At 59.8% G+C, this 139,178-nt stretch overlaps 1 protein-coding gene and 1 long non-coding RNA gene across 5 annotated transcripts; one reads left to right on the top strand and one right to left on the bottom strand.

Annotated features, from left to right (window-relative positions):
• Window positions 1-58,245: 58,245 nt before the first annotated feature.
• On the top strand, window positions 58,246-134,112 carry SHISAL1 (shisa like 1). Of its 4 annotated transcripts, none has more exons than XM_070254175.1 (6): window positions 58,246-58,418; window positions 87,713-87,808; window positions 91,241-91,454; window positions 101,166-101,483; window positions 126,245-126,390; window positions 128,209-128,345. In XM_070254175.1, the coding sequence occupies exons 2-5, from the start codon at window positions 87,745-87,747 to the stop codon at window positions 126,381-126,383; spliced, it is 735 nt and encodes a 244-aa protein (XP_070110276.1). In that variant the 5' UTR covers window positions 58,246-58,418; window positions 87,713-87,744; the 3' UTR covers window positions 126,384-126,390; window positions 128,209-128,345. The 4 variants fall into 4 exon arrangements, with proteins under 4 accessions (XP_070110276.1, XP_070110273.1, XP_070110274.1 ...); XM_070254174.1 differs by lacking the exon at window positions 58,246-58,418 and adding an exon at window positions 78,000-78,181 and having other exon boundaries at window positions 128,209-134,112; XM_070254172.1 differs by lacking the exon at window positions 126,245-126,390 and having other exon boundaries at window positions 58,287-58,418; window positions 128,209-134,112.
• LOC138921223 (uncharacterized) lies at window positions 108,404-111,035 on the bottom strand. The gene is made up of 2 exons (XR_011433635.1): window positions 110,148-111,035; window positions 108,404-109,785 (listed from the first exon to the last, which is right to left on the bottom strand). It is a non-coding gene; the product is annotated as an uncharacterized lncRNA (long non-coding RNA).
• Window positions 134,113-139,178: the final 5,066 nt, after the last annotated feature.

Raw genomic sequence — 139,178 nt, 5'->3', positions numbered from 1 at the left:
ACAGTGACAAGTCTCAGAACAGGTAAGGGGACGCTCCTCTCGCCCAAAGGGTCTGCCCTCCTGGAGGAGGTGAGGCCACGGGCTTGGGGTGGGAAGGGCTCTGGGAGGGCTCGCACGTCCGTCCTCAACTCCGGGGCAGGAGCCATGATGCCACCTCCCTGCCCGCCTCCATGGCCCAGCCTGGGGGGAACAGCCTGCCCTTTGGGCTCAGAGCACTCTCGGCGGCTGCCTAAACGTCCGAGCCACGTTGGCTTAATTAGAAGCCCGCTGCAGGTAGCGGGTTTGCAGGAAGCAGGCTGAAAAGTTCGGAGACGTCAAGCAGGGTTGCCAGGAACCTGGTGCCTTTGGGGAAGGAATGCCTCCTCATCCGGCTCTGGGGTGGGTGGGGGAGGATGGGGGGCCCAGGTCCTGCCCTCAAGGGAGGCGGGTGGCCGCCTGGGAAGACCCTCCAGGAAGGTGGGGAGGAAGCTCAGGGAGACCCAGTTCCTGGGCGGCTCTCCGGATCCCCAGTTCTCTATCACACCTCAAGGTTCACAGGAAGAAGCCCGTTTCGGTGGGGTCTGCCTTGGGCATTGAGCTGGGCCCAGTGGAACTGAATCGAAGCGAGGGGACCCATCCTGGCAGCTCTGCACCTTTGTCCCCTGGTGCTCGGGGGGCTGTCAAATCTGACTTTCCGCCTAAATGGATTTCTGTGCCTGCTCCCTGGGCACGATATTCACCCAAAGTCGAGGCGATTAGGGCTAATTCCATTTCCTCCGGTGCCCGGGAGGGGGCAGGCGGGGAGAGGGGCTCCGTGGAGGGGGGCCTGCTGGCTGCCTTCATCCCCATTTATCAGAGGAGAGCAGGTGCTGGGCGGGTCTTGGCACTGGCTGGACCCCCGCGAGGGCTGCCCCAGCCTTTCCCAGGCACGAGGCAGGGAGTTCCCTGGGGAGTGGGACTAATGGAGACAATTTCTCAGGGCCTGACAGTGAGCTGCCTCTGCTCGCCGAGTCCTGCAGCCGCAGGGCTGTCGGGGGTCGGGTCCCGGTACGTGGCTGCCGGAAGGAGGGCGTGCCTGTGGGGGAAGGCCCTCCGTGGTGGTCCGTGGAGAAACGCTGGGTGGCCGCCTCTGGGTCTTGGACTGAGCGCGTCCTTCCTGTAAATACCACCCAGGACCCTCCGTGCCAGGCGTTGGTGCCACCTCCCCGCCATGCGCTTTGCCCCATGGTCCCTCAGGAGCTGGTGCCCTTTAACCTTCTCCATGCACCCAGACCCTGGCCCAGTAAACCCACCCCACGTCCCCCAGCTTTGGTGCCACTTCCGATCCTCGTACGTGGCCTGTGTCACTAGGGCCAGCAATTGAGTAACTGTCACCGTCCGGGTTGAAATTCCACCTGGCACTTGCCCCTGGGCCACCGCTCCCCAGCGTGCAAATCCTGGCAACCACATGGCCCCTCGAAACCTCAGTCTTCTCACCACCCAAAGGCGCTGATGCTGCCGTCCTCCTGGCTGCCGAGGATTTGCAGAGACCTTGGGCAGGACTCATGACACAGAGCTGGGGGCAGCGGGCGGGGAGGGGAACGTGTCTGCATCGGGATCATTTCTTCTGCACTAAACCCAGTGCCTTGAGGGCCGAGACCTCGCAGCACAGAACCTGGCACACAGTAGGCCTGCTTGTTGGATTCACGTACACACACAGGGGGACCGGCAGGAAATCGCTGAGTCAGTGTGACCGCCAGCCTTTAAGGCGCTGGCCTTCATCTTGGGAACTTGTCTTAGTTCCTTGTTTCAGGGTAATTTGGTTCCTGTCTCATGTGTGTGTGTGGATGCCCAGCTTCCCCCACAATGCCTGTGAAGTAGGCCTGTCCCCAAGAGTCACCTCTGACCTGGCACAGCCTCAGGGGCTACCCAGGGAGGCTGGGAGTGCCAGAGGTGGTGGCCGGCTCAGACCCACTGACACGGCCACAGGGAGCCCAGCAGTGGAGGCTGAAGACCAGGCCACGCACCCACACTCGCGACAGCCACCCCACCCATTGTGACCAAAGGCCAGGCTGGGGCCGGGGCTGGACGGACGTTATCTCACACATGGAACCACCCAGTTCTACTGCAAAGAATAAAACTCTGTAAGAAGGCACAACTCAGCAAAGCGGGGCAGCTCTCCACGCACTTTACTGCGGGCGGAAGAGGCTGCGTGTCGGAAGCAGAGACGGTGCCCGCCGGCTGCACGGACAGGCCTCCTGCCTTTGGCATGGAAGCTCTGCTCCAGACCCGCAGGGGCTGTGCCTCCCTGGTAGTGCCCACGTCCAGCTGTTGCTCTTGCCCCGGTTCCAGATGCTAAGGGCGAGGTCTGTTCTGTGGGTGACCCGCTCGTGCTCGCTTTAGCATCCTGCCATTTCCTCTGGGTTCTGTCCACCCTCGGGGAGAGGGCTGAGCCTGTGTTCGTGTTTTCCCTGCTCCTGAGCTGTGCACATCTCCGCTGTATTGGTCAGCTCTTGCTGCAGTGACGCTCTGTAACAAGCATTCCCCAAATCTTGGCGGCTGACAGCAACCCAATGTATTTTTCTTGCTGCTGGGTCTGGGGTCTGGCTGAGCTGGGTTGGGTCAGGCTGGGCTGAGCTGGGCTCAGTGGCACTTGGTTCCAGGCTGTAATCCACTTTGGGCTGGCTCTGTGTTCTCATTCTGGGGCTGGGCCCCTCCGGATTGTGGCAGAGGAGTGAGAGACCAAGCCAGACGCCTTAGCCCATTAAAGGCATCTGCTCACATTACTCAGCGTCATCCCTCATCCAGGCAGGTCACCAGGGTGGAGGGGCAGACTCCACCTGCTCTCCTGGGGGCACTGCAGGGTCACAGGGTAGAGGGAGGGGTAGAGATGGAGGGAAGGGGCCCTGTCTTCCCTGTCCACACACACAGCCCACACCCTCTCTGATTTATTCACACGCTGCCCCCTCCAGCCTGGGTGCCCCCTGAGGACAGGTCCCTGCCCGATTCTCGCTGGACCACATGGCCCTGAGGATGTAAATATCCCTGAGACAAGGTCAAGTTCAGGGTCAAGAGGGGGAGTCAGCAGGCAGCGAATGGCATTGTTCCCAGCTTAGGGGGTCCAGGGAGAGGAATGGAGCAGAGACCAAGGAGCACTTACGTGTCATGGACAGGACAGGGAAGTCTCACAGGGGAGGTGGCCCCATAGAGGGATTTCCGCAGGCAGAGGAGAGAGGGCAGACGGTACCCCGGGAGGGGGTGCTGCCCGTGCAAAGGCCCTGAGGCAGGAGAGCGGGAGCCACAGTTGGTCCAGCTGGCCCTGCTGCCACCTGCTGAGCAGACGGCCTGCCCTCTCTGGGCCCCGACTCTGCGGACAGTGCAGCCCCACGGCCCTTTAGGAACCGGCCCCGAGAACTCCCGCCAGCTCCCCTGGCTCCGGCTCTAAATTAAGTGGTAAGCCGGAACCTCTGATCCCATTACTTGAATCATCATTGTCCTGCTCTTTGATCTTTCCTGGTGGCTGAGCCTGACACAGAGGCTCCTGAGAGCCGCTCAGCTGGCAGCGAGGAGAGGAGGCTGCTCGGAGTCTTAAAGTCACTCACGATTTCTCCAGTTCACCTTAATTTGCAAAATAACGAATGCACAGCCCAAATGCCCTTGAGCTCCGAGGGCATTTAAACACCAGCAGCTCGAAACCCTGCAGGGGCGGGAGAACCTTCCCAGGTTCAATGATCCCGCAGAGAGGACATTTCGGGAAGGCGTCCTGTGTAAGCGGCGTTTGTTCAAGGTGTCTGTCCTCTCCCTACTCGCGCCCCTTCCAGGCAGGTGGGCCAGAACAAGAGAGGCCTGGATGTAGGGATGGCTCCAGTGTGGCAGCTGTGCCCTCGGCCTCTCTCAGCCTCCACCTGCGCCTCTGTGAAATGAGCAGGTGACCCCTGCTCGGCAGCTCCCCCAGGAGAGCGGGGAGAATCGAGGGGGAAAGTGGGTGTGGAAGTGCAAGCAGGGGCGCCCACTCTGTGCACGGTGGCGGGGGGGCTGGGGGAGGAGGCAGCAGTGCAGGACCCAGAGAGGCAGAGGGAGGGGAAGGAGAAGGGGGTGAGGGCAGAGGCCACCCACCGTCCCTGCAGGAGGGAGGCCCTGGGAGGCCCCAGCACACCCCAGCCCCCAGGGCTGCTGGTGCCAGAGACCCTCGTGTGCCCTGGGGATGGCAGGGCCCCGCCCTCGCCCACTGTCCTTCCACGGAGGCCCGGGCCACCCCGACGTCGCCTGCAGCTCTAGGAGGAGAGAAGCGAGTCCATGTTTTAAAAGTGAGTGATTGCACACGTGAGGAGTCGTATGAAAGCCAGTTTAGGAAAAAACGTTAACGAGCTGTCACCCGCCCATCCCAAGTGAGAACCCATTTCCTTTCTGTCAATCACCGTCCTTGTCCCGCTTCTGAGGGCCAACCACGTGCACCGGGCCGTGTCCTCGGGGCTCTGGAGCTGACAGCCTGGGCCCAAACCCCAGCCCTGCCACCTTCGGCCACGACACCTTGGCAAGTCGCTTCACCACCGTGTGCCTCAGTTTCCCAGCCTGCAAATGGGGTCTCACTGAGTCCTAGGGGCATGGAATGCATTAATGTGTGAGAAGCTCTCTGCGGTGCCAGGCACGGGGGGTGCTCTCCAGGAGACACGGCCTGTTCTTGTCCCAGGTCCCTCTCCTGGAGGACCCCAGCCAGCCCTGGGTGACCTCGGGGGGCGTGGACGGCAACCTGGAGGGGGACCGTCGCCTTGCAGCCTTGAGCGTCCTTTTGGCAGGTTTTCAGATGAAATCTTTTCTAGGGCTACTCTGATTGGAGGAGATGGGACGGGAACAAGGTGGGTGCCAGCCTGGCCTCCCACTGACTCCCCCACAGTGGAAACCCCCACGTCCGGAGCTCTCCTGTTCACCACGGGAACACAGTGCGACCCCCTCCCCCGCATCGACTATCTCCTCTAGAAACCCACCTGGACCTGGGCGCAGCCAGCCCTTCCTGCCAGTCCTGAATCCTGGCTGCCCCGCTGGGGTGAGCCAGGGACCCGGGTCTGCCTTCCCCGGCCGGCCTTCCTTCCGGGAGCCGTCCCTGAGCCTGCCCTGGCGGGAGTCCGCTGGGCACCACCTGGTGGAACAGAGATGGAGTCTAGGAACTGCCAGCCCAGTGGGGATGTCACCCACGACCGTGGGGACTCTCCGGGGTCTCCCAGGAGGCTCCTCGGAGTCCCCGGGGGCCCCCCTGGGCCTGCCCCCCTCAGCCGCCTCCCCCGTGTGGGTCAGTCCCCATCTCTCTTCCCACGTCCATTGGTCTCTTTTTCTCTCTAGACCCTCTGTCTCTTCTCTCAGCCTCGAGTGGCCCTGAAATAAAGCTGGAGTGTCCTCTTTAGCAATTTCAATATATTAAATGCTTTCCATTCTTAATTCAAAAAGCGGATGAGTGGGTACTTGCCCTTTCTCTCTTTCAGAAAGGGACAGCAAAGGCCACCAAACCAAGTTAATTGATTCTTTTCTCCTGCGGCCAGAGGCCGGTCCTCGTCGTCATTCACACTGACCCTGTCGGCCTGGCAGTAGGAGGCACTTCAGGCCTGGAGCCTGTGCGGCGGGGTCCCCCAGGCCTCGGTGGTCCGGGAAGCGTTGGCCCCTCCTCCCACCCCCACGTTGGGCTCCGTTGGGCTCTGGTCCCTCCGGGGGTGGTGACGCTGGGGAGCAGGTTGTACCGTTCCTTCTTCACTCTGCTGAGCGCATCTCTGGAGTCCTTTATTCCGCGGCCCTGCCCTGGGGTGCTGATACGGTCGCTCTCCAGGGGGCACACTGGGCTCCAAGGCGGGCGGGCACGCCCAAAGCCACCTGCAATTGTAGCAAAGCTGAGGCTCGAACCCCTGCATAGAGAAGCCTCAGAAGCCGAGTGAGGGACAAGGATCCTGACACAGGGGTCCCTTCGCCAGGTGCGGCCACCCGCTGGTCAGGCCCTAGCCGGGCGCCTCCTCCCAGAGTGTTCCATTTGGGCATCCCCACCCTGCACACGAGGCCAGAAGGAGGAAGGGCCTTGCTGGACACACAGCTGGTGGCAGTGGCCGAGTGGGACCCCCATGCGTGGGTGGGGTCAGCCTGCACGTGTCTGCCGAGTTCGCGGTGTGGCCCCGAGCTAGGTGAGCCGTGCACCGTCCAGGATGGATGGAAGTCTCAGAGCCTGGGACTCCTGAGGTGCCTGAGGGGTTGGAGGAGGCTCAGAGGCTCAGGGACCCCTGTCAGACCCCTCTGACCACAGCGGCCATGGCCAAGCCACTGTGTCCTTAGCTGTAGGATGGGATGGTCACACCACACCTGGCACGGAGGCAGCCAGCCCTGCTCATCACCAGGAGGATGTCAGCTAGAGCGGCAGGCCGTGTGGGCACAGTTCCCCAGGTGCCCTGTGCACCCCAGGCTCTTTCCCGCTGCAAGCTCTGCGTGTGCTGCCCCTCCCCCAGGAGCGCTCTTCCCTCCGCCGCCCGCTGCCCGCCCCCCGCCCCCTTCTGCGGCTGAAGGCCACGTTCACATCCCTCGGCCACCGCCAGCCTCAGCTCGTGCCCTGCGCCCGGCTGCTCCCTTGCCTCCGTTCTTGCCGTTCTCTTTGTTCCGAGGGCGCCTGTCTTCTTGGAAAAATCTATTCCTGATTCAAACGTCACCTCCTCCAGGAAGCCAACGTGACCTCCTCCGTCTTTCCCCTCAGACCTGTGCAGACTTCCAGGAGGGCACTAGTGGCAGTGGCCCCTCGGGGGACGTGTGTCTTTCTCCACCACGAGAGGGACTCCCTGAGGGCAGGGACAGTGGCTTATTGAACCTGACAAGGAGGAGCCCTTCTCAAACAGTGACCGTCATTACAGGACCAGCAAAGCTGCAGCAACGTGAGGAACCTGCCGGCATTTCCTCCAGCCAAAGAGTACGGTGTCTTCCTCCGCTCACCCGCTCCGTCTCTCCTACCCAGGGAGAGGGGAGGGCCCGGCTTTTTCTGGATTTCTGAGACACAGAACTGGGGAAATAAACTGAGAGAGAGAAAAACGGGAAGGACCTGTTCGCTGGGTCAGTTCCCGAGCTTCCTTTGTTGTAGAGAATTTTGATCGTGGGCAGAATGGAGAGAAAACCATGAAGCAACCAGACAGGCTGGGACAGTAAACAAAGGACCAGAGAGCCCGCAGCTGGGCTGAAAGGAAGGACTGAGAGCCACAGGGGTGGAGGGAGAAAGGAATCTGGGAAAGAACGTGATGCTCTGCAGAGACCGGACCACCTGGCGCCACGAGGTTCTTTGGGTCACGTTATATTGTTGTTAAAAACCAGAGATTCTGCTGCGCAGAGGCACCCCAGCCTGCCGTGCCCCTAAATGTCACCGTCGGGTTGATGTCCATACCCGTCTCTAGTTCAGACCCACTGGCCACGGGTGAACTCTCTGCGATTCCTGGCTAGGCGCAGGGGTCAGAAGGCCCTCTCGTGCCCCCCTGCCGGAGAGCCGCAACCTTCAGCCCGCAGCCCTCAGCCCTCAGCCCGCTGCCCGAACCTGAGCTTTGAGTCTCAGAGCCCAGCTGCCCTCTGAACGCAACTCCCAAGCTGTGTGACCCCCGAGATCGGTCACTCGCAGGGACCCGCAGCACCTCCAGCTCCTAGGCCGGCCCGCCAGTTAGCGGGCACCGGGTCTGCAGAGAAAGTGCATCGTGAATGATGAAACACTAGCAGACAATTAGGGCTCCTTGTGAACGCTGCTTTGCTCCTGAGAAGAGCGTGGATGTCATCCAGCTGTGTCAGTGGGAACCCTCCGCACTCTGAAAACCCGTGCTTTCCCAGGACTTGCCATCCAGAATAAGGAACAGGGTGGTCAGAGCTGACGGGCTGCAGGGGTCAGCTGCGAAGATGCCAGCTCAGCCATCGATCGGTTTATGGGTCCCTGCTCAGCAGGATGTGAGGGAGAGAGTGCGGGCTTTATCGCCTGGCTGAAACGAGCTTACACCCCCACTGCAGCACTTAGTAGCTGTGTGACCTCGGGCAAGTGACTCAAGCTCTCTGAGCTTCATGTGGCCTCGTCTATAAAGCCAGGCCCGAATACCTGTACCATGGAGTTAATGGGTCAGACCACCAAGTGAGAGAAGGCACATGGCAGGGGCTCAGGGAACAAGGACAACAGTTAGTTAATAGATACCACCTTCCAGCCAGGAGGACTCAGCTGACCCGCCTGGAGTCCCAGACACAGCCCTTGGTCACCGTGTGAGGTGGGGCAGTTCCCTCAGCTCCTCTAAAAACAGGATGAATAACGCTGTGCAGGGCTGCTGTGTGGGTCTCATCAGATGACGTGGGGGAAGATGCTTTGCAAACTGTGAAGTGCTGTGCAAATATCACGAGTAGTTGCTAGAAGCCGTAGCAGCAATGACATGCAGGCCCAGGCTGGCTCTGGTGCTGGGATGTGCTTTGTGCTGGTGTCTGACGGCTCGGTGGGCTGTCCCCGAGCTATGGCCCAGCGGTTAGGAGGGTGTGCCGTGAACTTGGACCACCTGGGCTGTGTGACCTGGTGTGAGTTCCTCAGCCTCTCTGTGCCCCAGCTGTGCCTCATCTGTAACGTGGCAGAGCCCTGCCCTTCCCAAGTGCCCGGTAGATGTGCGTTAACAGCCGTCGTCTGGGACAACAGCTCTCATGCGTTTCCTCTTTGGTGCCTTTGGCTTCCCTTTAGCAGGCCACGATCTACTTCTCCAGCCGACCAGCCTTGCACGCCCCCCCTCCCATTAAGCCCCACTGACCCCCTTCCAGCCCTCTCCTGCCTCTGCTGTCCCAACCTGGCTACTGGCTACTGTGCTCCAGGAAGCCGGGACCGCGGTTCCCCCCCTCCGACCCCCGCCCTCCAGGAGCCCCGCCTCCTCAGGCATGTTGACACTTGCTGTCTGTCCCCTCTGTCAGCCGATGCTGATGTCTCACACCCTCTGCACTCAGGAAACGAAGCTTGGGGGGCGAGTAGCTTGCACGAGACCCCGGAACCCGCAGATGCCAGCGCAGAGCCAGGAGCCAAGCCAGCCCCGCTTCCGAGCCCGAAACGCCCCCGGCAGCGTGGACAGCGCCCGGCTGCCTGTGGTCGCCAGGCTGAGGACCCCTGGGTGACCTGACGACGTGGTATTTGTGAGAGAGTGGACCCGAGTCCCAGATGCGAGCTGGACCCTCAAGGGACGGGCCCGGGAGACCCGCCGCTCCACCTCGCCCTGTCCACCCGCCTCGCTTCGCGCTCCTGTTGCCCCAAGTGTCCACACCCACAGGAGGCCTGCTGGGACTCCTGTCCTCCTCGGCACCCATCAGCCACGGGGCTAAGGCCACTGCCCTCCCCAGGGCAGCCACAGCCTCCCCCCGCTGCAGTCACACAGGACGATGTCCTGTCCCCAAGTCCTCTGTGCAGGCAGACACCTCCTTGCCTTGCCGGCTGTCCCCTCCAGCTGGAGCACCTCTCCCGTCGACTTCCGTTACAGCCCGACTCCTTCCCTCAGGAGGAAGAGGCCCTCCTGGGTGACCCCACACTGTGTTCCATGTGGAGGTCAATGTTCTGCTGTCTGTCACCAGACCGTGGTCTCCCCCAGGCAGGGCTGGAGTCCCGCCCGTCCCTGGGTCCTCAGGGCCAGGACAGAGGTGGTGGGTGTCCATGGGGATCAGGGCACTGCAAGGAAGGACAAGGATCCCACGGAGGAGACTGGAGGGCAGGGAGCAGCCTCCGTGGGAAAGGGACATTTAAGCTGAGATCTGCTGACAGTTGGCCAGGGGAAGTTGAGGAACAGCATCCCAGGGAGAGGGAACAGCATACGCAAAGAGCTGGCACTGGGAGCGATCGCTAGAAACCAAAGTGAGACCCATGAGCCTGAGGATGGTCCAGTGTGGCCCGCGGGCGCCCGGCCACACCAGCTCACCGAGGCCTCTCTGATGTGCTGGGCTTGACAGCACTGTGAAGCCACGTACTATGTCACCCTCGCTTTAGAGTGGAGGGAACTGAGGCTCAGGGAGACAGAGCGACTTGCCAAAGGTCACACAGCAAAGGCAGAGGGGGCGCAGAGACAGGCCTTGGACCCCACCCGCGCCGCTCCCCCCGCCAGGCTCAGCCTCCGTGGCTGGTTTTCCTGCTCTCGGAGGCAGAGAAACACCACGTCCGGGCTGTCCTGCTTGGCTGGCACCTGTGGGCCGTCCCAGGAAACGAGTGTTTCAGGTCCATTATTTCCAACACGCCGGCGCTTTGCTTCGCTCGGTGAGTGCCTCGCAACTGCGTATTTCCTCGAAAAACCACAGGCAGCCCCCAGGAACCGGGGCTTGTCTCCACGGTCAGGAGCTGCCGAGTTCGGCTGAGTTTCTAACATCTTCATGACTGAACGGACTTTCCGACCCAGGGGGAGCCCCCGGGGGCGGCTGGTCCTCCTGGGAGGAGCAGGCTTGTCTCTGCCTCCCCTCTGCCAGGGCAGCCTGCCGGGCCAGCCGGCCACCGTGCAGGGGACAGCCCTGTCCCCCTGTAAGAGGAGGTGGCGGAGAGCTGGCAACGGGGCTGCCCTGTGCCAGCCCTCGACTCTGGTGAGCTCGTTCACCTCTCTCAGCCTGAGCTTTTTCATCTGCAAAACGGGCAAAATTTCGCAGGTTTGTTGTGAGGTTTGACAGATCCCTGAGCAGTGCTCGGCACGGGCCGGCACAGAGAGGTGTCTGCCGGCATTGGTCGTTGGGGGGTAATTGCAATTTACACAGGAACGCCGGACTCCTTCCTCGCCGTCAGCTGCCACGGCCCAGGGAGCAGTTCCGGCCTCGCTCCTGCTGCCTGTAGGACCTCACGCATGCCTCGTCCCCTCTTGCTGTTCCCTGTGTTTTTCCCTTCTCCCCTGCACCCCCCAGGGCCAGCATCTTCTCTTCCTCCAGGCTCAGCCTCAGTGTCACCTCCTAAAGGAGCCTCCCCAGACTGCCCTGTCATGCTTCTCTGCGCAGCATCCACTATGACCCCCAACCCCTCCTCTAGCCTTAAATTGCCTTCTCCCTCTGGAAAGAGGGCTTCCCCACTCCTTTCTAGTTTCTCTCCGCTCCCCCCCTTTTAATTAAAGTTACATAGGCACATGGTTATGTATAATGCATATGCAAATCTTACGGAACCGATAAGACGAAGAGCAGAAGCCGCCTCCGCGCCCATCCCCCCGGCCCAGACCCTCTTCCGGGAGCCGACGGCTGTTCTGCGCTTTGCTTTTCGTTCTGCCGATTCCCTTTATAACTTTAAATAATACGCTTCCACCTCTTCTTATCGACTTGAACAATATCTGCCGGCTCGGCTCTGGAACGCCAGGCGCTCGCCCACACGCCCTCTCCACCTCCGCTGGCATTTTCTTTCAGGCCCGGCCCCGCTGGCTCCGTGATTTAAAACACAGACGTCCCTGGCCATCGCCTGCTGACTCTGGGCTCCTCTGCTTCTAGCTTCCCCATCAGGCCAGCTGCCAGAGGGAGCTCCCAGTCAGAGCTGTCCCCTGCCGAAAGGTCCCAACACACGCACCCACGGCACCGACGGTCGGGTCCAGACTCTGTGGTGGCCCCCGGAGCGTGCGTGACCCGGCCCTGGGGTCTAGCACCTCCTGCCATCCTCCGTGACCCCGTCCCCAGCATCACCAGCCCTCCTTCAGGTCCTCACTCCTCAGGCTGTTCCCCGGGCGAGAAGTCTGTTCCCCTGCTGGCTCCTTCTTGCCTCTCATCCCCAGCTTCAAAACCCCTCTGCCCGCGGCCTGCCCTGCACGGCCATTCTGAGCCCCCCTCTCAGACCCTCTACCCCACAGCCGGCAGCTCTTGGCGCCTCTGCTGTTTCTCTCCGACGTGGGTGCACTTCTTGTCCGGCCCTCCCATGGGAGGAGGAACTGGGTCGCTTTTGACCTTGGCTGTGACCCCAGTGCTTAGGGCGCTCAGCGGGTGCCAGGCAGAGAGTCCGCTGACAAGACCAGGCCAGACATCGAGCCCAGGTTCTCGATTTGCCCACTCGGGCAGCCTCGAGGGCGAGGCCCCCACTCCGTGCCTCCTCTGCCCGCTGCTCCACCGCGGGGCCGCTCGCCGTCAAGGGGGAGGGCGTCTGCCTTCCGGGCAGAACAGCTGACCATCACTCGTCTGTGCTCTGTCGGGGACCAAGTCTGCGAGCTGGAAATTAATAAATAGGGCTCTCGAGGTTGGTGTTACGTGAATATTATTCCCTGAGCAGCCACGGAGTGTGCTGGGGCCTGCAGACAGACAAGCAAGCGTGACCCCAGCTGCAGAAGACGTGCCCCTCAGAGGAGAACCTGCCTAGGGACACTTTCTGACCTGCTTTGGGGTCTCCCTGCTGCTCTGCATCGCCCAGGCAGCCCACCCCCATCCACGCCGCCTTCTCCTGGGCCTGGGCTTGATTACACGCAGGTCACCTGGATGCATGTGTGTCTGCAGCCAGACTCAGGTGTGCACGGGGCCTGGGTTCATGTGTGCGTGCACACACCTGGGACTCATCTGTGCGTGCGTGCAGGGCGAGGGTGTGGGCCAGCTGCCTTCCTCCTCATTGTCTGGAGAAGTCACCATTGTGCCTCCATCCCTGTGGGCAGTCAGCGTGGCGCAGAACCGTTCAAAGCTCTTCCCCCAGAACTCTGCTGGCCTCGCTCCGTGGTCTGCCCGCTCCCTCGGCCGACGGGAGAAACCTGCCACGGGTCAGGCCCCAGCTCCCCGGCCAGGACTGCTTCTTCCCTCCGTGAGCTCTCAGGGTTTTCCCCGACTGTCGTCACTCTGAATGTCACCAGGCGTGCGTGTTTTCCCGTCGTTAGTCCTGCTCTATGATTACCGGGCACATTCGATCTGGAAACATGACGCCCGCTGCAGCTGGGGGCGGGGAGGGGGGGGCACGCTTCTCCCATCGTTATTCCTTAAACTCTGATTTCTCTCCTGCACTGACCCGCGCTCTCTCGAGAGCTGCTCCCAGATGCTGCTGAGTCTCTGTCCTTCTGTCGCGTGTTCCCGGGGTCCCTTCACTTGTCTTCTGGAACACCAGCTTGATCCACAGCCGCGTCTGGTGATGACCCGATCTGGCCGCTGGGCTGTCTGTGGTAATTTCTGCGATCTCCCATATTCCAAACATCCCAGTGAGTCTCTCGTGTTCCTCTGCTGCCCTCTCATCACCCTGCAGCCAGGCGGGACCCACCAGGCACACTGCCCCGGGGTCGGGGGGTCAAAGGTCACGGTCACCAGCTGCTCTGGGTAACAAGAGTCAGGAGGGACCAGACAAGCTCCCCATCCCCAATGGGACCCCACCACTGCACCCTGACCGTCCTACCCTCTGGACTTTTTCGGGCCCCACGAGGGAGACCACGCTTCCTCTCAGCTTCCGGCTGAGGGTCACTCTGCTCCCCCTCCAGCCCTATGCCCTCCAACCCACCCGGGGCCCCTCTGCTCCCTGCTGGCACAGGCAGGCGGTCATCCTCTCCACGCCCACTTTCTGCTCTCGGCAGCCCCAGGGAGGGGCGGGCAGAGTCCCAGGGTACAGTGTGCCATCTTGGCCAGGAATCCGCCCTAAGAGGGCAGCTTGGCGATTTTCCTGGCAAGCAGATTTACGGTGTGTTTGTTTCTTTCTCCTAAATATTGAGGCACTGTTTTCTCCAGGCTTGACCGGCAGAACCCAGGTGTCGGTCGGGCACGTGTGTGTCGCCCACCTCCTGGCAGCTCCAGGGCACCTGTCAGGGAGGGGGTGTGGTATTTATTTCTTGTCTGGCGCGGTGGCGGGTGTTGACCTGTGGGCAGCGTGCTTGTGCCATTTCTCCCCTTGCGGACCCGGGGCCCGGCCGAGGCGGGGCTCTCTCACTGGTTTGCCCCCTGCTCTCCGGGCTCCAGAGCGGGGTTTGGGGAGCCTCCTGCAGCCCCTCCGTCGGGGTGACATGTGACGAGACTCAGCAGCCCTTCCCGGCTGGCTGTGCGGCAGGCCCGGGTGTGTCTCCTGCACAGAAGGGGAGGCCTCGAATGGTGTGACTCGGCGGCCGCTGCTGCCAACTCCTGCAGAGCCCAGGGCTCAGAAAACGCCTCATGGACGGGAGAAAAGCTCTGTTCTCAGGGCACTGGAAGTCCGCAGAGGGACAGCCAGGTCCTCCTGGGAAACTGCCCCGAGAGACCTGAGGGCGAGGCGGAGCCCTGGGAGCCCCCACACCCTCTCCTCGCTCCTTCACACCCGCACAGGCTGGCGCTCTCGTCAGCCGCCTCACAGATGAGGAAACTGAGGCCCAGCGAGAGGAATGCCGTGCCCGAGGTGACCGGCCAGCGACAGAGCTGCCACAGGCAGGACCCACCTGTCAGCCTTCAGCTCTGTCAATGAAAAATCGAAGGAAGTGACGCCTCGTAAAGACTGTCTACGTGTCCCTGAGCCCCCAGACGGGAAAGGGGTCCCCCCCGGGAGCCATCTGGAAAGGGGCCGTCGAGTGGGCCTGCAAGGCGGGGGTGGTGCCCACGAGCAGTGGGTTTGGGGAAATGGCAAACAGCTGGAGCTGCTGGAGTGCCACACGCAGGTGGGGGAGAAGAGGGGCTGGAGACCCGGTGGCCGTGCCGGGGAGCTGGAGCTCAGCTCTCGGAGCCTGGAGTGACACAGTCCCATTTCCATTTTAAAAATCACTGAGTGCAGAGGGGAGAGTGACAGGCCAGGAAGCCTGCCTCCCTCTTCCTTCTGGCCCCCTTTCTCTGCCCTCTTCTTCCTTCCAGCACCCGCCCCTACCCACCCCGCCTCTCCGGGGAACAATCAGGATGCAGAGGAAAGAGAAGGCCGGAATGGTCACCAGACTCTGCTTTAAAACAGACTTCCAACATGCTGTGTGAGCCCCACAAAGTCACTTGAGCTCTCTGAGCCACGGCTCTTGCTTGGCTGAAAACGCAAACAATATTTCTGCACCCGGGAGATGCTGCGAGGGCCCCACTGGTGAGAGCAGAGAGCAGATCCTGTGCCGGGAAGGTAGCTCACAGCGGCCGCATCTGTGTTCATTCATCTCCCCCATCCACGTGCACGCCCTGCCCCGGAGGGGGGGGGGGGGGGGAGAGGCCCGGGCCCATCTCAGGCCATCAGCCTTCAGACACGATCGCTGATTAGATTAACGCTCCTCCCTTGGCAACGCCCGGGAGGGCGGAGAGTGATTATAAGCGAGTTTGGAGGGTGATGGTTAATGGAAATCGTCCCGGCAGCTGGTCCAGGTGGAGGGAGGCCTGGCCATCCGAATGCCTTTCTCGGTTGTGTTTTCCATGGAGGACGCGTGGGGGAGGCGGGCGGCTCCTGCAGGGGCTGGGGCTGCGGCTGCTGCAGGAGGTCAGCTCACTCGGGACGCCCCCGCCTCACACATCCCCCTACCCCACGCAAGGAAGCTCCCCGAAGCTGCAGGGTGGACAGAGCGGTCACGCACCGTCCTGGAACAAGGGACAGACGTCACATATGACAGGAATGCGCCCTGTGCTCCAGTCACGGGTCACTTAGCTGGTACAGCAGGTGGGTGGTCACGAGGTGAGCTCAGTAGGTCAGTAATTATCCTTCGTTTCTGGGAAGAGATGCTTATCCTTAAAGAAATGCTGATACGGGGGGAGGCAACATCCCTATCTTTAAGGGCATCATTTTTGGCTCTGGGACATCGTAAATGTTTAAAGCAGATGGACGATGTCTGCTCAACAAGCTGCATCAGGCCTTTCTGGAACAACAAGCTTGGGCAGAATTAGTTGTAAACCAAATGGCTTCCTCATACTTCAATATCTTATTGCTTTTCATTTATTCATCAGGATGGACAGGCATTAACTAGGAAGAGAGGACGGGAAGAGGGAGGAAGAGCACTTCAGACATAGGGAACAGCATGGGCAAAGGCCCTGGGGTAGGAAGGAACCTAAAGCGTGCAGGAAGAGAAGAGCTCAGAAAACAGGGTGGGGCAGGATGTGCAGTGGGGCTGGAGAGGTGGGCAGTGGCCAGTCCCCCAAGCCTTACACAGAGCCAAGCAGAAGGGGGACCACATGTCCCGAGTGGCTGAGGGCGACCCAGTTACACCTGTTATCCCAACATCATTAACGGCTCCTCCTTTAACATTTAAGAGTCAAGTCTGGGTTTGGATGATGTGTTATAAGTCTGTGGAGGATCTGGGGGTTTATCCCGAGGGGAGGCGCTGGGAGCCGACACCATCAGGCACGTGTTTCAGGAAGAAGAGTGCTGACGGTGGGACCAGGAGACCAAGCTGGAGGTGGAGGGGCTCAGCCTCGGGTGTGGCAAACAGGGTGGAGAACGTGCTGGATCTGAACCCGTCCAGGAGGTGACCGAGCTGCTGGAGGCAGGCAGGGACAGGGGCAGGGCGCCGAGGGCTCCTGGTTTGTGCGCGTGGACGGGCCACGGCTGCTCCCCCGGGAGAGCTCTGGGTGAGGATGTCTGGGGTGGGAGGGCGTGGGTCCCTTTGTGTGGACGCTCCGGTTCCGGGAGCACACGGCCCCTCCCGCTCGGCTCCCCGGGCCCTTCCTGACACACGCGCCCAACACACGTGTGCGCACACACGTACATGCGCTCACCTGCCTCTGGAGTCAACGCAGTGCATCGGTTATGGGGGGGCACCTGCGTGCGGGCTGCACCCACTCGGTTGGCCGTGGTTGTTTTCCATGTTTCTCCCTGGGGAGGGCTCTCCGTGGGGACCCACTGGTGGCCCTAATGGCCTCCAGTCACTCGGGATAAAGGCTCAGTGCTCCCCAAGGCCCCCTGGCCCTACGGGGTCTCCCCTTGGCCCCCTCTCTTCATCTCCCCACCAGCTCTGCACCCTTTGCCCCACCCCCACCCCCACCCCGTATCTAGCCACTCAGACCTTCGGGCTCTTCCTCAAACCCAGGTCTCAGCCGTCCCCAGCTTCTGGAAGCCCCCGGAAGGCTCCTCCTAGGCTCTGCTCACGGCTCCCTCCTCATCCTCCTCTGCCCGCTTCACACCCCAGAGGAGCCGCTCCCAGCAGAACCTGCAGAAAGCAGGAGTTCAACGCTCTTGCTGGGCTTTCTGGACGAGGCAGGTCAGAGCCCGGGGAAACCAGCAGTCTGTAAACACAGGCACGGGGGGCGAGTCCCTCCCCGTCACGTCAAGGCACCTGCACTTCCTCTCGGCACCCCAGGGCTGCCCTCCGGCCGCCCTATACCTGGCCTGGGGGTGGGGGGAGGCAGAGGAGGACGGGCGCTGGGGGGCCGTCCGGACTGGGCTGAGCTGGGGGTGGGCCCCTGGCTCTCCTGCTCCTCCCTGTTTGACCTCGAGCGAGCCCCTCGCCTCCAAGTATCTGCCCAGCGATGTCCCGAGGGCTCCTCAGGTGACCTGGCCTTCGGGCTCTGTCCTCTCCCTCCGTCCAGGACAGTGCGCACCCGCCAGCTGCCCTGCGAGCAAATGCTCCTGCTCACGGCTGAGGAGGGAGTTTGGGGCCAAGGGGGCAAAGAGAAAGGAGGGTAACCCCGAACACTGGCCGGGGGAGTCTGGGAGGGCTCCCGGAGGAGGTGGTTTGAAGGGGACTTTGGCGCAGGGAGAATGTCTATAGGCAGAGGCAAGGGAGAGGCACCCAGCCTGAGCAAAGGCCCGAAGCAGGAAGGAGGTGCAGCAGCCCAGATGGAGTCAAATCACAGAGGGCTGGGCGCCTGGAGGGGCCTGGAGGGGCTTGGAGGGGCTGCTTGAGCCCAGCTTCCGTGGGCCTCGACTGCCAGACCAGGGCAGCCCTGGAGGCCTTCGAGGGTTTGCACGTGTTCAGAGCTGTGTTAGAAGCTTCCAGACGCCATTTCAGATCAACCAGCTGGCGTGACATCCCTCTGTGGCTGGGCCTGTGCTGGGTCCTGGGGACCCAGGCTGGAGCCTGCCCTCAAGAGGCCCAGCTCCTGCATGGAGGCAGGAAAATCAGCATCGTGTTCTCCATGCCATGATGGGGAAGTCTGGGGTTACTCTAGCTGATCAGGGAGGGCTTCCTGGAAGAGGGTACCCTGAACGCAGCCTTGTAAGCCAGCCAGGTGGGGAATGAGGCATGACCAGGGCCCTGCGAGGCCGAGCTGTGAGCGGGCTGAGGGTGGGGAGGGCAGAGGCGCCTCGGTGACAACCGCTGACGGCCTGTGCCCAGGCGGCCTGCCCTCTCCCTCTGTGCCACCCCGTTGCTTTCTCAGCTACCCCTCTGGGCAGACGTTACTTTTCTGCCGTTTACAGATGAGGACCCTGGGGTTCGGGAGGTTGGGTGACCTGCCGGGAGTGGCTGACCCGGGAGGGTCTTGCACTCAGCCTGGGGTCGGGCGGCCACCGGGGTGGCAGGTGGCTGCTGAGCGTCACGGAGGGGCTGGGCCTCCCCAGGAGGGCGGCGACTTCAGGCCGGAGAAAGACAAGGTCAGACTCGGCCCTTGGAAGGTTCCCCTGGGAGGAACGGCTGAGCCCCGAGAGGCCGGATCAATGGGTGGCAGAAAGCTCTGGAAAGGGCGCCCCCGGAAGTCGTTGGAGCTGTTTGGATTGTGGCCGCGGCCACCTGAGGGTGGCAGCAGGGACCCGGCCACCCAGGAGGCATGGCCCCTGCCGGAGCCCAGCCAGAGGGGGGTGGGGGGCGTGCGGTGTGCAGCCGCCACAAGGACCCTGATGAGGAGGCGATTATGTCTTGAGCTTTGCTTTAAAAACCTTAATGGATTTTTTCCGCTCCATAAAGCCGCCCTGCGGTCTAGGAATGATAATTGAGATCCGGGAACAAGACCGAGGCTGCGGAGAAGTGAGCATCCGCTCCCCGCCCCCTCCCCTGCTGGCCGCGCTCCGGGCAGCGTGAGTGCTGGGCCGCCGTCCGTCCCCGCCCTCCGAGAAATCCTAGCTGGTGTCCTGACGTGCCAGCTCTGGCCGGGCTCTGCCGGTGCGAGCGCACTCAGTCCTCACAGCGGTCCTGCAAGATAGGGCTGCTGTCATCCCATTCTCGGGTGGAGAAACTGAGGCACAGATGCCTGGGGGCTCATCCACTGCCCCCAAGCACCTCTCACCTCTCAGGAGGTAGGGACTCCTGACCCAGAGCCCCACCCCTACATCCAGCACTGAGCCTTGCATTCCTCTGGTGATGGGGTGCTCACCACCATTCTTCACAGAAATCCAGATGCTCTGACCACCCACCACATGGGTGCAGGCCGTCACATCTGACGGTGGCCTCGCCCCGTCTGTCCCTGCCCTGCTCCCACACCAGTGTCACTCCCTGCCTGGCTCAGGAGGCACAGGGGACGGAGCCAAAGTTAAGAGCCACATATTCCTGGTAGCGCCAGCCATCCCTGTGGGCTCCTCCCCCCACCAGGGTCATCCTGGCCCCACTCACCTTTCCAAGGTGGGCAAGAGGAAGTGATATGCTGGGGCCACCTGGCCACTGGACTCCTCCACCCCGGAGCCCCATCTCTCCTGGTCCGTGCCCTCCCTCTCCACCTCCACCCCACGCTCCTTGCTGGGAAGTCACAACAACAACAACGGCAGTAATGATAGCAGCTAACACATGCAGCCTCTGCAGGTGCCGGGCCTTGTTCTAAGCAGTTCACACGTGTAAACCCTGGAATCCTCGCACCTCTGTACAGAACACCCCACATTGATGCCATCTTACTGCTGAGGACACTGCCCAGAGAGGCTGAGACACCTGCCCAAGGCCACACAGCTCCCTAGTTGAGGGACCCCGGGGGCGTTGCTCTTGTTTGCTGGTGACCAGGGAGCCGTAGGGCCTTTGGTCCCTGAGAGGGGCCTTCTGACACCGGGAGCAGCGCCTGTCCTCAGTGCCCACTGCTGGGGCAGCTGTTTACTGGAAGGGCCCGGAGGCTCCAGGCAGGGCCTGTGCGGTGCAAGGACCTCTTTGTTCTGTGAGGATTTGTAGCATCGACAGGCCCCTTGCTCCGCTCCCAGATCCAGCAGCAAACGGGTCTGCAGGCACAGGGGGCTCGGGGCCCCACGCTCGGTGCTGCCACCAACTCCTCGTGTGTGACTTGGGCAAACGGCTTCCCGTCACAGGCCCGTCAGCTCCCTCAGCCTAAGAGCCACTATTCTCTGCGCACCTACTGTGTGCCAGTCACCAGAGCAGCCTTTTGCCGTCCTCCATCCCAAGGGCTCATCCCAGCAGTCCAACAAGGTGGGCGACGTTCACATTTCACGGAAGAGGGAACGGAGGCCACCCTGCCAGGGCATACGCCAGGGCGGAACCAGGACTGGGGTGGACCCGGCCCTCGCAGGGCTGACTCCAGTTCCCACTGCTGGCTGGGGTTCGGGGGTTCAGCCCTCCCTGTTCCCAGATCAACAGCCCCTCTTCTTTTTGAGGAAGATTAGCCCGGAGCTAACATCTGCTGCCAATCCTCCTCTTTTTGCTGAGGAAGACTGGCCCTGAGCTAACATCTGTGCCCATCTTCCTCTACTTTATATGTGGGACACCTACCATACGTGGCGTGTCCGTACACGGGATCTGAACTGGCGAACCCCGGGCCACCGAAGCGGAACGTCCGCACTTAACCACTGCGCCACCGGGCTGGCCCCCAACAGCCCCTCTTTGTCCCTGGGGCTCTCTAGTCGCATCACCCCTGCCCCTGGGTGACCCTGGGGCGCAGAAGCGGAGAGGATGGTCTGGAGCCAACATTGGGTCGACACCCTTCTGGCGTGAGTGGAATTGGCTGGAGGAATCAAGGATGCGCCTGATTCACTGAGAATCATTTTTTTTTGCATCTTCGAGCGTTGGCCGAGCGTCAGCTTGAAGACGTCAGGGCTGCCTCACTCATCAGCACTCAAGCCGCTGCTGTGCCGCTAGCCCTGCGTCCCCTTCCCTCCCGGGCCACCCCCGAACCCGTGCTGTTTGTAAGCAGAGAGCCTCTGGGCTGGGCGTGATCGGGGGGCAGGGACTGGGGAAGCCACAGGCCCGCCCTGGAGACATGGTGCACGACGGGCCGGGAGTCCCTGCTTCGCCAGGACACAGACCCGCCGCGTGGCCCCTGCTCACCCCTGATTCTCTTCCCTGGCCCAGGCGTCTCTGTTCCTGGACGCACAGGTTAAAGACGGGTCTGTGTTTGAATCACGGCCCTACGTGGCTTTGGGCTAGAGGCCTCATTTCTCCTTGCCTCAGTTTACTTATCTGCAAATGGGTGGCAACACACGCTTTGCAGAGCTGCACAGAGAGGGTGTTTGCAAGGTGTTCAGTGCCCAGCGAACAGTGGGTGCTCTGCTCGCCCTGTCCTGCGCCTGCCCCCACGCCTGCCCCTTCGGAGCCCTTGTCCTTCAGGTGGCCGCACTGGCGCCTCCTCCTTCATGGGCCACGCTCGAGTGAACGTCGGCGTTGGCTTGACTGCGAGTCTCGAGTCCCGTCCTGTGAATTCGGATTTTCTTCTTCCTTGCAATTGTTTTGAATATTACAGATCCCTTCCGTTTCCACGTAAATATTAGGATCAGCTTATCAGTTTACACACACACCTGCCTGCCGAGACTGGGCTGGAATAGCATTAAGTGTATGGATCAATTTGGGTAGAATTAAGACCTTGACGACATTGGGTCTTCTCACCCGTGAACGTGGCATATCTCTCCACTTTTTAAAACATCTTATTTGATTTCTCTCGATAATGTTCTGATTTTTCCGTGTTGACGTCGTGCACATCTTTCATTGGATTTATTCTTGGGCGCTTTGTGTTTTTAACGTTATTGCAAATAATTTCTTAAAATGTCATTTCCTAATTATGTGTGCACGGTATCTAGAAACAATTGGTTTGGGCATATTGACCTTGAACCCAGCAACCTGCTAATTTTATTCGTTCTAATAGATTATCTGTCAGCACCAATTATATCATCTACAGGTGCTGACAGTTTTCTTTCTTTCTTCCTTATCGCTTTTCTTTTTCTTGTCTTATTCTATTGGCTAAAACCTTAGTGTTGAACCATTGGTGGGATTCTGGGTCCCCTGGCTTGTTCCTGACCTCAGTGGGGAAGTTTCCAGTCTTTAATCATTAAGTATGATATTTGCTGAAGGTTTTGTAGATACCTTTTATCCGGTTAAAGAACTTTCCTCTATTCCTAGATTGCTAAATATGTTTTTAAAATCATGAATGGGTATTGAATTTTACCAAATGTCATTCCTATATCTATTGAGATAAACATGTGATTACATTATATTCTTCCAATGTGGTGAATTTCACTGATTGACTGTCCAATGTCAAGTCCATCTTGCATTCCCAGAGTAAATCCGACTTGATCCTGATCCTTGTGCTTTGTACATATAGCCAGATTCTATTCTGCCCCTATTTTATTTAAGATTTTTGCATCTTTAATTTTGGGCCTTTAATTTTTTCTTTTGTATTAGTTACTTATTGCTACATTACAACTTGCACCAAAATACACTGGCTGAAAACAATCCTCTCATCTCCAGTGGATTCTGCGGGTCAGGAATTCAGATGGGTCACAGCTGGGACGGCTGGTCTCTGCTTGACAATGTCATGGGCCTCGGCTGGAGGACTGAAGGCCGGGGCCAGGAACCACACGAAGCCCCAGTCACTTACATGCCTGGTGGTTGATGCTGGCTGTTGACTGGGGCCCCAGCTTGGGCTTCCTCACGACGTGGTTGCTGGATCCCAAGAGCGAATGTCCCAAGACGGGGAGAGAGAGAGAGTGAGACATAAGCCACACTCTTTTGTCCCTCATACACCTAGCCTGGGGAGTCACGTAACATCACTTCTGCAGCCCTCCGCTGGTCCAGAAGACACCAGACTCCTGCCAGATTCAGAGGGAGGGAGAAGAATGTAAGTCCCAGTGTGAGAGAAGCAGGGGGCATGGGCTGCACATACTGGTGTGTCTGCCTTTGGAAAACACATTCTGCCCCTTTTCTGTAAAGTCCGTATCAGTTTTAAGTATGAAGGCTTTGCCTTGCCTCTAAAGCAGGTAGGAACATAGCCCCACTTTTTAATTCTGTGCATCATCTGTATATGATGGGTGCTATTTTTCCTTAAATATTTGGAAGCATCCATCGGTGAGGCCATCTGCACCTAGAGGTTTCCTTGTGGGAAGGTTTTAAATCACAAATCAAACATCTGTATATGATGGGTGCTTTTTCTTTCTTCTTGGTCAGTTTTGTTTTTCTGGGAGTTTGTCCATTTCAACTGAAATTTTAAAGTCAGTGGCCTAAAGAGACATTCATTATGTCCTTTCCTAACGTTGGTAAGGTCTGTAGAGATGTCCCCTTTTCATTCTTGATGTTGCTTTCTATTTTCTTCATCAGTCTTGCAGAGATTTATCAGTCTTATGATGCCCTTGAAAAATAAACTTAACACTGTGAGTTTTTCACTATTATATATTTATTTTCTATTTCATTCTTTTAAGATTTCTCTCTTTTCTAATTTCTTTGAGTTTACTTGTTTTTGTTTATTTTTTGCATCTTGAGATGTATATTTAGATAATGTCTTTCCAGCCTTTTTTTCCCCCTTAAATGTAAGTTTTGAGACTATAAATTTTCCTCTAGGCACTCCTTTAGCTGCATCTCATATTTTGATGATTCATTTTATTATTGTTCATTTCAAAATGTTTTCAAATTTTTATTGTGATTTCTTGCCCAACTCATTGATTGTTTAGAATTCGTGTTTATTAATTTATGAATGGTGGGGATATTCCAGTTGCCTTTTTGCTGTTGATTTCTGGTTTAATTCCACGAGGTCAAAGAACGTAGGATTTTTTTTCATCATCTCCATCTCAATCCTCTTGGCAACAATTATAAGTAACTGTTTCCTTGACTACTCTACCATTTTATCACCCAAATGTGCATCCCCAAACATAGCTTAACCTTGATCATTTTTTTAAAATTTAAGCTTTTTAAGTTTACAGGCTTCCTTTCCATCTCTTTCTTTTGAACACATGACTTTAATTGTTTGAAATTTGTTGAGACTTGCTTTGTGGTCCAGCATATGATCTGTTCAGTAGATGACCCAGGTGCCCTCAGCGATCATATGAGCTCTGCTGTTTATTTTTATGATGTTCTGTGCGTGTCAGACAGGTCAGGTTTATTTCTCATGGATGGCTTCTCTCTGACTCACCCTTATTCCGAGGGTATAACCACCTTCAAGGGTCCAGCCAAGACTGTGCTGTCCTTCGTCCTTGGTGGTCCCTGGACCCCAATATTTTTTCTCATGACCGTAAATCTGCTGAAAGTTCTGCTTAAATCTTCAGCCTCTTAGAAGTCACTTTCTGCAAAGCTCATTCTGCTTAGGAATTGGTAAGTTTCTCAAAGGGGTGATGGAGAGAGTGTGGGCTCAATTCTGCATGCTTTTGTTCTCCTGGAATTTAGATCCTCGAGTCCTGGCTGCTGGATAGCTCTGAACGCCAGGTCTCCTCTCCGCAGCCCCAGGAGATTCCACGAGCTCTGACGAGCTGCCACCTTCTGCGTGGTTCTTCTGCTTGGCTCCCAGCCTCTCGGAGCAGCTGCCCACACCCTGGCAGGTGTCTCTGGGGAGGAGCAGGGGACTGTCGGCCTCCCCTCCACCAGCTTGCCCTCTCTCCGGCCCTCAGCCCCTGCAGTCCTCGCTGCCTCAGCAGCTCTCCCATGTCTTCACGCAGAGATTTGCTGCGTCTCAGCTCACTTTCCTCCCTGCCAGGAGCTCAGCAAGGAGGGCCGGCACTGGGGGCCTCACTCTGCTGGTGGCAGAGGAGACGGTGGAAATCGATGGAGTGAGAGAGACCCGGTGGTGGTGACTTATTACAGGGAGCAGAGGAGTCAAGGATGAACGCAGACTGTCTTCTGAGATGCTGGGGGCACACGCTGGCCAACCAGACTGATGTCTGCGCCCTGCCAGGCTCCCGCAGCCCTCCCCTGGGGGTGCCCAGACCTCCTCCCTGTGCATCCCCCATTATAGCGCTGACTACTCTGTGGCATCACGCGTCCTTGTCCGCCTCGCCCGCCAGCTGGGAGCTCCCCAGTCGGGTGCTTTGTCTGCGTATCTCTGTGTCACAGCGTTGCCCAGCCCTGAGATGGTCACAGGTCACTGAGGGAATGTGAATTTGTTGCACAGTGAGTTGTGGTGAGACCCATGTCTCCTGGGGGCAGAAGCAGTTGGGACCTACGGCTCTGTGCCCGGCGGGCTCCAGTGTGTGGAGAGGCTGGGTGTTTGTGGGAGCTGCTCCCTAGGCCCCAGCCCATCTGCGCCCCCACAGCTGGCATGCCCAGACCCAGCTCTAACTGGGTTGCTGGACGAGGTCCAGGCTGTTCCCGAGGCCAACCCCCAGGCTCCCAGCTGTCCCCAGCCCTCACCCACTCCTGGCCAGGCCACATTCTCACTGTCCCCTTTCTCAGGTCAGATGGGGTGTGTGCAGGGGGCAGGCCCCCCCTGGCAGTGGGAGACGGGGAGGGTGTCTAGAGCAGCCTGGAGGAACCTGAAGGTAAACTCGGTGCAGGATTTAGACCAAAAATGAGCACGGCAAGGGCAACCCCTGGGCTGGAGCCAGAGCTGGGAGCTGTGTTAGTGTCCTGGGGCTGCTGCAACAAATGACCTCGGACCAGGTGGCTAACACTACAGAGATGTCTTCTCTCCCAGATCTGGAGGCCGGAGGTCCACAATCAAGGTGTCTGCGGGGCTGCGCTCCCTCGATGCCCCAGAGGAGGATCCTTCCTGCCCCTCCGGCTCCTGGGGTTTGCCAGGGACCCTTGGCTTGTGGCTGCATCACTCTAGTCTCTGCCTTCTTCCCTGTCTGTCTGTTTGTCTTTCTCTCTTCACATGGCCTTCTGATAAGGACACTGGTCACTGGATATAGGGCCCATCCTCCTCCAGGACGACCTCATCTTAACTAATTGTATCTGCAAAGATCCTATTTTCAAATAAGGTCACATTCTCCGCTTCCAGGCGGACATGAATTTAGGGGGACCCTATTCAACCCAGGTCAGGAGCTTAGTGAGTTGTGATGGAGCCAAAGGAGAATGGCACCGTAGCTTTCTTGCAGGGCCCTGCACAGGCGCCCCGGCCCACTGCTGCCCCAAGGGAATCTGAGCTGTGTCCCTGACCCGGCAGTTCCCCCGAGGCCGCCCTGCGAGGCCCGTGCACGCCGTGTCCTCACTCGGGCCATCCGCAGCCGTTCCTCGTCACAGGGCTCCTGCAAATTGCTTCCCATCTTTGGAGCCGTCAGCGGGTGATAACGGCTGCCCCAGCCAATGGCATCTGGTCTGGATGTGGCAGAGAGATGCCCGATGGGGCCTGGGCTGCCAGGAGACCAGAGCTGGTGGCCAGAGAGAGTTAGGCCTGGTGATATCACCCCAGATAAAACCTTCAAGGGCCCCCATTACCCTCGGGTAAAACCCAGATATCTCCACGTGGCCAGTGAGGCCCACGTGGCCCAGCCCTTGACCACCCGGCAGCCCTCCCTCTGCTGGCTTGGGCCACCCTGAAAGTCCTTCATTGCCTCCAATGTATCCTGAGATCCTGCCTCAGGGCCTTTGCACAAGCCGTTCCCCACCCTCAGAATGCTTTTCCCCATCCTCTCCTTGTGGCTGCCTGATTCCTCCCTTTGACTCTCAGCCGGAATGCCCTTTGCTCAGGCCAGGCTCCTCACTCTTCGGTTTGCAATCTCACATTATTGGTGGTGGCCCTTTGGTGTCCCCCAGGGGACTATAAGCTCCACAAAGAGCTGGCTCACCATCACATCCCTCTGACCGGCACAGCACCTGCCATGTAATTGGTGCTCCCTGAACTTTTGTTGAACGACTACGTGAGGGGTCCCCGGCCTCGGCAGGCTGGGATCTGGGCTCCAGTCTGACCTGGCCCCTTACCTTGTATGTGACCTCAGGCAAGTTGCTTTTCTTGGGTTCTCAGTTTCTCCTACTGGCAGAATGGGGTTATTAATCCTGACCTGTCTGCCTCCCTGGAGAGACAGTGTGAAGCTCAGAATCACCTTACTTTACTCGCTCGTTTACCCAGTAATTGTGGGGTGCTTACAACCTGCCAGGCACCCTTCCAGGCAGTGGGGACACAGCGGTGGGACAGAATAGGAAACATCCCTGTGCCTGTGAAGTTAACGTCCTCGGGGCCTGGGAGGCAGGAAATAACTGAACAAGAGGGAATGGCGGGAGCCGTGGGGACCGCTCACAGCAAGGCGGCAGGGGGCCTGGGTGGCTGAGGGTGGCTGCCCGAGCTCGCGGTGAAGGGGCCGTGCGCCGCACACCTGCAGGGGGCGCTGTTTCCGGGCTGGACGGCAGCTGGGAGCACAATCGCCTTGGGAACAAAGACCAGAAAGCTGACTGCAGAGCGCTCCGGGCAGAGGGGACAGGAGGGCAGAGGCCCCAGGGCAGCCGTTCTTGCCCCCCCCCCCCCCCACCCCGGGCCCTGGCTGAGGCTGGAAGTGGCCTGAGCACCTGCGGGCTACGGCCCCGCGGAGAGTGGCACCCCGGGGAGGCCCACTTGCTAGCAGATCTGTGCATGCAGCCCGGGGAAGATGTCCCTCTCAGCTGCCCTGGCAGGAGAAGGAGGCTGGCCCGTCCCTCAGGGTCCCCCGCACACACCCCCTCTCTGGCCAGCCCCCCATCTAGCACATTCCACGCCGACAGACCGAGAAACAAGAAGGGCCCCAGCTGCTGCCTGGGCCTCCAGGTCCCTCCGAGGCACAGAGGAACTAATCAGGTGGGGAGCAGCTGCCAGATGTCCCCACGGCTGCAGAGGCTCAGCCCAGGGCCGCTGCACAGACCAGCTCAACTCCCCGCCCTGAGCACATGCAGGCCTTCCAAACCGAGAGGCTCCCACACCACGCCACTCCTAGGAGGCGCCCCGCTGCACCTGACTGTCTCCCTGCAGTCAGCCCAGCAACAGCTGGGGTCAGGGTCCTGTTGCCACCGTCTCACTCTGGGAGCCAGCTCCATGCAGACCCCACCCAGGAGGGGCCCGGCTCTCTCATCCCTACCCTGATCACTCCCTGGGAGGGCCTGCAGGGAGGGAGAGCTGGGGACTGGCTGTGGGGCCAGGGGTCCAGCAGAGCGAGGGTCTATCCCTCCACCAGGGTGGGGAGGGGATGGTATGCATTCTGGTCCGTGTGACGCCAGGAAAGGCCCACTGGACGTGCCGCCTGAGGGGGCGCTTGGTTGAAGTCCCAGCCACGACGTACCAGCTAGGACTTCAAACACCCACCTCGTCTTTCTGAGCCTCGACTTTCTCATCTGTAAAATAGGCTCCCACTTGCCTCACCGCATGGCCGTGAGAGTCTTCACCGGGTGAAGGGCTGACCTCGTCCACCCAGGGACCTGTCACTCCGGGGTCTGACGGATCTGTCCACTTAGGGCTTTATGAAGAAGGTGAAAGTGGGTTGCAGGTCCTCGCTCTAGAGTGAGAATTACGTGTACGGGTTATTAGACCGTTAACTGAAATATCTACACAAATATATGTTGCATCCTATCAGATGTCACACGTAGACACATACGATAAGATATAAGGATAAACCGTGGGGTTCTGTGTCCCCTCCCCACTGAGGGATTGGGGGCACCTCAGCTGGGAGGATTGCGTCTGGGTCGGAACTGGCCTCTGTCGGAGCAGTTCCTGCCGGAATGGGGGCCTCCTCCCTCGGGATCGGACTTTTCACCACAGACGCGTGCGGGCTGTCAGTCGGCTTAGTCGTTCCTGAGGACTTCACCAGCCTCGCCTCTAAGACTCGCCTCCCGCAACTGGCGCTGCCAAATGTCTGCCCCACGACCGAAGTCGTCGTGAGTGACCTGGGCTCTCTGCACCTGGGCGACATTGCTGCCCTTTGAGGCCCGTACTGGGCACTGAGCCGGTTTTGGCAACTTAAGCTTTTGGTGTAAAGAGTAGTTTCCAGGCCAGGCTGCCGTCGACGCAGCTCCCCAGTGCGCAGGGCCCCAAGCGCTTACACCCAGTACCTGCTCCTCGGAACAAGCGTCATGCCTGTGGCGTTAGCTTCTGCTATGCAACAAACCATCTCAATATTTGTGGCTTCAAATATGACCATTTGTTTAGCTCGTGAGCCTGTGGGCTGCCTGGGAAGCTCTGGGTCTGGGCCGGCTCCGCTCGTTTCTGCTGGGCTCTCGTGCATCTGGGCTCAGCTGGCAAGGCGGCTGGCGATGGGATGACCTGGGATGTCTGGTGGTCGGCAGGCCGCTGGCTGGGACATCCCAGTCCCCTTGATGTGGCCTCTCCCGCAGGCTGGCTGGGGCTCGTTCACCCGGTGGCATGAGGGCTCACATGCTTTCCAAGGCTCTGAGGGCATCGGGCTCGCTAATGTCCCCTCCGCCGAAGCAAGCCCCACGGCCGAGTCCAGAGTCGGTGAGGGAGGGACCACACAGATCCAAGAAAGGGAGGGAAGACCATGTGGCCATTCCCGCAACCTCAGATCATTGTCGTTTCTATGATGAAGGTGGGATTCGGGACGGGGGAGGGAGGGGTGGTGAGCAGTCCTCGCGGGGGCCCTGGGCATCCTGTCTCGGTCAGTTGGTGGTGTTGGGGGAGAGTGCATGCCACCCAAGAGGCAATCAAAAGCCAGCCGTATTACGAAGTGGAAGCAGGCAATCCGGAAAGGCTACAGACTGAACGATTCCCCTTGTGTGACATTCTGGAAAAGGTGAATCTATGGAGACAGAACAAAGATCCGTGGTCGCCTGGGGCTGGGGCCGGGGGATGAACAGCGGGAGCCAGAGGGTTTTTAGGACGACGAAACTTCTCTGTAGGACGCTATACTGGTGGATACGTGTCCGTACACAGTTGTCCAAACGCAGAGCGCGTGCAACAGTAAGAGCGAACCCTGATGTCAACTAGGGGTCCTGGGTGACGGTGATGTGTCATTGCAGGTGCATCAGTGGTGGCAAATGCCCCAGTCTAGTGCAGGGCATTGATAATGGGGAGGCCGTGCCTGTGGGGGGCAGGGGGGCTGTGGGAAGTCTCTGTACCTTCTGCTCGCTTTTGCTGTGAACCTAAAATGCCCTAAAAAATAAAATCTATTTTACAAAAAACCCAGCCAACCCCACTCCAAGCAGGCGGCGTGTGCGAGGCGACGAGGCCGTGCCGGGCAGCGGGCAGTGCAGGTGGGGAAACGGGAAAGAGCCGGGGGCAGGGTCTCAGAACACAGAGACCCAAGAGGCCTGATGTGACCTCCGACCTTTCACACTGGGGAAACTGAGTCACGGGTGCACACGATGGGTGCGTTCACTGTCCTTCCGTCCGGGGCTGTGGGAAGGACTTGACGAGACAATGTGCGTGAACCCTTCCAGCCACGCCTGGTGCAGGGCGAGCCCCGGCACATTCTAGCTGCGGTTATCACTCGAACCCAGGCCTCCTGCCCCCCAGACCCGTGTTTGTCCTTGGCCGTGAGACAGCTCCCCGCAGCCTGAGTCTGCAGGCCGTGGGGAACTTTCCTTTGAAAATCTCTCCCACATCTGCCTCTCCTGGGGCTCGGAAGTGTCACCGCTGAGGGCTGGGGTTTCATCGTCCACTGGCTGATGCATGTGAGGCTGCAAAACGCTGCCGGGTTCGCAGAAAGTGCCCATTAGCGGCTGGCATCCTTGCAACTGAGATGGAGGTCATCTACACTGGGGCCAATTCCAGCTCTGCTGTGTGACCGTGGGGAGTGCTTTAGCCTCTCTGTTCCCCCATCTGGAAAGTGGGCCTGATGAGAGGCTCTGTTCCAAGGGCCCCTGTGAGGATGAGCCAGCAGCACAAGGAGGACCCACGCATCACAGGTGCTGGAAGGAGTCGGCTTCATTGTTTTATTCTAATCACTGCTCTTCAGAAAGCACCCGATGGTTCATCCCCTTCTCAGTTCACTGAGTCCTGCCAGTCGCTGGGTCACAAGCCGATTTGGACCAGCTTCTGGCCCTAAAGCGTCCCCAGGCTGTCGTGCCCTGCCAAGACTCAGGGGTGCGGGGCTGGAGGGACCTGGGGAGGGCCTGCCTCTTCCCCCCGGCCCTTGGCGAAGGCCTCCCAGGGGCCGCGGGCTCTTAGAAGCCCGGAGCAGCTCCCTGTGCGACACCTCGCGGGTCTCTCCTCCACAGGCCTCTGTTTCCCATCTGCCAACAGGTGGGAATAACGCATCCCTTTATCTGACATGCCCGCACCTGGTGCCAAAGGGCACGGGGACGTGGCAGGAGCCAGGTGCAGGGGTGCTGGGAACGGTGGCCTTAGCCAGCACGAGAGCCTTGAGCTGGATCCGGGGACGTGAGAGGAAGACCCAGGGTCCCTTCCTGCAGAGCTGTGATCCACGGGGAAGGCCAGGTCTACACTGGCCTGGAGCTAGGTAGACATCTGTCTATGGAGGCCTGGGGGGCACCCTGGCGGCCGTCTGCAGGAGCAAAGGCTGAGGCAGGAGGCTTCTCCCCGGCTTTACTCAGTTTCCTAAGGACATCGTCCTCCTTAGGACCCGCCCAGACCACACTGCTGAATTCTCCAGAGGCCCAGACCGCCAGGGAGCCGGATGCTAGTGTAGCCCTTGGCCGCTCAGACAGACAGACGGGGCTGCGCCCTCCACAGAGAGCTGGCTTTGTGGACCCAGGAAGCATGTGTGAGGGAGTCTGTGTGCACATGGACTTCTGTGAGTGTGTGTGTGTGTGCACATCTGTGAGTGTATGTGTACACCTCTGTGAGTGTGTGTGTGTGCGCACCTCTGTGTGTGTATGCGTGCACATCTTTGAGTGTGTGCATGCACTTCTGTGTATGTGTGCACGTCTGTGTGTGTGTGTCTGTGTGTGTGTGCACCTCTGTGAGTGTGTGTACACGTCTGTGAGTGTATGTGTGCACCTCTGTGAGTGTGTGCGTGCATGTGTGCGTGTTCCAGTCAGTAGCTGGGGCATTGACTGACAGGCCAAGGACAAAAGTGCAGATCAAAGCGGCCCGCCTTCGCCAGCCTCCGCTCCAGCACAGGGAGGCGGCTTCGTTGCAGAAGCGTCCGGAGCTTCTGAAGACGAGCGAGCCCTGCACGGGAGAACGACTCGGGTTATAGCTGTGCAGCCTCAGAGAACTCAGGACCCTGAGAAGGGTTGTGGAAGTGAGTGCCCCCACACCAGCACGGGAGCTGAGTGGTAGCGAACGGTCGAGTGGTCACCACCCTCAGGAGGGGCATCTGGAACCGGTGCGCGGCCCTGGACCTCCCTGCAGGAGGGGCTGGGGTCTTGCGGGACGGCCGCCTTCGGCCCATGAGCCCATGTGCCCCCCGCACAGCCTCAGCCTCAGCCTCACCCCTGAGGGGAAGCCCGGCCCCTTCCCGGGGCTCCCTGCTCCCCACACCCCATCACCTGCTGGTTGCTCTTCACCCCTCAGGGGCATCCTTTTTCCAGAAACCCCTACTTGGACCCAGTGTGGGTGGCGGCTTTGGGGTGGGGGCAGCTTCACTCTCTCTCTCTTGCGGCCCCGGGCTCCCACCCGGCAGACTCGTGCTTCCCGCCCTTGTGTGCACACTGAGGGCCTTGCCTCAGTTTCAGTGCTGTCAGGTAATAGGAAGTCGGGGCGAGGTTGAGGCTGGACCTTCAGAGTCTCATGGGATTGAGAGCACCACCTGCCCCGGCCTGGCTCGCGTGGTTTGGGGCCAGGGCTGTGGTCAGCCTGTCCTCTGCCTGCTCCCCCAGTGCTGGGGGCGGCTCTTAGCCCTTGGGGATGGGCTGGGGCTGGGCGGGGCTGGGCGGGGCTGGGCTGGGCGGGGCTGGGCTGGGGCTGGGCGGGGCTGGGGCTGGGCGGGGCTGGGCTGGGGCTGGGCGGGGCTGGGGCTGGGCGGGGCTGGGCGGGGCTGGGGCGGGGCTGGGCGGGGCTGGGCTGGGGCGGGGCTGGGCGGGGCTGGGCGGGGCTGGGGCTGGGCGGGGCTGGGGCTGGTCGGGGCTGGGCGGGGCTGGGCGGGGCTGGGCTGGGGCTGGGCGGGGCTGGGGCTGGGCGGGGCTGGGCGGGGCTGGGCTGGGGCTGGGCGGGGCTGGGGCTGGGCGGGGCTGGGCGGGGCTGGGCTGGGGCGGGGCTGGGCGGGGCTGGGCGGGGCTGGGGCTGGGCGGGGCTGGGCGGGGCTGGGCGGGGCTGGGCGGGGCTGGGCGGGGCTGGGGCTGGGCGGGGCTGGGCGGGGCTGGGCGGGGCTGGGCGGGGCTGGGCTGGGCGGGGCTGGGCGGGGCTGGGCTGGGCTGGGGCTGGGCGGGGCTGGGCGGGGCTGGGCCGGGCGAGGACGGGCGGGGGAGTCTCCTGCAGGGGCTCGGCCGTGAGCCGGGGTCAGGCTCCGGAGCAGTTCCTGAAGACCCTCCCCACGGATCCCCCAGCCTGTGGGTCGCTGGGCAACGCCCCGTCCTCTGCCCCAGCTTCCAGGATCCACTCTTTTTTCAGGGTCTAATTTGGCCACGAGAATGACCCTCTTTGTCCCACAGAGCCTAGCACAGTGCTGCCTCTTGGCTCCACTCTAGCAGCCCCTTGTCCCCAGACCTATAACCCCGAGAGTTGCCCAGGGGACACTTGCCAAACTCTTGGGGTGGTTTGCTTGGTGCCCCCACCCACCCTCCTCCAGCAGCTACTAGCACAGATCACACTTTTGTACAAATTACAGTCAGGCCCCTTCTTCTAGGCTGACCTCCTGGGTTGGCTTGGCCTGGAGGCATGGCTGGAGTCCAATCCCATTGGCGCAACCCCAGTCCCATGGTGGCTGCCTTTGGGGCCTGTGTTCTGCTGGGCTGGCCTGGGTGTGCCCCACGCCTCCCCCCACCCCCCGGCCCCGGTGCCTCCACCCCAGGCTCCCTCGTCACACTGTGCTCTCCCCCATCTCATCATTCAGCACCTGGCCTGGTCTCGAAGGCAGACACTGCCTCCTGCACAGGGCCTGGCAGGCTGTGGTGCTCCGTGAACATCAGCTGAATGGGCGAGGCGGTGAGGAGCTAAATCTCCCTGGGGAATGGGGCCGGGCCACCCTGGGCGAGGAAGCTGTGACCTTGGGGGGCCTGGGGAGGTGCATCTCCAGGAATTGGTTCCCCCGGGGGCAGTCCACCCCCACCCCCTGTTGCCCTGGGAGGCATCACATAGCCCTCTTTCCAGGCCTGAGACTGAGGGGCCCCACCTCGTCCCTCCTTCCTGAGACCAGGGCCAGCCTGCCCCGCAGGAGGTGGGCTGTGGGTGGTCCCACCACTCAATCGTGAACGGGGGCAGGAGGTGGTGAGCAGCTGCTGGTGGGAGCCAGGGTGGCGTCTGGGAGACACCTGGGTTGGGGCAGGGCCCTGAGGAGCATGGACGCACCAGTGATGGGCGGGTGGCATCAAGGGCAGCCCGGGGCAGGTGGCCTCCGCCCCTGGGCCTCAGTGTCCCATCTGTGAAGTGGGAGCTGTGAACCAGGCCTGTCTGATGGGCCTTGCAGGTCAGGGGACTCCAGGCGTCCTCGCACGCTGGCCCTCCCGCCACACACGCGGCCGCTGTCTCTTGGTCAGCCCTGAGCGGGCACCGGGGTGAGCACAACTCCAACAGCGTCAGCTGGGGAGCAGCGCGGGATTCTGGAACGCGCTGGGAGAACGCTGGGTGCCGTCCAGGCACTGTGGCCAACCGCGCTCGCAGGGAGCCCTCATGACTGTCCCCATTCCAGCAGGCCAGCCCTTCCAGAGGGACCTCCTGTCTTGGATGCGAGCCTGCTCAGAGCACTCGGGGCTGGCGGACGTGCAGATGGCCCAGCCAGAGGCTCCCTGAGGTGGCTGTACTGGCCACAGAGGGAAGTAAGAGCTAGGGGCAAGTGGTCACACCCGGAGGCCCCACGTCCTGCTGGTCATCCCTCAGCTACTCACAGAAGGACGCCCACTCTGAGGCAGGCTCGGGTGGGGAGATGGCTCCACACACCCTCCCTGCCCCTATGGGGCCCAAAGTCCAACTAGAAACCGAGTGTCCAGAGCTGACCAGTTCAGACTGACCCTCCCCCTGCGTCTCTGCCACAGCCGCCCAGCAGTCTCATGGTGGGGAGGGAGCCCATCCCACAGCGGGGGAACCAAGGCAGCCAAGTGAAGGGCTCGCCCCGAATCCCACGGCTGCTCCCTCCTGTGCTGTGAGGCAGGGTGGCCCAGTGGCCACACACTCCCGCTTAGAGCCAAAGTGCCACAGTGGATCCCGGTGGCCCCATTCTCCAGACCTTGGGTCTGTCGCCTGGCCTCTCTGGGCCTCGGTCTCTTTGTGAAATGGACCTGATCGTGGCATTTGCTGCGGGTCTTGGGCATGAGGGAGACATGTGTTTGCATGTCTAAAGGGCAGAGTGGGGCTGGCACACAGCCAGTGATGTCGGCATTCGCTGTCACGGTCACCGTCTGGACCAGGTCATCCTGGGTGCTGGGAGGGACAGTGGGAGGGGCACAGCCTCTGCCCTCTAGACGCCCTGGCCATAAACCATAGCCACCCCAGAGCCGAGGCCGGGGGCGGGGGCCCAGAGGAGGGGCCTCAAAGGAGGGGACGTTGAACCAGGCCTCGGCCTGTGAGCGGACAGACAGGATGCATCCTTTTTCCTTCTACTGTGACTGGAAAAGGAACATTGAAGGAGCGTCAGAGAGCTCTCATGTGGGTTGAGAACTGTTTGGGGCAAGTTCAGGTTGGCCCCGAGGGGCTCTGCTTCCTCCACGTTCCCCAGACGTCATCGAGGGTCCCCTGGCTGGTGCGTCACAGGGTGAATTTGAGCCCAAAAGCCCGTGATGATGGCCTCGCTCCTCTGACATCGATACTGGTTGTGGTCCTCTGCTCGGCTGGAACAAAGTCCCGCAGAGGGAGCAGCTTAACAAAACGGAGATTTATTGTCACAATCTGGAGGCCGGAGGTCCAGATCAAGGTGTCTGCAGAGCTGGTTCCTTGTGAGCCTCTCTGCTTCTTGCAGACGCCGTCTCTCCCTGGGTCCTCACGTGGTCGTCCCTCCGTGTGTGTCTGTGTCCTCATGTCCTCTTATAAGGACCCCAGTCTTGTTGGATTAAGGCCGCCAAATGACCTCATTTTGATGTAATTATCTCTTTAAATACTGTCTCCAAATACAGTCACACCCTGAGGTCCTGGGAGTTAGGACTTCAGCACACGATGGCGGGGCACCCAGTTCTGCCCAGAACTGGTGATTCGTCATAATTCTAGACTTTATGGGGTAATAGTCATGCTGAGCCCAAGGACCACTAGCCCAGTGACCCCCAGAACCCACCTACCCCCAAACCAAGAGCTCTGCTCCCTACAGGCAAACCGAGGCTGGGCGAGACCGTGACTTGCCACATTCCACAGCCAGCCAGGGGCTGAGGCACGGCTCGGACCGGGCCTGGCTCTCTCCAGCTTTCCACAGGCTACACGGCTTTCTAAAATGGTTGGGGAAACTTCTGGACTCCCCAGAAGCCGCCTTCAGGGCTGCGGCCCCGTCAGTTGCTTTGCTCCCGGTCGTAGGTGCCGCCAGGGCCCAGTCCTGGAACCGGCTCGAGGATACGGACTCAGAGCTCTTCGGCTCGGCACCCAAGGTGGCTACTGCACCCGGCACACGGCTGCCGCTTGGGAACTGTCGGATGCGACCGCGGATGCCGCGGCCCATCACTGCCTAGGAGGAGCGCGCTCGCTCTGAGGAAGGAAGGCAGCTCGCCCGCGTCTGGGCACTGAGGACACTCAGCCAAGAGCTGGGCCTCGCCCCGCCCTTGCTCCCCTGCCAGCCTCCATGCGACGGCCGCGTGGAGCTGACCTTTCCCGCATCTGCTAGAGGGGCCCAAGCCAATTCCAAAGCCCTCGGCTGTCCCGGAACTGAGTCGTGACGGAGGACTGCGGGATTCCCCAGGGACATCTGGCCCCCACATGTCCCCGCCGCCTCCATCCGGGTCGGCGGCTCCAGCCTGTCGCCACACCTCCCGGAGATACCTGGCGAGGACACGTCCTCGTGGAACAAAGAGCCCGCTCTGGATTCCTCGCTGCTTGTGGTCCCCAGCCGGCTCCCAGCTGTGCGCAGCCTCACGCGCCGACCCGTGGGGTGGGGAGCTGCCGGAGCGAAGACGTTTGTGTCCGCAGTGGGATTTTCCCCCCAAATTACACTCAATATGGTGGGCCTACTGTGTGACAGCCCCCAGCTACAGGTGGGGGTCAGGAGGAAGGGTCACGATTACTGTGCCCTTTTGTGTGCAGTCGCTGCTCCTGCATGGTGCTCAGTCAGTCAGCCCCAGAGGCCCCACTTCGCAGATGGGGAAACTGAGTCTGAGGTCGACTCATGGCTGGATGAGCCTCAGCCGGGAAGAGGCGTGCAGGAATTCGCTCTCGGGCCTGAGGTGCCCTGACATTTGTCTCTGCCCAGGTCTTCCCAGCACGACCCCGGGGGATGCTTTCCCTACAAGGCAAAAGGGCTCTCCTCAGTTCTGCTTGGTGACCCCCAACACTCACGCCAACGCCCCAAGTTCTGGGTCCCGCCCTGCCTCCCGGCCTTTGTCTAAGATGTTCTCACTCCTGAAATGCCTTCCCCAGCTCACCCTATGGCAGCCGCTGGAGGACAAGAGGCACGGGAGCTGGGTGTGAGGTCCCAAGGCCCAGGCTCGCATGAGCCTCGCTTTCTTGGTTTCTTCATCTGTAGGAGGGGACTAGACTGTGGGCCCACGAGAGGATCAGTGAGAGTTGAGATGGGAAAGTCTTTTCAAAACAGGAAAAGCTTTTAGGGGTGTTACCACCAGCCTGCCCCAGGCCCTTTGCTCATACTGCTTTGTGGCTCTGCACAGATGAGGATCTCTCCCCTCCAGCCAGCTTTGCAGAGCCCATGGTGCGGGGGTGGAGGTACCTAATTCTTCACCATCATCATCATCATCGTCATCATGGCTGAGATGATGGGCCAGGCTCATGCAGCCCCCAGAGCCTCATCCCCCGCCATGGCATCTAAGTCCTTTTAGCCAGAATCCTGTTGGGCCAGCTTAGCGAGACTGGCCCACCAGTGACATCTACTCAAGTTCCTTGGAGTAAGTTTCCGTTGCCTGACCCCTTGCTCTGCAGCGTGGCTGTGGCTCCCCGGCGTCCTCGCTGTCTTGGGGATGGGGTTCAAACCCTCCCCTATTGCCACAGTCTTGACCCCCACAGCCGCAGTCCTGAACAAGGTCTTCCTTGCCATTTCCAGCAAGCGTCGCTGCAATGTTTCTCTTTAACGCACGCCTCTCCGCCCCCGACCAGCCCGGCCATCCCCCTAGAGCAGCTCACCCTGAACTCTGACTCTGTGCGTTGGTCTACAGCAAGCTGGACACTCGGAGCGCTGACTTCTCCCGGGTGGGGGCGGGGGGCGGGTCTCAGCTCCCTGCTCTGTATTCACGCCTGTAAAATGGGTGTGAGGAGTGCAGAGACCCGTGCACAGCACACAGCGTGGCTCCCGCGCAGAACAGGAGCCCGCAAACTCGCGATTCCTTTTCCTTCTCTGGCTCGTGTTTACAAGACGCCTGAAATCTGCCAGCAGAGAAAGACGCCTGGTTGTGGGGATGTTCTGTCTTCCGACGGGGAAACAGGATCCCAGGTGGCACCTCTCCGAAATGGTGACAGCTGCCCAGCTCCCCGTCCCCATTTATCGTTCTATCTCGGTGCTCAAAAGCACAGACAGGTGGCCGGCGGCAGAGCCGAAATGGAAGCAGAGACCCAGGATGCTCTTGGACGGGCCAGGCTCGCCCGGCGGGTGTGGCTCTTCCGCGAGACCGGCTTGGCGGTTTGTCTTGTCCGCAAGTGGACCAGCAGGCAGGGAGTCGTGACGGGTTTTCGGTGTTTGTCAGGAGTTTCTCTTCTTACCCTCAGGAACGTCGGCCACTCCTCCGAGTGCCTGTCAGGGCATCTGCATCCTTAGCCTGGTTGGCTTTGAGCATAGGGACTGGGGACAGTGCGACCCGGCGAGTGTGACAACTCCGAGGTCTCCTGGGGGTCAGGTGGGGGACCCTTGGTGGCTGCACTTTTCATGCAGAGAGACAGAGACCCAGAGGAGAGGGGCCAGGCCAAGGTCACACCGCAAATGGGTGCGGGAGCTGGGAGCCCAGGTGCACCCTTCCCTTCCTTTTATTGCCATTTCAAAAGTCACCTGCTCCGTGAAGCCATCCGTGCAGCCACGGCCCTATCCCAGGCTGGACCAGGTGTCCTCTGGGCCCCACAGCCCGCCAGGGGCCTGTCTTCAGAGCCCTGAGCTTGCTGCATTGCAATCATGTGGATGTAGCTCCCTCCCCGGGCAGGTGGGTCGGAGCCCGAGCAGAGGCGGCAACAATGAGTCTGTGGGAATGGACTCGTGCAGCTCCTTCCCTCCCCTGCAGGCAGCCTGACCCGACCATGAGGCTCTTTTATTTCCGCCGCCGGCCAGCCCAGACCTGGCAACTAATTACAAAAACGCTATTAATAACAACAACAATAAAAATGACCAGCGCACCACTGCCGCCGCCCATCACTGAGCCTTACTACAAACCAGGTGCGGTTCCCGCCGTGCTGTGTGGAAGGCTCCTGACAGCCAGCCGTGGGAGGTGGGTATTATTATCCTAATTTTTCGAATAAGGGAGCAGAGACTCAGAGAACCGACTCCCTGCTTGATGAGCAAGGGAGGGCATCACTCACAGAGGAGACGGTTCTAGACAGGGCGGCGCTGGAAGCTGGGCGCCGGGTAAGGGAGGGCAATGTTCTTAGTGCCCCAGGGCTGCTGTGACAAAGCCCCACAAAGGGCGGGGGGTTGGGGGAGTGTGTATGTGCTCCCACAGCCTGGAGGCCAGAAGACCCGTGGTTCTTCCTGAGGCTGAGCGGAGGGACTGCTCCAGGCCCCTCCCCTAGTTTCCAGGGGCTGCTGGCTATCTGGCATCACTGGCTTGTAGACGCATCACCCCCATGTCTCCTCCGTTTTCGCACGGCCTTCCCCCTGTGTGTGTGTCTGTGTGCAAATTCCCCCTTTTTTTGAGAACATAGGCCATGGTGGATTAGGGCACGCTGCATACGGCCTCATGGTCTTTAATCACATCTGCAAATCCTATTTCCAAATAAAGGACCATATTCTGAGGGATTGGGGTCATGTGAATTCAACATGTGAAATTTGGGACATAATTCAACTCATAACAGCATCCCAAGTGGGGGCTGCGGGTCAGCTGGGCGGCCACGGGACCAGCCAGGTCAGGCGGAGTGCCAGGTGGGCACTGGGGATGGGCCAGCTAGAGGAGGGAACCCATGGGGACACTGAGGCACGGGCCAAGTGTCAGGGAATGTTGCCTGGGTTCCCCATCAGGACAAATGGCTCCACAGCCCCACCGCCCTCCTCAAACCAGAAGCCTGGGATTGTCCTCGCCCCTCCCTCTCCCCCAGCCCCGGGTCTGACTCCTTATCTCCTAAAGAATTCTTGAATCCATTCCCTCTGCACAAATAAGAAGGTATATATATGTTATAGCAGAAGGCAATGAATGCTCCAGGGGCAAAAAGCCAAGAAGGCAGGTGGGGAGTGTCTGGAGGTGCGGGGCACTTCAGAGAGGCCTTCCCTGAAAATGACAGGTCAGCCCAAGTAGGAAGGAAGGAGGAGGCCAGCCTCAGGGATATCCTGGGACAGCAGAACTATCTGGGAAGTGGGACCATCCCGTGCAAAGGCCCTGAGGCAGGCATGTGCTTGACACAGCCTGGGAGCAGCAAGGAGGACAACAGAGCTGGAGTGGAGAGAAGGGGTGGGTAGGAAGGACCCTGAATGTGGTCTCGGAGTGGGGTGGGCATCTCATGTGTCTCTAGCCCAGGACTCTGTCTCTGACCCTGGCTTCTTCCCCTTGACCGCCTCATCTGGTGTCAGGAGTAGCCTCGATATCCGAATCCCAGTTCTCATCACATCCAGGCCCCCACGCTGGTCCCTGGCTGCCGAACCGGCGAGAACACACGGTGTGTGATTTCATTATTGAAATCACTTTATGTAACAATATCATGAAACCCCAGGGAGGAGCCGGCAAGAAAACCCCCAGAAATAATGAGAAAGACGACGGGCTCACCATGAACAGAAGCCCATTTGCAGCAAATACACGAGGGATCACAATATTTCCACATCTTCCCGGGGCTTCCATTTCATTGCCACCAAGTTCCACTTTCTTCCTTAAGCTTTAATCAACAGATTTAGACGTAGCGCCGTGCTCGACAGCCTTGATTTCTGATAAATGAAACAAAAATATTTTAAAAACCCTCACACAGTTGGGAGCCGCAGGCCGGCTCCCCTCCTGTGTTCTGCCCGATGTTTGAGCAGAATCCGGGGTCCTTCACTCAGCACGTTTTTGCTGAGGGCCTACTGTGTGCCGGGCCCCATGGGACGCAGCCGGAGGCGAGCAGATACGCACTCCAGGCCTCACGCGGCGGGACTTCCCGATGCAGGGGCATTTGTAACAACATCACACAGCGCGCACACGGTCAGGAGGTGCTCAGGCTATGGGATAGGGGACAAAAACTGGGACAGGGAACTGGAACTGGGGGCAGGGAGGCCGGCTGAGGCCGTGCTGGAGAGCCGACGTTTCGGGGAAGGTCTGATGGGGGAGAGCCTTGTGGCTGCGGGCGTCTTCAGCAGGAGCGTTGCCGGGCAGGGAGGCCCCTTGGCTCTGGACTAGACGGGCCGTGAGGGCTCGAGCAGCCAGGGACACGGTCAATCTGACTCCAGAGGCGTCCCTTGGGCTGCCTGCTGAGCGTGGACTGGGGGACGGGGGTATTTGAGCCACAGCTCCCTCTCAAACAGCTCGCCTGTGTGATGCTGTGGTCCCCAAACCACCTGGACATGTTCCTGGGGCTGGGGAGAAAACGCTGCCCTAAGATCTGGAAACTGTGGGTTCTCCGGATGGCTCCACGGTTGAGCCCCTTGGACAAGCCACTCAGCTTCTGGAAGCTTCTGTCGATAAATCGCCGCTGGGTCAGGCGACCGTGGGGTCCGGGTGGGGGCGTGGTGGGTCTGTGTGCACCCGCAACGGGGCTCTGAGTTCTAAGAAGCACCCTTGCAAGTCCTGGGGCCACCACCGGTTGGATCCCGCAAGTTCTCGAAGCAGATGGGGCGGACGTGCCCCCCAGGGCACCTGCCACACCCCCATCGGGAGCACAGGGAGTCGGGGGTGAGGGGCGGGGGCCACCTGGGCCTCCACCAACGGGGATCTAGCTACAAGCAACGGGTCCTTCACAAGACTTGCATCCTCCTCCCCAGCCTCCAGCCCTCGTTAGACCCCTGAGGCCAGATTCTGGGCTGGAAAGTGACCTGCCCAGGCCTTGCCCACAGTCCAGAAACCTCCATGGTCAGCTCAGGCGTTTCCGTGGCGACACAGGGCCTCCAGGTCCCCGAGACCCAGAAGACAGGCCCCAGTAGGAGGAAGGCCACCACGGGGTCAGTACACCCCACCCCCCTGGGCCAGGGCCGGGGCACTCAGCCTGCAGAGCTAGAGACGGACCAAGGAGGAGTCAGGGTCAGAGCTCCGCTGTGTCTCCCCTGGAGCAAGGAAGCGAGTCTGCTGAACCAGCCCCGGGCCCCTAATACGACCCCCCAACTGCCGCCTGACTCACATCCTTTAAGAAACCAGCATGGTGCGTCCATCCGGGGGAGTTCTCGAATGCAGACCCCTGCCCCGGCTGCTGCTCCCCCAGCCCCAGCCCGGAGCATCTGACGCCCACGTCTGGAAGAGTCACTGTTGGGGTCCCTTGTTCTCCCAGGTCGGCTCCAGGCAGGGCTCCCCGAGCCCCGGGCCCCATGGGCACCTTCACCAGCACAACCCTGGGGGTGCTGCCAGGCCCAACCCTGCCCTTTCTCCTGGTCTCCCCTGGATCAGGCCCCTGGGCACCGCAGCTCCAGGCTCCAGCAACACAGGACGGATACCCCACCTGGTCCCACCCGGCTGGAGGTAAAGGAGGCAGCTGCCCCCTCCCCCTTGGAGACATGCAGTAGGACGGAAGCCACACTTGTCCCCAAAGAGATGTCCTCTCTCTGCTCTCTGATCTGCTCGAGGAGCCCCAGAGTTGGGGAAGAGGTCCCTGCTCATTCTCTGCATCAGGGGACCTGCCTCACCGACATCTCGCTGCTTCAGCCAGGCCTTCGGCTTTGCTCGTCCACTGCAGTGCGGGACGGACACTGGCCTGTGGGGCGGGCGAGGTGGGGGTGACAGTGAGCAGGACGACCCCGGGCAGCTGCTGTGGCTGTCCAGGCAGGAGCGATGGTGGCTCCCAGGGGCTCGTGGTAGACGGCAGCGGACAGCACCCGGCCACGGCTGTGAGTGAGGGGGAACACACAGAGCCTGGGAGACGAGGAGAGGCATCTGATTGCACAGGATGGAGCTGGCCGGCGGGAGGGGGCCGGGTGAAGGACAGGAGGATGCTGAGGTCCATCCAGACCTGCTTGCAGACCCGGGGCCTGGGCAGCTGGTGACGCTGTGACTCAGGAGAGAGATTTGGGCCCAGAGACCTGGGATTTGGCAGCCCGTAGATGGACAAGAGAGGGCAGGAGAGGAAGTGGTGAGCGCACAAATACGGCCGAGAATTCCTCCCTGCCGCCTTCTTTCCAGGTGTGCTGCCGAGGCCAGCTCCTGGGACGCAGCATTCACCGCCGTGTCCGTGTCGAGTGAATGAAGTCTTCCTCCAGGTGCCGTGGGAGGGTTTTAAACCGAGACTGTCATGCAGAACAGGCCCTCCTTCCCTCGATTGTATAAAATATCCCTGGGGCCACTGGCCATCCGCAGATTGGCAGAGGAGGGTGGGGGAGCGCACAGGTGGGCTGCCTGGGGAAGGCGGCCCTGACCCGGGAAGCCCGTGCTCAGTCCGCAGGGCAAGGACGCTGGGCAGCCCCGTGCGCTCAGCTCCAGCTTGTCTGCGAGAGGAGGAGAGTGCCGACGGCTGAGGCCTGTGCAGCCTCAGGCCCTGAGATCGATGGGCTGGAGAGCACCCGCCGGGACGCTCCGGGGCAGCGGCAGCCTCCCCGCCCGGGGCTGCAGAGCTGGAACCCCCAGCCAGCCCTGGCCGGCGGGAATACCCCCACACCAAAATCTCACAGCGGTGCGGGATCCACTGGAACGGCTAGCCTGCGCTGGCCAGTTAGCCAGAAAATGACCCCTGCTGACTCGGCAATGGCAGCAGCAGTTGGAGCCGGGCTCAGGGTCCCACTCAGCAGCTGGGGGGCGATGAGGGGCCACCCACCCTCTCTGAGCCTCACCTCGTCCTCTACGAAACGGGGTCATTGAGGAGCAGCTCTGTGCTGGCGAGTTTGTTTCCCATGGGACTCTGGGCAGTATGACACGAAGCAGTTTTATTTGTTCCAATCACGGCCACTACCTCATCCTCTCCGGCTCCTAAACAGAAGCCTGCAGCCCTCCGGCACATTCTGGGCCCAAGTCCACGGGTCCACGTTCACCCAGCTGGCAGCACTGGCTTCCTGTCCATCCTTCCACCTGGCTCAGGCGGTGGGGACTGGGAGTGGGCAGGGCCATCGTCCCATCTTCCCTCCTCCCCTCTCTTGCTCTCCAGGTGATGGGAACATACAGGGTCCAAGGCAGGGGCCTGGCAGGGCCAGGGCGGGTTTTTAGCCCATAGTCTGTACATTCTGTCTCTAGTGGTCCTGGATCCAGATAAACCCCAGTGTCCTGAAACCCCAGGGTAAATAGTGACCCACGTCTGTGTGAATCACTGTTGCAATATCCCTGGAAAGCAGAGGACCAGATTATATTTGATTGCCTCTAGGAATGGGGAGCTCTCTTCCTGAGGGGCAGCCCATTCTGACTTTCTCTCTCATCCCCAACATTGAGGCGATTCTTCTTGGGGAGTCCACCCAAATGGTCTCGGTGCTAGTCCGATCCTGGCCCCTTGGGGACACAAAGAGCACGACCATTTCCTCTCCTCCCCAGCTTGGCCCTGTAGAGGTCAACCACTGTGCCAGTCACCACGCCCTGTCCACCCCACAAGGAAACATGATACTGGCATCAAGGACCTACTATGTGCTTCAGAAGCACCTACCATGTGCCACTTTATGTGCATATTTCATAACGCAGCACCATGCCTCCAAGAAGGGCCATAATCACAATTTTATACAGGAGGCAAACAGGCTGGGAGAGGTCAAGTGACTGGTCTGAGGTCACAGAGCCTGCCAGTGGCCCATCTGGGGTTTGCCCCAGGCCATCAGGTTCCAGAGCCATGCTCTGAGCTGTCAGTCGCTCCTGCGGAACAGGGGAGGCCCAGGAGAGAGTGTGCGCTGGGCCAAGCCGGAGCGGAGAGGCAGGGGCCTGGGACGAGGGTCTCCACCCTCCAAGGCCCCTGTCAGGCATGGGGCAGGATCAGAGTGGGGGCCATGAGCCAGCTCCACGCCCTGAAGCAGGGGTGTGACAGTCTCCCCGCCTGGGAAACAGGACAGGTGACTTGGCGAGGGTCACCGACCAGTAAGTGGCAGAGCCAGGACACGAGCACCTTCCCGTGCTCCAGGCGGGACCTCGAGGACAGCAGGGGCTCGGCACTTTCGGTGGTGGCACCTCCCTCCTCCGGCTCCTCTGCTCTCCCAAACAGCTGGTGGGGCTCCGCCTCGCGCCCAACGACGCCAGAGCAGCTGGCCGCACCTCGGGGGGCCCAGGCCTCCACTCCTGCTGCACGCGGAGGTGGGGGCGGAGTGGCGCTCAGCTTCCCAGGCTATTCTTAGCTCCTCAGGGCCCGCGAGCAAGGTCACCCTCCTGTGCCCGAGAGAGGTGACTCAGCCTCTGATCCGCTGGCGGAGGGCCCAGCGCGCTCTGCACTGCTCAGGAGGCCAGGGCCGCTCCTGGGCCGGCGAACAGGCCAGGTGGGCAGCCAGGTGGGAGCCCGGCCCTGAGGCCTTTCACTTGTCCCGTCTGCTGTGTTTAGGTGGATGCCGATGCCACCATCCCCTCGCCATTCTCTGACAGGTGCCTGTGTTCCCCAAGGAGTCCCCACCCCCAGGACAGCGCCTGGCACGCGGGAAAGGCTCCATAAATACGTGTGGAATGAATTGCCTAATCCGTGAAGGGGCCCATATACTGTCTGGTGGGGGAAGGCAGGCACTTTATTAATAACGATCACAGCCAACCACTTACGAGGCACTTTCCACATGTCAGCGGCCACCGTAAGCATGGCCGCACCTCATTAGCCCTCAGGACAATGCACGAGACCAGAAGTCTTGCTCACCCTCATTTGACACACGAGGAGGCCAGCTGTGGAGGAGCCAAAGGTCCTCCAGTGGCGACTCCAGACCCTGGGCTGGAAACCTCTGTGCTGGCCGGGAGGAGACGGGTCATGAGAGCAGCGCCAGAGAGAGATGGCGGCAGCTGGGGGGACGGGCACCCTGGAAGAGGCACCACATCAGCAAAGCCCGGGAGCCTGAAAGACAGTGTTGTGGAGGAAACCAGGGGCCATGGGTGTGTCTGCGACCTCTGGCTAGGGGATGTCTGGTGCACCAAGAAGCCTGGGTGTTCATGGGTGCTGGGGGCCAGAGGAGGGCCAGTGACAGGATTGGAATTGGCTCCTGGTGAGATTGCCCCAGCTGCCGTGTGGAGGGGGTGTGGGAGGGGCCAGGACAGTTTGGGGGCTAGGGGCCAACCAGCAAGAGCTGTGGGATCTGAAGTCGGGGGTGTAGACGGCTGGATCTCAGAAGGGTGGGGGGTGGGGGGTGAGGCAGAGACGGTGGCCGACGGTGACCCCAGATTCCCACCATGAGCGTCTGGTGAATGGAGTGTCCTTCCCCGAGGCAGGAACATGGAAACACACCCTGGCTCCCCGCGGAGCCTCTGGCCCACGCCTTTGGACCTCTCGTCCACTGCTCCCTCCGCCCCCACCTAGAAGCCCACCCAGCATCCCGTCTGTTCCAGCAGCCACCCGCCTGCCCCTCTGTCACAAAACGCTCAGCCAGCCAGCCAGCCACCTGCTCACCTGTCTGCCCACCAAGACACACTTCCAGGCGTCCCCATCCCTCGTGTCCCCTGGTAATCACCGCAAGCATCGAATGAGCTAATTAATATACTTGGAACCGATGCTTGGAGCAGTGCCTGGTACCTCCATAAATATCAGCCGTGGGTAAATTATTATTACTATTGTTATTGTCTAGCCAAACCCCACCACTCATCATTCACCCATTAATCCTTCTAGCCGCACACCCATCACACATCCACCCGCCACTCACTTACCTATCCACCAACCAATCCCTTCATTCATCCTCCATGATGTTCTCTGTCTACCTGCACATCCTTCTTTCCATGAACCACTCACCCATCATCCGTCCATCCATTCATCCATCCATCTATCCATCCACCCATTGTCCATCCATCCATCACCTACCCATTATATACCCATCCATCCATCTATCCATCCACCATCCATCATCTACCCATTATCTACCCATCCATCCATCCATCTGTCCATCCACCAATCTATCCATCCATCCATCCATCTATTCATCCATCCATCCATCCACTTATCCATCTACCCATCATCCATCCATCCACCACCTACCCATTATCTACCCATCTACCCATCTACCCATCCATCCATCCATCCATCCATCCTCCTCTCCATCCACCCACCATCTTTTCACTCATTCCACATCCCTCCACTCCTCCACAAGCACCCATCAATTGAATGCCCAATCCTCTGCTCATGTCCCAGGATGCAAAAACATGGAAGCTTGAATCTGACACAAGGATTCTCAGTGTGGTTGGGAAGGAAGGGCAGGTCAACACAGAGCAATCACCTATCAGAAGAGGGGCCTCTGCTCTAACGGCCAGAGGGAAGCAGAAAAGGCCATCTGAGCAAACCAATCAGGGAGGCTTCCTGGAGGAGGGAGAGCTGTCTACAACTGTGCACCCAGCTAGCTTGCATGAACCAGGCTCCAGTGCCGCTCCGCTCTATCCACTGCCCCTCTGGGCTGCCTCGGTCACCTCTGCAAAAATTATCTCGTTCTTTTTTCCGACGATAAAACCAAGCTGTTGAGCCAGCAAGCTTATGCACGGTTTTGTAAAAATAATAATAAACTAACACTCCATGCTGAAGGCCTCTAGTCCGCCTGTCGGCACAGGGGAGGGAGGAACAGAATTGGGAAGGGCCCGGAGAGGGAGAAGACAGGATCCTATTACACCGTGGAATTAATCACGGCACCTTTACAGAAAAAACTTCACACATCATTATCTGCCGTGGGAAGAGCAGCTTATTTTGGGTGCGGGGGAATTAATTAAAGTTGGGGAAGTGCTTGGAGAACCGAGGATGAAAGGGGCAAGGCCAGTGCCTGATGTGCTCATTAATAAAACCTCGGTGCCAAGTTGCAGACATGGCAGACGGGGCGCTGGGTGTCCCGGGGGAGCTGGGGGGCATCCGCTGCCCCCTGGGCTGGCTCGCTGAGCCCAGCGCTCGCTGTTAGAACCACTTCTGCAGCTTCTCGCGTGAAGGCCACTCCGGGCTGGGCCCTGATGTGGGCAACACTGTGGACACCGAGCTGGGTCAGACCCAGGCTGGCCCTTGGGAAGATCCTGGCGGTGACAGAAGCACAGACAGACCGTGTCATTCAGTACGACCAGGGCTGTGATGGGCGAGAAATCCAGAGGAAGCAGGGACCCGGTCTGGGCTCAGAAAAGACTTCCAGGAGGAGGAGACAAATGACCTGGGTCCTCAAAGACAAAAAGGAACAAAAGAGACAGTCCGGGAAGAGAAAACAGAGAGAGTTGGGGTCCCGGGTCATGAAAGAATGGCAAGTTCAGAAAAGACAAGAGACCCAGCAAACCTAGGGAAGCCTTGGGGCAGGAGATGGAGCTCAGTGGAAGGCAGAATCCAGACTTTATCCTGAAGGCAATCGGGAGCCATAGAAGGATGTTGAGCAGGAGAGTGATGCTGTCAGATTTGGGTTTCACACAGATCCCTTTGGCTCCCATTGGGAGGATGACCAGCAGGCAGGAGAATGGAGTCGGGAGACTGCTGGCTACTGCACGCGTCTGGGCAGGAGATGGTGAGACCTGAATCAGGCACCACCCGTGCGTACCAGGAGGAGCAGCTAAGGGGCTGGAGCAGGGCCTCTCAGGGCTCTGCCTGATGAAGCCAACATGACTGGCGACTGGTGAGGGGGTGAGCCAAAATGGTCAAGGGCAGAATTCCCACACGGATAGGTCCCTGTGTCTGTGGCCCTGACCCCATCCTGCTCTCACCGCCATGCTCCAGGTCCCGGGATGGAGACTTGGCCAGTGGCGTTTGTGGCTCCTCAGCCTGTGGACGCCACCTCTGGGGAGTAGCCAGCAGCCTGCCAGCTGCAGCCGTTGCCCGTCGACATCCAGCCCTACTCCTCCCACTGCCCTCTCCCTCCTCCCCAGGCTGGCTCGGGTGGCCCCTTGTGGGTGGAGGACGGGACCTCAGCTTTGCTGGTCCCGCCTGAGAGCTGGGCTTTGGGGTCAGGCAGACGCGGCTCCGAGGGGCCTCGAGCAGATTACTTCCCAGCCTCAGTTTCTTTGTCTGAGAGATGGTGCGACAGCAGCCGCTGTCACACTGGCGGAGACGATGCTCATGAATGCATGGAGCAGCGCCTGACGCACGGCTCCGAGCCACCGGCTGTGGTTATTTTTACGGTGATGACATAAAGGCCCAGAGCAGTGGCCCATCCACAGCAGGTGCACAAGACCTAGCGGCTATCGTTATACTGAGTGAGACCCCAAACCAGGGGCGGCAGCCACCCACAGGGGTAGAGGGTGGGGAGAGCCACATAGAGGCCCTACTGTGTGCAGGCTTTGTGCTGAGACACTTACTGAGCCTCGTCACGGGGTCCCTGAAAGGTCAGAGCTGGTGTCCCCATTTCAAAGACGAGGAAATCGAGGATCCGAGGGAAGGTGACTTGTCTAAGGGGCTTTCGCCGGCACGAGGCCGACCTGGGAGCCTGACTTTGTAATTTTCACGTTAAAACACGACGCTGAGAGCTGAGGAGGCTCAACGTGCTGGTGGCCTTGGGCAAGTCTCCGGCCCTTTCTGAGCCTCAGTTTCCTCATCTGCAGTCAGGGCTCCATAGGCCACGGTTCTGGGGTTCTGCCTTTGTAGGTGGTGGCCCCAGATACTCCGATGGGGCCCCGGGGCAGAAGGCAGCCTATCCTCTCCTTGGCCTGGGCCCCAGCTCCGGATGTCGTGTTCTGGGGAGACCGTAGGGCAAGTTGTGAGCAAATCTGACTGCACAGGGCCTGGCCCCTCCCGAGGTCTGGGTCCCGGGTCAGGAGGGCTGACACGGGCATCTCCCGGACGCCAAGTGAGGCCATGTTTTTCTGACCAAGAAAGAGATGTTGGTGTAAATGGTTCTGAACTTAGAAATCAGAGTGCAGGAAGCAGCTTTCACTTACCTGCTGTGTGATCTGGGCAAGGTGCTTAACCTCTCTGATCCTCAGCTGAAAGGATGCAAAAGTAACAGTACCTCGCTTATGGGGGGCTGGCGGGGCTCATGAAGAAATGTTGCCACCCCCAGGCCTGGCATGGGGGGCGTGAGTCGGGCTCTGGGAGCTGGAGTTTCCTTCTCCTTCCCCTTTTCAAAGAAACCAGGGTTCGGCTGGCCCTGCTCAGCCCGGGAGCCCTCAGCTCAGTGACACCCCGTCAGGCCCGAGCGGCCTTCGCAGGCTCTGATTCACCGCAGGTATTGACCAGTGAACAGGGTGTGGCCAGCGTCCCCACAGCCAGGAGTCCCCCCAGAACAGGATTCAGATCCTGGACCCCCACCCAAGGCTGCCCTTTCCCGGCTCCGTGGAAACACGAGACGTGGCAGTGACGACGGCTGCTCTGAGGCCAAGCCAAGCAGCTGTCAGTATTCGAGGAGCCGCTCAGCAAAGCAAAGCAGCCTGGACTCCGGCCGGTCACGGGCCCAGGCGCCTGAACCCCAGACAGCCTACCGCCCAGGGCCCGGGCTGGGCCCGCAAGAAGCCGGAGCTGGGCTGAGCCTGCCACAGCCTCCACTGTCTGAGCTGGAGGGGCCGCCCACCAGCGAGCACAGGGCAGGTGGGGAAACCGAGGCCTGAGGAGGCAGAGCCAGGTCGGGCTCCCATCCCAGGGCTCTCCACTCTGTTCCTTGTTGCATCAGGGTCAAGAGCATGGGCCCCTGGGCAGGGACAGACCCAAGTTCTAATCCCAGCCCTACCACTTCCCAGCTGTGTGACCCTGGGCTGGTCACTTAACATCTCTGGGCCTGTTTTGTCAACTATAAATAGGAATGCATAGAAGCAACTCCCATGACGGTCGTGAGGATTCAGGGAGACCATCCAAGGCACATCGTGGGGCACAGGGCACCTAATAAGTGGGAACCTGACCTAATTTGGGTTAAACACACATATATTTGCTGAACAGATACTGTGTGCCCAGCTCAGGAAGGGAGGAGAGAGCAGGCACGCTCCTGCCTGAGCAGCTGTCAACTTAATTCGACAGAAAAGCTGGATCTTCAACTCAGAGAAGTTAGGTGACTTGTCCAGGGCCGCCCAGCTACACTTTGAGACTCCTGTTCTGGCCTAGGCTGCCTTGGGGTTTAAAATGTCCAGTCTACAGAGCAAAGCCCCCACCCCTGTCCCCCAAGACAGAGGCTTCTGAGAAGGGAGCAGCAAAGAGAGTACTCACGTTGGAGTCCTCAGATTTCCGATGAGGACTCTCACGAGCTGTGTGACCTCAGGCCTGTTACACGACCTCTCTGAGCCCCCTTCCTGCAGCTCTCAGATGAGGGGGGCTCCCTGCTCCTACTCCCTGCGTTTTTTCGAGGCGTCAATGGGCATGGCGGGCGTGTGGACTGAAGAGGCGCTGCACATGCCAATTATCCTAATTTATCATCGTTACTGCTATTCCGGGACCCGCCCACGGGGAGTGCTGGGCTGTGTGGAAAATTGGGCCTCTTGCTCAGGGCGCTTGGGTCAACCCACCACTTTGCATCATATTAATTCTCGCCATCTGCGCTGGGTTGGAGCCGCTGCTGAGATGCAGCAAGCCCGCAAGAGGCGCCAGCTGCAACACAGCCCAAACCGGGACAGACGCCGGGAACTGGCAGTGTCGACGCCCACATGGGCCAGCCAGGTGCCGGGGCTTCCACGGGCAGGGAGTGCCCCGGGGCCGACCCATCTGGGGAACCGAGGTATGGGGGGGGCGGTCTCAGTGCCTCCAACAGGACTGAAAATGGGCTGCCCGGGGTGGGGGGCAGACCATGCTGCTGCCCACTGGCATGTGGGAGCCAGGATTCCAGCCTGGGGCTTGCAGCTGTGAAGCCGGGGCTCCGCCTGCGACCCGAGGGCTGGTGTCACAGCCCGTCACCTTCGTTCTTGGCCCCTCACCTGCGAAACTGCCGTAATGAGAGAGGGGCTAACAGCTCCTGTCCCACGGGCTCGTCACTACCTGACACGCACAATACACTGAGAAGCGGAGAGCAGAGCCCGGTGCCACCAAGAGGAGGTGACCGTCAGTGGTAGCGGACAGAAGGGGAAACTGAGGCTGGAGGAGGCCAAGGACACGCTGCGTCCCTGGGGTCTCTTGTTTTCCAATTTGGGGAAGTGCCTCGGGTCCCCCCCAGCCCTCTGGGTTCCCACTGCCCCCATGCAGCAGACATGCTCCCGGGGCCCCGGCCGCATGGCGGTTCCGACTCAGGGCATCAGCGGGCTCCGAGCCTAGGGCCCGGGCAGGTGGGTCTGCAGGGGCGCTTTCTGAGCCTCAACTGTCCCGTTCCTGGAGTCAGCCCCCCAGGGTAGGGAGCAGGGCCTCCGCTGCGGCTGTCTCCAGACTGACCGGGACTGTCTTTCCTTCTTTGCGTCCGATTTTCTGAAATGTGGAATTCGCAACTGTGCACGACATGGGCCGACCTCTCCCAGATGTCCACATAACCAGCTATCGGGGGCGTATTTAATGAGACAGAAACGCTTAGGGACATGTAGGAGCTGTCCTTGAGAAGAGGGCACAAGGACGACCCGTAAGGCATGTCTGATGATGGCCGGGGGCTGCTCTCCAAACAAAACTGCCCACGGGGCCTGTGGGGGAAGATGGATCAGAGTACCGAGGGCCTTGAATGCCAAGCCAGACACAGACGTCATCCTGCAGGTGTAACCACGGGAGGGCTGCAGGCAGAGCTGTGCTGTACGCAGACCACCCTGGGGTCTGCAGGGGGAGGGGCGGGCTGCGAGGACCTTCGTCCCACAACAACGAAGTAATGGGCACAAGCGATTGCCGAGTAGATTGGTTTTTCTCTCACTGCACAAGCAATTTAGCAGCTTAAAACAGCCCCACATATTATCCGGCAGTTCTGTAGATCCGATGTCTGGGTGGGCTCGGCGAGCTCTCTGCTGAGGGTCTCATAATGCGGAAGCCGAGGCACCAGCCCAGCGCGGCCCTGACGGGGAGGGTCCGGGAGACCCCAGGCCCCTTCAGGGTGCTGCTGGACGTGGCTCCTGGCGGCTGCTGGACTGAAGTCCTCGTTTCTTCCTGGCTGTTGGTGAGGGCTGCCCTGAGACCCCCCGATCCCAGCAGGAGCCTGCACCCCTCCTCACGCTGGCATCTCTGTGACTTCCTCTTCTGCCGCCAGCCACAGCAAACTCCGCTTTTAAAGGGCTGGAGTGATCAGCTGCGGCTCCCCAGATCTTAATCTCCTTACCTTAAGGTCGGCAGTTAGACGCTGTAATTACATCTGCAAACCCCCTTTGACGCAGAGTGCAACATCGCAGGAACACGGGGGCAGGGGGCCGGCTGGCTTGGAACCGGCCTGCTGAGTGCACCTGCGATGGGGACAGAGGCCCCGTGTCCTCTGGGCTCTGAGGGCTGTCAATGTCCTGCCAGGCCTCCTGCCAGGGCCAGAATAGAAGCTGTGTTCACACCTTGCGGCCAGGAGGGAGACAGGTGGGGGCAGGGAGCCGGAGGCCGTGCCGAGGCCCCACGGGGGGTTTGCGCCCCCGGCGGGCACACGCTGGCGTCACTACAGGCCTCAGGGGGGCTTCCTGGACTGGATAACTGGCTGGCCGCATCTGATCTCCCAAATCTCTAGGACGTCAGTCGGAGGGAGCAGTGGCTTTGCACACTGAGCACCTTCTGTGCGCCTGGCCCCGAGCAGAGCATTCAAGACCCACAACATCTTACAGACGAGCAAACTGTGCTGAGCACGGCCCAGGCTGCAGCGGGTGCCAGCTCCCACCACCAGACTGTCCGCCGCCCAGCAGACCCGCCCTGTAGCCACTGGGGGCCTGCGGCTTTGCCACGACCGACGCGTGGCTCCCCTGGCCAGGTGGGGGAGCAGGAACAGCAAAGGCCTAAGGATGGAATAGACCAGACAGGCCTCCCGCCCACCAAGGGCCCAGGGCCCGTGTCCTCCAGGTAGACAGGGGTGGCCTGGATGCTCTCCGCCTCTCCGAGCTCTGTCTCCAGGGGCAGGCCGGCCCTGGCGTGGGTCCATCAAGCCCCTTCACGTTGAGACGGGAACAGGTTCAAGGAGCTGAGTCACTTGCCCACCACCCCAAGCCCTCCACAGGAGGGACCGCGTGGCCAGTGGTCCAGAACACGTGCCCTGAGCCAGTTCAGATCCTGGCTTGGCCACATCCTCCCTGGGTGACTTGGGGGCGGCTGTCTGCAAACCTTTCTGAGCCCCAGCTCCTTGTCTGGAATTTGGGAAATGAAGCTTGGAGACGGGACCCTAAGATCTTGAAGAGGGAGAAGGAGGAACTTGGGGAGGTCCTTGGGAGGGTGGGGGCTGCTCCCCGAGGGATGTGGGGGGACGATGATGCGGAGGCTGGGGGCCAGCTGGTGGGCCCCTCCCCCTGCCCGCCCCAAGGTCTGGGCCTCCAGGCGCTTCCCTCCCCCACTCCCCAGGGAGGTCCTCATGCCCCCAACTTCTAATGAAAAGGCAGCAATTTTGACGAGGCAGGTGATCTTCTCGGGAAGCCTGGCTTTAAATTTAGCTCCTCCCCAGCCAGCCCTTTGAAAAGGCTGCTCTCCACGGAGAGAGCGTGAGTCATCCGCCAGGCCGCCCGCCCGGGCGAGCAGCGCATCTGCGGGGGAGCAGGCCTCCCGAAGGCAGAGAAATAGTAAATAGGGACGGAATTAAAGGCGACTGGTAGTGGGAACCAGCCCGGCCTGACACACAGTAGGCACTCAGCAATGGGGGGTACCGGCTCCCACGGCAGGCTGTGTAATGACCCGCACGCTCCCCCATTGCCTCTCCCTGTCCCAGCCCAGCCCAGAGTGGAGACACCATATTTGTTGAGCCAGTTTCCATGTCCATCTCACCGGATTCCCCCAGCGGCCCGTGGAGCACACCCCTCCTGCTTCCATGGAGACACAGCCAGTGTGGGGGGCTGGAAATGCACCCCGACCCCCAAAGACATCCTCCTGCTCATCCCTGGAACCTGGGGATGCTGCCAACCACGGCAAGAAGGACAAAAGCTTTGCGGATGTGATGAAGTGGGGATCTTGAGATGGGACTTCATCGTGGGCTATCTGCAGGCCCTAGATGCACTCACAGGTGTCCTTCTGGGAGGGCGCAGAGAGAGCTGTGACCACACAGAGGGTCTGGCCACGTGAAGAGGAGCAGAGAGAGTCTGGAAGATGCTGGCCTTGGAGATTGGAGTGATGCGGCCACAAGCCAAGGATGCTGCAGCCACCAGGAGCTGGAAGAGCCAAGGAAGGCTTGTCCCCTATGCCCCCTGAGGGAGGCGGCCCTGCCGACACCTTGACTTCAGCCCAGTAGAACTGAGGTTGGGATACTCGGCCTCCAAAACTGTAAGAGGACGAATATGTGTTGTTTTAAGCCACTGTGTCTGTGGTCATTGGTTATGGCAGCCACAGGAAGCCAGGGCACAGGAGTTGGGAGAAGTGAGTGAACCGGCCTGCGGTCACACAGCTGCTGAGAGGCCGAGCTGAGTCTGACCAGCCAAGGTCCGTGCTCTTTCCTGAGACCTCCTGGAAGAAGAGAAGGGACACTGACTAGGATCGAGCACCCACTGAGTGCCAGGTGCTCACTTATTGTGGGATGACCAGCAGGACTGGTGCCTGCTTGCGTGTTCTCTCCTCTAATCCCCACGTTGATCCTTTGCGGTGGGTGGAATCTTTCCCATCTTGCAGATGAGGAAACTGAGGCTCAGGGAGGCAAAGTGGCTTGTCCGCGGCGGGGGAGCCTGACTGCAGCCCCGGGAGCACAGCGAGGCGGCCCAGTGCAGCACGCAGCAGGCGTGTAACGGCACTTCGATGAGTCCGCGGAGGGGCCGCCTAGGGGAACCCAGTGCCTAGTGGGCTGGACGTGGCTGGGGCTCAGGGCACCTAGAGAGGAGGCTGGGCAGGCCGGGAGGGCAGCCGGGCCTCGCGGGACAGGGCCCAGAACGCCGGGAACAGGTGACTGTGTTTTAGCCACAGAAAGTCAGCTTGGTGGAGGTCTAATGCCCCGTGTCACCACCCTCCAGGCTGTGAGCTTCTTCTGGGCTCTGGTGTCACACACCCGGGACAGGCCCGGAGCCTGCTCAGTGAGGGGGGGCAGGGAGGAGGGGCTCCCCGGAATGACAAGGCTCTTCAACACGCGCCACGCGCGCACGCACGCACACACACCGTGCACAGTTGTGATGACCCTCAGGACACAGCCTCTGCCTGCAAGGAGCTCAGAGGATGCTCACCTCTCAACCCAAGCCCCACCAGTGTGAGCACGGGGACCCCGGGCCTGTTTCTCAGCCTCTCTGGTCCTCGGTTTCCATGATAATGTGGGGTGATCACGGCTGCCTCTCAGGAGGGTCTTCAGGCTCCCGGTGAAGTGCTTCTCGTCTCCTGTCTCGTTGGAGCCTCTCGGCATCAGGGAAGGAGGCACAGGATGTGACCCCTGTGGGGAGGAGAGCTGTCCCAGGTAGGGAGCCAGGCTCGGGGGTCCAGGTGGTCTGGGCTGCAGCCCTGGCTCTGCCCCTGGCCGGCTGTGTGGCTCAGGATGGGTGCCTGACCTCTCTGAGCCCCAGGTGCCTCCTCTGTAATACGGGGAGGATATGACCCAGCGCTGTGGTGAGGAATAAGTAAAACTAAGTGCGTAGACGGCTACAGCCCGGTTTCCAGTGAGTTCAGTCGATGGCTGTAAAAGGGAAGCCAGGTTCAGAGGCGGGGAAGGGCTCCGCCTGTGCTCCAGGGCACTCGAATCCACTCTCCCTCCCCAAACGACCCAGGGATAAACCATCCTCACCACCATCCTCGTTGCTGCTCCCTCTGCAGGGTCCTTGAAGGGGCTGCAATGTGCCCCCACGTGACCTTCCTTACCACGGGAGGTCACTGGGCCAGGGACAGAGGAAGACGGGAAAACAGGCTTCCTGAGCTCGGCTCACTGGCTCCAGGCCACAGAGTCTAGATCAGCGATGCCCTGCAGGTGAGGGGGGACATGGGGGCCAACAGGAAACAGGGGGCTGCTGGGGAGCAGAGATGGAGAGGAGGAGGGCGGGAACAGGGGAGCCCCCCTAGCAGTCAGCTGGCCAGGGAAGCAGGGTTCCCATGGGAAACTGCACGGAGGGTCTCATCTGCCGTGAGGGAGTCTCCTGCCACACCTGGCCCTGCCAGGACCACCTGGCTCAGGGTCCGGCTGGAAAGAACGTCGGCTTGACAAGAACCGCAGCAGGAAGCACACCGTGGGGTGGGGCCCTCCTGTGGCAGATGCAGGAGGGGCTGCCAGGACCAGTGACACCTGGCAGAAGGGGGTCCCATGTTCCTGCAGGGAGGGTCTGGGGAGCCCCTGGAGCCGGCCTGGCGAGGGCTGGGGAGCAGCCAGCAAGGAGGCGGGTGAGCGAGCTGGTGGGGCTGGGGAGCCGGAATGAGAGCAGAGCCGGTGGGAGAGGAAGAGAGAGGCAGGAAGGAGGGGGGAAGGAAAAAAAGGAAGAAGGAACAAAGGAGAGAGGAAGGGACACAATGAAGGAAGGGAAAGAGGAAGGGGAGAAGGGAAAGCAGAAGGGGGAAAGGAGAGAAAAAAAAGCAAAGAAGGAAAAAGAGAGTGAGAAGAAAGAACGAAGGACAAGAGGAAGAGATTGCTCAAGACAAAACGAAGAGAAGCACAAGGCACCGGCGAGGGGAGGAAAAGAGACTGCGAAAGAAAAAATGAGAAGGAGAGAGAAGGGGGGGAGACAGAGGGAAGGTGGGGGGTAAGAGAGGGAGAGAGAGAGAAGGAGAGAGAGAGAGAAGGAGAGAGAGAGAAAGGAGAGAGAGGGGGAGCGAGCGGGAGAGGAGGCGCCGCGGGCGCTGGCGAGGGGGGCCGGCGGCGGCGCGGCGGGGCGGCTGGAGCGCAGCGCGCGAGGGGGCAGCAGAGGGCGAGGCGCGGGCGGCAAGAGGGGAGCGGGCAGCGCGGCGGCGCGGGCCCGGCGAGCATGAGCGCGGCGGCGGCGGGCGCGGCGCGGGGCGCGGGGCCGGCGGGCGGGCGGGCCGCCCAGTAGCCGCGGGCGGGCGGCGGGGCATGCGGCCGGTGGCCGGACCACGAGCCGGAGCCCCAGCCCGAGCCCGAGCGCCGCGCCGCGCCCCGCGCGCCTAGGAGCGGGCTGCTTGCCGCGCCGGCCCCGGAGCCCCGGAGCCCCGGAGCCCAGCGCCCCCGCGCCCCCGGGGCCGGGACAACTGTTGCGGCGGCGGCGCGGCGGGGGCTCGGCGGGCGGCTCAGCCCGCGGGCGCCGGGCCGGCGGCGGAGCGAGGAGCGAGCGCGCGGCGGGCACGAGGTGAGCGGCGCCCGGCGGGCGGCGGGCGGGGGCCGGGGGGAGGGGCGCGCCGGCCGGTCCGACGCGGGGAGAGGGGCCGGGGCGGAGCTCCTGGCAGAGGAGGGTCCCGCGAGTGGGGGGCGGGGTCTTCGGCACCCCGGCTCCCGGGAAGGGGTGCGGGCGCCCGGGGCGGGGAGGGGTGGGCGCCCCGGGGAGGCGGGCTCGGTGCGTTGGGGGGTCCGCGGTGCTTTGGAAAGAGGCCGGGGACGCCCAGGCGAGAGTTTGGGGGCTGGAGCCCTGTCGGGCAGCCTGTGCCCTGGCATTGGGGTCCGCGCCGCGGCTCACGAAGGTCGGGGTCGCTGAACCCTGGAGAGGACCGGGCCGGGTCCGAGGAGCAGTCCGGGGCGCATCGTGCCGGGACGCGGCTGCTGGGAGCGGATTCCGCGTCCGAGGTGGGGACCGGCGTCCGAGAACCGAGTCTGCGAGCGCAGCGAGCCGGGAGCCCCTTGCGCGCCGGGCAGAGTTCCGGAGGCGCGTGGGGACCCGGCCGGTTCTGGGGGTCCCGGCTGAGCTGCGCGGGCGACAGGAAGGCCCCTCCGAGTGCGTGCCCCTCGCTCCCCTCCCGCCGCGTGGCCCCAGCGGAGCCGCCGCCTCCTCCCAGGGCCGAGTCAATATTGATCCCGCGCCTGGGGCCGGGTGGCCCGGCGGCGGCCTCCGAAGCTCATTAGCGCCCGCGGTTGCCATGGCAACGAGACCCCAAGCGTCTTCAGGTTATATTTATTCTAATTATTATTATCATTATTAGTATTAGTATTTGCTACTCAGCCAGAGGAAAAAAGAGAGGAGGGCAAAAACCCAGCTCGTCCTGGCGCCTCCAACTGTCATTTCTTTGGAGAGAGGCAGGGCGGCCGGTGGGCCAGGGCGCCGTGCGGGGGTGGGTGCGCGTGCGGGTTGCCCGGGCCGCACCCTGGGGGCCGTGGGGCCGGGAAGGGGAGTTACATAATCTGCCGTGGGAGTCTGTCTGTACGCCTCCTTGTGTCTGCCCTGCCTCTCCCGGCCTCTCAGATCCCTTGGCTCAGTGAGTGATCTTGCCTAAGGAACCCCAGACCTGAATGGGAAGAGCAGAAAGTGCCCTGGCCTGGAGTCAAGGGGGGAGGGGGACCTCCAGTCCTCTCTTCCTCACTGTGTGACCTTGAGCAAGGCCCTTGAGTCCTGAGCCTCTGTTTTTCCATCTGTAAAGTAGCATGGAGCCATTCCCATCTGCGAAGCTTGCCCCACTTTGAAAGCCCTGTAAGTTCTGACTGTGTGCTGCTGGCTGTGTGACCCCAGGCTGCTGCCTGCCCTTCTCTGGACTCAGTTTCCTAGTCTACAGAATGAGGGCCTGGTCCCTCAGTCACTGGCATTCTGGGAGCCCCCCTCCGGGCTATGACTGAAGTACGTTCAGCCAGCAAGTTGGGCTCTGTTGAGACCCAGGCTAAGGGGAGCTCCTCCGTCACCCCTTGTCCCGTCACCTGTCAGGCGGTCTGAGTGTGGCCAGGGAGCAGGCAGCCCCGTGGAACATGGGGACTTTTCATCAGCAGTAGGCTGCAAGGTTTGGTTGGAAATGTCATTGAAAACCAACATCAGAATAATCCTCAGCCTCTGGTGTCAGCCCAGGACAAGCCCCGGGCTGGTCAGGGTTGCCTGGAATTGGGGGTCCCTCCCGCATCCCCTGGCTGTGTGACCCCCCAGGGCAGGACACCTCCCTGTAAGCCGTCTGTCTCTCTGGAGAGGCTGTTGCTCCGTCTGTCCTGGCTGGGGCTTGAGTGTGGAGCAAGAGGTGGCCAGAAAGTTCTCTGAAGCCGGGTGGCCCCTGCCCTTGTGGCTGGAGCTGAGAGCCCCAGGTAGGGGTTCTGCCTGGTTCTTTAATGTCACCGTCACACCGAGTTCCTGGCTCTCACTCAGGCATCTGGGAGGGATAAACCGATGGGGGAAGCCGAGGGGAAGGAGTCTGGCTTGGAGCCGCGTGTGTGTCTCTGTTTGTGTCTCTTTGTGTCAATGCGTGTGTCCCCCTCCCACCCTCCCGGGCCACCCAGCCTGGAGCTTCCCAGGGCAGCCGAACTGGACAGGAGGGGTGAGGGCAGGGCCAGCGCTGCTCAGACCTTTGTGCGTGGGAGCGGAGGACGGAGGCCTGCCCAGGGCTGAGAGCCGCTCCCTCGGTCCTGGCCATCCGTTCCTTCTCTCCCCTTCCTCAGCCAACTCAGGGGCCCCGTGGCAGCCACTAGAGGCGTCAGCTCTGCCCTTGACGGCTCTTGTGGAAATGGCCCCTGACAAGCCCGCGGGGTGAGAGCCCTGCCTGGGGGAAGCCAAGGCTGTGGGGCTGCAGGGCGGGGGGGCATCTGCCCCAGAGAGCCCGAGGTGGGGCCTGGCCGGGGTGGGGGGGGAGCCTGGTCCAGAAGGCAGGTGTGACTCAGCCAGAAGAAGGGAGGGGCGGCAGGTGTTCTGGGCAGAGACCCTGGGGGTGAAGATGCAGATGCAGATGTGTAGGAGGGAGAGGGAAGCACCCTGTGGACACGGACCCCGGGCCTGGGAGCTGGGGCGGGGCAGGGCTGGGGCTGCAGGACTAGAGGACAGTGGGAGCTAGTGCAGCTGGAGCAGCGCCGGCAGGGGAGCTGGATACCACCCCCCGCCCCTCGGGCCTGGGCGAGGGTTCAGAGAGCAGGGGTGGGGCTGGGGAGACGGGAGGATGGGTGAGTTTGCAGCTTGGACGCTTACGTGGCTGGTGGGGGGAGCCCGGGGTTGGGGTGGGCAGAGGGGGGACCATTGGGAGGATGAGAAGAGGAGTCTGGTGTCCAGCTCTCTAGGACAGTCGGCCTAACCCTCGCCAGTCCCCGCTTCCTGCCCGGCTGTGGGAGGGGACTGCGCCTGGCCAGGCCTTTGGCTCCTGGGATGGGGAGGCAGCGAGTGGACACCAGCTCCGGCAGCTTCAACTCTCTGCGTCTGTAACACACGACTTTGCTGTCTGGGGGGAAGGCTGCACCCCACAGCGGGAGGATTGCCCTTGAGCGTAAAAGCCTGAAGGCCTACTATGCACCAGGTACCGTGCTGAGCATGCGCCGAGCCCATCATCTCATTTAATCCTCACACCCACCCTGTGAGCTGGTGGTGACGATCGGTCCTGTCGTACAGTTGAGAAAACAGGCTGGGAGAGGTTAAAAATAACCCTGCTCGTAGCGTGCTCTCACCACTACGCTACCCCACCTGGAGCCCAGCCCCTGCCCGACGGCCATCAGGGGACTCTTCAGACCCAGTGCAGTGAGCCACTTCAGGGCCACATCTCCTGAGTCTCTTCCTAGTCGTTGTTCTGTTTACTCTCCTCCGGACTGATCTGCGTGTGGCCTGTCTTGGGCTCAGATGAAAGGTATCCCCTCCCTGTACCTCTATTAACTCAGCCTCTGTCTCTTTACCTTCTCCCCAGCCAAGTCATGCAACAGATTCACGCTGATCTGAGGATGGACTAACAGCCCCATCCCTGGCTCCCCCAGAGCGGCTTTTCCCAGCCCAGCTGCTCTTTCCAGAAGTTATAGAAACCATAGTCAACCCCTAAGAACCGTGTGGTCTTGTCTCCTAAACGTTCCTCTATAAGGTGGGGTCCTGAGCATCTAGAGCTGGTGAATGGAGGCCGGTGACCGGAGGCCCTGGGCCACGCCCTCCTGAGGACATCAGGTGCCACCCACTCTGTTGGTGATGGTCTCCCCCTGCACGGGGCCTGGCAGGGAGGCGGTCCCATCTTCTCCTCCCACTCTCCCTCTCTCTGTTCTTCCTTCCCTGCCTTCCTTCTTCCGGCACACACATCCCTTGACCCCTTTTCTGTGTGTGACCCCCCTGGGGAGGTGGAGGAGACCCCAAGCCCCCTCAGACCTACTTCCAGGGAGGCTCTGCCTAGACATGACCAAGACTCAGCATCAGTTTGATGACTGACTATACGAATAAATAATTCTCTAGTTGAGATAGTGACTGTTCCAGCACCCCTGCACCTGCTAATGTACCTCCTCCTACCCCCTGGCTTGGCCCACTTGTGACAAGCCCCTCCTTCCTTGCCCCCTAGCCGTGACCAGGTTGGAAATTTTCTGAAGGGCCTTCTCTGGGCATCCTGACTTTGCCACTCAATGGCAAGTCACTTGCCCCCTGAGCCTGGATTTTTAGCGATGCGGGCACGTGAGGGTTGGTGGGGAGAAGGCCCTGGGAGGGTCTTGGGCATGGGAGCCCCACTTGCCGTAGCCTGTAGTTGGGGGCAGACAGAGACAGGGACCCCAGCATCTCCGAGTCCCATGTGCTGGGCTGTGATGGAGGGAAGCCCCAGGGGCTGCGGCCAGGCCTGGAGGGAGCTGGAAGCTTGTCCGCTTTCCCGTATACAGACGGGGACACCGAGGCCCAGAGTAGGCTGGGGACTGTTCAAGGTCACAGCCAACCAGGCATCCACGAAGGCAGGGAATGTTGGGGATGTGATGCAGACCTGATGGGCGTGGTCCACAGGCCTCTGGGGCGGCTCCCTGGGGTGGGGGGCGGGGTGCAAACCCTTCCTGGCTGGTGCCTTTGCCCTAAAACCCCCAGGCTCTCCCTTCAGAAACAGGCTTCCCGTCTCCCCCTCCCTGGCCATCCAAGTGGAAAAGCAGAAGCAGAGATGAAATTCCAGTGCTTCCTGTCCCCTATCTGCGACGTCAGACGTGAATGGAGCGTTTACTTTGCGCGTTCCCGACCTGGCCCCCTGCCCTCCCCCGTCTGGGACACTCCCGCCCCGCCATCCCTCGGCACGAGCACCTCTCAGCAGATGCGCGCAAACTCGCCTTCAGAAAACCAAGAAATAATGCATGAGTTTCCCAAATTACACCCATTTAACACTGAATTAAGTTCTGGAAGCTCTTAACAGAGCCCTGGGAGGAAAAAAAAAATTTTTTTTTTTTGTTCACACTTCCCTGGAAAATGAGACAAACCGTGATCTTTTAAAACCCAGCTACATAATCTGATTATTCCTCCCCGGCAAGCCGCAGAGAAGTGCCCGGCGAGGGCGGGGCGGCGAGATGCGCATGGGGAAATGGGGCCGCGAAAGTTTGTCTCCTGCGCCAGATTCCGAGCTCCTCGCCGCCTGATGGGCTCAAAATAAAGCGCTGCTTTCTTAGATATTGGCACAAATTAAAGATAAAGGCAAATTCCTTCCATAATCCAGCGTGAGAATTTCCTCGGCGGCTCCCGGAGCAGGTTGCAGCAACGCTGGTGGTTTGCCTGCCTTGCCGGGAGAGGCTTCATGTGCAGCTGGCTTCATGGACCAGCAGAAAGCGCATTAGCTTCCATTCATTCCGCGTTTCCCCAGCACTTACGCTGTGCTGGACGCAGCGCCCGGCCCAGGGGACAGGGGACGATTAAACAGGAGCCTGCTAGGTTTTGCAGTTGTGTGTGTTGGAGGCAGGAGAACAAAAGAAAAACAACCATCTTCGAGGTCCCACCCTACCTGAGGGGTCAGGGAGGGCTTCCTGGAGGAGGTAACTTTTGGCTTGGGTCTTGAAGGGTGGGTAGGAGTGTGCCAGGCACAAGGGGGCAGGGGGCATTTCAGGAGCAGCCTGAGGAAGGTCTTGAAGTCACAGCCAGACAGGACTCTGGAACCCAAGGCTCCAGCTCAGACAGGCTCTAGGAGAGGAGGAGGCAAGTATAGGAAGCCGCTGTGTGGAAATCCTAAAAATCGAATCAAAGAACCACAGTTACTAATGCCAAAGTCTAGGAAGTCCCCTTTCTCTGTCCACTGGAGTCTTGCTCCTGGGCAGCAGTGCAGGCCAGGCCTCAGGACGTGGGTTCTGGGATGCCCGTGCCCCAGCTGCCGGCTCTGAGCTCCGCTCTCTTCGTCCGGAAGATGGGGTGATGGAGCCCGTTTGCAGGAAGCCTGGTATCGTCATGGAGCCCCCGAGGCCCGGCCAATTGTGTTCGGCCTCCCGCTCTGTGGGAACCCCGCATGCCCACCCACAGATTTGCTTCTGAAGGTCTTTGCTGTTTAGGTTTTCCAGAGAGCAGGGCGGGATGATGCAACTGCCTGGAATCGGCCCCTGGGGCTGAGAGGCCTCTGGGGAGTGAGCCGAGGCCCCTGTCAGGGCGCCCAGCCAGAGGCAGGCTCCTGGCACAGATCCCTCCGAGCAGCCTGGGGTCACCAGCTCCACCCTGCCCCAGGCTCCCCTCTGCAGCTTGCAGAACCTCTGAGCCTCGGTGTCCTCATCTGTGAAATGGGTGACATGAGAGCCAGACAAGATCCATTTGCAGAAGGTGCCCAGTTAGCACGGGGTGTGCGTTCAGCACCAGCAGCTCTCTGTGCTCTGACTTTGTTACTGTTTCACGGGAACTCCGCTGTGACTCTGCTAGTGTTGCAAATCTGTCCGTCCCGTGCCCCCAGGGCAGGCATTCTACCACCGGGATGTCCATCGAATGAGGAAATGAGTCACGGAGCTGTTGGGCCCAGTGCTGTCTGCCCAGCGTCATGGCAACTGCAGAGCGGGGCACAGTGGGAGCCCGCTCCGGAGCGCACGGCCAGTTCAAACCCCGGCGCCACCTCCTACCCGCACCAACGTCGGCTGGTTATTTCTCTCTCTGAGCCTCAGTGTCCTCATTTTCAAAATGAGGTTGATAATGATGGTGATGATAATAACTTACCAGGTGTCATGAGGCTCAGAGGTGGGGATTGTAACATTCGGGCTCCCTCATTGATTATGGTGGTAGCCCTTATTTATTCCCCGCCCCCCCGAGCTCTGGAGGGACTGTCAGGGTTCGAATCCCAGTCTTCACCCCTACTGGCTGTGTGACCTTGGGCAGGTTATATAACCCCTCTGAGCCTCAGTCTCCTCATCCAGAAATGGGGCTAGCAGCCCCCTCACAGGGTTCTTGCAAGAATTAAACGATTTGATCTAAGACACATGCTTGGTGCAGAGCCTGGCACGCAGTCAGTGCTCAGGAAGTGTTGCTGTCATTGTCGTCACCACCGCTACAGGTAATAACAAGCACCCAGGAGGAACAGAAGCAGTGGAGCTTCTCCGTGTCCCTGAAGGGTGGAGATAGCATCGTTCCCGGTTCAGCTCTGTAGCCAGAGCCTCGCCCAGGCGTGCTTTGGACAGGCCTGTGAATGAAGGGATGTTTGCATGCATGAGCGGGTGGATGGATGGATGGGTGCGTGGGTGAGTGAATGAATGAAGGATGGCTGTTGGGAAACATCGAAGCCTGAGATCAGGGCAGCACAGGAAGGTGCCGAAGGACGAGGCCGAGGCTTCCTCCTGAGGGCCATGAGCAGTGGGGTAGAATGAGCTTTGCAGCCAGATATGACTCTCTTCTCTGCACGAACATTTGTTGTCCCCATTCCAGGGGCCCAGGGATGGCGGCCCGAGTCTGGGTCTCCAGGCCACCTAGTGTTCGCGAGAGTTTGCTTCCGGAGCTGGACAGAGCCGGGTTCAGGCTGTGGCTTCTGCCCCTTTCGCACAGAGAAGTCCCCGTGTGTCTCTGCACCTGCGTTTCCTCCTTCGTAGTATGGGGACAATGCTGCCTTCCTCTGGGCCGTGGTGCTGCGCGAAGATAAGGTGGCTGGGGATGGTCTTTAATCTGGAGGGGTACACGGGAAGTGGAGGAGGTGTTGGGGCTCCTCTTGGGGGGTGACAGGGAGCACGGGAGATCGAGGAGCAGAAGGGTGGCGAGGTGCAGGCGGAGTTTATGGAACGCCAGCCCGTGGGCCACCCTGGACTGTCTGATTCCCTCCTGACGGGTCCCCTGGGGAGGGACGGGGAGGAGGGCACCACCACCCTGCACCAGAAGTACGCCTGCCAGAGCCACAGAACGGCCTCAGGGACGGGAGCCCTGCGCCCCAGGCCCCCGGGGTCCCTGGCCTGCTGGAGAGCCCTCCCGTCCTGGGTGCTTTGCAAACACCACCTGATTTAATCCTGGGAACCCTCCCTCAGCAAGGACGGCTCAGAGAAGTGATGTGACTTCCCCGTGGGCACGCAGCCTCGAGGCAGCAAAGCCAGGATGTGGATCTGGCCGCTTCCACTCTTCCCACTGGGGGAGGCCGGATAGGCTTAGTGGTCAGGAGGGGTGCTGGCGGGGTGGCGCAGGGTCACCACACTCGTGTGCCCACCCCTCACCACTGTGTGGCCTCCCCCAGCCACCTCGCTCCTCTCTGCCCCAGTTTCCTTCTCTGTAAAATGGGGTCCACAGCAGGCCCTCCTGCGTCATGTCTGGGGGACGGTCACTGAGGGGCCAGGCGGAGGGCTCCAGAAGGGAGCCCTTCACACGTTTGTTACCGACATTTGAAGCCCCTCTCTCTGAGGAGAGAAAAACAGGGGAGCAAGCCCCTGGGGAAGGGGGGAGCCTGGCAGAGCTGGTGAGCTGCTCTGGGGTGGCCCCAGCATCGCCTGGGCCTGGAGGTCGGAGGTCGAGGGGGCCAGGGTCTTTGACATCCAGGGTCTGGTTTCTGCTGCCGCCTGCAGCCTCCTCAGAGGGGCTGGGGTGAGACAGGAGCAGGCCAGCCATTTGCCCGGGTACGTGTCGTGTGATTGTTCCCTTCTGAGGTTGCACCGAGGGCTTGCCCTGGTGGCTCGAGGGCTGCAGGAAGAGGGCACGGTCACCCCTTCTGCCCCATGTCTGAGTCCTGCCTGAGGGATTGCACAGATGTGGGTGACGACAGAGGGCGGGGGAGCAATTCTGCCTGGAGGAAAGGGGCCGAGCATCAAGGAGGCCTGCCCAGAGGAGGCGGCACCCAAGGCAGTGGGGGATAAATGGACCAGGTGGATGAGCAAGGGGCTGGGGGGGCCACTGAGGCAGAGGGAGCCCCACATATGGAGCCCAGAGGAAGGAGTTTGGGGAACTTTCGGGGCTTCAGCATGGCTGTCCCGTGGCACTTGTGGAAAGCTGAGCTGGCGAGGCTGCAGAAGCGGCCGTGGCCTGACGTCCCAGGACTCCGGTGAGTTAGGGAGTTGACTCTGCAGACCCAGGAGGGCAGATACGTGGCTGGGTGTCACCGCTGGTCGCTGCCGTGCCTGGGGCAGACATTGCTAATCAATCCTTCACAGAAGGGGTCAGGCTGTGCCCAGCCCCACCCCCAGGCAGCCCCAACAGTCGATCCTGAGGGGACCCCTGTAGGCCCTGCTGCTGTGGGCAATGGGGATAACGACGGTCCCTCGCAGTTGCTTACGTTGGTGGCTCAGCCCAGCACCCAGGATCCTTTCCTGATGGGAGAGGAGGGCAGGTCGCAGCCTCCAACGCCGCCCGGGCTGCCACGCTCCTGTGCGGCCCCGGCCCCACGGTGCATGGTGAGTTGGGTCCTTCCTCGGAAAGCAGAGCCGTCCCGTCCAGGGCCAAGAGGTTTGCAGTGCGCCCACCTGGAGTGCAGACCCCTTACCAGGGAGAGGCCCTGTCCGGCTGTCCCCTGCAGATCCCCAGGCCGGCAGCTGAGCCCGGGGCAGCCCAGGGAGGACCTGGGCCTGGCGGGACTCTGGGGTGAGGAAGGATTAGCAAACTTTTCTCCTGAAATTCAAACAATTGGACAATCTGTTCTGGATCGATTTAGAAGCAGTGAGGTGACAAAAAAAAATCAGAAAATATAGTGTGAAAGCTATTTTCTCTCGCTCTCAGTTGGGAAGAGGGATGAGCTGGAGTTTATTTGTGGACCGTCCACGGCCATGGCCAGGGCTCGTCACCTCCCCGCTGCCCCTCCCCTACTGCCTGCCACCGCCTCCTCCACGCCCAGTTCTGGGTCTCAGAGGAGCGTCAGCATCAGCCCCGGCTCTGGCCTCGGGGAGCCAACAGCCTGCAGGGGCCTCAGACATGGACATAGCCAAGAGGGGCACCCTGAAGGAGGTCCCTCCTGGGCAGGCAATGGGTGGGAGACATGGAGAGCCTCCTTCCCACTCCAGACCAAGGCATCTCCATGCCGAGGACTGTGTGTCTGTCTGGTTCAATCCTGTATCCTCAGGGCCTAGGTTGGGACTGGCCTGTAGGAGGTGCTCAATGAAAGTTTCCTGCTTGAATGATGGATGGAAGAGAGGAAGGAAGGGTGGATGGAAGAGAGGAAGGGATGATGGATGGAAGAGAGGAAGGTAGGGTGGATGGAAGAGAGGAGGGGATGATGGATGGAAGAGAGGAAGGTAGGGTGGATGGAAGAGAGGAGGGGATGGTGGATGGAAGAGAGAAATGGATGGTGGATGGAAGAGAGGAAGGGATGGTGGATGGAAGAGAGGAAGAGATGGTGGATGGAAGAGAGGAAGGGATGGTGGATGGAAGAGAGGAATGGATGAGGGATGGAAGAGAGGAATGGAGGGAGGATGGAAGAGAGGAAGGGATGATGGATGGAAGAGAGGAAGGGAGGGAGGATGGAAGAGAGGAATGGATGAGGGAGGCAGGAAGGAGACCCAGGCTTTGAATGAAGCGACCTGCTCATGTTAACATGTCTGTTAGTGGTAGAGATCTGTCACCCCAAGACCTGGATGTCCCCCGCCACACCTGTCCCTGGGCCGGGAGCTAGGCCTGCGACATTTGGGGGCCTCCCACACCAACGCCCCTTTCTTTGCTGTGCTCAGTCCATCCCACTCCTGACACAACGCCCACACGTAGTCTTTCACGACTTGAGCCGAATGCTGATTGTTTTAAATAAGCTCGTTCAGTGTGAGGCCAGGCCCCCTCCACCAGAGCTTTCTGGAGTCTGCATCATCCCCAAAGGGAAGGGGCTCCCGAGGGGCCGTGGTGACTTGAGTCCCCTTGATGGAGGAGTTCATTCAGAGGCTAGATCTTCAGGGTTGTCCTCAGTGTGAGGGGAGGGGTGGGGCTCCAGCACCGCGTGGGCAATGGGACCGGCTGATTCCATAAGCCCTATCTTCTGTTGTGCCCCAGGTGCTGGCAGAGGGGAAATTCCACTGCTTTCGTTGTGGGGAGCGACCGCTCTCCCCACCACCACTTCCTCCCCAGGGCCCAAGCCCAATAGCCTGACACCTGGAAAGAACGTTAACTTGGAAGCCAGGCCAGCTTGGGTCCAAGTCCTAACAGCCAGCAGCTGTGTGACCTTGGGCAGGTGACACAACCTCTTTGAGTCTTAGTTTTCTCATCTGCAAACTGGGAGCAGCATCCCCTCCTTTTCTGAAAATTAAAGGAGACAATATTTGTGAGATGCCTGTCACAGGGCTGGACACACAGTAGGTGCTCAAGAAATAGTCTGTTTCTCCCGCTTCTGCTGTGTGAAAGGCCAATTACTACACACAGTTTAACTCTCGTTTGGGTTCTGCGTCCACAGCTGCAAGCCTGTGGGCTCCAGGCCAGGGCAGGACCCGCAGCTGACAGTGGTGGGTCTATGCCACTCACCATGAGCCCTGTGAGCCCAAAATGTCTACGCGGCCACCCTGGAGCTGTGTGGGTTGTGCCCAGCGTGGCCAGCACGTGGAGCGAGCCTGTGCTGAGGCTAGAGCCTGAGCGCCTGTCTCTGGTCTGCTCCGTGGGAGCTGTGTGACCCCCAGAAATCACGGCCTCTCTGAGCTCCCCTGTCCTCACTGAGGCCAGTAACCTCCTCTGCACCACTTCTTGCATATGTTGTCTCCTCTACTCCTGTTACCACCCAACTGAAGCTGGGGTTGGCACCCCACTCTACAGGGGGACACCCAGACAGGCGAAGTCACGTGTCCAGGGACTCAGGGTGACCATGTCCCCTCCCACAGGCCCATCTGCACCCTCCGTCCGTCCTTGGCCAGGCACGGGCCCATCCCCCACCTCCGAGCGGTTCTGTTCTGCCCTTGCCCTCCCCCTGCTGATTGGGTTTCCTGCCGACACGGCTCGTTCATAAATGCTTTTTGATGTTGCCTCTCCATTCCCAGGAAATTTCTGAGCCAGCTTTCCGCAGAGCGGCACGTGAGCTAGACCTCCGTAATTCTGTTTACCTAGATGTCTACCTGTGCTGTCAGATTTCTCAGCTTCCTCCCGTTATAAGCAATGTTCATCTTTCAAAAGCAGGAGGCCTGCTTGGGTGGGCTGGGGAGTAGCGTTGACCCACGGAGGACGCCTGTGGTCGAGCCTCGTCCTCCAGCGCCAGACCCTGCTCCAGGCCCGAGGTGGACCCCTGGCTGGGCAGGGCGGGTGTGGGCCTGGGGGCTGGGCCTTCCTCGGCAGGGGCCTGTGCTCTGCCCCTCGCCCCCTGCTCCCTCGAGAGCATCTTTTGTGTCAGGGTGTCAGCAGAGACCCCAGAGGATGTCAGAGGGCTCCGGCCGCTGAGTGGATGCTGGCAGCCACGTTGACTGGCGGCTCTTTTGTTCGCAGAGTGCAAACGCAGGATCAGAGTGGTTCTCCAGTTCGGGAGGGCAGAACGGCAGTGGGATTAAGCAGAGGAAGCGCTGGCTGCTGGGGGGACCCCCCAGGCTGCGGGGGGGGCGGGGAGCAGACAGGGAGAGGAGAGCGCCCCTGAGATGGCTCAGAACGCTTCAGTCTGATTCCAGAGCCTGGCTCCCAACCTGACACCTGACAGCACCTGGACATGGTGACACTGGGCCTGAGAGCTGGGCTGCCTCCGGATCTCCAAAACAGTTTGACACTGCCGTCCTCCTGGAACGGAACGGGGACTCCAGGAGCCTGCGTCTAAGAGGCAGGCATGAGAAGGCGTCTTCCCTCTGTCTGGGTCCCCCTGCATCCCTCACGCCTGTCCAGTGACTGACCACCCCTTCTCCCCCCGAGGGGCCGGCAGAGGCAGGTGGCAAAGCCGGAGGGGGCCCACGGGGCTGGGATGGCGGGGGAGTTCAGTTTGGGGTGCAACAAGTTTGGGGTGCCAGGGGCCCCTGAAGTGGAGACGAGCTTGAGAGGCCGCTGTCTGTTTAGGTCTGGGCCCTGCGGGGCTGGTGGGGGTGAGCGAGGGTTTGCAGAGCTTGGGGAGGACGGCAGAGGGCCACTTCCTGCCCCCTCTGGGAGTGACCTTTGCCCTTGCTGCCTGACCATCGCACCCAGGGAGCCCTCTTGGGTGTGGACCGTCCCTGGCTCTCTGTGGGCCAGCGAGGCTGACGGGTATGGTGACCGGGGCCGGCTAACCAGTGGGGCAGCCGACGCTTTCAAGAGGGGCATTGGGTCCTGGCCTGCCTGTCAGGGGCCACTGGCTCGCTGCCAGCTCAGCAGCTTTGGTGCCAATTGGGAAGAAGAGTGTGGGCGGGAGGCCCACCAACCCCCAGAGGTCAAGTGGGGTCCAGCGGCGTTACCAGTGGGCCTGGTCCCTCCCGGCCGGCGGTGGGGGTGAAGGGTGCCAGGTCAGGTTGGGGAGCCGGCTGGGCTGCGCGCCATCCCTATGGTCTCTGCTGGGGCCCTATTTGCATAATTTTGAAGTTGATTGGCCTAAAGGCAGCTTCGCTTAATCACAGCTGACGAGTCTCTGGTTGCAGCAGCAGCTGCTGCCAATTAGCCGCGTTGGTGCCACAGTTTGTTATAACTCGCACCCCTCCCCCAGCCCCTTATCAGGCCCGAAGGGATGAGCAGGCCGGTTCAGCGCCGGCTCCCCGCGTGCGCCACAGCCCAGGGCCTCTCCAACCCAGAGATGCCCGTGGTGCTCGTCTGTGAACTGCTCTCGGGGGTTCAGGGGCTAACGCAGGGGTCCCCGGCTGGGGCTACCTGGTTTTGTTAATAAAGTTTCACTGGAACCCACCATCAACCCCGCGCCCCGTGTCGTCCGCTGCTGCCCTCCCGTGGCAGCGGCAGAGGTGCATAGTTTCGACGCTGCCCAAGGGCCCGCAGCGCTGCCAGCATGTGCAGTCTGCCCCTCTGCAGAACGGCTCCCGGCCTCCGGTCCAGCCCAGCAGGCCTGGGATGTGGCTGTGCACCTGAGGCCTCTGGAAGGCTGGGGAATGCAGATTCCTTGACGGCACACCAGTTCTAATCCAGCGGGTCCAGGGGGCCCGAGAGCCTGTGTTTCTGACCAGCTTCCATGGCGCGCAGGACCCCACTCCAGGCAGCCCTGGTCCCGCCCCTCCAGGATCGCTCACGACAGTTTCCACTCAGCTCGTCCTACTCTGAACACAATCCCCACTGGACAGAAGAGGAAACAGAAGGTCTGAGAGGCCCCTCGATTCTCCCGAGGCCCTGAGCTGACAAGCTCTGGAGGCCCCACCGCACCCTTGACGCAGGCACCTCACCCCAGATACAGAGCACCTGCTTATAACACACCTGCGTACAACACAACCCAGGGTACAACACACCCAAGTACAACACACCCAGGTACAACACACCCCAGGGTACAACACACCCAGGTACAACACACCCCAGGGTATAACACACCCAGGTACAACACACCCCAGAGTACAACACACCCAGGTACAACACACCCCAGGGTACAACACACCCAGGTACAACACACCCCAGGGTACAACACACCCCAGGTACAACACACCCCAGAGTACAACACACCCAGGTACAACACAACCCAGGGTACAACACACCCCAGGGTACAACATACCCAGGTATAACACACCCAGGTACAACACACCCCAGGGTACAACACAACCCAGGTACAACACACCCGAGTACAACACACCCCAGTACAACACACCCGGGTACAACATACCCAGGTACAACACACCCAGGTACAACACACCCAGGTACAACACACCCCAGGGTACAACACACCCAGGTACAACACACCCAGGTACAACACACCCCAGGGTACAACACACCCAGGTACAACACACCCCAGGGTACAACACGCCCAGGTACAACACACCCCAGGGTACAACACACCCCAGGTACAACACACCCAGGTACAACACACCCCAGGGTACAACACGCCCAGGTACAACACACCCCAGGGTACAACACACCCAGGTACAACACACCCCAGGGTACAACACACCCGGGTACCACACACCCCAGGCGTGCTTCCCTCGGCTGCCACACGCCCCGGCCGGGCTCCTTGCTGGGGTGTTCTCTGTCCACCCTGGGCCCTGCTGTTAGGAACGGCGACACCTTGACAAGTCACAGAATGCCGTCATCCCCTGGGTTGGGGGAGAATGATCGTGGGAGGTCAGGGGTCAAGGGCACGGCCCAGAGCGCTGGGCACCTCGTGGGGGTTTTGCGGTCCCCGCTCCCATATCTGCAGTGCGCTGGCTGTGTGTGCTGTGTGCCGGTGCCGCTCTCTCGGTGTCCCCACCGTGGGGGGAGACCTGTCCTGCCTTCGCTACGGCACTTGAGTCACCTCGATGGTCAAGGGCGCCTCGAGCAGACGTGCTCTTCATCCCCCTCCTGTTCCCATGACCCGGGGAGTGGGGGCCAGGGTGCCCACTCCCAGCGGAGGCGCCTGAGCCCCCCAAGGCCGGTGACCTGCCCAGGCGGGAGAAGTGGCTCTGGGCTTCCGTCTCTGGCTTCCGTAGGTTGGGCAGGTCCAGCTGCTCAGGGCACATCTCTGGCTTATGGGAAGACATTTCATGCCCACGAGTCCCCAGTTGACAGATGAGGAAACCGAGGCACAGGGCAAAGGGACAGGGTGTCTGGGGCTCGCCGGGAGGAGGCTGGGAATCCACATGGAGACACATGCTTACTGGACTCGGAAGATCCAGCACCAGAGACCAGCCTGCTTAACCAACTGCCCAACACGGCCCCGTGTGGCCGCCCCGCCCCGTCCCGCAGGACCCCCTCCCCCCTCGCCCTGTCACAAAGATGTGCATTCTTCAAAAGCACACGTTTCTCAGCTGTTTCTGCCCTGTGAGTTGGGGCACGCTGAGCTGCATCCGGGGACTTGAACTCCTCCACCCTGTGTTGCTCAGACGCCCGGGACACTGGTGTGGCCGCCGTCCGCTTTGACAGCTGGCGGGTTCCAGTGTTTGGACGCGCTGCGATGCGTTTTCCCGTCTATCCGTTTGGGTTGTCTCCAGGGTTTTCCTCTTGTAAACAGTGCTGCCGAGAACATTCTGGTGCCTGGTGCCCGCCGGCCAGCAGGGCCTTCGCTGAGCCCAGGAGGGGTGTTGGTTCATCATGCAGTCGCTGAGGACCCACTGTGCGCAAGCGGCTGTAGGGGACAGAGCGTCCCGAGCCTGCGGTGGGGTCATCCTCCCTGCAGGTGCCCTCCCCCAGCCCGCCAGGCCGGCTGGTCTGGGTCGTGGTCCAGCCTCCGTCAGAGGCAGTGAAGGAGTTCCTTCTGCGTGGGGTGATCTTGTGGGTAACTGGAAAGATGTTGCTATGCTTTCCTACGTCATCGGCCTCTGGACCTGGCAAACGGGTTCGCTTCGAACAGTAGCTTAAAAACAGCAAGGCGGCCCAGGCTCAGAGAGGCGAAGGGGCTTGCCCAGGGCCACACAGCTGAGAAGCGGCAGAGTTGGGACTCGAGTCCGAGTGTTGGGGCCCCAAGCTGAGAGCCTGCCCTCAGGTCCTCTGCTCCTGCACTGGCGCTCAGGCCAGAGGCAGGGGCCGCCCCGTACCTTGCTAAGCGCTGCTCAAAAATTCGTCCCGTTTTCATTGCTCTACATGAACCCTCAGCCCCACCCTGTGTGTCCCGGACCTTCTGCGGGGAGCGCCCTCCCGCTCTTACTCACCTGTGGGCGTCCACTGCCAACCCTGGGTCTGAGTTGAGTCTGCCACAAACTGGCTGAGTGACCCAGGACAAGTTACTTACACTCTCTGTGCCTCAGTTGCCTTAGCTGTAAATTGAGGGTAATCACAGCTCCTCCTAATCATGAGGATTAAGTGGATTCCCACCCCCCACCCCCAGGCCGGGTCAGGCACTTCTGCTGGGCTCCCGTGGCGCAGGTCACTCTGATGTGCTGCTGTCCGCCCGGCCCGGGTCTAGATAAGGGGCATTCAGGCCAGTCCACTCAGCCTCTGGCTGCTGGAAGCAGAGCAGCTGCGTCTTCAAGGGCCAAGAAGGGAGGTTTCTCTCTAGCCCAGCTCTAGACGGCCGGACTCCAGTGATGGGAGGGAGCGAGGGGGAGGGAGCTGACCTCCTACGTGGCCTGGCTTTGAATGCCACCCGTGGCACTGCCCATGACAGAAATGCCAGCTCAGGGCACAGCACAGGGACCAGGACTCACAAAGGCCTGGGAGATGGCAGTGGGCTGGGGGCAGGTGGCTGGCGAAAGGAGAGATGTGGCTGCAGAGGCCAGCGGGTCCTCTGGCCGTGTCCAGATGGTCATGTGCCCTCTCTGGCAGACAGGTCCCTCTGCTACTGGGTGGGGATGGGCCGGAGGGGTTATGAAAGGGAGGGACAGCCGGGAGGGTCAGCCAGCTTTGGGGTCAGGTGGACCCTGCCCCACCTCCACCCCGTAGGCTGTCTGTGCCTCAGTTTCCTTCCTCATAGGGCTGAAGGGGGGACTGAAGGCGCTCGCCATGCACCTGCAGGTCCGGGGCCTGGCAGGGAGGAGAGGCTGGAGCAGCGATCACTGACCCGCCTCGACCAGCGGAGCCCGAGGGCCTGGGGAGTCACACAAATCGAGTCACGGGAAGGAAGCATCCGCCCGGATCCCGCATGGCAGCCCCGACTTGGCCCCTCCTGGCTGGGAGGCCTCATGGGGAGCGTGCTGAGTTTGCTCATCTGTGAAATGGGGCCCTGGGTGGGGTGCTGTGAAGACACAGGCGGTTAGACCGGAGCTTGGCTGGGGGGATGGTCACCAGGTGGCGGCCCCAGGCTCACCTAGGGCCTGGGCTCTCCAGCTGCCCGCCCTGCCCCGCCCCGCCCAGAGGAACAGGCTGGGTTCTTGTAGCACGGCGGGCCGGCCGGTGTTGGAGGGCGCTCCGTTGCCTCTGCAACGTCCGACCGAGAGGCTCTCCTTTTATTGGGGTTCAGGGTTGGTTGAGGCAGAGAGTGGGAAGCCCAGCAGCTGTGGAGGACTGGGCTTCTGGTCTCTGAGTCGCAGAGCTAGGCAGGTAATGGATGTCCCGTGGAAGCTCCCAGATCCACACCATGCACAGGCGTGCCCTCCTTCAGGTGCAAACCCTCGCTGAGCCCGGCCACGTTCCGGGATCCCTACCCTGGGCAAGCCCCCAGCCTCAGGGAGGAGCCAGGCAGGGCCACAGAATGACCCTCAGGTACAGAAGAATGTGAGGGGCCTCAGTGAAGCCTGTGCCAAGGGAGGGGAGAGGAGAGCAGCGTCTGGGTAGTGGGGCTGGGAGCCCTGTGGGAGGTGCAAAGACACTGGCATTGGACCAGCTGCTCAAGTCCAGGCTCCTACCCCTGCAGGCTGTGTGACCTTGGCAAGTTGCTGAGCATCTCTGTGCCTCAGTGTCCTCGTATCAGAGCCTAGCAGAGAAGGTGGGCAGGAAGAGAGGGTCAAAGCTCAGACAAGCTCCATGCTTCATGGACCAGCGAGGAGGCCCGGATGGGAGGGAGGACAGAGGAAGCTGGGGGTCTGACCCAGACCAACTCCACTCCCCCCACCCACGTTCTCCCTTCAAGCTCTTCTCAGGTCAGCCACCTTCGGGAGCCCTGCCCCAGCACCCACTGCTCTGGACCCGGCACACTTTCCCCTCCCCCTCCCACCCTGCTTGCTGGATAGCCTTCTCTCCCCGCGTGTGCACCGGGCTAGCCAGGCAGAGGACAGGGCAGACAGACCCCGGCCCACTGCGGGTCGTGGCTGGCCCCTGTGTGAGCGGCCCCCTCCCCCATCCAATACGGGCTCGGGAATGCACAGAAGCGCCCGGCGCACAGTAGGTGCTCAGCGGCTGGCCCCTGCCCTCGCCTCTGCCTCCCCACCCAGTCATCACTAGAGAGGGCTGAGACCCCCATTTACGGTGGTCCCCCTGAGTCGTGGGTGGCCCCGTAGAGGCCCATTGGCACCTACTATGTGCCAGGAGTGCTCCCCACCCCCCACGGGCCCTGCCTGCTGCTCCGGCCTCATGGCACTTCCTAGCCCTCCCTGGCTCCTGCTGCCCTGGCCTCCTCCCCAAGCTCTGTCCCACCCCTTGGCCTTTGCGGGTGCTGGGCTGCTCCCTCGCCAGGCCCACCCTCCCCTGTCTGGATAAGGCCTGCTCACCTGTCAGTATCTCTTTCCTTGGGCTGCCCTCCACCCAGGCCAGGCCAGGGCCCTCCTGTGTGATCAGACACCCTGAGTCAGTCATGGGGGTGTTTGGTTGGCCTCGTGGGGGTGGGATGGGTCTGCTCAGCCCGCCCAGTGTCACACTCAGTATGGGATGAATGAATGAATGAATGAATGCATGCATGCCTCCGTCACCTCCTTGGCCCTTCCCAACATCCCTTCAGGGTGGGTGTGTATCCCCATTTACAGATGGGAAACTGAGGCTGGGCTTCAGCTTCTGTTCCCCACAGTGAGGGTGGGTCCCTGGGGCCAGGCCCTCTCCCACCGAGGGAGGCAGGAACAGAGGCCCCGAGCGGGGAGCGAAATCCGGAGCCGCCCTCCGTCCCCCAGGCGTCCTGCGGCCTGTCTTCGCTCTTCCTGCCCTGACACTTTAAGTGATTCATTCTTCATGGGATATTTTTGTGTTTCTCCAGTGGGAAAAAATGCCGCTGGGATTTCCAGGGGTTGTTTTATCTCCATGGTGCAGCCAAATAATTCGGAGAACAGATAGAGGCAGAGGGCCCGCCGGCGTCTCCGCTGAGCCCGCCCCTTAACGGGGGAGGAAACCGAGGCCGGGCGGGGAGCCCCCGCCTGCCACCCGCGTGGCCCCGGGGGGAGAGCAGAGCAGCCGGGGCCTTCGGGGAGCTGGGATTTCTGGCTCAGCCTCTTTCAGCTCTGCGCCCTTGGCCGAGGCCTCAGTCTCTTCCCCTGTGGAATGGGGAGGACGGCAATGCCAACCTTGGACACTCAGGAGAGCGCCTAGAGGAGGACGGGGTGAGTGCTGAGCCGGTCCAGGGCGCGCTCGGGCAGGGGGGCAGACAGCTGCGTGGGAGGCGGGGGAGCCTCCAAGGAAAGAGAGCCCCATGGGAGCAGCTGGGATGTGCTCCTGAGGGAAGGACTTGGGGGCGGGCAGGAGTAGCTCCCGAGTGAGCTGGTGGTAACTACATGCCGTCCCCGTTGTAGCACGCACGCCGACACCCCCACAGCAGTCTGCAGGCACGCTTCCCCCCTCCCTGGCCCCACGGCAGCCCCGCGGAGTGTGTCTTATCACGCCTGCCGGGAGGGGGCAGAGGGGTAAGGGGTGTGGATCCAGGACTCTGAGCCGTCCCACCTGGGCTCCCCGGCCTCAGGGGGACCCGTCCCACCAGGGTCCTGGAGTTGGGGTTTCTTGGCTACGGTGAGCTGCTTCCGCTGGGGGCTGATGCCCAAGGTCACTTCTGGTGGTGGTGGCAGTGGACGTGGACCCCCATCTGAGTGGGAGGAGCCAGCGCATGGCACCAGGCCTCTGCCTGGATGTCCGTGGCCCCCGTCTGGAGGTTTACTCTTGGCAGCAAAGCGAACCTGGCCTCCAGGCCAGCGAGTGTTGACGGAGTTCCTACTTTGAGCGGCAAACCTTTATTTAGAACCCACTGTGTGCAAAGCGTGGTGAGGGGACACAGAGACACAGAGGCCCCCCACAAGGGGCTTGTTCCAGGCAGGGCAGCAATGGGCAGCGGGCAGGGCAGAAGGAAACAGGTGCTAACTGTGAGCACAAGCAAAGCATGAGAGGAAGGACTCGAGACATCTGCACACAGGCACGGTGTTCAAACACACTCTCCCTCGCTGACGGGCACACAGGAACCCCCCGGCACCTACACCTAGGAGAAGCAGAGTGGGCAACACCAGATACAGTCCGTTTATGGAGCATGGACTAGCTGTGCGGGGCGCCCTGCTGGCTTCTCCGGTCCTTTCTGTCATTTAGTACCCAAGCAAGGTGGGGGTGTGGCTCCCAAATACAGACAGGGAACTGAGGGCAGTGGAGTAACTCGCCCAGAATCCCCAGCTAGTGAGCAGCAGAACTCCGATTCCAGGCTCGGGGGGACTGGCTCCAGGGCCTGAGCCGTCACCTCCCGCACCCACCCTGAGCCCCTGTTTGGAGTCAGACAGACGTGGGTTCAAACCATAGCCCTACCACCCTCCAGGTCTAGGCAAATCGCTGGGGCTCTCTAAGCTGCTGTTTATTTATCTGAAAAATGGAGATGATGATGCCTACATTCACTCGCCAATCCAGCAAGTGTGTATAAAGTGCCTACTATGTGCCAGGCCTGATGAATAAAGTACCTACTATGTGCCAGGCCTGATGCTGCATACAGTGAGGCATAAAGTGCCTCCTGTGTGCCAGGCCCAACACTGCATACAGTAATGGGCAAAAACGAAGTGGTCTCGGCAGGGCCGGCTTCACGATATGTAACCTGTGCAGTCGCGCAGGGCCCCGCACTCAGAAGGGCTGCGCTTGGTTTAATGCTCTGCCGTTGCCTTGTAGAAGTGCTTAATGATTTCTGGACAAAGGGTTCTGCATTTTTCCTTTTGCACTGTGCCCTGCAAATTATGCTGCCGGTCCTGGGTCCCAGCCCTTGTCCGGCTTGCAGTCAAGCGGAGGAGACAGATGCTCGGCGAGCCACGGCACCGCGTGCAGCTCTAAACCGCCCCCTGGCTTCAAGTGAAAGGTGGTGGGTCCCGATGGTGTGCGGGGGTCAGGGCCGGCCTCTTGGAGGACACAGGCTCCGGAGATTTGTCTGAATCTGCCAGACTGAGGGGAGGCGCGGTGTGGGAGGGGCCCAGTAAAGGGCTGCAGGATGGCCATTGAGACTGGAGGGTGGGCCCTGGCCGGGGAGGGGTGGGGACCCTGGTGGGAGTCTGGCCTATCCCAACACGGTGGGGAGACCTCGGAGGGTTGCAGTCGGTGGTGCGATAGGGCTTGCATTTCAAAAGCCAGCTTTCTGCTTCGAGGTGAGGGTGGCTTGGGGGAGGGACAGGGGTGGTGCCAGGGGACCCCAGGGTGCTTGGTTGACCTGGGAAGGAGGAAGTGGCGGAGTAGAGGGGCCAGGCTCTGGCTTGCAGGTCTGCATGGAGAGGGGTGCAGGCCATCGAGACGGACACATCACGGGACCTCAGGAGCCAGCGAGAGGTGAAATGAGGGTGACAGACACGCAGTGCCAGGTACCAGCAGGGGCTCAGTCCACAGTGGCCGTAACTGCTGGCCGTGCAGCCCGGAGCCCCGGCTGTGGGAGAACACGTCCGTCCTTCTTCATGCGTGTGCTCACCACCTTGGGCCCAGCCAGCACAGCGAGGGAATGCGTCCTGCTCCTCTGCACCCTGCCACTCCCTCCCGTGGGCACCGGAACCCAGAGAACCTGCCTGGGTCTTGCTCCACGCAGGTGTCACACCTCCCGAAGTGTTTCTTCCCAGACGTCACATTTCAGAGTGAGCTTCATAACCTCTAAGTGGATGTGGACCTGCAGACAGAATTCACAGACTCGGAAGTAGGTCTGCACCGCAAGGAAAGGCCCCGGGAACTGGCTGGAGGTTAAGCATCGCCGCCGACACCGTGTGCATTCACACGCGTGTGCACGTGTGTGCTGCTGGGGTGTGTGTGGACGCGTGTGTGCGCACACATGTGCTGCCTGCGGTGTGAACATGCTCACCGTCAGTGTAGACAGGGCCCAGGAGCAGAGTGTGGGTTTGACTCTCTGCCCCTCGCCGGCCGCCTGCACTGGGCACAGAGACAGCAGTGGCCCAGCCTGATGGCTCGGGGAGAAGAGAGTGAGCTCAGCTCACAGGAGCAGAGCGTGGCCACTGCCCGGCCCGGGTGGGTGCTCGACCGCCGTGCACTGCCGTCCCCCTGCCGGTTCCGGAACCTGCCTGCTGGGCGCCTGCTGCCCACTGGACTTGGACTGTCGTGAGGCTGTGAAGGGCACTGCCCTCGTCTGATGACTGACACGTGGGCTCACACCACTGACCGGAAGAGGAATGCCAGGTGTAATCACTGACGCATCGTGGCATCAGTTGCTTGATGACCGCCCCCTGGACCATGGTCCCGGCACTGGGCTCGGCGCCCGCAGAGGCCCATTGGGTGTTCATTGACCGGGTGTCCAGGAGAGCACCGTCCCCTGCAGTGGGGGTCGGAGGGTGAGGAACCGAGGCGGCTCTGTGATCTGGGTGGCACTGAGCCCGGCCACTGGGAGGTCTGGTTGGGACGATTTGGGGAGACGGATGCCTGGGCGAGGGGTCAGGCTGAGCAAAAGGCCGGCCTCCTGTGCTCTGCCACCAGCTGCTGGCGCCCGGGTGCTGGGGCAGGACCTTCCTCACCCCGCCACGGGGCTGGCCGCAGAGCACCACCGTCCACCCCGCTCCCCGCGCCCCGTACACCCGCAGGTGGGCAAGGAGGGACGTGTTTGGGTGACCGGCATGGAACTGCTCACATGTCCTTCTTTGCTCTCGATGCCAGGAAGTCCAGGGCTCGGGTGGCCCAGGTCTGAGGAGGGCCGGGCCTCAGTTGACCTTCTCCCAGTTTGCACTCACATCAGGACCGACCAAGCAGGCAGCATGCTCCCGCCCACACCCGCCACCCACTGGTGAATCCCATCCAGTCAGACCCTAGGGTGGGGAAGGGGCCTGAGTTTCAGAAGCCCACCCACGGGAGTGAGGGATTCAGGGGGTGAAAAGCTTCCCTGAGGGACGGATACCCCAGTGGAGCCTTGAAAGCTGGGTCGAGGCTGCCCTGCTGCAGGAGAGGGGAAGCGTGTCCCACGCATGGGGAGGAGCATGTGCAAAGGCCCAGTGGAAAGGCAGATCCTGGAAGGCTGAACTCAAGGAACAGAGAGAGTAGGGGGGCACGGGGTGGCAGCAGGACCAGACCACACGGGGCCTCAGGAGGGAGCGTGGACTTGAACCCGGAGCCTCCAGGACTCCTGAGGAGGGAGTGGGTAGTCAGATGGGCACTTCGGTAAGCTGGCCCTGGGGGCCGCCCAGGACCTGGATTGGTGGGCGGAGCTGGGGCAGAGCCAGCCACTGGCAAGGATGGGTCACTATGGACACTTCTGAGTACCACCCCCCGCGCACCGGCCCATGCCAGGGCTTCAATGCATCACTTCATTCAAATGTCACAGGACGCTGTGAATTAGATGCTATTTTTACTCCCATTCTGGAGCCGAGGAGACTGAGGAAACTTATCCCAGGTCACAGGGGGTGTGGTTACAAGAAGTGGAGCCAGGACTGGCTCCAGGTAGCGTGGCCCAAGCCCAGGCGCCCGGCCTCCAGGCCTGCTGCCCTTGACGAGGGCCAGGCAGGAGGTGAAGCCCTCGGCCACCACCAGGGGCCGGCGTGGTGGGCTGAGAGGGGGTGCCGGATGCGAGAGGATGTGGAATGTCCAGGGGGGCCCAGCGGCCGCCAGGCCTGGGGTGTGTGCAGAGCCCCCTCCGACACAGCCGAGGCCCTCCCCCACGGCCCCCACGGCCCCCCTCCCCCGGCCCTGTCCCCCCTGCCTGGCCTGGCCGACGCAAAAACAGATCTGTTGTTGTTCCCGGTGGGGTTTAATTCGTCTTCCTGGGCTCTGCTTCTCTTCACATGCCCTCCTTTCCCTGCTCTCGCCAAATTCGGTGTTTAAAAATAATCCTCAAATTTGGGAACAGCAGTCCCCGGCTGACCCGAGGGGTGGACTGCAGAGATGCGTGCCTGACTCGTGACTTGGGACGCGGTCAGGGCTCGGAGGAGGCCCACTCATCCAGAATGTTCTTCTGGTTATTTGAGTTTTATCGTGGGCCACCAGCTACCATCGTGAGCAGTTGACCAATTTTCAAAGAAATAGAACCCGGGACCATCAATCTAATCTGCCTGGGGTACCTCTGCTTTCTGGGGGGCGTTGGGGGGGGGCCCTGGGAGCTCCTCTAGTGCCTGGAGGAAGGACAAGTTTGGAGGCCAGGCTGGCCTCCTGTCTGAGCCACTGAGTGACTGTGTGACCTTGGGCAAGTCACTTCACCTCTCTGAGCCTCTTTGTGTCATAAAGCATCCTTTATCTCATAAAGTATCCTTCTTTATGAGATGGGGGTTGATACCTCCCTCATTGGGCTGACGAGGGATCGCCTGAGATGACACAGTGACAAGCGAGTCCAGGACACCGGAAGAGCTCAAGGACCCTGGGCGGGAGGGGGGTGTCCTCACCCTTGCAGCCCCGACTCCCATTGCTGCTGAGGGGGGTGGGTCCCGGGTCATGGTACCTGGCGGCGTGACCGCCCTCCTCACCTGAGCTCCTAGTCCCTGAGCCCAGGCCCCTCTGCAGACCCCACGGAGATGGCTTTGGCCTTGTGAATGTCTCTGTTCTTGACCTTGTGACCACAGTGGCCGGCCTCTGGGATCTCGCAAGGAGCCGCCGAGGCGGAGGAGTGTCTGACCAGCTGGGGAGGGACGACCGGCTTCTCAGATGGTTAGAAACGGAGTTTTCCTGCGACTTCCCCATGAGGCCCAGTGGGTTTTTCTCCCCGCACTGATCCAGCCTTCAGTTCTGGGACCCGAGTTGCCAGGGGCCGAGGTGGGTAGGGCAGGCCCCACCTTTGTCCAGCAAACGGCTGTGGCTCCCGTCGCCCACTGACTCACCCCTGGCAGCCCCAGCTGGGGCGGGGGACACGGCCGGGCCGAGGAAACTGAGCAGGCCGCGAGGAGAGCCCAGAGGGACGGGGGACCAATCCTCCCCGGCCTGCGGGGCTCTGGAGCCTGAGCTCAGAGGCCGTGCCCCAAGCTGGCCAGGGCCTGACTCCGGATCCCACAGCCTGGTGGAGGAGGGCATGGGGGCCAGTCACCTAAGGCAGAGCTGGTGGGTGCACCTAAGGGCAGGGACTCCCCTCCTCCACATCCCTGGAAGCCAGGCTCTGTTCCAGAGTGGGGGTCAGCCAGTGGACGTGGAGAGAATGAATGACTTAACACGTTAACTGAAGAAGGGATGGGATACAATAGCCTCACTGGAGGGACAAACATCTTCCAGCTGATAAAATCACAGCAGGCTTCCGGGAGGAGGTGGCACTGGAGTAGCTTCTAAGGTGGTGCAGGATTCGGACTCACAGGAATGAGAGGAAGGCACCCCAGGTGTGAGTGACAGCCCCCATCAATATAGGCAGGGTTTTATTAGGGAATTCGAGCAGCCAGAGGGAGGGCCGGATGCGTGGTGGCCCCCTTCCACCTGGCATTCATTCAACAAACCCACCAGCTCCCAGCCCTCAGTGGGCCTCGGCTTCCCCACCTGTGGAGTGGAGCCCCGTTGGGGGGTTGTCTCAGAGGACCCGTCACTCCCAGCCCCCCAGTGTTTTCCAGGGTTGATCCTTCATTTCCCCAGCACGAAAAAATCCTTTCCTAGGACTTTCAAATGCTGTAATCTCCTTCATCCTCCGAGGAGGGTCCTGATGGAGGCCGCAGGAGACCCGGGCTCACAGCCCGTGGGGCAGGGCGCTCACGGTGGGGGCAGAGAGGCCCTGTGGCCAGGGAGGGGCTGACCAGCCGTCACCATCAGCAGTCGCCGTCTTAAGATGTTTCCGCTTTTTCTTGCGACCGTGCCATCCCCTTTTCTCATTCTGGCTCAGCCTTGAGAGGAGCAGCCCCCAGCCCCGCCCCCCATGGGGCCCTCTCGCACCCGGGCTGCAGGAGAGGGGACGGGGCCACCAGCAGCGCAGGGCCGGCCGTGAGCCCCTCGGCTTGGCCTTGAGTCTGTCTGTGTCTCCTTGCTCCGAGGTCTCAGCCTCTGGGCCCCTGGTGGCTTCCGGCTCGGCCTGCCCCGCTGAGCAGGATTCAGAGCTGCCTCAGGCCCAAGCTGGCGCCCCTGCCATCTCCCTGAGCAGGCCGTGGGCTCTTGAGGGCGAGGACAAGCCAGCTGGTTGGTGGCTCTGGAGCCCAGCCCAGGCTGGCCTAGAGCAGGTGCCCCAGGAGCTTCCGCGCCGTTGGAGGGACTGTCCCTGTGGGTCCTTCCCAGTCTCGACTTCCAGAGCCATGTTCTCGGCAGCAGATCTCTGCAGGGTATGCAGCCGTGAGGCCTTCCCCAGGGGTGGGGGGCCTCTCCCCGGGGGGGACAGGGTGGCACTGACGTCGGGCCTAGGACGGAGCGGGCAGGGAGGCCAGGAAAGCAGCTCTGGAGGTGGGCCAGCCTGGCCAGGAGGGCAGCAGGGTCTCCCCGGTGGACACAGGGCTCTCCCAGTGTCCGTCATCCTCACATCAGATCCCGCTCCTAGGTGGGCAGGTGAGCATCCTTCCGGCTCAGTGTGGATCCCACACTTCCCGGGGCAGTCCCTGTGGGAGAGTGGTGTGGGGCAGGTGGTGGCGTCCTGGGGCTGTGGGAACCATGCCCCACAGACTGGGGGCGTGACCCGTTCTCTCACCGTCCGGAGGCCGGAATCTGGGATCCAGGGTTCGGCAGGGCTGGTCCTTGAAGGCTCTGACTGGGACTGTGCCTGGCAGCTCCCCAGTTCTGGGGCTTTGCTGGCCGTCTCTGGCCTCACGGCTGTGGACACATGGCCCCATCTCTGCCCCATCTCTTGCCGCCGTCTCCCTGCCTGCCTATCTGTGTCCAGACCTCCTCTTTGTCAGGACACCAGTCAGACAGGGGCCCACCCTCCTCCAGTACGACCTCCACCACGTCAGCAGCGACCCCGTCTCCAAACAAGGGCCTGTTCTGAGGGGCGAGGGGTGGGACTGCAACGTGTGAGTCGAGGGGGACACAGTCGAACCCCACAGTGAGGGCGGAGCGCGTCTGGCCCAGAGCCTGGCACACAGGAGGTGCTCGCAGCTCCATCCCCATCCGCCGGTCATCCCTCCCCACAGCTGACAGCCAGCCTGGGGCTCTTCATGTCGGGGAAACAGACCGCCTCCCCACCTCCGCGCCCAAACCCCAGGTGGGGGGTGATAATGAGGTCACCGTCCCCTCAGCTGTGTCCTGAGGCTTCAACAACCGATCTGAAGTGGCCACCGAGGGCCAAGGCCCTGCCTCTGGTGGCCTGCTGCTACCTGCCTGTCCATCGTCCCCCACTGGCCTCCCGGCTGCTCCCACCTCAGGGCCTTTGCACCTGCTGCTCCTGGCCTGCACCCCTCTTCCTCCAAATAGCCACACCCTCGCTCCTGCCTCACTCGAGTCTGGCTCAGAGGTCACCTCTGCAGTGAGGCCCTCCCTGCTGCCCTGGCCCCAGCTGCTCCCACGTCACCACTCGGCACCCCACACGCGCCTTGCTTTATTTCCCCTCATACCTTCTTTTTTGCTGAGGAAGATTCACCCTGAGCTGACATCCATGTCAACCTTCCTCTGCTTTGAATGTGGGTCGCTGCCACAGCCTGGCTGACTATTAGACCACCGGGCCAGCCCCCACGCCTCGTAGCTTTCTTTATTGTGGTAAAACATACATAACATAAAATTTACCATTTTGATCGCTTTTAAGTGTACAGTTCAGTGGCGCTAAGTCCATTCACATTGTTGGGCAGCTGTCACCACCGTCCCTCTCCGGAGCTCTTTCATCCCCCCAAACTGAAACTCTGTCCCCACGACACTCTAACTCGCCAGCGCCCTCCCCCAGCCCGGCACCCACCTTCCTACTTCCCGTCTCTGTGAATTTGACTCCTCCCGGGACCTCATGTGAGTGGAATCCTACAGGGTTTGTCCTCTTGTGTCTGGCTTCTTTCACTCAGCGCGATGTCCTCAAGGTTCACCTGTGCCGTAGCAGGTGTCAGAATTCCGTTCCTCTTTCAGGCTGAGTAATATTCCGCTGTGTGGACGGACCACGCTGTGTTGATCCAGTCATCCGTCGGTGGGCGCTTGGGTTGCTTCCACCTTTGCTGTTGTGACTCATGCTGCTGTGACACGGGTGACAAGTGTCTGTTTGAGTCCCTGCTTTCGGTTCCTTAGGGCGTGTCCCCAGGAGCCCGGGAGCATATTAAACATTCCTGTGGGTGCGTGTTTGTCGGCCTCTTTCCTCAGCGCGCAGGCCGGGGCAGCGACAGTGTCCGTTTAGTTCTGCTCGTGTCTGTGTGGTTCATGGCTGGAAGGTGCCGGCGCGGGCAGACTTGTTGAGGGTTAATGGAAGTCAGCGTTAGCGACACGGCAGGGAGACCCGGTCCCGAGAACCTGGGGCGGCGAACCACGAGCCCTTGTCAGCCCACCTGCTCGCCAGCCCTGCTCGTCCCGGTGCGCTCCCGGTGCCCACCCCGGCAGCCCCAGCAAGCCGGTGACTGCCCCCCCACCAACCCGAGCCGTCCGTCCTCCTTTGATTAAGCCTCATTTTGCCGTGAAAAGAGAAGGAGGTGACAGTTGACTGGTGGGGGAAGGTCACTCGTTCCAGAAAGGAAATTGGATGGCAGCGTTTCCATCATCCACGGCCCGGCCCCTGCTCCTGGCAGACTCGCCTCCCTGCCCTCGCCCGCTGTCCCCCGCTGTCCCCCCCGTGGGCCACAAAGCTAGCGTCTGCCCCCGCCGTTGGCCAGGCAGCCCACACCCCACTTCTCCCGGCTCTCGTTAAACAGGCGGCTCTGGACGGATCGATGCCAGCCAAACGATGACCAGTTGTGGCCAGCAGTCCTTGGACGTGCTCGCCGTCCTCTCGTTGCTGATTTCCGCAGGTAGACCCCCCGGGATGCTCAGGGTGGGTGGGGGAAGGGGTGGAGGGGCACAGGAGTTCCCTTCCCGGTGTCAGTGCTAGCCCAGCTGGGGTCTGGGTGCTGACTAACGGGGGTGCCCTGGTCCCTGCCCCTCTGGCGTCCCCTGAGTGAGGAGCTCGTGTTCAGTGCAGTTCAGGGGAGCCTGCTGTGAGCTGCACCCCGTGTGCCTGCGCTGGGAGATTCTCGAGGATGCCGTGGGCTTCGAGGGGGCCACCAGCCAGCGCTGGGCGGAGCCCTTGTGCCGGTTCCCTCCCTTACCCTGCAAGTGGAAGTCGGGTGACGTCACAGTCATCCCATTGCTTAGAGGAGGACATGGAGGCTTGGAGAGGGCGCTGGCCAGCCTGAGACGGCACAGCTGTGCACGGCTGGGATTCCAACCCAGGGCCCCGCCTCCCGGCGCCGGACCAGCCTCCTAGGCCGTCCCCGAGGTCCCAGCTGCCGTTGCAGGTGGGCTATGTCACTCTCCTGTCACAAAGATGGGCATAGACCAAGTCCTCAGCCGCTCCACCTGGAGCTGGCTGGACAGAGAGGTCTGCCCTGCCTCCCAGCAGCAAGGGGACCCGGTGCCAGCCTGGACGCTCGGCCCCAGTCTGAGCAGGGCCCCCACGCTGTCTCTGCCTGTCTCTCCCTCTATCTCTCTCTGTGTCTGTCTCTGTCTCTCCCTCTATCTCTCTCTCTGTGTCTCCTTTTCTCTGTCTCTCTTGGTCCCTCCTCTCGCCCTCGTGCCCTGGCACAGCCGTTGCCCCCTTTGCTGCAGGTGTGGCTGAAAGGGAGGCCATGAAGGGCGCTGGGGGATGGGCGGCACAGGGCTCCCAGGACAGCAGAGCCAAAGCCAGGCCAAGGCCAGGGCCTGGGGCCACCGTTTACTCCTCTCCTGTGCGTTAGTTCATTTGGTCCTCACTGCCCCCTGGGAGAGAGAAACTTCATTTTACAAATGAGGAAACTGATGCTCAGAGAAGGAAAGCGACCTGCCCGAGGCCACACAGTCAGATGACACAGTCACACAGCTGGCTGCTAAATGACAGCCGTCGGGACCAGGACTCGGCCATGAGCTCTGCAGACCTCAAGGCTCCAGGGCCCAAGAAAGCGTCTCTCTCCTGGTGTCCCCTCCCTACTTGGGCCGATTTTCCTGGTGACTCAGAGCTGGCTGGCCTCCTGAGGGAGCGTCTCTCTGCCCTGGGGCCCCCACGCAGCCCCAGAGCCCCGCTGTGCCTGTGCCTGGGAGCCTGAAGGCACGGCCCCCATCGTCCGTATTCCCACACACCCAGCCTGGTCTAAGTGGGCCCCTTAAGCACCTGGGAGACCAGCGGTCCCCATCAACAAGAGGGAGGAGGCTCAGAGAGGCAGTGATGGCCCAGATCGCCCTGCATGCTCCTGGAGTCGGACCCGGCTGTCCCGGCTCCTAGCCCTGGGCGCCTGTGGCTCCAGCACGTTCTCCTGGGGAGGCAGTGGGGGCCTCCTTGTCTTTGCCAAACGGCCAAAGCAAGTGGCGCCGACCCTCCAGTGGTGCCTGGGGTGAGCCTCTGGGCTCTATCACATCCCCCCCGGCCGGGCCTCCCTCCGCACCCCCGTCTCTGCACAGCAGGCTCCTCTGAAGATCCACTGAGGCCCCCCCGCCTGCTCTGTCCCCTCCCCCTGGTCCCGCGGTGACCTGACTCAGGGCCTGAGCTTGTCCTTCTGACCAGCCCCGTGGGCGTTGCTGACACGCCCGACTCCCCGCAGGCCGAGTGTGGGCAGGTCCACGGCAGGACTTCCTCGACGACCTGGACAGGGCCGGGGCAGTGGCCAGACGGACCCCACTCCCAGGCCGGTGGGTCCCATCACCACCTGCTGGAGGGCTTGCTAAGACACAGAGGTGTCACAGCTAAGACTCAGCGGGCCGCCCCCGCCCCCCGTGCTTCTGATTCAGAAGGTCGGCCGAGGGGCCCGAGTGGGGACCTTGGTGACCAGTCCACAGGGGAGGCAGATGTGGCCGGTCAGGACCACACTTGGGGACGGCTGCTCTGAGCCTCCGTTCTCTCCTCTGTCCAGCGGTGGTTCTCGAGATAAATGAGATGGGCACTTGCCTGGGCGCTCTGTGACCTCTGCCTGCCCACAGAGGGCCTTCTGTTTCCCAAGGTCGAGGCTGAGAAGGGGCCCTCCCCTGGCTCTGGGACTCTGGGTCCCTCTGTGCTCGGGCCATCCCCACAGGAGGGGGTGCTGTGCTTCGGGGAAGGGACGCAGGATGTCACAAGGCCACCCCAGCCAGCTGAGGCCCTCCAGCCCCCGAGGACCGCCCTCGAGACCCAGCTGGGACCCCCGCCAGCAGCCCCGGGCCAGGAGCTGCGTGGGCTGCAGCCTGAGGACATCGGTCAGGGGAGCCCTTCCAAACCAGGGCCTCTGTGGTCGGAGACGTGCATTCGGCCGACGAAGCCCCTTTTCAGCGACACAAATGAGATACAGCGACCCCTTTTATGAAGACGCTAATTAAGCCGGAGACGGTGGGCTCCAGGTTTTTCCCATTGTTCTATTTGTTTGGGCTTTCGCTCCATTTGTCACCATTGGCACGATGGGTAAATACCGTCCTGGGTCTGCAGCAGTGTCCATGGCTGAATAGGGCTCTCCCTCTGTGAGCCGGGGGAGGGGGGTCCGAGGCCAGGCAGCTCTGTCACCGGGAGGCGGGAGCGGCAGAGGCTGGCCCTTGGGGACCTACAGGTCCAGGGTGCTGGTTTAGTAGAAAGCAAGGTACGGAGGGGACGCCGCTGTCTCCACAAAGTGGACCCGGTTTTTGCACCCATGCTGTTCACCACTTGTCAGCGGGTCCACAGCAGCCCACACAGTGACAGAGGTCATTAAGACTGGTGATGGGGGAGTCGAGAGGCCCCAGCTTTGGATCCAGGCAGGCCTGGGTTCCGTTCCCTCTTCACCACCGCGTACCAGCTCAGGCAGGTCCCTTTAAGCCTGCGAGCCTCAGTTTCCCCATCTGTAAAGTGGGATCACAGACCAGCCTGCTAGGGTGGCCACGTGGATCAAATGAGATGGAGTCTGTGAAGCTCACAGTAGGTCCTCAGTTAATGTTTCCCAGTTGCGTGCCTGCTGTGTGCAGAGCTGCTGGAGGGGGTCCACACCAGGCTCGAGATGCAGCCCCGCCCGTAAGGAGCCCCCAGCCTGGGGGCACCGTGTAAGCAGGGAGGTCATCCAGGGAGGCCTGGGAGGTGACGGGAGCCCCGAGGGGGCCTCTTGGCAGAGATGAGGCTTGCCCTGGATCACAGAGCCTTCCCGGGATGGGAAGAAGCGAGCAGGACCCTAGAACAGGCCCCCAGGCCCCGCCTCTGGCACTCACGGACTGGCGAGGGTCTCGGGGCGGCTGGCGTGGTGAGGGACCCCGCTGAGCCCCGTGACTCTGTTTTGCAGTCTTGTCCGCGCACTTCCGGGTCTGTGAGCCGTACACGGACCACAAAGGCCGCTACCACTTCGGCTTCCACTGCCCGCGGCTCTCAGACAACAAAACCTTCATCCTCTGCTGTCACCATAACAACACGGTTTTCAAATACTGCTGCAACGAGACCGAGTTCCAGGCGGTGATGCAGGCGAACCTCACGGCCGGCTCCGAGGGCTACACGCACAAGTGAGTACCCGCTGGGGCACCACCCCGTCCGGGAGGGCTGCAGCCGGAGCACCCGGCCCCGGGGCCGCTGTGGGGTAACCACTGCGAGGACTGGTGGGCCTGGAAGGAGTCTGGGACCGTCTTCAGGCCACCAGGTTTGCTGGCCTGGTCTGTCCTCTGAGCGTTAGCCTCCGCATCTGAGAAATGGGCGTGTGGTACCCACCTCTCATGGCTTCTGTGGAGGTTGAAGGAGGTCAAGTGTGAAAGGCTTTCAGGCACAAAAGTCCTTGGGCCAGGAATCCAGGGGGCCCAAGTTTCTTCATTCATTTGTCATTTGCTAACAAATATTGATTGACACTTTTAACCCAGAGATTAATCCTATGCAGCCCCTTTCCTTAAGGTGATTAAAACATATGAGACCAGGGCCCTGATGAAGGCACCATCAGTGTAAAGAAACAGGAGGAGTTTCTGGGCAGAGAAGTAGCAGGAATATGCTAAATAAAGGCATGGAGGATCAAGATGGTATGCATTTCTCTTATTATGAGTGAAACTGAGCATCTTTTCACACATTTGAGGCCATTTGTATTTTCTTTTTTACTGTGAGCTAGCTCTTCATGTCCTCTGCCATTTTCCTATTGAATTTTTTGCCTTTTTCTTATTTGTTTACAAGAACTCTTTATATATGAAAGCAACATGATGCATTTCAAATATTTTCTCAGTATGTCTTTGAATTTGTGATGCTTTTTTTCTCATGCTTAATTTTTAATTGTTATATAATTAAATTGTATCCAGTTTTTTTCTTTTATGTCTTCTGGGTTTTGTATCAGACTGAGAAAGGCTTTCCCTACTCCGAAATCATTAAATATCCCCTCGTGTTTACTTTCCCTTCTTTTATGTTTTAATTTTTTGCCTTCAAATCTTTGATCTGTCAGGAATTTATTCGGGTGTAAGTTTCGATGTAGGAATCCAACTCTTTTTGTTTTTCGAAATGAGTTGCCAACACCATTCACTGAATTGCCCATCTTTTCCCCACTGATGCAAAATGCAAACGTATCATATACTATAATATACTGAATTTCTACATATAGTAAATAAAAACTACTAAATGTACTATTAAAAATACTCAATATATTAAATATACTAAATACCCTGAGAATCAGGGTGGATTCACAGTGAATCCACGAAGAATCACAGTGCACAGAGAATCCACAGAGAATCACAGTGTCTCGTGCTGTCACTGGTCTGTCCGGCCGTGTGCTAGTACCGCACTGTGTTAACTGCTGTGGCTTTTAATATGTTTTCATGTCTTCTTGGTCTGCTCCCCCTGGATCTTTTGTCGTATGAACTCTGGAATTAACTAGCGCAGTCCTCTGCTCACCCCAAAATTCCAGTTAGTATTTTTTGCCAAGTTTGTGCCGAATTCATAGATTAATTCAGGAGAACTGCCTTTTCAGATGTTGAATATTCCTATCTGAGAACACAGGATGTCTTTCCATTTGTTTAGGTTTCTTTCATAATATTTTGGAACTTTCGTCGTATAGATACTATACATATCTTTTCAATTTATTCCCACTTATTTCTTTCCATGCTGCTATTATAAATCGAGTCTTTTCTTCCCCAATATCTTGTGACTGACTGTTTAGATGATAAAACTTAGTGATTTCTAAACATTAATTTTATACTCAGCCACCTTACTGAAATTTCTTATCTTTGTACTACTTTTTCAGCTGATTCTCTTAGGTTGAAGTATGCCATTTACAAACTGATAGTTTTATCTCCTGCTTTCCAGTTTCTGTGCCTCCCTCCTTTTTCTTGTCCAATCTTGTGGGCTAGCACCTCAAAAGCCATCTTTTAAAGTTGACAAGTGTTCTTATCTTTGTCCTGACTTTAAAGGGGATGTTTCAAATATTTTCCCAGCAAGCCTGAGGCTGACTGTTGGGGTGGATGTATTTTGTTCACGGTAGGGAAAAATCCACTTGGAAGGAGTGTTTGTTGAGTGACTGTAGAAGGGGTTAGCGGCACCACTGGGCAGTGGTGGGGTCCAAGCCCCAGTCTCTCTATGTGATGTTGGGGCTTGGGTGCTGGGCCACCAGGCTCTGCTCCCTCGGGAGAAGCCGCCTCTTCCCTTTGCTCAGGCAGAAGATGCGAACTCCTTGACTATCCCCCGAGTCTCCCTCCTCCCACCGAGGCCAGCTCCCCAGCCTGCCTCCCCCAAATGCACGGGTGCTTCCCCTGAATATCTCGCCATCTGCTCAGGCCTGAGAATAATCCTGTGTGTGAAGTCGTTCAACAAGCCCTGTCCATCACCAGGGCTGGAATCAGGCTTGGAAGCTGACCCAAGCCTTTCTGAAAGTCAAAGACTGATCCCCGGAGGGAGGAGGACGGTGCCTGGACCGGAGTTGGGACCCCAAGGTGTTGTAGCTGCGGCCGAAGGCCAGACGGAAGACTGAGGCTTGGCAAGACGACCAGACTTCAAGGCTCTGGCAACTGGTGTCTAGGATCTTCCTCTCCAAGCCCACAGGTTTCTATAATCTGCACGTTGACACAGGATTTCACACGGAATTCTCCACCGTTTCAGCACAGTGGGTCCTGGTTGCTGATGCTGAAGAGCTGGACCACAAAATAAAGCCCTTCCCCCGGGAGCGATGGAAATATCGAAGGACGAGGGCTTGGTTCTCGTTTCTGGGCCTCAGAGAGCATTTCTGAGCCAGCAGCACAGGGCGGGCTCTAGGCTCACCTGCCCGCCCCTTGTCACCTCGCTGAAGTCCCGGCCGCCCGCCCTCAGCCCCCTTCGTGCACAAGGAAGATGAGGATGCAGAGGTGGAGGGACCTGCCTGATCGAGGCAGCTGGTCGGTGGGGGAACCAAGAGCCAGCCAGGTCTGGAAGCTGCCCTCCTAAAACCGGGGCTGCCAGCAGTGGAGGCGCGTCTGGGCAAGGGGGGCCCCTAGAGCAGAGATCCCTACCATTGACCCCAGGACCCAATCCTTCTCAGTGGGGGCTGCCCTGTGCCTTGCAGGTGCATAGCAGCATCCTTGGCAGCTGCCTGCCAGATGCCGGTACCACGCCCTCCCCACCTGTGACAACCAGCAGGGTCCCCGACATTGCCGAGTGTGGGGGGCAGGATGGCCCTGTGGGGAGTGCCATCTGGAGGTATTCCTCCCTTGTTGCTCCCCGCTGGGCTGCCCACCACCTCCCCTTCCCCCGGACATGGACGGAGCCCAGGGAGGGCCTGCGCCTGCCCAGGTCACTCGGTGAGCGCACACGGACGAGGAGTTGGGCTCCCACTCCACCCCGGCCGTCCTGTTACAAGTATTCCTTGTGCCCCACGGAGGGAGGCAGGTGCTTGGCTCTCCTGCCTCCGTAAGTTTTCAGGAAGCTGGGAGGCAAGCGGTCCAGAGGAATGAGCATTTCCGGCAGCGTTGGTTCCCTCTGCCCTTTGAGGCTCTGACCCCTCTGGGCAAGACGCCTGTGTTGCCTTGTTAGTCCTCACAGCTGCTCTCAGAGGAAGAAGGAAGGGGCTGGGCCCAGGCCAGACAGTCCTGTTCCAGCTACAGTCAGGCCTGAGGGACACCGAGCCCTGGTCCCGGCCACTGAGCTCTGCCACCCCAGCTGCACCTAGAAAGCCAGCACTTGTCTGATGCTTGGGAATGCGCCACATCCTAGCCCAGGGGCCTCGTGTCCCAGGATCCCACACAGGTTAGCACCCATCAAGATGGTCCAGGGCGCCTGTGATCCCCACGGGGCTTCTCGAAGGTGCACGGGGTCCGTTAGCAGCAAGGGCTGCCTGGCGCCCGCCCAGCTCGCCTGCCGTGCCAGCGAATCGGCCAGGAGGCGGGGCTGGTGACAGGGAAAAGGAGAGCGCTCTGCTGTCTTACTTATTTGTATTTTTCTGGAGGAACAGAACGGTTTGTTTGGGTTCTGGCTGCCTGGCAGGAAGGCAGGCAGAGCGAGGGGAGCAGCGTCGCCAAGCCCAGGGCCATGGCGAGATGCCACGTGCGGCTGCACGGACAGAGGCACTGGTGTCCAGGCGACGTGCACCACAGACCTTCCCGTGCCGGGTCGGGGGACGGGGGGTGGGCCACCAACAGCGCGACCAGACCAGGGCCTGAACCAGCAACGGGAGCCTCTGTCCAGGGCACGGGGTGGGCCGGGGCGTGGGGTGCCAGCAGTCGGCTCCCTCTGTGGGAGCACGTCTCTCTGGCGAGCGTGGCTGGAGTGGAGTCTTGTGTGATATGTGGGCGTCCTTCCCGGGCAGACGGGCTGTGGGGGGCGGGAGAGGATGCGAGGAGACGGAAGAGGCCTCCGGGACCTCCGAGGCTGGAGCGGAGGAATCGCCATTCTTCCCGTGTCCGTGCACGAGACCTCTTTCCTCCAGAAGCTTCCTTCCCCAGGGCCCAGAAGTGTTCCAGCCACACCAATGGCCGACCTGGGGTACCCGGCCGGGCCTGGAGACCTGAGAGCCCGACGTCCTGGATTTCCTCCCCCCGTGGACCTGTGCCACCTTCCAGCGTGCCTCGAGCTCTGAGTCCGGCTCCCGCATGGGGTGACAAGTTTCCGAACATTCTGGTCAGTTGCTGGACGCCGTCAAGCCCTGTTTGGTGGAAAATCTGCATACGTGCCGCTTCCTTGAAAAGGCTAAAGTGGTTCCAGCGTCCGTGATGTTTGCTCGTCTGAATGCAGGCCGCCGAGTTGGGAGGGGGGACCTAACGAGCAGTGATGAGCGCTCAGGGTGCCGCCCAGCTCGGGGAACTCCTTCCACCCGCGCAGAGGCCTTCTCTGTGAGGAAGATCCCGCAAGCCCCACTACACCAGGGCCGAGGCTCAGAGAGGGTGAAGACTTGCCCGCAGTCACACAGCGCACAAGTGGCAGAGCAGGGTTTGGGACAGACGTATCTGTCATCCAGGCTCAGTTAGGCTCAGGTGAGGAGCAGCCCCAAAGTCCCTGGGGCTCCAGACACGAGGCTCATTGTCGTCTCACCCTCCACATCCTCTTGGGTCACCTGTGGCTCTGGGCGCAGAGCATTCTGTGACCCAGGCCGGTGAAGCAGTCCTCTTCCGGGGCAGGACGTCCCCGTGGTGGAGGGAAAAGAGAGATGGCTAGGCCACCTGATGGCTCCTAAGAGTCTGCTCACATCCAAGCCATTCCCAGGAAGAGGTACGGGCATGGACCCCGGGGGCAGACCTACAGGGATGGGCAGTGAGTCCTTGATCGCAGCAGACTGCTTCCTTGGCCCAAAGCCCATGTTCCTCCATTGCACTGGACAACCTCAATCCTGCTGTGTGACCTTGGGCCAGTCACTTCACCTCTCTGGGCCTAGATCGGTTGAGTGTTCCCTCTGTGCTGCCATCGCAAGAGCCAGCATTCGCTGGGCCATCTCTCTTCAGGCTCCCATGTGGTCTCATTGAGCCTCACAGTGACAGCACCAAGGAGGGAGCGTTATCATCCTCATTCTACAGTCAAGGGAGAGTAAAGCTCTGTCCGAAGGTCACAGAGAGAGAAGTTTGCGGAGCTGCGATCAGAATTCGCGCAGTCTTGGCCTCTTGGGCCCAGAGTTTAATGAGCCAGCGTTACCAGCCTTGTCGCTCCGACGCACAAGCTGCCTCGCAAGTGGACTCAAGGCTCTCACTTTTTGAACAAGGCCGGCCAGGGGGCCATCGGCCGTGTCCCAGCCAGGCCCTCACTGGGCCGCGGGCTCTGCAGCCCGGGTCCTTCTGGCATGATGGCCTCCTCCATCCCCACCTGGGACACCTGTGGGGTGGTGACGGGGACTCCACCTGGCCACAGTTGCTCCCTGTCCTCGCGTCCCTGCTCCTGTCCCCAGAAGGTACTGGGGAGATTCCTCCATCAGAGGAGGTGTCGTTTGTTGCTTGGGAAACACCAAAAGAATCTGAGTCCGTAAATATCCCAAAAGACACTGAAAAGTTGCCGTCGGTGGCTTTGGCTGGCTTCACATCTTGCCCCGGAAAACAGCCTCTGTTTTATCTTCTGCCCTTTATGAAACACACACCCTCAACAAAGACCCCGCGTCTGGAGGGAATTAATTTCCGGATCACATTTTTTAATTCAATTTTAAAAACCAGAATGCCTCCAGCCGGGCAGCCACAGGGAGGGCAGGTGGAGGAAGGCAGGAGAGCTGCCAGGGGACGGGGTCCCTGGCCGGGCGTCCCCTCCAGCAGCGCGTCCCCCCTTCTCTGAGCCGAGAGGGCGGGGGGGGGTCTCCGTCCCCCCAGTGCCAGTTAGAGCGAGCTGCAGAGGCCCGCGGGCCAATACCCACACACGCGATGACAGTGACACCCGGAGACGCAGGATGCTCTTGTGTAGGGGGCTGGACCCCCTTCTCAGTTCCTGGTAGAGGGTGAGCCGGGACAAGTGGGCACGCAAGCAGAGGCGGGAGTCCCTCCCTGGACATCCATACTGGGCTTGACCTCGGGATTTCCCCAAGATTCAGCACACTCGGAGGTCAGAGGGACCTGGGTCCAAGTCCCAGTGCAGCCGCTTTCCAGCTGTGTGGCCTTGGGCCCAGGGCTTTGCCTCTCTGGGCCTCATTTCCTCGTCCATCACCTGGGGAGACTGACTCCTAATGCCTGGACTTGATGCCAAGATCCAGAAGTGGGGCGCTGGCATGTGGTGATTGCTGCTGTCACTATCGCCTGTTAATGATTGTGCACAAGAAGAGAGACTCCAGGGAAGAAGTGGTTAAGATCGAGGGCGCCACTGTCACCAGCTCGCCACAGGCACTCAACATGTGTGAGCTCAGGTGACGTCCGCAGCAGCCCCATGCTGAGCGCTGGGCGCACAAAGATTAGTCGGACCCTGACCCCAGCCTCCAGGGGCTGTGGTCTCCAGGTGCTGGCAGGTCTACAAAACGGCAAAGACAACAGTGTGTTCTGGGAACCCCAGTGGCTTTGGGAGCCCAGGGGAGGGGTTGGACTCAACCCAGGGACCATCCGGGAAGGCTGCCTGGAGGAGGTGATAGCTGCACCAAGACATGGGCACGGGAGGCAGGGAGAAGTTCCAGGCAGAGGAGCAGCACAGACAAAGGCCTGGAGGCAGCTTGTCTACCCTGAGAAGCTGGGTGGCGCCTGTCCAAGGCAGTACGGTGCAGTGGTTAGGAATGTGCCCTCTGAGACAAGACTACTGGGCTCTAATCCTGGCTCTGCCATTCAGCGGCTGTGGGATCTTAGGCGAGGCTCTTAGTTCCTCCGAGCCTCAGGTTTCCATCTGTCAAATGGGGATGATGGTGATAACATTTCCTTCCGTGTTGGTTTTGCACATCAAATGGGCCAACGTGGGAAGCATTTGAGGGATGTGTGAGCTGCTGTTTTCATTCCTCTTATTATTTCTCAGTCCCAGTGGTGCCAGGCCCCGTCGGGGTCCAGCCACCGCCCCCGGCTGGCATCATGGACGCCCTCTCTGCGTGGCGGCATCTGCCAACAGCTGCCCCTGCCCCTCCCCGCTCCCCTCCCTCAGCCCCCGCGGCTGCTGCCATGGGAACCACCGAGGAAAAGCCTGACGCTCAGAGCCTCTCTGTGGGGCTGCAGGGGAGGCTGGAGGGGGCATGCTGGGAGAACAGGGGCACCGGGGACTGGAGCCAGGCCCCCCTCCTGTCCACGTGGATGTCCACCCCAGGGCTCTGGCCTCAGCACGCCAGACAGGGCTGCCGGCCTCTGTTCCCGGGCAGGAATGACACATCCCATGTCTCCAGGCAAAGCTAGCTTCGCCCTGAAATAAGGCAGCCTGGGGCCTGGCTGTCAGTCATTCACACCTTAGCATGAATAAGCCCCTGAGACTGCCTCGGGCCTTGTGCAGGTGGTGGCTGGAGGGGGGCCCTCAGGCGGGAGCAGGAACGGCCGTGACGCAGAGTGGTCAGTTCCTCCTTCCTCAAGCAGATGCTAAGCCCTGAGCACCTGCTAGGGTCTGCTCCATGCTAACCGCTCAGGACACACAGAGGGGCCCCCAGTGAGGGGAGGGGAGGCATTCCAGGCAGAGGGCACACAGTAGGCGTCCCTGGGCTAGGCCCAGCCACCATCTCGCTGCAGAGGCCCAGGCTGGGCAGGGTGTGAAGTGAGCCGGGAAGATCCAGGGTCTGGAAACTGAAACTGGGGGGGTTTCACATCATCTCCTCCAGGCCCAGAGACATGCAGGTGTTCTCCCAGGACACACAGGAAAGCCAGGCCAAGGAGGAACCACAACTAGGCCTCCTGGCTCCAGCCCATGCTCCCCGACTTCAGACAGGGTCTGGAGGGACGGGCTGTGGGGATCCAGGACATCAAGGGGCCCCATATGGCGAGAGCCTGGGCGGGTCTCTTGCTGTGGGAGGTGGGGCAGCAAGGCTGGACATCGGCTCTGCCCCACAGTCACGTGCCCCCTCTGTGCCACCCGCCAGCGCACCCCCACCTGAGCAGATGCCACAGCAGGAGCAGATGGAGGCGGTGTTTGAGGGATAATAAATCGGCCGCTTGAACAGCCGTGGTCCCTGGCGAGCACTGTCTGGAGCCCAGCAGCCTCGGCTGCAGAGGCAAGACCAGGAAGTGGCCCTCCCCGGGCACCCTGGGGAGACTCAGACCCTGGCCTCGGTGGGAGGACAGCGAGGCCCGGGACAGCGCGGCCCCAGGGGGTGGAGGCTGGGTGAGAGGGGTGCTCAGGCGAGGGGAGGGCCTGACCCAGCCACGTAGGAGGGGCTGCCTGTCCCGAAGGCTTCCTGGGGGATGAAGCCTCCAACAGGCCATGGTAGGAGTCAGGAAGGGGAGGAAGGAGACAGGAGACAGAAAGGATCGGCCAGGCAGAAGGCACAGCCTGTGCAAAGGCCCGGGGTCGGAGTGAGCAGGGTGTGCTCCCCGGTGGAGAGACAGGTTGGTCGGGGAGCCAGGCTTCACAAAGGGGCTGCACACGTTTGCAGCTTAAAACCCTCCACCATTCCTGCTTCTGGAGGACGGAGCAGCCCTGGGCAGGGAACGCTGGGTGACAAACAAGAGAAAGGATGTCGGGGCCCCGAGACCCCAGCCGCGCACAGTGTGGTGGCACCTGGTGAAGAGGACCGAGTGGGGGAGGGAGGGAGGAGGGTCTGAAAGGCACGTGGCTGGTGGGACAGCGGGGCCCAGTGACGCTGCGTGGGGTGTGGGGAGGGCAGCTGAGCTGATGTCCTGCTTCCTGGGCTTCTGAGGGAGGGAGATGGCGCAGGCTCAGGGAGCCGGCCTGGCGGGGGGCGGGGGGGGGGGGGGGGCCGGCTCAGTGGCTGAGTTGCACACGGCACATGGGGTGTGAGGTGGCCCAGGGTGGGTGCTGAGGGGCAGAGGTTACAGCTCCGGAACTGGGGTGCGTTTGTCCTGAGACAGCAGACTTCCTGCTCATGCCCCGGCCCGTAAGATGGGGAGGAGCTGGAAGGGGGACGGGAGGAGGCGGTGAGGGATGCTGGGAGAGCATCGTGGGCGGCAGGTGAGGGTCGGGGCCACCGCATCATAGGAGCCCCAATGCCCAGCTGAGCAAGGACTCGGGGTCCTGGGGGAGATGCTCAGGTTGGGGCAGGGCCCCAGGCAGTGGATTCCCCACGGGGAGGAGGGAAAGGGCAGGTGGAGGAGAGGGAGCCGGGACTCCCCACCCCCAGAAGGGCTCACCACCCCTCCTCTCTGGGACCCTGAAACAGCTCCCGTCCTAGGTTCTCTGGGGAGCCCCGCTGATCCCCTCGGGCCCAGGCTGTCGCCCCGCCCTCAGCCTCTCTCCTTTCTCCGCAGCAACTACACGGCGCTGCTGGGCGTGTGGATATACGGCTTCTTCGTGCTGACGCTGCTGGCCCTGGACCTTTTGTACTACTCGGCAATGAACTACGACATTTGCAAGGTCTACCTGGCGCGGTGGGGCATCCACGGACGGTGGATGAAACAGGACCCCCGGCGGTGGGGGAACCCTGCCCGGGTCCCCCAGCCAGGGCAGCAGGCCCCACAGCCCCAGCCTCCCCCCGGCCCCCTGCCGCAAGCCCCCCAGGCCATGCGCACGCTGCAGGGAGACGCCCACGGGCCACCACTGATGACCTTCCAGAGCGCGTCTGCCTGGTGAGTGGTTGCCATCGAGGCCCAGGCCGTCCCCGCTCCCTTGCCTTTGACGAGCTGGGAAAATACCAGATCGTTGTTGCTGCTGTGTTTGGCCCATCGATCGATGACCTGATTATTTGCGTTTCTTATTTGCCAAGAAGAATTCGAAGTTGCCCATGGGAACATGGTGCCTGGACAGGGAGGTGGAAACAAAGCTTGCACGTGTATTGCACTTAGAGCCTGGTGTAAGAGTCATTGGCTCTGAGCAGTAAATGGAGTTGTGAGTCTCCTGGCTGCCAAGGCAAAAGGGGAAATCAGATGGCTTTCCCGGTTTTCAAGGTCTGGTCAGAGGAAGCAGATCAGTGTGTCAGGAGCTGGGGGAGACGTTTTTGTCAGCACGAAGTTAGAAGCTCTGCGTATTACTGGATTCCATCGTGGACATACATTCCGAAAGGCATCTGAGGCGATGCAGGCAGGCTGCTCAGTGATGGCTCAAGAGAAGGCGAGGAAGCTGGCAAGGGAGGTGGGACCTCAGGGGTGGCCTTGTGGGGCGGCTGCCCCAGCAGAATCCGGTCACCCTGCATAAAGGGCGTGTTCTAATCTGACTGCCTCCGCACGACTCTCCTGTCTGTCCAGCCCCAGTATGGTGGGAGGTGGGGAGTGATGTAAGCTGGGGGTCCCTGGGCAGTGCAGAGTTGGAGGGAGAGAGGAGAGTCTGTGCATTTTGGAGCAGGGACCTCACGGTGCGGATGGCCAGCACCAGGACAGGAACCGGCCCCGCACAGGAGCCAGGCTGAGCGCAGATGCCCACGTCCAGGGGCGGAGTGTGGGGTCAGACACTCGGGGGGGCCGAGCTGCAGCCACGGGCACACAGGGCATGGGGCGTGTCGTCCTGGGACCTCACAATGCTGAGCCCAGGCTGCAGGATCCAGGTGTAGAAACAGACAACTCAGCCATCACCGCCAAGTCCACGCACTTTGCAGCCACTCAATTCGGGTCCAAGTCCCAGGTCTGTCATTTCCCAGCCCGGCAACTTCAGGGAAGCCACCTCCGCCGTGTTAACCTCCAGCCCTGGTGAAGGAGGGGAGAGTCAGAATGCGCTGAGGATTGGAGTAAACATTCGCCTGGCACTTAGTCAGTGCTCAGTTAACCCCTGCTGCTTCGTGCTGGAGACGCAGCCGAGCTGGTAACGACCACTTAGATAGCCGAGAGAGAGTGACCTTTTCAATAATGCATGACTTGAATAATTCATACGGTACACTTAAGTCAGCTTGTGCTTATTGATCGAATAATCGCCCCATCTATCACGCGGCAGACAAAGACACAGCCTTGTTCAGCTCAGCTTGACAAGTGTCAGCTGAGCGGGTCCTCTGGGGTGGGGCCGGGGTCGGGCTGCGGCGATGTGGAGGGGGTGGCTGGTGACGAGGTCGGTCTCTACCCTGAGGAGTCTGCGGGCGGGGGGAGCACAGACAGCCGTTGGCCGGGCCCGGATGCTACGGTTTCCTGAGATGTGGGTGTCTCGCAGCAGACACACTCGGGTGTTTGTCACAATAAATTCCTGGGTCTCACGCAGAGCCTGCCAACGAGGCGCCTCTTAGGGCCGTGCCTGTAGGCACCCCAGTTTGGGAACCACTGTAGCCAAGATTCCGGAGAGCTGGGAAGTTACTATTTGACCGATGGCGCATCCGTCCTCTCTCCCCGCCAGTGGGAATGCCTGATGCCCCCCTGTGCACTTGACGAGGTGGCGGTGGGAGGCGCCGCCCTGCACTGTGAGGGCGTTGTTCTGTTCCCCGAACCCCTGCGGCCGTTCCAATGGCTGTCCCCTACAGTTCTCCCTTGCGCGTCCCCACGTTGCACACATTGTGCACCTGCTGTGTGCCAGGCATGCTGTGTGGTCAGGATGGAGTTCAAGGGCGTCAGCCGTGGAGGAGAAAGAGCTGCTGGGGCTGCCGGGATGGTGCGTCAAGTCCGAGTTCGTGGCGTCCGAGTGGGAGGCTGGGCTTGCCGTCGTGGGCTGCCGTCCAGACGGGGGGGCATTCCATTTTGGATCTCAGAGCCTCGCTGTCCCTCCCCGTCCTCGCATGTGCGAACTCGGGATGGCGTTTCCGTGACCCCGTGTCATTCGTTCAAAACCGTTGTCAGAAACCTACGAGGATGGGATGCGGGAGAAGGTGCCCCCCCGGCTCCCTCTGCCCTCTCCACTCGGTGTGCCCTTGGTCACTCCATGTGACCTTGGGCCAGGGGCTTCCTGCTTGGGCTTCCGTTTTGCCAACCAAGGTGGGAGGGGATGGACTTTGAGAGCAGAGGGGACCTTCCCCTCGCTGGGCCTCCTGGCGGGTGCCCACGGTTCCAGCAACATCTGTCGAGCGCTTGCTGTATTCCGGGCACTGTGTTTGCACCCTAATTCTCACCCCAACCCTGAGGAGTAGGTGCCCGAAACGTGGAGAGGGGGGTAGCTTTCCCGAGGTCACCGGCCCGTACGTGATGGGGTGGGAGCGAGCCGTGGGACACAGAGACAAGGGGCCACAGGAAACCACACGTAAACCAGCACATACAGCCTGGGGGGCTCAGGCGGAACGAGGGCACAGCCAGAGCCCAGCCGTCCGCATTAGATGAGCCTCGACTTGGGAGGGGAGGGGGGGTGCACGTCCTGGGCAGGGAGCCGCCCCAGTGGAGGTCTTGGGTCTGCGACCACGTGGTGGGTGTGGTCACAGGGTGTCTAAGTGTCGCCAGGGGTGTGGCTGGAGAGGTGGCTGGGACAGGGGCGGGCCGTCCTCAGTGTTCCTCCCAGAACAAGAGTCCCGAGTCTGCGCTGCTCCATTTGCAAAGTGTCAGCCTGCGTCCTCCACACGCCGCGTGCCAGCGGTCCTGAGTGCTTCCTCCGCGTCGAGATGCGGCCCCTTGAGCACCCATCCCATCAGCTGTGCCTCCAGGGACCTCCACGGCTGCTCAGCCAGCCCCCACCCCCGACCCTGTCTGCAGTCTCTCTCTCTGTCTTTCTGTCTCTCTGTCTCTCTATCTGTCTCTCTGTCTCTCTCTGTCTCTCTATCTGTCTCTCTGTCTCTCTCTGTCTCTTGGCCCCTGCCCCCCCGCTCCCTGCAGCCTCCCTTGTTCCTTCCTGCCCCGATGGCCTGCTTCTCCTCCTCGTCTCCTGCAACCTGATGTATTCTTCTGCCCCCGAACCCCCGGGCCTCCAGAGGTGGGGGCGCTGCCACCCTGTCCCTTGGCTCAGAGCCTTCTGTGACCTTGGTTGCTGGCCCCTCTGGCCCCTCTCAGCCCGCCTCTCCCCACAGCGGAGACGACTGAACACCCTCCCAGGTCGCAGTCCTCCCGCAGCTGGGCCCTGACCTCCTGCTGGACCACGGCTGCCCAGCTTCTGACCGTCACCCGACTCGACCTCCAGCCCCTCTCGGCCCAGCCTCCACGTGTTGTCACAGTCAACACGCCAGGCAGCCGAACAGTCACCACGAGCGTGTCACAGCCAGGAGGGCCGGGCGTGCAAGGCCAGGAGCGCGTTAGTGCTCCTTAAACGACTCGAAAAGCCGCCGACAGCATCTCCCACTTTCTGCTTCCGTCCCCAGAGCTCCTCAGCCTGTGGCCTGTCCCTCGCTCCCTCCCCGTCCACTGTGTTGTGTGATGGTCCCAGCTTCTCCAGCTCCTGAGGCGTCTCCGTGCTTGGCCCCTCACCCATTCTCCTCCCCCAGGGGGCAGGATGCCAGCAGACCTGAGCCCTTCCTCTGGGAAGAGGGGCAGAGGAGGACAGAGGGGTCCACGTGCCCACTCCCCCCTGGGTTCCTGGAGTCTCCGTCACTGGGTTCCTCTGGGTCCCCACAGGCCTATTCTGAGCCCTTATGTGGAGGCGGGGGGCTCTGGAGTCAAGATCCCACCCTGGACCACTCCCGGGGAGACTGAGGCAGGAGGACAGGGTGGATGGAGACAGAGGGGAACCGGAGGGGTGCAGGCAGCGGTGCTGCAGGTCAGGGCTGCCCCAGGCTCTCAGGACCTCCCGCCCCGTCTGCAGCAGGGGCTTCTCCCAGGCTCCCTGGACTGTAGCTGCCTAGTCTGGCACAGGGAGGCCTGTGGCCGGGAGCGGACGCTGGAGCTGGGAGGCCAGGCGGTGGATGGGGCTGGCCCTTGGCCCCCCAGCAGAGTCTTGTGCGGGGCCGGGCACCCAGCAGTGCTCAGTGACCACTCAGAAACCCACCGCAGAGGCCGTGGGCGCTGCTCCCACACCCTCTTCCAGGTGGCTAGCACTGAGGCGCCCGCGTCAGGGGCTCAGGGCCCAGAGACACAAAGAGGAGCAAGAGTGGGCACAGGGAGGAGAAGGAAGTGGCCACTGCTGGGTGCCCACCATGTACCAGGCACCCGTCCCCGGCTCCATCAGCGGGGTTCACACCGACACCATCAGGCAGCCATCACTCTTATTCAGTGGGTTATTTTTAGTATTTTTGTCACTATCAGCATTACTGGAACCCGCTCGTCTGATTGGGCTCCCGTCAGATGGCTGGAGTTCAAGGCCCACCCGTGCCACCTGCTGGCTGTGTGACCTTGGCACGTCATTTCACCAACTGTACCTCAGTTTCCCCATGTAAATGCCAGGGGTCATAATCATCCTGAGAATTAAATGGGACAGACGGTCCTTGTAAAGGCTTGGCCTGTGCCTGGCCCCGATGGGGCAGTTCTTGTGGGCACTTCACAGGTGGGTAAGTGAATGTTGGGGGGTCCTGCCATTCCAAGGGGGCCAGCGAAGGTGGCAGCAGCAATCACCCAGCACCCCCGCAGGCCAGCCACATGTCACGAGTTTCCTCACCTGTCTGCCCTGTGGGGTTGGGGCTTTGAGCCCCATTTTCAGATGTGGAAACTGGGGGCCTCAGAGAAGTCCCAGGTCACCCAGCAGAGGGGAGACTGAGGCAGGTAGGGCTCCACCCTGGGCTGTGTGGCCCTAATGTGGCACCCCACAGCCAGCGGCGCCTCTGCTGGGGAGGAAGGGTGAGCCTCCCGTCAGAACCCTGGGTGGTGCGTGGGCACCGTTGCAGGCCCCGCGGCAGTGGCATGTCTCCGACTGGGGCTGCCTCTGTGGTCCCTGCAGACATGCTGCGTCCACCTCCATCACCGGAAACGCCACTTCCTTGCCTGCCGCTGGGGGCCCAGGGCCTGACTGCATGGCCATGTGGGTGGTGTCGGGGCGCCCCCGCTCAGACCTCACAGTCACTGGATCAGGGAGTGGGGTGTGAGGGCTGGAGCCCAGCCTCCTTCAGCTAATTCCACGGAGAAGCCAGCTTTCCCTCCGTCTGTCCTCGTCTCCCCCACTTGCTCCTGACACACTGGCCCCCCTGCCGTTCCCGCAGCTTCCCAAGCTCACCCCCACCCCAGGACCTTTGTACCTGCCGCTCCCTCTGCCTGAAACGCTCTCTTCCCAGATGAACGCGTGGTTCGGCCCCTCCCTTCCACCAGGCACCTGCTCAGATGTCACCACTCGGAGAGGCCTTCCCTGGCCAGCGTTTGTAAACCAGCAGCAGGCCCGCCCCGCCATCCCTCGCTACTCACTTACCCTCTTTTGGTTTCCTCGCTGTTGTGTTTGGTTTCTTGTCTTGTGTCTGTCTCCTCTGCTGTTAGGACAGAGTTGTAACCAGAGCTGGGGTTGATGTGCCTGTGCCCAGCCGTAACCCCCGCACTGAGTATCGGGTGCTTGATAAAAGTGGCGAATGAATGCATCTCCCTCCGCCCAGCGCCGGGCACATACGGGTGCCCAGGAAGTCAGATCCGTGGTGCAGTGCTTTATTCTCCTAATAACGGTGTCTCCCATCTACAAGGAACTACCGAGCTAAGCAGCTGCAACGACCCGTGCCATTTAACGTCCCCAACGGCACTGCAGCTTGGTCATCCTGAGCTCCTTGTCTGGAGGGGGAAACCGAGGCTCAGAGAAAGTTAGCCACTGGCCCAGGCATGCACAGCAGCTGCGCTGGAGTTCACACCAGATCTGGCGACTGCAAAGCCCACATTCTCAGAAGGGGAGGCAGTGTCTCCACTGTGCTTGTCCGGCTGTGACAGCTAAACCCCGAGACGGGGCTCACACAGCTCGAGGCCCCTCGCTGCATCCACAAGGTGGGTTCCCTGTGCAAATCAGGTCTCACCCAGCCCAGGGGCCGGACCCCACATATCCCCAAAGCTCATGAGGCCTGGGGCTCCAGGGATCGGATGCCAAGCCCTCTCAGGCCTGGGCCGAGGATCGGCTGGAAACTCGGTGTGGGTTCCCGCCCAGTGCTGGCTCTGTCGCGGCCCCAGGTGTGAGTGGTCAGTTTGGTTTGTTTTGGCTCGGGGTCTTCGTCCTTTCTCTTGAACCATCTGTGAAGGTCTTTGCCAGCCCTCGGAATCTTTCTGGAGCCCGACGAGGAGCTGAGGCGGCCAGATGTCCCCGTCCATCCCCCCGGCAGCTCGCCGCCTGCCTCCTTCCCCTGGAAAGCCCGCCCGCAGAGGAGGACCCGGCCGCACAGAACGCAGAAACGCAACACCCAGCTGTTTTAAACAAAACTTCGCTTCAGAATCTCCTGGTCACGCTGGGGGAAACTTGTGGGGGGTGAGCTGCATGCTCTTGGAGTCAGAGCCGGGTTCAGATCGAGCCTCCCTGTGCGGGTGGGGAGCCTCGGGCAAATGGTTCAACTTCTCTGAGCCTCAGTTTCCCCATCAGTAAAATGGACACAGGGAGACTTACCCTGCGGGATGACTTCGAGGACTAGAAAGGGCCCAGCGTGTGACAGGGCCCTCCCTAAATGCTGATTGCAATGATCGTGGCTGTTAGTGCCAGAGGAAAAACAGAGAGAAAAGCCACACGGAACCCCCCCCCCCCCTCCGCCACACACACACACACACACAGAACTACGGATATTTTGCATTTCTTACGCACTGGCTTCAACAGCTTTCCGATAACAATGTACCCCCAGTTTTGCATTCTAATTTTATTCACTTAGCTTTAAATGAGCCATTATCCTGTGGTTTTACTTAGTTTTTCTAAATATCATTTTAGCAGGTACCTGGTGGTCTGGACCCCGTGTTCTGTCATTAATTCGTCATTCCCCTGCAGCGGGGCGTGTAGACGGCTTACAGTTTTTTTACTGTGACAAGTAACGTCTCGGGAGGAGAAACGTACTCCAGAAATTAAGAGGCGGCGTCAAACACCTTTAAGTGTTTGTGGTTTTCCCTTTTTTGAATTATTTCCTCTGGGTAGATTCCAGGGGGGCAAATTCTTGAGTCAAGGAGGGTGGTGGTTTTATGGTTCTTTATACTGGTGCCAGCCGCGTTCCCCAAGGGACCGTCAGCTGCAGCTTTCTGGGGCGCTCACATCACAGCCCATTTCCAGCCCATCTCCCTGGGTTTTATAGGGTTTGCACCTCCGGGATTGTCAGTGAGCTCCAGCCCTTCCTCCCTTTGTTAATTAGTTGTATTTCCTCTCTTGGGGGTTGCCCATTTCTTTTACTATGCCCCCAAGACAGGTGATAATTGAAGCCATTTCCATAAAGCAACATTTGTTTCTCAAACTTCAGCTCCTTGGTGTTCCTCTCGTCTACAAACCTCCCTCATACCATTTACTTAATACATTTTTAATTGACTTTAAATCAAGTCACTTTTTTAGAAAACTCAGTCTTGCTCTAAGCAACCATATCTTTGCTTTCAGAGTTATATTTTTCCTAATACGCATTAAAACAAGTGCATAAACATATCCAAGATGTGCTGGGGCCACCCCGTGCTGGCTCACAAGAGCTGGGAGTGAAATTTCTAGCAATTTGGGGAGCCTGCTGTTAAACACAGCCACTGTTAAAAGCGAAATGCTACAAACTTACACATAGTTATACTAAAGACAAAGATAATAGGTACTCGAAACTCTTCACTTCCTAATTATTTTGCTACATTTGCTGTTATCTCTGCTCTCGAGTTTTTGCATCTGTTGTATCTGTGTGATGGAAACTGTATCTCAGTGGCCACCGGCCTCTCTTCCCGCCTCTGCGTTCTGACACCGCATTGGCGGGGTTTACACAATGGAAACGCTACAGATCAGGGCTTGTCTCCCCTGGAGAATCAGTCGTTAAATGTTTACGGCCACACCACTGTACACGACAGCTCAAATGCGCGTGGACTCAGCACCTTGCATGATCCGCCTGCCCCCGTGGCGCGTGCACCTCGCTGTGGAGAATTGAGCATGTTCTCATGTGCTCGTGGAAGCTGCCGTCCCGGTGTTTCCAGGACCCCGTGGACAGGTATCCAGGCAGCGGTAGCCGGGCGGTTCCGGGAGGGAGAGCCTTTGACCCCTTTCAGCTCCTGGTCCTTCCTGGAGCAAAAGAAGCAGAAAGACCAGTCAAACCTTCCTATCACACATCTGCCTCTCAGTCCCCACGCCCCCATCGCCGGAGGGGCAGTCCCTCTGCAAACTTTCCAGCTCCGTCCTGCTTTTCCTTCTCGGAAACAGGCTGCACTGTTGTGAGGTTGCAGCCGGGACACTGTTAACTCGCTCGTCGATTGTCAAGCCCTTAGGGAGGGTTGGCCGTGCCCTGTACTGAGAGCTGGAGTGGAAGGTCAGAAAGACACAGCCCCACCCCAAGGAAGCCCAGCCAGCGATGCGCAGAAAACTGATCTGACCCTCCTCTCAGGCTACCTGGAAAATCGATGTATTCAGCCACAGGACGAACGTACCTTAGAGAAGGTTTTGGAAAAATCAGTTTGAGGATGCAATTCCAAGATGAACTAGACCAGGCTTGGCTGTCTGCAGGTCACTCTTCCAGCCCGAGTTCCAGATGGGGGTTCCGCTGTCTCGGGGCCCAGGATGCCTCTCAGCGGGGTGGGCCAGCGAGGGTCTTGGGTCCAGCCAACCAGGTCCACGGGCCCTGTGTGTGACCTTGGGCGAGTCCCTCGCTCCTCTAGGCCTTTTGCCTGTCTGTGAAAGCAGGGGCGTCAGGAGGATGGAGATGGTGTCCGTTAGGAGCCCGGCACAGAGCAGGTGCCTGGCCCCGTGGCGCCCTATTCCGAGGGACGTGCTGCCAGGCGGCCGCATCAGACGTGCCTCACCCTCGGAGGGGGCCTCCTGCGCTCCTGCCCTCGCACCCGGCTCCAGGGGAGGCTCACGCTGCCCACCCAGCGCACTAGTGTGGAATCTTAATTAAAATTCCATAACCCAGCAACTGTGGCCGGCTACTGTGTAAACAAAGATGCCATTCTGGTGAGCAATTAGTAAAGATGTTTCTGCAGAGGCCTCGGCGAATCTAGGCGTCATGAACTACCCGGGAGAAAGGAGGATGTTCCTTTATGTCCGCTGGATGGGAATCCCATACTGTCGCCCTCTGGGCTGCAGCAGGGCAATGTGGAGAAAGCACGGTGGCGCGAAGGGAGAATCGTGGCTGGGCTGGTGGCCGTGCTGGTCCCCAAAACCATTTCATTCAGGGGCCCTAAGTAGGCGCAGCTCCTAGCTCAGGTGCCGCGGGACGATGGAAGAAGTAATTTATCTCCATCGGTAACAGAGGACCAGGGAGGGCCATGGGATCGCTCCTTCTTTATGCTCCTGTCACTGAAACTCTGGCCTTAACTAGTGAAGCATTTGCTTCCCAGAATAGAAGCTCGTTGGCGCGGTGAGTGGCTCCCAGTGTGGGCATTCCGGCTGCCGTCAGAATGACGGAAACCAACACTTGCCTGGGGGCCGAGAGGGCGCCCGCTCCTCATAAACGCCCTCTGGAATGCTCTTCCTGTTGTTTCTAAGGCGCCCCGGAGGGTGCTGGGAGGAACCCGTTGCCAGATCGCTTTGGCCGCGAGCTCTGGCTGGGATTCTGTCATGCCCTGAGCACTGGGACCCGGGGCTCCAGGAATCGCTGGGCGCTACAGCCTTGGGGTGGCAACCACAAAGGCTCTGGGGCCCCTGGGCTGGGCTGGCACCGAGCTCTGTGCTGCCCAGCTGTGTGTCCTTGGGCACGCTGCTTCACCTCTCTGAGCTGCCAGACAGACATGAGTGGAGGAATAAATAATCCCCAGCTGGCAGGGGGATTATGGGGACGGAATCCAAAAGGATGTTCAGAGGGCCCAGCCCAGCACCCCACTCATAGGAAGGACCCCCAGAGGATCCTCTTTTCCTGATTCTGTCCACCCCGTGGACATAGCTGAGGGCTTGTGTTGTAGCTCTTCCAACCAGACAAGAAAGGGGGACATTGTGCTAGACTGTTCTGCTGTCCGCTTGGTTACCCTGGGGTCTCTGTATCCCAGAATCCTCTTCCTGGTGATGCCGGCTGAAGTTGTCTGATATTCAGGAGGCCGGAAACAGCCGTCCCTGGGCCCTGGGGGCCTCAGAGCCAGGGAGGCAGGGCTGCAGAGCTGCCCCCGGCCCAGGGGGTGGGGCTTCCTTCAGGTTTCCCGTCTGTGTCCAGCCCTCCTTCCCAACTGCGGACCCCAGGCCGCAGACCCCTCAGACGCGTCCTGGAGAGCTTCTGTGGCCCCCAGGCTCCCTCGGCGGCCGCCCGGCTCCCAGCCTCCCTGCAGACGGACCCGGCGCTCCCGTCCAGCACTGCCCAGTGACCCTCCTCTGGGCCCCCGATGCCCCTTTCTGGACCGTTCCCACCCACAAGTCTGGACACACGAGTTCCTCCCATCAGTGCCTTACTCCATGCCCCCCAGCGCTGTGTGCTCCTGGACCCTGACCCGTCCCGTCACTCGCATGGCTCGAAGGGGCACATCTCTGTGACCTCGCAGGGTCTCTGACACCCACGTGTGTCCCAGGGTGTACATTTAATGGAGCGCTGCCAACTGCTTTCCAGAAAAGCCACTTGCAGGCAACAGTGCGCTCACAGCTGGCGGCACCAGAGGGACGAGGACGTGCAGGGTGCGGCGAGGCTGTGGTGACGGGACAGCGTGCCCGTGAACCTACGGAGAGCCCGGCCCCAGGCGCTCTCAGCGGCAAGGGACTTGCTCAGATGGGAGTTTCGACGAGGCCCCGCCGCGACCGGGCAGAGCGTGGGAGGCGGGGAGGCCGTCGCTGGGCCCCAGGAAGAAGCTGTGGTGCTGTAAGCGGCAGGGGAGCTATGAGGGGGAGAAACGGACCGACGTGGAGACGGTTCGCAGGCAGAATGGACAGGATCTACAGGACTGGATGTGGGGGCCCGGGAGACGACCGCGGTGACGTGTGGTGTAGCCACAAACGGGAAGGACGGCGGCCGCTGGAGGCTGCGGGCGCAGCAGACGGGGCGCTCACCGCTGGCTGCAGTGGGAGCCCTGGGCGGCAGCGCGAGGGGAGAGGGGCATAAAGGGCGGGGACAGGTCACGGGTGAGCGGGAGACAGAGAGGCCCCAGGAGGGACAGGTGTGTGCCAGGGGGCAGAGGGAGGCCCCAGGAGGGATGGGGGGCCTGGGGCATGTTCCCCATGGTGGATGGCCTCCTCCCTGGCCATGGTGCCAGCGAGAAAGGCAAAGACTCGGGGGGCGGGTGTGCAGTGTGTGTGTGTGTGTGTGTGTGTGTGTGTGTGTGCAGTATATGTGAGGGGTGCATCTGATTTGAGTGTGTGTGGGGGTGGGGGTGTATTGTGTGTGTGCGTGTGTGTGGGTGTGCACACTCACATGCCTGGGGGTGACCCCGCCTCCAGCTCGGCCCACTCCCGCCCCCTCTGTCCCCACCGGAGGGCTGTGGACAGGGCAGGAGGAATGGGCCAGGGCACCTGAGGCCGGCCAGGGGCAGTAAGATAGAAATGGGGCCAAGCCAGCACCCCAAATGGAGGGAACACAGAGATGCGGACGGGGCCGGAGCTGGAAGACCTGGAGCCACGGACGGTCAAGGGCAAGGCACAGACACCCCCGGAGCAAGAAGGCACATTAATTTCACAAGGATTTGCAAAACACAGACCAAGGCCTGGGCCTCAGCCCAGGGCTGGGGACACAGAATGAACCGGGCCCTGTCTCTGCCTGGGATATGCCTACCAAGCCTGGTCACCTCACTGGATCCCCCAGCCCAGCTCCCGGCGAGCTCCTACTCATCCCTCAAAACCTTGCTCAGGCTGCTGTCCTCCCCCAGGCCTCCCTCCCTCCTCTGGAGGACTTCTCTCCCAGCTCACCACTACCATCGCAGCCATGGCCACATGGTCTGTTGTCACCTCTGTGTCCACTGGCCTGGGCAAGGGCATGGACAGTCTGAATCCCGCTGGGGACCCCAGTAGGAGGAGCAGAGCCCCGTGGGATCACAGCTTCCCATTCGACTCCCCACAAGGGCGTGCTGTTCAGCCTTGCGCACGCCGCGTCCCTCCCTGGGCTTCTCGTCCCCTGTGTGAGGCGAGGAGAAGGGCTGAGGCTTCTGTGGGTCTCAGCTAAAAGCTCTGACCTTCCCTCTGGCTGATGGAGATGCTGATCGGGGCCAAGAAGGGCTGGGAAAGCACTTTGAAAAATTCATGGCAGGAGGCGAAGGGGCAGAGTCCGTCCTCGGGGGCGGGAGGAGGGGTTACAAACAGAGGCCGGTGAGAGGACGGCGTCCGGGCACTTTGTGGCATTTGATGGAGAGCCCAGAGCTCCCGTGAAAGCAACGGCATCAAATATTTACCAAAGCGGCATTAAAAATTAACCCCGAGGCTGTGGATGTTTACAGACCCCGAGCTCGCTAGGGCCAAGTGACAAAGGGAGGGGAGGGCGGGCTGCATGCGGGGCCTGAATAGTGAGGCCCCAGAGCCAGGCCCGGTTCCCCACGGGCCCTCCTCCCCTGCAACTAGAGCCAGAGCAGCCTCCAGCCCTGTGTCTGCAGAGGCACCTGCTCAGCCCTCCTCGGCCACAAGCCCTCCGGAGGCTCGCCGCAGCCTGCAGGGTCAGGACAGGCCCTCGGCTCAGCCTTCCTGATCTGTGCTCTGGCCCTGCCTTTCTGGGCAGCTGGGTCCGTAGGATAGAACAGAGTGAGCTTACGAGGCTGGAGGAGATTGAGGTGGGATCAGGGAAGGGTCTAGGCACTGGGAGCGGCATGTGCAAAGGCACTGAGGCAGAGAGAGCCAGTGCATTCATGCAGCAGAAGGAGAGATGGGGTGCAGGAGTGTGGGGAGAAAAGGGGAGCACAGGAGGGGAGGGGTGGAGGGTCTGATTGTGCCTGGCCTCCATGAGGAGAGGGCTTCCTATTCCAGGGACAGGGGGATGGCCCTCGAGGAGAGGGACATGGCCCAATGTGCCTTTTCAAATGTTCCCTCTGGCAGCCAGTGGGGAGGGGAGCTGGCAGTCCATCAGAGAGGCCGTCACAGGAGCGGGGGTGGCAGAAGGCGGGCAGGGCCCTCGGGACTGGCTGGCGTGTTGGGTGGGGGATGGTTAGGAAGTGGGAGACCCCACAGAGGACGTCTGGACCGAGCCTCTGGGAGGATGCTGGTGGGCTTTTCCGAGGTGGGGCCCCAGGGGCAGGCTGGCTCTGGGGCTCAGCCCTGCAGGGCGGCTTGCGTTTGAGCTGCCCGTGTGTGGCAATGGGTGATGGGTCGGGAGGAGCTGGGGGGCGGCTGGGCTGACACCAGCGTGGCTGCCACTGAGGGGCTTGTCCTGGAATCTGAGGGGCCCCTGGGGAGGACGAGGTGGGCGGGAGCTGCCCCCAGGGCATCAGTGAGCTCCAGGAAGCTCCCGGAGCCCTGAGCGGAGCTGACTCCCGAAGGCACAGCCATCCTCTCCCCATGGGTGCCCTCGACGTTCCCGGGGGTGATGGCCAGCTTCTCCTTAGGGAAAGAAAGTGAGGTTTCCCATCAGATTCTTTAAAATGAGGCAGTGCCCTGAAGACACAAAATAATGCTAATTTGTCTGCAAATAGGGTCTTCGTTTTGACGGCCTCTCGTCTTTCCTGGAGACCTGGTGACCAAAACCTGGGGTCCGAGGGGCCCTTGGGAGAGCCCCGCCCACGTCACCTGCACGGCCACCTCCAGGGCAGGGGTTTCCCTTGTCATTTGATGGACACGAAGCTAAGGTTCCGAGAGGTCACATGGCACGTTCTGAGTCAAACAGCAGTGACAGGCGGCCTGGTTCCTCCGTCCGGGTCCTCACACCTTTACCAGCTGTGCCCATGCCGCATGAGGGACCAGATAACCCAGAGCCCCCCTCACGCACACACACACAGGCACACGCACGCACACACGTGCACACATGTGCGCTCACGTGCCTTCTCTCAGCCCCTCCTTCCGCACTTTCACCTCCGCTGTCTTCATCCATCTAGATGACCAATAGGATGTCTTGATAAAGTCAAGATAACGCCCCTCGAGGGCCTCCAACGTCCCCTCCCAAAAGGCTGCTTCTCCCCACTTAGTAGGACGGCCGCTTACCGAGGGCTTTCTGTGCACGAGGCGGGTCTATACGCTGGGTCCTGTGCAAACCTCACACAGTCCCCATTTAGCAGATGGGCAAACTGAGGCTCGTGGAGAAAGGTGGCTAACGGCTGATGGAGGGCACGAAGGCTGACGGGTGCGGCGGGTCTGCGGGTCCCAGGCCCCCCTGAGCCCTCGCGCGCCGCCCCGCAGCTCCCGCCGGAAGCCGGGAAGCCGGAAGGGAGGCTGTGATCCAGAGAAGCCTGAGCCACAGACCGGCTCACGGGGGACGCAGAACCCGCCCGTCTCTCCAGAACAGGGCTGAAGCTGAGGCCCCAAGGGCTGTGGGATGGCAAGCGGGTGCAGGAAGCAGGATTCCGTGCAGGAGAAAGACGCTCACCAGGCAGCCCGGATCAAAGTAGCCTCGCTCTGCTAGGAGGCAGTGAGCTCCCCATCACTGGGGTGTGCAAGCCGAGGCCAGAGGGTCATTCCCTGAGGTTGCAAGAGTAGGAAATCCAGCTGTGTGGTCCTCAGCTCCTTCTCTTCCCTCTGGCTCAGTATCTTGGGTCATGTGGGGTCCTCTCGCCCGCTGCCCGAGGGCCCCTCAGAGCCGGGGGTGGGCGGGTTCTCAGGGACGTAGTTGCATCCACATCCACGGATTGACCACGTCCGCCTGTGGCAGTGACCACGTCGGTCAGGACGCCCCCCCATGCCTGGATCCCCGCACACCGATCCTGCCAGGAGGACGGGTCTGCAGGGGACAGAGATGGGGCCTCCGGCCAGCGGAGCACGCACCACACTACCCTCTGCTGTTTGTTCAGCCACCTCCCACGAAGCCCTACTGTGCGCCAGGCTCTGTGCTGGGAGTGGGGAGAGGCTGCCAGAAGGACCACTCTTCAGAAGATCTGGTCCTCCCCAGGCTCGGACCCCTCTCCAGCTCCTCCCTGGACTCTGTGTCTCTGAGCGTCGCTGTCCCCGATGTCAAATGATATTATTGTCTCTGCTTTCCTCCCAGCAAATTTGCGAGAACTGGGGGATCCCACAGGTCGGCCAGGGCCTTGGAAGCAGGCACTGGAGCATTGGGTACCCTGGCTGGGAAGAGGAGATGAAGCTTCACATGCAGGCTCAAGCCCGGATTTGTACCCAGTGACACTTATCAGTTAGAATGCTCTTGCTTTGCAGGCAACAGGAAACCTCACTCGGACTAACCTACACAATAAAGAGAATGTTTAACTCATACCCCTGAACACGCCAGAGGGGGAATATGGGCTTCAGGAGAGGCTTGATCCAGCAGCTCCAGCCACCTGAAGAGGACTTAGTCTTGCATTTCTCACTTCCACTTCTCTGAGGTTGAGGCCCAGCTCTCCCTCCAGGTCACGAGTCAGCTACCACCAGCTCCCAAAGCAACAATCCAAACCCAGCAGCAAAGACAATATTAGCATCTGCATCAGCTCAAACACAGACCCCAGAACTATGTCTTGCTGGTCCTGATTGTCCCGATGTAGGTATGAGTCAGGCCTTGGTGCAGAGACCAGTCCAGAAGGGGGGAAGGGAATGGATGTGGGGCATCTGCCAACCAACACCCCCCCACCCTCCAAACCTCAGGCTCCTCATCTCTGAAATGGGGGAATCGTCCCTGCCTTCAGGGTGGCACGCGAATGAGATGGTGCATGTGCAGATCACATGTAAACAGGCAAAGCGGCACACACGGAGCGTTTATTTTTACCCAGATGGGAGGAGCGCACCTGAGATGCCGTGTTCTCCATGGAGGGGGGAGGGCGTCACGAGGCAGCCACTTCCGCTGGTTCCTTAGGAAATGTTTATGGAGCAGCTGCCGCACGCCAGACACCAGCTGCCAGGGGGAGGTGTCCCGTGGCTCCGTTACCCTCTCCGCATTAAAGTAATAAGGTGCCATCTTATCTGCACAGCTTCATGCATTTCAGTCCAAGATATCAAACTTTCCAGGACCCATGAGGCTGCCTTGCCGCCCTGAGCACCCCTCCCCTGACATCCAGCCCCTAACTCATTCTGCCTGACCTTGGGCTGCATGTGGAATTGGGTGGCGTGGGCTCATAGCACCAGCATCTCTCACACAACGTTGTGTCTCTAAGAGAAATTCATCCACGTTGTTGTGTGTAGCGATCGGCCCTTGTTTTTCACTGCTGAGTAGTACTCCCCTGTATGGACGTACCGCAGTTTGTTTATCCATTCACCTGCTGAGGACCGTGTGGCTCATTTCCACTTCGGGGCCGTTGTAAGTGAAGCTGCTCTGAACACTCACACCCAGGCCTTCTGGGGAACTTGCACACACCATTGTCTGGGAATCATGCTAGTGTCCTGTGGCTGCTGACACAGATGACACAAACTAGTGGCTTAAAACAACACGAATGTAATCTCTCATAGTTCTGGAGGTCAGAGTTCAAAGTGAACCTCATGAACGCCCGAGATCAAGGTGCCGGCAGCGCTGGTCCTGCGGGGGCTCCAGGGCGGAACTGTCCCCTGCCTCTCCCAGCTCCTGGCAGCCACCTGCCTCCGTGGCTCGGGGCTGCTCTGCCCCCTCGCCAGCGCTGGGCCTCGTCACTCTTTCCCTCCCAGCCCTGTCAGTGGGCGCAGAGGGCGGCTCACGGGAGTTTCCGTCACCTTTTCCAGATGCTTGCATGTCACTTTCTCTCATCATCACACGAGCACACCTCCACCAGGCAGCCTCCCAGGACCACACCTTCCGCGGCTAAGAGCTGGACCCCGGGGGACTGCGTGCGGTCTTAGCTCCGTGGGGTTGAATCCTACCGGCCCGGGTTCACTCGGGGCCCCGCGCCGTCTGCTCCCTGGTAAGATGCGGTTGACGGCGTCTCCGGGTTGCTGTGAGAACGTAATGGAAAACCTTGCAAAAGCTCCTGGCGCCACACCTGGCATATAGTCAGTGCTAAATACATGCGAGCTGTCAGCCCCGCGGAGGGCGCCTTGTCGGAGGTTCACCCAGCAATTTGTCCCGGTGCCTCTGACGACTCTGCTTCGGTGGGCGGGTTACTGTCACAGCCTCCTCCGCCTGCAGGAAGCGTCCATTGTTATTCAAATCGCCAGGTGTTCCGTCTCCTCTTCCCAATTAGGCTGCAGCTGCCAGCTGCCCACCCTCCTGTCCTGGGGGCCGAGGGCCAGGTTCCAGGCCGTGCCCTGCCCCAGAGGGGTGGCTGCGCAGCCCGGCGTTGGCAGCACAGGCTGGACTCCCAGCTCCACCGCTAAGTGGACACGTGACGCTGGGCCAGCTGAGGCGCCTCCCTGAGCGTCAGTCTCCTCCTCTGTCTGTGGGGGAATAATGGCCCCCTGGGGCTGTTGGGCAGCTCTGCCAAGCTGTGCAGGGACCGTGCCGTTGGCACCAGCCCGGCCCTGCCTCCTCTGGAACGAGGAGCTCACGCCTGCTCCTTGGGGCCCGAGGGTCAAGTCCATCCCAATGCCTTCGCCTGGTGGCCAAAGCGCCTGGGGGCTCCCCCTCTCAACTCAGCCTCCCCAGGAGCATCCTGAGCCGTCCCCCCACCCCGCCCCCCCGGTCCTCTGAAGGGCCTTGGCTCAGGCCGGGCCTCCCCCCAACCCCGAGAGCCTTCCCATCTCCTGCTCACTCTGCTCAGGGCCCAGCTCGGCATCAGTGCCCAAGGGTTTTCCTGGGTCCCCATTCCCATCAAGGCCGTGCCCCCATGAACCCCAAGCCCTGGCTGCCGATGCAGCGTGGATCTGCCGCTCTGGCCTAGGGGTCCTGCTGTGGCTCCCACCCACTCAGAGCCCTCAAAGGCGGGACGCACACCTGACCAGGGTCTGAGCCCCAGCACCCAGCGCGGGCCGGGCCAAGGACGCCGCCAGGGAGCGAGCGCTGCCAGAGGCCTCGTGGGTGGCGGCAGCCTTGACACAAGTGGGAGGGGCACTGGTGGCCCCAAGCCTGGTTTCCCGGCGCTGTTGGCGGTAAGGGGCCAGGCCACCGGCACAGTGCCTGGGCGGCGGGCGGCCCCAGGACCAGGGGCAGGCGGGCTCTCGGGGACAGGCTGCTTGGGAGCGGCTTCCTGCGCTCGTGGACCGCAGCTGCCTGCGTGGCTGTGGCGCAGCTGCCACAGAAGCAGAACAAAAGTTGACCTTGGCGAAGCTTTGTTCTGGAAGTTTCTGTTGAAGTCGTGTTCCCAAGGCACATGGGCCACAGGGGCTGATGGGCTGGGCTGTGTCCAGATGAGCTGAGCCGGGGGGGGTCCGCGCGGTGAAGGGCCCTGCTGGCCAGCAGTGAGGATGGCCCTGCACGCCTGAAGTGGCATCAGGTGGATTCTGAGGTCCAGAGAGGTTAAGTGACTTGCCTGGGGTCACACAGCTTGTGAGCGGCAGAGCCAGGATATGGACCCAGGCCTGTATGACTCCGAGGCCCATGGCAATTCCTGCGCCAGCCCCTCCACAGCGCCATGTGGTCCTGACTGTCACCGAGACCCACGCGGGTCAGACCAGCTGCATGGAAGGGTGCCGAGGAGAGGGTGCCCCCAGCGTGTGGGGCACACCCGGGCCTGGAGAGAGAGTCCTTGGAAGGTGAGGCCGCGAAAGTAGCGACAGTGGGAAGCCCTGAGTGCCCAGCTCAGGCGGCAAAGCACTACCCTCCCAGGACCCAGAAGCAGAGTTTCCTTAATGTTACTGATCTTGAAATATTTCTTGTTCTGCGAAAGAATGTGTGTTCAACGTTCCTCTAAGGTGTAAAAATGCTGAAACAAATGCCACGTTCCCCTGGCCGGCCTGAGGAATAGAGCAGCGCCCACACCTGAGGCCCGGCCCGCCCTCCCCCTCGAGGGTCACCAGCCTCGATTTGGGGCCTGTCGTCCCCAGACGGAGGTGTCTCCCTAGGGAGTGAGACGGGGCTCGTCTGGACGGGGGGCCCAGGGCAGAGACGGCCACTTGGAGGCCTTGGCCAAGGTCGAGGGGATACTGCCTCCATTCAGAGAAGGGGGAGCCTGGAACAGAGAGAAGGGACATTGCTGCTGCCACCGTATCTCAGAAAGGCCACCAGGGCAGGGGACTGTGAACTGCATTAGGGGATTTGGCCCCATTGTAAGTTTTCTAGATAACTGAGCAGCCAAAAGGACAGTGGGCTTCGAGGTAGTGAGCTCACCATCCCTGTGGGAAGCCAAGCAAAAGCTAAACAGCCACCGGGACTTCCCCTCAAGCCTCCTCTGACTTTCCTCTTCCCCAGCCCTGAGGCCCCCTCTGTCTCAGATTCACCCCCCTGATGTCACTGTCTGCCCCTCCAGATGGGGTCTCCAGGGCTGGGGTCTGAATCATCTGCTACACGCTCCCCCCACCACGTTCTCAGGGCCAGGATAGAGCAGCGGGCACAAAACCAGGCAAGCCCTGCCCTCACGGAACGTTTGAGCTGGCGGGAAGGCAGACGGTCCTCAAATGACAGAGACGGGACATCACTGGTAGGGAGTGTGACAGGGAGAGTAAAGCAGGGACTGGGGTGCAGGAGGGCTGGGAAGGCCTCCTGGAGGAGCCGTCTGCACCACGCCCTGAGGTTGCTGAGAAAATGGGCCCTGCGTAGATGCCTAGAGAGCAGTCTAGGCAGAGGGAATGGCAGGTGCAAAGGCCCCGAGGCAGGAGTGCCCAGGAGTGTCGAAGGAACAGCACAGAGGCCTGTGCGGCTGGAGAAGAGTGACAAAGGCACATGACAGGAGGCCGCGTCAGAAGGGCACTGAGGGGGCAGCATGGAGGGTCAGCAGGGCCTTGGTGATGAGAAGATATTAGAGGGTTTTAAGCAGAAGAGGTTTAATATATATGTTTTTTAAAAACACAGAGAACTCTGGCTCCTGTGCTGAGAATACACTGCAGGGAGGTGGGGGCAGAGAAATCAGCTGAGTACTGAAATGCGCCAGGTGAGAGAGGACGGGGGCTCTGACGGCGGCAGTGACGGAGGAGACGGGGGGAAGTGGTGAGATCCTGTCTGTTTTGAATAGATGAGATTGGCCGATGGAGTGGACCTGGGTGAGAGGGGGAAGAGCGAGTCAGTGACGGCTCCGAGGCTTTTGACCTGAGCTCCTGGGAGGAGGGAGCCGCCGTGGGCTGAGATGCGGGGGACCGAGGAGGAGCGGGTTTAGAGGGAAGCTCAGGAGTTCGGTGTTGGACGTGCTAAGAACGGGATGCCTGTTAGGCGGGCAGGGGGAGGTCCAGGAGGCCAGAAGTCAAGACGGAAGCTCAGGGGAGAGGCCTCAGCATTCGTTAAAGCCGCAGAACCAGGGAGAGCAGCCCAGGATGCGGGTCAGAGAATGGGGCGTGCAAGCGTGGGGCGTCCTGGGGCTGCTGCTGGGCCCTCGGAGGTCTGCGTCTCTCTGCATCATCGGGGATCCGCCGCCTTTGCGCCCGTGCCCTCCTGATGGACGATCCTGAGCTTTCACTTTGACCCGAGCTGCTGCAAAGAATGAGATTGCCCAGGGGCCACGTTGGTGGGATAATTGTAGGTGGAACCGCTGGGCCCAGGGCAAGGGCACCTGTAACTTTGCTTCCTGTCCGACCACCTTCCGGAAGGGACCCCAACGTCCCTCCTACCAGCAGCCAAGCAGAGGCTTTCCCCCCACAAACCAGCGGACCCGTGGCACCCACCCTCGTGATCTCAGCTGGGCGACGGTGAGAGATGGCGGCAGCTTCCTCTCGTCTGTCTGCTCTCCAGGACACTTGCCCGCGGCGGCTTTCTGTGCGTTTCTCTTGTTTCAGACCCTGCACTTGCGATTTGACGGTTTCTCCCTTTCTTCTTGGCAATTGGTCTGTTTGGCTTCTCTCCCCGTGGATCCTTTGGGTAATTTCTGTTTTCTTGGAAATTCACCCGTTTCGTCCAGGTTTTCTGATTTCATTGGATAGAGTTGAGCGGGTAGGCGCCCCTGTTTTCTCTCCTCATCTGTCTGTTCCCCCTGTGTTTCCTGAGCGCCTGCTCTGTGCCCAGCATCATTATCGGTCCTGGGGAGAGAGCAGTTCACCAAAACCAAGGCAAGACCTCCTGTTATGGGGCCTACGGACAACGTAAAAACCATCTCCGTGAACTCTGCGGGCTGTTAGTGGTGACGAGAGCTGGGCAGAGAAACCACATGAGAACAGAGAGGGAGTTGAGACGCAGTGCAAGTTTGCACAGGGTGGTCTGAGAGGGTCTCAGAGACGGGTGATGTGAAGGCCATGAGGGCACAAGCGTGTGCTTATCTGGGAGAAGAGATGCAGGTGCTGGCGCGGCCGGGGTGTTGCCGGGGTCTCCAGAGAAACGGACCCAACAGAATGGACGTGTGTAAAGAGATTCCCTGTGAGGAGTTTGCTCCACAGCTGTGGAGGCCGAGAAGCCCCGAGAGCTGTGGTCGGCGAGCTGGAGCCCCAGGGCAGCAGATGGCGCAGGTTCCGGCCCGAGTCCCCTTGTGACGGCAGGAGGAGAGCGATGTCCGGGCTGAGACAGGCAGGCGGAGGGGGCCGCCCCTTCCTCCACCCATTAATTGGATTCGGGCTCTGCATGGACTGGAGGAGGCCCGCCCACATCGAGGAGGGCCACCTGCCTTACTCAGTTTACCCATTCAAATGGGAACCTCGCCCACAGCCGCCCTCACAGACACGCCCAAGATAACGTTTGACCAACTATCTGGGCCCCCGTGGCCCCATCAAGTTGCCATGTAACATGAGCCATCACGGCTGGAGTGGAGTGAGCAAAAGGGAGAAGATAGGGATCTGATCAGAGAGGCGCTGGAGGGGAAGGCCTTTGGCTTCTACTCTGAGGGAGATGGGAGCCATTGAGGGTTTGGGGCAGAGAAGTGACGTGATCCGATGTAGATTTTCACGGGATCCCTCTGGCTGCCGTGTGGAGGATAGACGGAAGGAGTGGACCAGCAAGGAGGCCATCGTGAGAATCCTGCTGGCGTGGACCACGGTGGGAGCAATGGAGGCAGCAGGGAGTACAAGGTTTATGGACATATCTGAAGGAGGGGCAATGGGGTCTACTAATGGATTGGATGTGGGGTTCGAGAGGAAGAGAGGGACCAGAGATGCTCTGGGACTCTGATGTGAGCGACTGGAAGGACGGCGCTGTATCTACTGAGCTCAGGAAAATTGCAGGAAGAGCACAGCTGGGGAACAAGATCTGGATTTTAATTTGGGGCATATTAAGTTTGAGATGTCTGTTAATATCCAGTTGGTGATGTCAAGTAGATGGTTGGAGAAATGAGCCTGGAGTCCAGGGGAGAGCTTGAGGCTGGAGAGTCTTCAGTGCATAGGGAGTGTTTAAATCCTTGGGAGGACACAACATCCTCAGGACAGAGTAGAGATGGAGAGAAGAGACCAGGAAGACAGAGAGGGACCCAGAGAGGAGCCTGAGACAGAGGAGAGAACCAGGAGTGTCCCCGAGGCAGGAGGAGCGATCAGCTGTGTCAGGGCTGCTGAGAGAATGAGTGAAAGGAGGATCGAGAATGGACCACTGGATTTAGACACATGCAGGTCTTTGTGACCTTGACAAGGGCAAATTCTGCAGAATAGTTGGGACAAAGCCCGTCTGGAGGGGCTAAGGGATGGCGGAGAAGTGGAATTGGAGAGCGAAAGAACTGCTAACTTGCCAGCGGTCACTCCCTCCCCCTGCTTTATTAGATTCCCAGCAGTTGATGTGTTTCACTGTTTTTCAAAAAGAACCACAAATTGCATTTATTTATTCATTCCTTCCTTTTCTGTTTTTAACTTCATTTCAGTTTTAATTTATCGATTGCTTTCCTATATGCCTTCCTTGGGTTTATTTTGCCTTTCTTTTCTAACTTTTTGAGTTGGATAGTTAATTTGTGTCTTTCTCATTTATTAATAGTAATATGTGAAGCTATAAATTGTCCTCTGAGTGTTGCATTAGCTGCATCCCACAGGGTCTGAATTGTAATACTTTTATTTTCGTTGTTGTCTAGATATCCTGCCATTTTGATTTTTTGCTCTCTCTCTGACTCAAAAGTAATTTTAAAGAGTGGTTAGACATCTTGGTGGTAGAGTTTGTTTTGTTTCGTGGTTTTGTTATTAATATTTTCAAATTCTATATCATGGTCAGAGAATGTTGTCTCATTTCTAGTTTGGGGAATTTACTTTCTTTGTGGCCTGATAGTCATTTTTTTGGGTGTGCATTTTCCAGGGCATTTGAACAGGGGGTGGAGTGTGTTTAATACACACACACACACACACACACATGCACGTCTACTATGTTGTTAGTTTATTTGGCTCCCTCTATCCTTGTTTATGTTTTCGCCACCTTCATCTGCGATGGACTGAGAGAGGTGAATTAAAATGCACTAATACTAGCATCCTCTTTTTCTTCTTAAATTTTCTGCAGTTCTTGCTCGTGAACGTTGCGGCTGTGTTATTTGGTGCACAGACACTCATTACTCTTAGATCCTCGTGATGACTCTCATCTTGGTGCCCACACAAGGCCCTTCAATATTTCTTGCCCTGTTTTCAGCTTTGTCTAATATTCAGGAAAAGACCCCTGGTTTCTCTTAGTTTGCATTTGTTCACGATGTCTCTGCCCGTGCTTTTTTTTTATTATTATTATTGTGGTAAAACACATAACATAAAATTTACCATTTTTTTTTAAAGATTTTATTTTTTCCTTTTTCTCCCCAAAGCCCCCCGGTACATAGTTGTATATTCTTCGTTGTGGGTCCTTCTAGTTGTTGCATGTGGAATGCTGCCTCAGCGTGGTCTGATGAGCAGTGCCATGTCCGCACCCAGGATTCGAACCAACGAAACACTGGGCCGCCTGCAGCGGAGCGCGTGAACTTAACCACTCGGCCAAGGGGCCAGCCCCAAAATTTACCATTTTAACCACTTTTTAGTGTACAGCTCAATGGCATTAAGTCCATTCGCATCGTTGTGCATCCATCACCACCGTCCATCTCCAGAGCTTTTTCATCATCTGCCCGTCCTTTTTATGAAAACTTTGTGAATCATTCTACCTTCAGTGGATTTTGTTTATAATCTTATCCGAGAGTCTTTTTTTTTTTTAGCAAGTGTGTGGCTCATTAACATTTACTGATATGGCAGATACATTTGGTCTTAGTTCTGTCATCATAGTTTGTGATATGCTTTCTGCTTTTATAGCTTTTGTGTGGGTTGTCAATTTTCACCATATGGTCTCTGTTTTCTTTGTTTTATTTTTTGTGTGTATGTCTTCTGACAATTTGGAAAGCTGTGTTTCTGAGCTCATGGTTATCTTGATAATTATACTGTGTTATGGTACCCTTAATCTTCTGTTTCTTTAGACAATGTTTATTTTCTCCCTACTATGAATGAGGTCCAAATTAGACTATTTCTACTCTCCCTCCCTACTCTCCCTTCCACCAAATGATTTTAAGTGATTATATTACTTTTTCTATTTGCTTTTGTACCTCTAATGTTACTTATACCTCTAAATGATTCTTTAGACCTCCAAGTATAAATAAATAAGACATAGTTTATGTATATTACTCCCCTCCTTCTCACCTGCACCCCTCCTATCTATTATTATTTACAGTAGTCCCGTCTTATCCACACGGGATTCCTGCCAAGACCCCAGCAGATGTTGGAAACAGTGGATGGTACTGAACCCCACAGTGATCCCCGTTATCCAGTTTTGCTTTCCACGGCCCCAGTCACCTGTGGTTGAGGGGTAACCGAGAGGTACCACTGTGTGTCAGTTCTCTGCTTTCTCTTTCCTTCTTTCCATAACAGTCACCATCCTTCAACTTGTTTCAGACACAGTCCCACAGTTAGAGAGATTCTCACTGCCACGGCTCTTGCCAGAGTTACCCCATTTAGCCTTGGTTTTCTGGTAATTTATATAAGAAGGGCTCATGGGAACTATAATTCAAAAATATGTTCAAAAAGTTTCCTGTTGACTTTATACTTAAAAGATGGTTCCTGTGGGCTGTAAGTCCTTGGTGCATTCATTCCTTCACTCCACAAATGTTTATTGAGCCCCTACCGTGTGCCTGTTGTGGCTTTGGACCCTGGCAACACAGCAGCGGACACGGCACACAAACGCCTCGGCCTGTTGTATGTTGCCTTCTAGTTGGGGGAGACAGACAGCAAACTTGACCAGCAAGGAAAATACGTGCTGTGCTGGATAGAGATACGTGCTGTGGGGGAGGATGAGGCGGGGTGGGGACACCGGAGCGGGCTTTTTCTACTCCCTGGGATCTCTCACCTCGAGCCCGTGCTCACGTTCCCACTAATGCAGGGTTGGGGGTTGGCCCAGCCCCTTGGAGTGTCACTCGCTCTGGAAAGATGGGCTGTGCCGGCTTGGTTAGAGCCCCTCCCTGGACGTCCCCCCCTGCCACCGTGCCCCTGCCAACCACACTGGGGCTGCCTGAAGACAGCTCACGAGTCCAGAGCTGTCAGCAGGTGCGCGTAGCAGAGAGGCAGCCGCAGTGGGTGAGGCGGGCGGTTGGGGCCGCGCCAGCCCGGGTTTCTCCCTGCTTCCCCTCCACCCGCATCAGTGAGGGTCCTTCATCCTCCTGGTCTTCCTCTGGGTTCACGTCCCCTTCCCCACAGACTTCCGCTCACACAGCGTTGGCTGGGCTGGGTCATGTGACCACTCCTGTGTGCAAGGGAGTCTGGACAGGGGAGTATTTGTGATGGGACAATGGCCCCTATAAATGGGCACAGGAGAGGGGCCGCCCTGTGCCTGCCGCAGGTGGGGGTTGTGCTTCTGTTCCTCAGTGTCCTCGTTTGGAGGTGATTTTGAGAGGGGAAAGGATAAAGGCAGCTCGACTCTGCCAATCAAAGCTGAACGCACCCCGTGGGCTGGTGTCCACCCTCCTGGTCCTCCGCCAGGAGCGCCCTGGCTCCTCCCCGTGGTTCTGTGGGGTGTGCTCGTATCCAGCAGTGTGATGCCAAGACTCATGATGATTTTTGCGATGAGGATGAGTGGTATCTGTATCTGTTCATGTTTCCCCGTTGGTTGTAGCAAAGGTGGCCATATGGTTTATCGTCCAAGTCAGAACGATTTCAGGATGACAAGGGAACAATATTAAAAATTATGTCAGAACAGCAGGTGTTGACTGGGACCGTCCCCAGGTGAGACGTGCAATCACCTGGTAATTCCTGGGGTAAAAGAATACTGGTTTTTTTTGTGAGTTGATTTGATGTGTCACAGATTGAAAACTGTATCTTTCCCTCCACCCTCTCTGTTCTAATAATTAGCCTTTTGATTCTCTGGGACTTTCTGTGTGTGTCATCTGCCAGCCGGTGTAATTCTCCTCCACTGCTGACGCACTCTGCTTTTTCTTGTCTTATTGCACGGGCCGGGGCGCTAGTAATTCCGGGAACCACATTAAGACTTTCCAGTCTTAAAGTCACATGGTTCTCAATTATCCACAAGACGAAGACGGGTCATGCGCTCAGAGAAAACCTGGCTTCTCCTGGCCCTGAGGCCCGAGAGAAGTGTTCCTGGTGTGTCCCCACCATGTGATATTTTCTTTCCTTCTGCTTCCCCAGAAAACCCTTTTGCCGTGCCTCAGGATAGGGGAGGTGAGACCAGAAGCACCCGGCGCAGCCTCCGAGAAGAACAGCTTCCACAGAGACGCCAGGGAGAGCCGAGGCGGCCGCAGCGGTGGCAGAGAAGGGAACGCCGCCTGTGCCCAAAACCCCCTGCTGCGGACTTCTACAGCTGGGAGCAAACTCAGGGGAGGGGGCCGGCGGTGCAGGGTGGGGGGCTCTGAGTCACCCGTCCACAAGCAATAGTCCCATTTTGGGCTGGTGGCTTCTGAGAGGTGACGCCCTTGTGGACTCAGGATGACCGACACTAAGCTGCTCCGGCCGGTTCAGGCCGGGAGGGTTCAGGCCTACGCGTCATCCCCACAGTTCCCCTGACTCTGCTTCCTCCGGTAGTGGCCCGTGGGCCTATGTGTGTCTGAATATTGAATGTGAGTGTGTGTGTGTGCGCGTGTGTGATTCAGAGTGTTCTTTGTGTTTGTTTGGCTGGTTTTTATTGGGGTCCCCCAGCTCTCTGATGGGCACGGGTCACCACGTGGTGGGGGTCCTCGCCAGCATCCCAGGCGGGCTCCGGCTTCTTGCACCAGCTGGCAGCTGTGAAGCAGAGGGAGTTGCGAGCATGGGACACGGCCCCGCTGTGTCTCTGGGGACACTGGGGACTGGAAAATGCCAGTGAGGGTCCGTCCTACAGGATCTGTTCCCGTAACAACAGTAACAATAAGGGGCACGTCTGAGCAGGCGTGAGGTTGGGTGTCTTCATGCACACCTCTCTCGTTCTCCGGGAACGGGTGGGGTCAGTCCCCTGCAGAAGTGGCTCAGAGCGAGGGAGGTGCCCAGGGTCACACAGCCAGGAGGACATCAGCCCCTCAGTTTGCCGTCAGGGGTGCAGGAACCCAAGGTCCAGCCTCCCCAGCCAGGGCGCCCCCAGCACCGTCCCCGCAGCGTCTCCCCAGTGGATGCTCCGTTGCTCTGCGTTCTCCACCGTCACCGCCCCGGAACCCTTGTTCACGTAGCACATTCTGGTTAAGCACCTGCCGTGTGCCGGGCCCCGTGCTGGGCAGTGATGGGGACGCGACGTGGGTAAGGCAGGCCTTGTCTCTGCCCCGGGGGGGCCGCCGTCTGGTGAGAGAGATAGACACACAGATCTTTGCTGGACAGGGTGACGAGCACTTATGGAAACTCAGAGGAGAAGGTTCTAGAAACCCTTCCACTTTAAGGTGGGACTTCCACGCAAACCTGGATGTCCATCCACAGTGCTCACCGCCTTCAGCCACCCCCTGCCCCAGTGGCATCATCCAGGCAGTGATCACACAAATCCCCAAGAGCCGCACTGCCAGTGTAGACGCACTCGCGCTGGTGTCAGTGATCCTAAAGTCTCCCCCAGCCCTTAGGGCAGTGAGCGCTGCCGAATAAGTGCGTGTCCCCTCTGATTGTGTGTCCTCACTCAGCCAGACCCAGTGTCCTCGCTGTTCATCACACCCAGCAGTGAGCAGCAGGCCCTGCTCACGGTGCTGGTTTTCTAGCTGCGGAGAGAGGGCAGTGAAGAAATTAGTGAGTAAGGAAGATAGCAACAGTGGTGAGCCTTCTGCTGAGAATTCAGTCGAAACCACGTTAGTGAGGGTCTTGTGGAGCTTGTGTGGTTCCGGAAGGCCTTTCTGCACAGGTGACAGTTAAGCCCAGATCTGAATGGTGTACAAGAGCCAGTCATGGGCATTAGAGGTGCGAGAAGAGCATTCCAGGCAGAGGGGAGAGCTCGTGCAAAGGCCCTGAGGCAGCAAGAGGCTTAGTGGTTTCAAGGAACCCAGAGGGAGAATGGAAGGAGATAAAGGTCAGAGAGCCCAGACTCTGTGGTTCACTGTGAGTCACTGTCAGGCTGCACAAGCACAATGCCCCAGCCTTTGATCAAGCAGAAAGAACTTTCCAGGTGTAAAGCATTTCCTATACAGCCTGGCTTTTCATCCTCTCAACAGCCCCACAAAGAAGGGACACTCCCCGCTTCATGGACTAGGAACTGAGGCTCAGATGAGTCAAGCTGCTTGCTCAAGGTCACACAGCTGGCCTTGGAAGACCCAAGCCCATAGCGTCAGTCGCGTCTCCTCCAGACAGTGATACACAGCTTGGCAGAGGCAGGGCTCTCAATTAGGGGTAGCGTGGCTTCCTTTCCCCCAGACGCTGAGTCATCACAGAACATGCCCCAGGGCCTTGCCCCTGCCGGGCAGCAATTGCTGTGGAAGGGTGCTCACAGCCATTCAGCACAGCTGGATCAGCCCGCACCTGCAACCCACGTGCACAGCCTCGGGAGTCAAAGGAACCTAAACTGGGCTGGGGGGTGGAGGGTGAGCACAAGACCCAGATTCCGACATCAGCTCTGCGTTAAGAGCAGTGTGCTTGGGCTAGTCCTCTCTGCCCAGTTTCCCCATCGGTAAGAGGAGGGAGTCAGTGGGCCATCAGGGGGCTCGCACCTCTGGCTTCCTGCGGTTCTGGGTGACGCTCATGCAGCTGCTCAGACAGAAGGGCTTCCTCTGCTAAGAAGGAGCTTGTGGCCCTGCCTCCCCGCCCTGAATGCCCAGAGCCAGAGCTCACTGTCCCGTAGCCCAGCCGGGCTGGGGTTCAGCTGAGTGGCCTCCCTGAGGTTTGCGACCTGCGGGCTGCTGCACCTGGCCCGCCAGGGGTCTCAGGAGCGACTGAGAACCCTGCAGCAGGTTACAGTTGCAGCCGGGCTGGGATCTGCAAATGCTGTTGTAAGCCGGAAGCCTCCCACACGTGGCTCAGCAGACATCACAGACTTTGCACACCAGTGCAGAGCAGCCTGCGGTGTAGACGGACCCAGAGTGTGGAGACCCCCAGCACCACCCCTGCCCAGCTGAGTGGCCTTGGGGGAATCACTTCTCTTCTCTGAGCCTCAGTTTCTCACCTGTCAAGTGTGTGGGACAGGGGGATGGGAGGAAGGTACCCACACTCACTGCCTTGCAGTGTGGCCGAGGCGGGTGAGGATGGTGCCTGTGGTGTGAACACCCAGAGTGGAAGACATGAGTGCCGCTCAGTCATTCCCGATGCCGAGGGCTCCTCAAAACCCCACGGGACCCCACTCATCCCGACGAGAGCCGGTCCCCGTGCTCCCGGGGCGGGTGGACGTGCCAGTTGGCAGAGTGTCCCTGAGAATATGATGCAGGGGGGTGACGAGACCAAGTAGAGATTTATAGCGTTGGCGTTTTTCAGTGACTCCCAAACCTGATTTTTCAAGCTGCCTCTGTTTACTCTTTACTGTGAGCTTCTGGCTGTTCACCACGTCGTCTGTAAAAATAACAATAATAATAATCCAAGAAGAGGAGGACCACGAGCCCGCCGAGGAGTTTGCATCCGCCGCTGGTCTGTGCCACGGACTCCTGTGTTTGTCAGGACCTTTTCCCGCTGGGAACGGTGTGTTATTAACGAGCAGTTTTATGCTTTCCTTCTCGTCCGCATACGGTGTGCCTGTGCGTTCCGGGATCTCTATTCAGAACCAGTACCTGGTAGCGCCCCCGGGCCCCTCCGCCCTCTCCTTGGCCTTCGGAGTTGCCTGCCGGGCGAGCATCTGATGCCGACCAGGACCAACCTGAAACAGGCCTTAATCGAAAACACACACGCACACACGCACGCACGCCCGCACGCACACACGGGCATGTGTGCACACACACATGAATGCACAGGTGCACACACGCGATTCTGTGGGTTGATCCGGTCTCTCTTGCTGTCTCTGATGCTTTAGAAAGTCAGCAGGTAGACTGCTAGCTAGGGTGGGTGGCATGTCCCCTCCTCAACCAAAAACCCCTTCAGGCAAATTTGTCCCCGGAACTGGAAAGGACGGGGGGCATCGAGGAGACCTGGCCGGGAATAGAGGATGACAGGCCTCCGCCAAGAGATACTTCTCGGGCTACTGTCACATCGAAAGCTCTCTTTAGGTCATTTCAGTCATTTCTGAGTTCCGTGCCCTCCGGCCCTCTGCCGTCCCCCTGGCTGTCTGTCCCTGCCCTCGCCCCCAGCTCAGCAGACACTCCATCCGCTGCGTCTACTAGAGCTTGTGCTGTAAAAGAAGACACAGTTCCCCGGAGTCGGAGACTTTTAGAATGTATTCTTTGGTTTATTTTAATCTTTTCCACTCGGCCGATTGGTCCCCCGACAGGAGGAGTCACGCCATAGGTGGCCTCCAGAAGTGAATTTGCAGATTCCTTGACAGTCCCGATCGACGTGTCAGCCCGACTGGAGGTACTGGGGGCACCTCTTGTCCGTTTGGAGGGGCAGCCACGTCACGGCAGAGCCCCCATCTCCGCTACGGAAACCTGGGTGCAATAGTGGAGGCGGCCGGTGTGGCACCTGACCTTCCTGCTCACCTGGCGAGCACCACACGGCATCTGCCTAGTCCCCACAGACTGTCCAAGAGGTCAGGGGGCACCCGACCCCCCAGAGTGGGTGACACTGTTGTCACTGCCGTCTGCAGCCCCGGAACACATCACCAGACGGGGGTGATGCCCTGTGCGCCCCTCCCGTGCCACCAATGCCACGCAAGGCCCCCAGCCCCTCCCTGTGGCACAGAGGCAGCCCCAGACGGTAGGAGGCGAACGTGTGCAGCTTCGGGATCCATGGTCCGAAAAACTCAAATGTTGAAATCGGGGAGTCAGGTGACATAGAAGATCCTAGAAAAAAAAAATTTGTTCACGCATGCATTCACTCATCTGTTCAACAAATATTTATCCAGTGCCCATCTGGAAGCAGGTCCCACTGTGCACGGAGATGTCAGGGAACACGCCACATCCTCGGGAGAGGCTGGCATCGCCTGTGACGTGACTAGTTGTGCCTAATAGTTAGGGATGCTCAGATTCACAAAGCAAATAAGGAAGACTTACCTATCCCATCCACGAAAGTGGCCATGGAGGTAGCATTGTCCCCCTGTCCCCAAGTGTCCTGTCCAAAACCCTGCCAGATAGTTGGTGCTAGATAGATGCTTGGTGAGTGAGTGGCTTTGACTGCGAGTCAGACTGTACCTAAACCTCCTATGTTCACTGCAAAGCCCCAACCCCTTTGCCCTTGACAGACTGAAATTCAGGGCTGCTGCAGTGCCCGCTTCCAGAGGGCACCATTCCTCTCAAATGCGCCGTGAGCAGCCACCCCGGGTTTGTGCAATGAGGTGCCCAGTGAATTACCCTAAGCTGCCCTCCGAAACGTGCAGGTCCCATCGAAGTCAGACGAAGTCAAGGGAGGATGGCCGTGCACATGAGGCCAGGCGGCCCCCCCTCCCGAGGAGCCAGGTCAGGAAGGGGACGGGGCCACAAAGGGGTGCAGGGGGGCGGGGGGAGGAGCCATGAGCCCATGGCAGGTCAGGAAGTTACAGCTTCCACGGCCGCTGTGGGCGTCCCGTGTGGCCCCACTGGAACCAGACTGGTGACCGAGAGGGTGTCTTCCTGGACCCTCGCCTTAGTTTCTCATGCGCAGTTTCCTCCTCATTTCGATGTTAGAGCTAGTGGGCTCCGTCACAGGCAGATAACCAAACAGTCAGTCTGGGTCACGTGCAATAACTAAGTGGGGACTCCGAGGGAGGGGGCTCCGTGCCCCTAACGGCAGGAAACCCCACCCAGGGCCCGTGTGTCCTCCCCAGGGTCAGGGGACAAGGGCATGTGGCTACAGGTGGGACAGAAACGGTTTCTCTCTCCCGTAAAGCCCGACTTCATCCGAGCCGGCCTGGGGGGCCCTCTGAGAGCTGACAACCGGGGAAAACCAAAAACCAATACTGTTCCTAATAATAATACACTATAATGTACCAATAACCGTGTGTTTTCCACTGCCCGCTGTTGCGCTGCTCCCGTCTTTATATACAGTAGTTTTTATAAAGATGTCCTGAGGTTTTAATAAAGGAGTGTCTCGTCAACTGTTCCCGGTGTTAGAATCTGCTTTGATGTTTCAGAAGGCGCCCGCGGGAAGCTGTGTCGTGCTGTCATTCTCTGTGGGGGCCGGCGGAGGACCAGGTGGGGGGTCAGCCGAGGGGCTGTCTAGGGGCACGTTAGGGGCAGCTGGTCACCTGAGTCCACCCTTCAGACCGCAGGGAGTGCAGCACCAAGGGCAGATTGAGAGGCCAGGCGGGGCCCCCTCCCGAGGAGCCAGGTCAGGAAGGGGACGGGGCCACGAAGGGGCGCGGGGGGCGGGGGAGGAGCCGTGAGCCCATGGCAGGTCAGGGACAGCTGCTGCCGGGGGAGCAGTGAGTCCTGACCCCTGCGACCTTGTTTTCCGGGTGAACCGTCACACCTCAGGCTGCGGCCATGAGAGCAGCTCTTCCTGGCTCAGAAGGACCAGACGACGGACGGCTCCGGCCAGTGGTTCTCAGAAAGACCAGACTCCCGCACTCCAGGACGGAGGGACGTGCTTGTTGGGCAAACAGGGGTTTGTGCCTCCAATAACCGCGGCCCGAGGCGGCCGACTGGACCTCTTCCCCCAGGTCTCCAGCCCAGGAGCAGTTTGGCGGGAGCAGCGATGCTCAGAGGCACGGGGCCCACGTCAGGCTCCCAGCAGTTTCCATCGCCAGCGCTCTTCCAGCTCTTCCTCCCACCTCCAGACCCGAGTCCCATCCGATGGCCGAGTGGTGGGGGGGACACACCTCCTCCCCAGCCCACCCAGCTTCAGGGCTGGGCGCAGGAAAAGGACCAGACACCAGGCGGGGGGCACGCAGGATGGCTGCCGCTGTTTGCCGCTGCGCGCACACTGTTGGGGTGCAATGAGGCCCCTTTGGAGGGCACGGGGGTCTTCCCATGCCCCTGTCTCCAGGCGAGGAGCAGGCCCGGGAGCAGCTGCACATGTGGGGCGGCAGTCTTCCCACAGCAGGCCGCCCACGGCCCCACGGCTGAGGCCCCACCGCTGAGGCCCCTGGTGCTAGCAGCCCTCCTGGGAGGGGACACCAGCAGGCCCAGGCACTTTCTGGGCTAGACATCCCCCAACCCCCGTCCTGCTGGAAGCTTCCTGCCCTCTGCAGACCCAGAGGCGAGAGGGCCTGTGGTCTCCACGTCCCCCCAGCCCCCAGCCCCCCATCCTCTTCTTCTCTGCCCAGGGCCTTGCGAGTCTGTGCCACACAGACCAACCGACTCGGGAAGGAAGTAAAGGGTCCTCTCTGCCTGCAGGCACCTCACGTCTCTGTGAGTGGTCACCTTAAAACCCATCCCTGCACACACCCACACCCACAAAGAAACACACACACACACAGACACACACACATGCACAGACCCACACAGACACAGAAACACACACACACAGAAACACACAGACATACACACACAGAAACACACACAGACACACACACAAAGACACACAGAGGAACACACACCTCTCCCCTTGGCTCTGAGAGGGGCAGAATAACCTCCCTGAACGAAGCCTGTGCTCCTTGAAAGCCGCCTCCTCTCTCCCAGTCGTCCCTTCCGCTGGGGCAGGGTTCATTCTGGCCCCAACAGCTGGCAGGGTGACAACACAGGAGAAGGGACAGTGGCTTCAGGCTCCTTGGGGCCTCGTCTTGGACTTGATCGTATGGGCCCTGGGGAGCCACGGGCAGGCTGGGGGCAAAGGAGAGCCATCAGCGGACCTGACCTGTGGGAAAGAAGGAGCTGGGCGTGGACGGGATGCGTTTGGGGGGCAGCCCTGGAGAGCTGGCTGTCGTCAGCAGCACTGCATGAACTGAGACGCGTGGGCCCCCAGCCTGACTGCGAGGACCTGGCACAGCCCTTCCTTCGCATCCCTCCCCTCCTCTCCCGTCCTGAGCGTCAGACACACCCACATCCCTCGTGAGGAGGCCCAGCCCATGATCCTTACTGGACTAACACCAGTTTCCCCAAAGAGAAATGTCTGCAGGAAGCAGGGGCCGCCTGCCACCACCCTGTGACCAGGTTGATGGGTCCTGCTGGGATTATTGTCCTCACACCACGCAGGCGCAGGCGACCCACAAAGCGAAGGGTCTGGGCCCCCGTCCACCCTGAGCTGTCTCTCAGACTCCGCCCTCTCTTGCCTGCTTCAGCATCCCCTGTCCCCTGCATCATGGATTCCCCCTCGGTTGGGTCACTGCCATCAGTGTTCAAATACGCCTGCATTTCACCCATCGGAAACACTCCAACGCCTGCCCCCAGGGAAGGCAGATCCGGTCTGCAGACCGACCCCCCCACACACACACAAGAACAGCTGGAAACCCTGGGCCAGATGCTTTCTAAAAATCTCCTGGAAGCGTTAGAGAGCTGACCGAGTGGTGAAGAATTCTGAGGTCAAGGTCCGGGAGAGGGTGGGGTGGCCCGTGGGGCTGGTTTTCCCTGGGGGCTTGTTGACCCTGAAGGGGGCGGCCGAGAGGATGAGCCAGCCTGAGGGGCGGGGGCTGGAGTCCAGGACTGCTGGAGGGAGGGATTTGTAACCCCCCCTTTGGATAGGGACCGCAAAGGCTGCACCATCGGAGTAAGGGTGCGCCCGCCCCTGCAGCCCGATTCCACTTCACCGGGGGCCCGGAGGCACCAGTTCCTGGAACTGGAGAACGGAGATCCTCGCCAGCATCTCGGCGTCTGATGGCACCAAATGCTGTCTTCCTGCAAAGGGGCTCCGTCATGCCAGGCTTCAACGCATTTCCACGAACACTTTATCAGGCATAGTCTGTCCGGCCCACCGTCAGGACGAGCAGGGATTCATGCAGCTAGAGGGATGCGAAACGCGGCCGCAGGAGAGAGCTGCAGGGGCTGAAACCCACGGTACTTAAGGTGCTCGAAAAGTATAAAACTGCGTCTGAAAACTGAGAGGCATAGGAGATAATACAGGGAAGTGTACAGAGAGCCAATTAGAAACTGCAGAAATAAAAAGTATAATAACCAAAATTCAGGTCTCAGTAAACGGGTTTAAAGGAGGTAAGATTGAGACAAGGCCAGGATGTCTGCCCTCACCACTCTCATTCAAGATGGTGCTGGGAGCTCTCACTAGCGGGAGTAAAGCAGCAGAAAGAAATCAAAGGCATCCATACGGGAAAGGAGGAATTAAAACTGTCCTTCTTTGCAGACGACCTGGCTGTCTACGTAGAAAATGCTGAGGAATCTATAAAAAAACCAACTAGAGCTCCTGAGAGAGTTCAAAGTTCGTAGGACACGAGACGAACACACAAACATCAACTGTATCTCTACGTGGTAGCGATGACATATGAACACAACAATTAAAAATATAATACCATTTATAACTTCTCAAAAAAATGAAATCCTGAAGTGTAAATCTAACCAAACTTGTAGAGAACTTGTAGGCGAAAAACTACGAATACTGCTGAGAGAAATCAAAGATCTAAATAAACGAAGAGACGCACCTTGTTCATGGATGGGAAGACTCAACATGGTAAAGATGTCAGTTCTCCCCAAACTGATACATAAATTTAAGATATTTCCTATCAAAATCCCAGGAAGATTTTTTTTTTTTTTTTGAGGAAGATTAGCCCTGAGCTAACATCTGCCGCCAATTCTCCTCTTTTTGCTGAGGAAGACTGGCCCTGAGCTAACATCCATGCCTATCTTCCTCTACTGTATATGTGGGACGCCTACCACAGCATGGCTTGCCAAGCGGTGCCATGTCCACACCCGGGATCCGAACCAGCAACCCCGGGCCGCTGAAGCAGAACGTCCGCACTTAACCTCTGCGCCACTGGGCTGGCCCCCGGGAAGATTTTTTGAAGACATAGACAAGATTAATCTAAAATGTATGTGTAAAGGCAAAGGACTAGAATAGCTAAAACAATTTTGAAAAAATTGGGAGGACTCATTGTAGCCAATTTCCAGACTTAGTATACAGCTGCATAATCAAGACTATGAGGATCAGTGGGAGGGCAGACATACAGGTCGACGGAGCAAAACAAAGAAGCTGGCAATAGATCCACACCAATGCGCCCAACTGGTTGTTAACAAAAGTGCAAAAGTGGATTGATGAAAGAAAGACAGGCTTTTCAGCAAATGGTGCTGGAGCAACAGCACATTCAGAGGGAAAAAAAGAAAAATGATCTTGACCTATGTACCTAGATCTCATACCTTAAGGGAAAATTATCTCAAAATGGACCATAGATTTAAAAGTTAAATGTAAAACTGAAAAATTTTAGAAAAAATAAACAGGAGAAAATCTTCAGGATCTAGAGCTAAGCAAAGCATTCTTAGATATGGCACCAAAGACACGATCCTTAAAAGGAAAGCTGGTCAATTGGACCTCATCACAATTGAAAAGTTGTGCTCTGTGAAAGACCCTGGTAAGATGGAAAGACACACTACAGACTGGAGGAAAATATCTGCAAGCCACATACCCAACAAAGGGCTAGTAGCTGGAACTATAAAGAACTCTAAAAAGTAAACGGTAAAAAAAACAAACAATGCAATTAGACACAAAGAGACGTTTTATGAAAGAGGATATCCAGAGGACAGATCATTTCAACAAAGCCCAAGTTATCTATTTTGTATTCTGTTGCTTGTGCGTTTGGCTTAGCTAAGAAACCATTGCCTAACCTGACGTCAGGAAGATTTGCCCCTATGTTTTCTTCTAAGCTTTATAGATTTAGCCCTTATATTTGGATCTTTGATCCATTTTGAATTAATTTTGTATATGGTGTGAGGTAAGGGTCCAACTTCATACCTCTGCAGGTGGATGTCCGCTTGTCTCACCATCATTTGTAATCGTCTTGGCACCCTTGTCAAAAATCAACTGACCATAAATATGAGGACGTATTTTTGTACTCTCAATTCTATTTCATTGATTGAAATCTCTATTCTTCTGTCAGCACCACAATCTTGATTAGTGCAGCTTTGTAGTAAGTTTCGAAATTGGGATTTTTCGTTCTACGAATTTGTTCCTCTTTTTCCAGATTAATTTGACTATTTGGGTCCCTTGCATTTCTGCGTGAATTTTAGGATCAGTTTGTCAATATTTGCAGAGAAGTAAGCTGGGATGTTGATAGGAATTTTGCTGAA

Source organism: Equus caballus, chromosome 28, assembly GCF_041296265.1.
Source record: "Equus caballus isolate H_3958 breed thoroughbred chromosome 28, TB-T2T, whole genome shotgun sequence".
Lineage (NCBI taxonomy): Eukaryota > Metazoa > Chordata > Mammalia > Perissodactyla > Equidae > Equus > Equus caballus.
This window is presented reverse-complemented; position numbering and strand designations above follow the sequence as displayed.

Excerpts from the sequence above, each read along its gene's own strand:
- SHISAL1 (XM_070254174.1), top strand. The coding sequence starts at position 87,745 with ATGACCAGTTGTGGCCAGCAGTCCTTGGACGTGCTCGCCGTCCTCTCG. Across the intron at positions 91,455-101,165 it reads TCCGAGGGCTACACGCACAA|CAACTACACGGCGCTGCTGG; the intron begins GTGAGTACCCGC and ends CTTTCTCCGCAG. Across the intron at positions 101,484-126,244 it reads TTCCAGAGCGCGTCTGCCTG|TAGTCCCGTCTTATCCACAC; the intron begins GTGAGTGGTTGC and ends TATTATTTACAG.